General features: G+C 41.7%; 5 protein-coding genes across 10 annotated transcripts in view; 2 read left to right on the forward strand and 3 right to left on the reverse strand.

The window, feature by feature from the left end:
• Positions 1–3,534: 3,534 nt before the first annotated feature.
• On the reverse strand, positions 3,535–58,617 carry RAB3B (RAB3B, member RAS oncogene family). 5 transcript variants are annotated; one of them, XM_026034142.1, is made up of 6 exons: positions 58,570–58,617; positions 52,663–52,741; positions 46,805–47,032; positions 12,807–12,925; positions 5,997–6,121; positions 3,535–4,378 (listed from the first exon to the last, which is right to left on the reverse strand). In XM_026034142.1, exons 2-6 carry the CDS (start codon positions 52,681–52,683, stop codon positions 4,191–4,193), a joined length of 681 nt encoding a protein of 226 aa, XP_025889927.1. In that variant the 5' UTR covers positions 52,684–52,741; positions 58,570–58,617; the 3' UTR covers positions 3,535–4,190. The 5 variants fall into 5 exon arrangements, with proteins under 5 accessions (XP_025889927.1, XP_025889910.1, XP_025889902.1 ...); XM_026034125.1 differs by lacking the exon at positions 58,570–58,617 and adding an exon at positions 48,254–48,433 and having other exon boundaries at positions 52,663–52,713; XM_026034117.1 differs by lacking the exon at positions 58,570–58,617 and adding an exon at positions 48,254–48,437 and having other exon boundaries at positions 52,663–52,693.
• A 6,780-nt stretch (positions 58,618–65,397) lies between these two features.
• On the reverse strand, positions 65,398–73,943 carry TXNDC12 (thioredoxin domain containing 12). Its single transcript, XM_026034194.1, has 7 exons — positions 73,836–73,943; positions 72,300–72,360; positions 67,819–67,871; positions 67,331–67,404; positions 66,811–66,880; positions 66,635–66,718; positions 65,398–66,218 (listed from the first exon to the last, which is right to left on the reverse strand). Exons 1-7 carry the CDS (start codon positions 73,906–73,908, stop codon positions 66,139–66,141), a joined length of 495 nt encoding a protein of 164 aa, XP_025889979.1. The 5' UTR covers positions 73,909–73,943; the 3' UTR covers positions 65,398–66,138.
• On the reverse strand, positions 68,976–71,401 carry KTI12 (KTI12 chromatin associated homolog). Its single transcript, XM_026034182.1, has one exon. It carries the CDS (start codon positions 71,399–71,401, stop codon positions 70,682–70,684), a length of 720 nt encoding a protein of 239 aa, XP_025889967.1. The 3' UTR covers positions 68,976–70,681.
• Positions 73,944–74,646: 703 nt separating the features above from the next.
• BTF3L4 (basic transcription factor 3 like 4) lies at positions 74,647–83,786 on the forward strand. The gene is made up of 6 exons (XM_026034205.1): positions 74,647–74,738; positions 75,754–75,817; positions 76,756–76,869; positions 79,347–79,548; positions 81,068–81,127; positions 81,951–83,786. Exons 2-6 carry the CDS (start codon positions 75,764–75,766, stop codon positions 81,995–81,997), a joined length of 477 nt encoding a protein of 158 aa, XP_025889990.1. The 5' UTR covers positions 74,647–74,738; positions 75,754–75,763; the 3' UTR covers positions 81,998–83,786.
• Positions 83,787–101,855: 18,069 nt separating this feature from the next.
• ZFYVE9 (zinc finger FYVE-type containing 9) overlaps positions 101,856–102,369 on the forward strand; it is a 57,559-nt gene continuing 57,045 nt past the window's right edge. The window contains exon 1 of one of the 2 annotated variants that reach the window (XM_026034253.1): positions 101,856–101,869. The gene's annotated coding sequence lies outside the window, so the exon portion shown is untranslated. Of the gene's footprint in view, positions 101,870–102,069; positions 102,130–102,369 lie in introns of those variants that run through there. The other variant, XM_026034236.1, reaches the window with a different exon arrangement.

Below are 102,369 nucleotides of genomic sequence, written 5' to 3' on the forward strand. Positions count from 1 at the left end.
CGCCCCCGCGCACGTTACTCGGCCCCTGCGCGCGAAGGCGGCCGCGAGTCTGCGCATGCGCCGCCGCCGCACCGGGCCGGGCAGCCGCCGCCCCCCCCGCCCCTCGCACCAACGCCGCCCGCGCAGCTTCCGCCGTACGCGGAGGGAGCGGTGACGGGCGGCCCGGCCTCGCTGCACGCACCAATCAGCGCCCGGAGCGGCGCCACGTGAGGACGCAGCAGCCAATCCTCGACCCAGGGTCGGACCGGCGCGTTCGATTGGTAGGAAGGATGCTGGTGGCGTGGGCGGATGGAGGGCGGAACCATTAGTGGGGAGAGACGAGAGGGAGAAGAGCAGCCGCTTTCAGAAGCCAGGCCGAGGACAGGAAGAGATGGGAATAGAAGCAGAACGCGGGGACTCCACGCTGTGCTGCCCCGACCCGGCATTGAGGCCTGCCTGCTGTAGCAGAGCTCTCCCCGCGCTTGCATTGGATTAGTCCAAGAGCCGGCATGGGAAGCAGAGGGCGGGCTGCCCCAGTGTCCTCAGTTATTGGTCAGGGCAGCTGTCGCTCAGCGCTGATTGTCCAATGAGTGAACACTAACGCCCAAGGAGGCGGTGCGGCGCGGGACGCCATGTTGTGGCGTGTGTGGCGGCCGCGGCCCGGGGGTCCCGGCGCGGGTGGGGGGCGGCGCTGGGGCCGCGTGCGGGGGCGCTCCGGGGGCTCCGCTCCGGGGGCTCCGCTCCGGGGGCTCCGCGGTTGCGGCTCCGCTCTGGAGGCTCCGCTCCGGGGGCTCCGCTCCGGGGGCTCCGCGCCGCCCGGCGCTCTCTGCTCAGCCCTCAGGTGCCCCGGGGGCCTCCCTCATCCTCGTAACGGTGACAGTGGCTCAGAGCCGGGCCTGTCCCCACGGCTGCCGCGCCGAGACCCCGGGCTGCGCTTTCCCTGCACCAGTGTTCCCAGCTCCGAGCCTTTCCCACGTGGTGGACGTGCCCTTTCTGCGGGCGCGGCCTGAGGAGCCCGTTCGGCTGCCCCAGGGCTGCTGCCTTGCGGTCGTGGTCGGGGCGGCTCTGTCCCGGTGCCCGCAGGGGAGCGGCGCTGACTGCGGCAGGGGCGGTAGGAAGGACAGGGCTCCTCCGGGAGCCGCCGCTTCGCTGCCTTCCTCCTCCACGAGGGGGAAGCCAAGAGCCACGCGTGAGCCCAGGCTGCGTTTACCTCTCGTGGCTGATGCACGGGCTGCATTGAAGCGACGTGTGCGGAGCAAAGGCTTCCCCTCTGTTAATTTCTGCTTTTAATACAGACATAAGATGAGGAGGTGCAAACACCTCCCCCTTAAAGGCTCTTGGGTAGTGTAAGTAGTGATTCCATGCTGTGATCTTTTTTTTCTTCAAAATAAATGCTACCTCCAATAGTAGGTTTCTCCCTACAGGGTATTCAGATTTCCTAGTATCTTTCTCACTTCTTAGGGAAAAAAAAAGCATTTGACTGGAACACTTTCAGTGGATCACAGTTACATTGGGTAGAAAAGGGGAAAAAGAAGGAACAAGTAAAGCAAAAGAATCAAGATTTCATTTATTGTAAAGCCATTTTTTTTTCTTTTATTATCCAGTTGCTAAGCTGAAAAATCATTATTTGCACTGATGAGGGCTTCTGTACTCCCATTATTCTATCACATCTTAAATTATCATTCCCTACTGTAGAAATCATTTCTCCTTGCAAGGTACACAAGTTTTCTTACTTCTGCAGAATCTTTCTGATTCTGCCACTGAACCCCAAAAGCTGCCTGTTTATTGGTCAAATTAACCCTCTTCTTAAGTGTGTTTAAAATCTTAATAGTGATTCTTGATTGCTGGATTCAAGGATTATTCTCCTGCCAAAAAAGGTCCAAGGTCCTAAGAGCACTAGAGACACCCCCATCAAAACACTGGCTGGTGTTGGTAATATTCCAGTTCATGGTAGCTCATACAAGCTCTCTGGTCACATTTGGTGCCTATATTTCTCTTTATTTTCCAGTTTGGGGAATATAGATACAATGCACACATTTCTAGCACTGCACAAATTTCATTTTCCGTACTAGATCATAAACACCCCAAAACAGGTCACAGAAACGACTTGTGAAAGCAACATACAGACTGTTGCAAAGAGATCAATCCTTTCACACAGTGACTTCAAGCTACATCAATGCCGTTGTACTCTCCTCCAGAATATTGTTATTTTTGAACTATTACACCTTGAGACATGACAGAACAAAATTACAAAAGCATTAGCCAATGCCATGATCCAGTAAACCATAGTGCCGTGGCAGGCACGTGATGCCACTTTCTGACCTCAGGAAGTTCACAGGCCCACAGTGAAGGCATGGGACTTTTCTCAAATTTGCACTTAGGGACAGCAAACTTCTCTGAGTATCTCCATGTACAGAGGCCCTTTTGCAGTCACTACTTGGAGGCGGTTTGTGCAATGCAAGCAGCTGTGTGATCACCAGCAAAGGCGCTTTCAGTCTGTGCCCTGTCACTGACCCACAAAAGCAACCTCCAAGCTCTGCACGGGGCTCACACACACGGAGTTCTATACACACAATAGGATACAGCAGCTTTCACTTGTATCCCACATTTGTATACAGCAGTCTTAATTTTACACATTTTGAAAGTTACAGTCTAAAAGTAGCAAAAAATGTCCCTCCTTGCTGTAGTCTCATGTCCCCAAAACATCCTGCTGGATATCCTCTATCTTGGATGAAATACTAAAATTATTGAAAAAGTTTCAGGCTGCAACTTCCCCATGGTACATGTGCATTGCCCCAGGGGGCTTTAAAATCTGCTCCTCACTTTCCAGGATGCTTGTGGCAGTGAGGCCAAAAGGCTTTGAACTTCCTTTGGTTTCCCCTCCTTGGGCTGAGGTCCCCTGTCTGTCTCCTCTCTCCCTTCCGTGCCACTAAGACACAGCAACACTGTTGTCAAGAGTGTCCTAACTGACAAACTGATACATTCCAATAGCCGGGCTCCCTGACATGAAAAAATACCAATTTTGCTGAATTCCAAGTTGCAGTGACAGAGAGATGTCTTTCAACACATGCTTGCTCAAGCAGCTCTCCTGAAGGGATGATGTACAAGACAGCATATACAAATACATATGTATATCTCTATATCCTTACACTTTCCCACTGCACATCTTTCATGGCTCCTTCTGTTGTAACGTGCTAGTTCCTCTGGGTACTGTAGTGTGCTGTCTGACAATCAAATCAGTCATTTTAGCCCCTTGCAATAACCAAAAGCCCTTCAAAAATCCTGCTTTATGGTAGGCTGACTGAAACCCAAAAGAGTTGGTTTGATTTTTTTTTTTTTTTTTTTTTTTTTTTTTTTTTTTTTTTTTTTTTTTTTTTTTTTTTTTTTTTTTTTTTTTTTGTAGATAGGTTTTTATTATTTAGCTAATTAGTTCTCTACGGAAGAACCATCTTGCTATAAAACCTCGGCACATGAAGACTAACCTCCAAGAAGAAGCCCCTGAAGTGCTAGTCTATGATAAAATGCTAAATAAAAAAAAAAAGGTGTTAGAATTGACAGTTCATCAGTGCTTTTGGTTGAGAGCAGTAGTTTTTACTACCACTTACATTTTGGCTCCAAATATTTTGATCTGTCTGAGATAAGGGCTGTTTCAAGTTTTACATGCAGATTATGCCTCCAGCCAAGCCTGTGACAGACACCTCATTTCCTTCATCCTGCAAAACATTCTCCATCAAACAGTTGATCAGAGAGTGGCAGAGGGCAGGTCCAAACCTACAGAGATAAAAAACTGCAAGATACTGTGAAAAAGCTGCAGGATCCTCAGGTCTTGTGACTCTAGAAACAAAGAACAAGGCATGGCAAGGTACTGAACAGAGCAGTACTCTTGTATTCCCTGCTGTTGTTGAAGTAAAATTCTGTCTGCAATAAAATAATTTATAACAATAAAAAAAATTCTGTGGAAATAATGTTTACAACACTATACAGTTCAACATAATTTACACACTAACACTAGGTGCACTTACAATATTTATTCAGAATTTTGTTAAATTATTGGATGAGGAAATATATTAAGCACTCTGGGACATTAAGCAAACATACCAGTTTCCTATAACAGGGACTCCTGCTTTTGCGCTACATGATAAAGCAACACCATAAATGAAGAGGAAATTTCACCAGGAAAGGGGGATGACATTTCTCAAAGAGAAAGGGCACTAACAGGAGCAGTTCTGCTGCAAAGGGGGTGGGTTGTCTGTGAGTCGCATGCTCCTTCCAGAAGTGCCCCTGGAAGGGTCAGATTCTAAGCTCTCTGACATCTTTTCACAGATTATATCCACAAGTCGCTCAAACACCTGTCTTACGTTGATGTTTTCTTTGGCGCTGGCTTCAAAATAATCAAAACCTGTGAGAAAAAGAGCAAAAAAGTCAATAAAACCTGGTCATATGAAGATAATTTTTAAAATATCATTCTAAAATTGTTTCTGCTGACCTGCAGGCAAAATGCTTTGCTTCTTTGGGTCTATTTATTTGTTTATCCATCCTTTCTTTGCTTAGAGGGGGAAGCTCTGCAAAGACAACTACTTCTGAATCACAAACATTTGCCTCCTACAGAGCGATTTCAGCACCCAGTGTCCTGGATCCTGTTTAAAGAGTCTGGACACCCAAGCACTGGCCCTTTTGAGCAGAAAGCAGCTAGGCTGGAGTCACGTCGAGGTATGGATGACATACATCCCGCTGCCTCCCGCTGACACCTAGCCTCCCGCTCAGCCAGGAGCCCTGCAGCCAGCAGCAGCTGGACAGGGAAGCGTTACCTGTGCTACTTTGGCTCACGCTGTCCTTTATTTTTCTGTCCCCAAGGGCTTCGAAGATCAACCATCATTTACAATCACTGTTACTTCTGTTCTGTCAGCTACTTTATTGCCAACAGCAAGAACTCAAGTGCCATACGGAGAGTTTATTCTGAAATAAGCTACGTTCTGCTGTGATTTATGTTGGGGAGCGCGCTCTGCACCACATCAGTTTTATTTGATTTCGACATAAACCGGAAAAAAGAGAAGTATTCTTAACTGACTAGTCTATCATTGTTGTTAGATATAATCATAGCCATGTGTGAGATCATAAATAGGCATCTATCCTATTCTATCACTTTTAAAAATCATCAGATAACAGATAAAATGGTAACACAAATGTTTGCCTCATTGCTAGATAAACACTGCTGTCATGTAACAGAGAAGGGGACTATGATAATTTCTCTAAAACTGTTAAGAGCCTCTGCCCTTACTAAATAAATATTTACAGCATGCCCACTGCAAGGGCCACCACTTAACTGAGGTCAGTTTTCACAGGACTTACTTCTAGCTGTGAATCCTTATCAGAGCTGGAGACAATATGGCTAAAATTTAATACAGATGCCCTGGTTTCATATTAAAATCTATCAGATGCTTTAATACATAGCAGAAGAGTGATGAACAACTGAAAAATTGGTATGAGTATCCTACATGTTGTTGTTCACTCTAAAACCTTCACTGCAAACCCAATTTCCTCTCAATTAAAATGTTTGCTCCTTCTTCCAGCCTAGTATATTCTAGTCTAGTATATTTTTAATATATATTTTACTGGGTTCTGCAGATCCATTTAGAAGCTTTCTTTTCCACAACCGAGTTGCATTTTTTCCTTCTTCTATGAAAGCAACTTTTGCATTCTATAAATGACACTTAAAGACTTGGAGACAGGACTGTTCACAAAAACTTCTACTCTTTTCCTTCAGTTGAGCTAATAAAAGCTGTTCTCTCCAAACAAACTGTGTCTTTCTTACATCCTTAGACATTAGCATTCCAGCTACAGCAATGCTACAAGATGGTGATATTCAGCAATAAGCAATGTACAAAATCTAGCTGGAAAACATTAACCTTCTAATTAATACACAGTAGTGATGCCGTTATTATGCTACTAATGCTGGAGGGAGTGCCTTATAAAGGAGAGAAAAGTAAAGAGAAAAAGAAAAAAGCTTTTACATGTACCTAGCTGATCAGCTAGGTGTTTCCCTTTCTCCAGAGGAACAATTCTTTCATCCTCCATGTCACATTTGTTCCCAACCAGGATCACTTGTGCATTATCCCAAGAGTAAGTCTTGATTTGTGTGGCCCTGTAGCAGGACAGGAGAGATAGTTATTTTCCATCAACAGTGTCAAAGGGCAGTTATGTATCAAGTATGAAAACAAACACCAATAAACACAACATCTGCATCTAAAGACTACGTGTAGATTAAAAGACAAATGGCAAACCTTAATGCAAGAATGCATTGGTGTTATTTATAAGTACATTTTTTCATTACTCTTTAACTCTGTGCAATAATAAAGTTTCTTTTTATCAGCTCTCAAATGTTTTAAAGATCTTAGGAACTAGATAAAAAGCTGAACTAAATTCTTATTAAGGTCTAGGGAGGAAAAAAAACGCCATTCTTCTAAAGCTCTTTCTCCTATAACTGTAATCTCCTGGAGGTCATACAATCAATTATAGCTCTTCAGGGTACAATCTTTACAGAGAAAGCCATACAATACAAAAGAAAGCCTTTGTACTAGTTTTGCAATTTTGTGTAAAGCACATAAAATCACTGATTCAGAGTGAGCAAAAAGATGGTCATTTGCCACAACAAATAGCTGTATTTTGGGAGTCAAACATAGATGGAAACATCAAATCATCTTTGCATATGCATGAAATATGCCATAGAGTGTGAAAATTGCCTAGACAGAAAACATTGCTAGAAAGAAACAGATTTTACCAACTTGGGAAGTAACAGGCTCAAGGCTAGGTTTTGTGAGCTAGTAGACACAGCTAGATGAAGTGATAACTAAGGCAGAATGTGTAAGATGCAGGAAGAGATAGCAAGTACCTGACAAATGCCAACACTGCTGTCAGAGGCATCACGTACAGCGGGACTGAGCAGGCCCTCTGCTGCCATCCGTGCCTCACGCTGGCACTGGGGCAGAGCTGGCTGTGGAGTCCAGCACATGTCACCTTATATTTGGCACTTGGCCTTTCTGTAGATCTTCTATGATAGAACTGAGTTTTGCTTTGTTTCTATTTGTATTTAGCTTTATGCAGCAGAACAGCATTAATTCTCCGGCAGTCATTTCCATGCCTTTTTTTTTCAGGCTGCCACAACCTACTTTATCTTCACTTCTCTCCCTCCTTCCCAAAGTCACTCAGGCTGTTCTGCCAGAAGCAACTACCAGGCCCTTCTGCATCCCTCCTCCTCACACTGCTCTTTGTCCCTACATCTCCACTTCCATGCAGGATATCCTAGTTTCATGGAAACCTAAGATTTCCCTGAAGAGCCTGGTTTCCCCTCAGATTTTTACATCTGTTCAGTTTGCTTGAACTCCCCTAACAACAAGGCACTTAACTCCTTCACTTTTAAATTAGCAGCAGACCACAGCTCAGATTCACTAATGACATTTTTTAATTAGTTGTGAGTTGCTTACTCACCTTTGCCATACAAAGCTGCTGGTCACATTACTCCACGGTATCTGTGAAACAGGGGGTCATTTCAGTCTGCAAACTGCCCTGAGAAGCACGTGTAGTTTGCAATGGAGAACACAACTCTGAACCAAACCTACTGCACAAGCTCTGCCTTAGACTGCAAAATGCAAACATAAAAAAAGGATTCTGTGCAGTGAGACTTAAACTTCCTAGACCAATCTCACCTTCCCACTCCTCCTCTCTAGGCAATGGAAGGAAAGTTGGTCTCCCTAGGTTCAGTTCAAAGCACCTCCAGTCAAGGTTCCTGTTTTGCTCCTTCCTCTCTTTAGGTAACAGCTTTTCAGCACTGATGGGGTAACATGAGGATTTACTGCCAAATCTTAGCTACCTACACAGAATGACTTGGAGAAAGCACCAAGCATCTCCCTGAAAATCCTGACCTTCTCTTCAGTGATTTCATACAAGCTGGTGAAAACCTTCCCTCTCAGAATGTGCCATTTACCCTTGCAATTTGAAAATAAAGTCCTAAATACCTAAATATCTAAATACCTAAAATCTAATCCTCATCCAAAAAGAATGACAATAAATCTCCTGGAGCTCCAGGGAAGACAAATGGAAGAAAAAAAAAGAAACAATAGCCGCGGCTTCTCTAACTGAGATGTTTCAGTAGCTGTGAGAGCAGTATAATATGCACTCCGGAAAAAAAAAAAAATCTGTGTTTCCATGACATGACAACAATGCTATCCTCTACTTGTGAACTCCACAAATTTATGATGAAGCACTTTATTTCTCCTTCATGATTGGGAAAGGCTGTACCTCACGGTCATAGATTATCTGAGGAGCTTGTCTAAACTCTTGATTCACAGGTACAGGAAAAAGTGCCTTCAATTGGTTTAGTTTAAATGTTTTCCGAGTGATGCAGAGCAAACTGGAATGCCTCTTCCAGGATGTCTGACAGAAAGCTCCCCCAAGGAAGGACCCATATGGAAGATAAATGTATGTTTAGATAAAATATGATAAAATCATATTCATCCATTAACTTGCCCCCAGGTTAGCTTAAAAATACTCTTAGTTAAATCAGCTTAAGATTGTGCATAAAGAAAATCTAAGGGAAGTTAGAAAGGACCTATTAAAATATCTGCTCCCTCTACCTGAGAGCTTAGCATTCCAATTTCCATATAAATACAGTTTCAACATATTAATTCCGAACTTTTTTACATGTCTATCTCATACCCAGACCATTAAACACGGACGGAAGTGGGCACTGCAATTAAAAATATCATTTTTTATATGTTTGTCCTGAAAATATTAGAATGTAAATATCCTTAAAAAGCAAATTCTTTTTCCTTCAAAAGCTTAAATGTTTTATCTTCATTATTTCCAAATCTATTCATCGGTTTCCACAGAAAGAAATTAACTTGAATCAGGTGAAATAGTGTCACTTAATTTAAAATATTTAACATTTGTTCATTTTTGTTTACATACATATGTTTTTATTTTTAAGCACATTCTGCTGGCTTCCCTGCGTAGGTCACTATACTGATTCCATTAGCCAACCTGTTGCACTGTGCTGCATTTATGATAAACATTTAGCTTAACAGTATTCTTCACTTAACCATGTCAGGACACTGAAAAACACCTCACTAGCCAGCTGGACTAACACAACACTCAAGGGAAGGGCTGCATCTGAACTGCTGCTGCTCCGTCCTGTCTCAAGCAGCGAACAGAAGCTCTACAGAAGTGTGAGGCCTCCCTGCTTATCATAAAAACACACCAGCGTCCTCTCACACTTGAAGAGAGGACCAGGCTAACAGACATGAAGGCTCTGAGCTGAAGGAGCTTTTGCTCGACTCACGTAGCAGACACTTATTTTCCAAGGTGGATACAAAAGTCATATGAACTTGCTATTCTTGCAAATGCCAGGGCTCACACAGCTGCATCCACAAGAGACAAAAGCTTTTGTTCACTTTTCTTGTCCCTTCAGAAATCTGGAGTAGGGAAAAAGCATCTCTTGGGTCATCGCCACTAGAGGACTCTGCTGACACGGCTATGTTGGGCCACACTCACCATCTCCCCTCCTGTAGACAAGCTTCAGAAAGGTAGGAAATGGGCTATCACAGGCCCATTACATCCACCCACTGCATTACTTAGGCTCAGAAACTTAAATTTGACAGCTGAGAAGATTCCTGACATATTGAGTAAAAAGCAGCAGTGATGGGTCACCTCTGTCCTTTTGCTGCCAAGTTCCTCTAAGCAGAGATGTTCATGTAGCCCCGTGGCAAAGGAAGACATGAAGCTAAGCACACAAAGCTGACCTTTCCTTACTCCTACACCCTTGTACCGTTGCCTTTGGCAGAACAGAAGTTAGACCATTTCTGATGCAAAGTTCCAGGTTAAATGTCACTTGCACGAACTTGAAAAATGAGTAGCTCATAGACTGAAATTCAGTATATTTAACTGAAATGTTGCATCTGTGTAAAAAGACTGACATTTATCTGAGCTATGCTTCTCTAAAAGATCTGGAAAAACATCCCATTAATCTTTTATGCCTGTATACACCTCAAAATAATCAATGTACCACATATTATCTTCATGCTATTAGATTTCAGAAAATGTGGCAAAGCATTTAGAGTAAAAACAGTTTGAAAGTTAGACGCACAGAACATAAACCTACGTTAAATTTGGATTTGATAAAATTCCAAGCCAAAATTCCTGTACAAGGTGACTGATTATTAGAGATCATGGGCACCAAAGCCAACAGACCAGAGTTGTCTCTGGCCTCTTGTGCATTCATTTACGAAGATGGGTAAAGTCAGATGCTTTTAAGAGCAGTACTCACAAAAGACACAGTATTTAGGAGGAAAAAAAATTCAAAAGGAGCTTTACTCTGATACAGACAGCACATTAATGATCTGCATTTGTTAAACTCACCTGCAAAACTTTTATAATTAAACTAGAATCCTCCTCCTCCCCAAAATTTCCACGAGCCACCTCCCTCCAAAGCCCTTCATGGTTCCTTGTTTTGGTAACGCTCCAACCCATGTGCTTGCTGTGTGACTGGCCAACAGACACACAGTGACTGGCCAGCTGGACACTATCTACCATAAGAGGTAATAGCTGAATTTTCTTTACTGTTAGGAGGGAGCAGACTTTTAGGACACTTCCTCTCCCCAGTCACAAGTTCTCACAAAGTATGGCTGAAGCTATCTTTGAGACTTTCAGCCTTTTACTGAAGTTTGTTAGGTTGGCAAACCAAAGTCATCAGAGAAACCAACAAACAGTGTGAACTTTGATATCTGGCATCCTCATAAAATCAGACTAAAAATATTCAAAGTTTAATGAAAGATATTCTCCTGGCTCCACTCCTAGGGGAAAAATCCCTTCATAGGCACATACAATTCAAAGAACAGTGACTGCATTTGAACTTGGAGGAGATGGTGTCAACTGAAGTGCCATGTTGTTGTGTTTTTTGAATTATAACCTACAGCAGGATACATGGAAAAGGTATTCAATATAAAAATCAGACTGAGCTTGATTCTGTGAGCCAGTGCCACGACTAGCTTGCTTTCCAGGAGAGGCTCCTTCTGATCTCAGTTACATAAAAGAATTTTAAAAGTCACCTACATGCTGCTGTCACACGCTCCAGGCAGGTCACTGAGCTCACTGCAAATCAATCTATGAGATTTAGGAGGCTCCATTAACTGCTGCATTGCCTTTCCTGCGCGCCGATCAAACCTATCTGCAGTATAAAGCAACAGGGTAACGTTTGAGGAGCAGTCATGGAGATGCTTCTTTGGAAAATAAACACCTTTCCCCTGCCTCCCCACGCACTATTCCCTACATGAAGTCTCCTAAGTCTCCCCTAGCAAGGGGATAGCCATTACAAGGCCCACCATTCCAATGCCAAAGGGTGTTCCAGACCTCGACAGAAAAGTCAGAGACAAATGGTTCAGTATCTTTGGCAGTTCTTTGGCTCTTGTTATAAAGGAAGTGGCACTTTCTGGCCCAGAGAGAGATTCTATTCAGAGCTGGAATGATAAGAAGTTAGGAGTCCAAGAGTCACTTTGAGAGGATGCCACAGCAGGATCACGTCCAGCCTTCTCCCTACCAGCACTGCTACCTTGTGCCCCAGACACCACAACAAGTCCCTGCTGATAGAACACCTCACGACCACTGCCCACACAGTGCAAGGCTACAGGGATGCTGCATGCTTTGGTCCTCCAGAAAGACCTCTAATCTTTCTGCTCTGTACATACACATTTCCAGAAGGCATGAAGAGTAGGGAAATGATCTTGTCCCAGTTCTGCTTTCAAAATCAGATCAGAGTATGGGGTAAGATGGGATGTTTCTTCTGGAGTGGGCATGGGCTTCAAGGGCAGCCTCCAGGAAAGGAAGAGAAAGAACACACCAAAACACAGGGGAAAAAATGCCTTGTTACAACTTTTATACAGCTATTGAGTTGTTAAAATGACCAGTCTCACTGTTTTCCCACTCTACATCAAAATATTTCCTGGCTTTTTGTTGTCAGGAAGTCCAGAGGTCATTTTCTGGTTTCTGGGTACTGAACTTAGTGGAGTCAAAAGAGCTTAGAAGAGCTGAGAATCTCTCTGTTCACACACAATAGCTCTCTTCTTATCCCCGTCCTGTCATTTAACATTTAGCATTTAATTGCTTAGGCTCTCTCTATAGCCAGTGATAACAGAGAGTCCCCCACTCCAAGGGGCATGCTTGCTTTCTGTCCTAGAACCTTCTCTTCCTTCACTTATTATAACTAAAACTATTTTAAACAACACAACTTGTAAGTGGCAAAGTTTAGGTTTTATAATTGGCAGAAGGTAGGTGAGATGAATACTGTTCCATGTGTCTATACTTTTAAGTGCCAAAAATCAATTTTGAATACAGGACAAGGCACTTAGGAAAGATTTATCCCTATTAGATTTTAAATGAGGCTTGACTTGAAAAAAAAAAATTGTTAACCTGGATTGCTTTAGCAGCATAGGCAGAAGCCTCAGTAAGCCCAAATCAAGCATTAGATGTATAACAAGTGTGGCCCTTTAAAAGTAACAACTACTATGTTATGCTTTTACACTAGAATTATATTTTTTTCCTTAAAAAAACAAAAACAACAACAAAAAAAAATTGGCAGTAAAATTGCATCTTTTTCTAAGAAAGACTTAAAGAAGGCAAAATATTTATTCCAGAGTTAAGGTGAAGAAGAATATGGTGATGCACAGTAGTGTAAAGGTGGTGTAAAGGTAGAATGTGAAACATTCTCAACAAGCAACTGCGAAGAAAAAACTGACCAAAAAACCAAGCAAATCTAAGAAGAGCAGCAAGTTATTTCCTACCAGTCCTGCACTGCGTTGAACGAGTCTTCGCTGGTGATGTCGTACATGAGGATGAAGCCCATGGCTCCGCGGTAATATGCTGTAGTGATGGTCCTGTACCGCTCCTGTCCAGCTGTGTCCTGGAAGAAACAGGAATATTTAGGCTCTGAGACCTCAGTTCTCAGAAGGAGGAGCTGTAGTTAGGTCCTACATCTGAAATTAGGCAAACACCTTTTTATCATTATATATTTTAAATTATTCATTCACTCCTGCCAAAATGAGCCCTACTTGTATCTTAGCATTAATTGGGCTTTTGCACCAACTATGATATGTTAAATGTGCTTTGACATATGCACAATTAAAAACTTAATCAAAGATGTCAACCCTTTATTCATTCTTTTCTGCTTCAGCCTCAATGCAATAATCCAGTGTTAGTAAAGTTCACTGAAAGCCAACCCTTCCAAGCAGAGGCAATGGAAAGCAGTCCAGGACCATGCCAGACCAAAGACATTAGTGCGTTGTAGTTGAGTGCCAGGGACAGGGAACTGATCCTTGACAGGGATGCTGTGGGTGACTCGAATCTTACCCAAAGCTAGAGACAAGAGTTTGCAACTTGATCTGATGAAAATCATCACAGAATATGAATTTAAACGTGGATCAACAGCCTTTACCTAATCTGTTCCTTCTAGAACTACCCTGTGAACCAGAGACAGAAGTCATATGCTTAAAATATCTCTCATTTGGAAGATTTCTATTATTTCAACAAATAGCACAAGGTATTCATCGCTACAGATGAACACTTCTGAGATGAGCACTGGTTAGACCTTCAAAATCCACATTTTAAAAGTATTTACTGCTGCTGATCTAAAATTGGTTTAACAAAGTTTTTTTACTCTACAAAGAAACTAAGTCCTCTAAAAGTACTCGTCACTCACATAGCTTCAGTAAAAGAATATTTAGGGCACCTTTCAGAGCTGTAGGGTCAGGTTCTGATTTGACACAGATTTCCACAGTGCAATCTTTACAATTCTTTCTTTAGCTCCCACAGCTACAGCCTTGGTTTTGCTACATGCAAAAGCCTTCCTTGTGCCCATGCAGGGCACACGTAAAATGGCCCAAGGAAGGGGAAACATTAATGATCTCCGGTTGTTCTGAACCAACATATCACAGAGTGGCTCCGAGGGAGGGAAGTGTTTGTAAAGAAGCTCCCTGCAGCTTCCTTATAGCACTCCGCCTATTTCAGTGCTTTGAAAATATCCATAGCTGTAATACTGGGCAAATATCCCACTGGAGACATTACGCAAGGGGAATTTTTCTGTTTCTCTTAGATGAAATCTGGAAAGAGAAGGGATTTGCCCACAAAATTTAGGTATTTGTTGCAAGACAGGCTGAGAAATACTGCTGAGTGACAAACCCACCCAAGGCCTGTCCCTTATGCAGACACACAGCCCCACTTAGCCCCTAAACAACTAAACCAACTGTGTCACCAAAGTCTGACTGCACAACTTAAAGCAGGGCAGGTGTCAACAACAACATTATCCTTTGTTTGTTCAAAGAGACATGACAGTTGCTTTATTAAAGCCTGATATCCTGAGGAAACAAGGCTTGTCATTTGTCCCCACACATGCACATGGACTTGTGTCCACTACAGTTTTTGAATCTATTAAAAACTTTCTGCCAAGTTCTAAGGGGAAACATTCTCAAAGACACCAAGGAACCCAGAGGCTTTCTTCATGCCTCATTAGCAGAAAAACCTAAATCAATATTTACGTCTGCCACCAAAAAGGCACAAATGCAAAGAGAGTCAGAGTTTTTAAATTCTCATCTCACACCTGCATTCCCATGCTCTTGCTACACACAAAGTAATCTGAAAAGAAAACTGCATTCAGCAAAAGCTCAGGGCAAGGCTTTAGCTTTGAGCATGCGTATCTGCCTGTCCCGGAAAGCCTGAACAGATCTGCAGCCCTGAGTGGCTCTCAGGACAGCTGCCAAAGGCCGTGTTGGTGCCGTGTCAGCATCCAGGCTCAGTCTGGATTCAGTCTGCAGTGCTCCTCTGGGTCAAAGGAAACTTTGGTAATTCATATTTCCTGAAGATCATGAAATTCATTAATTCCAGTTTGTAATTTCTTATGCTTGCTTGTGAACCTCACACAAATTGGGGGTACAAGGTGAGGAGGGAAGCAAAAGAAAGGCACTCCCTATTTCATGCTATGTGATGTTTCTTCATAACCTTGCACTTGTAAGAGCGCAGCCCAGTGCAGATTCATCTCCCTGCAAGACAGTGACAGATTCCTAGCATTGTTTTACTGCCCAGGTACACAGCATGTCCTCTCTTCTCAAAGGTTTTTAATCACATTTCTCCAAATCTATTTGAATCTTTGTAATAATCACTTTGAAATGATTTTTCCCCTCAGGTTATATCAGCTTCTTAGACAGTTATAACATGGCTCAATTTTCCTCTGACTCATACCAAGTTTTATGCTAGCTTCTACAGAAATCCACCTCCCACACCCTCCACAAAGCTTTCCCCCCCGCCCCCCCCAACACAAACGAGAGAAAATAAACTGCCAGATCTTCAGCATTTACAATAACTGTCCTTACATCAATTTAAAATACCAGGAACCTTCAGGTAACCAGGCATTTCAGTTTGATGGGAAGGACAGGTAGCTAATGAAGGAGATAATTAATGCAGATTTGTGTCCCCTTCCCCTCAAGTTGTTTGCAAGATTTCCAGGTAGAACACAAAACTCATTAAAAGACAAGAGAAGCAATAGATGAGGTACAGGAGAAGCAATAGATGAGGTACAGGCAAGGATCAGCACAACCCACTATAGCTCTAATTAACAGTCTAGCCAAATGTCTAGGAGGAACAGGCTGAGCCTGCGGCATCCAGATGTCTGCCTGGCCATCCCTGATGAGGAATTAGCCGGCTTGGTTAAGGGGCCATGGGAAGCATCTTTACACTACTATGCTAACAAGCCTGTCTTTATACATGTGCCTGTCCTCAACAGATACACACACACACAAAAAATAAAAAGATGGTTGGTTGAAACAAAATTTGGACAATTTAGCATTCAGCAGTTGTTACAAGGAAGGAGTAAAGACCTACATGCTTTAGCAAAATGTGCAGGTGTCCTCTGCTCACAGCATCTATCACCTAAGCACTGAGCACTAAGCACTGAGCTTTGTCTTAGTGCTTGTTTGCTGGTCTCAACAAAACAAGGAAAGCACTTGCATAGGAAACCTACCAGAGTTTTTAAATCAGCTGGATACCTTTTGCTGTAGGTCTGAAAATCTGAATTTCTACCCATGTTTTTCTAGAAAACATTTCCAATTTTTTTGTTTAAAATAAAGTATCACCAAAACTTCCCATCTGTAACAGGCTTAATTCCCTCCCTTCTCCAGTGTATATGGCAAGCCTGAGAAATAAACTTTTTATTTATTTTTAAATATTCTTTTTAAAAAAAGGAAGTATAAGACATAAAGGAGTCATCTTCTGCCCCACTGGTGGACAATAATTACAAAATATATATGCATCAATCCACTTCTGCTGTGTACTTAGTCTGTGCAAGGAAGATGGTAAGAGCCTCAGAAGAGAAGCTACGTCAGCCCCAATGCCCAGTCACAAGCAGTTTCAGGGCTTCACCAGCTGCTCTGAAGAGACCTTTTCCCCTTTCTTGCTGTTCAGCATCACTTTGTGACATCTGAGCTAGAACTTTTTGCACCTTGTTCCAAATTTGGTCACCCTTGCCAACAGGAGAATTGACTTCATGGCCCACCACTTATAAGGACATCAAGTTGTCAGATATCAAAGTGTCAGGAAACATCCAATTCTGCAACCAGAGCTCAGTTCTCAGCAAGATGGGCCACCTTGTCCTTTTTCTCTGCAAAGGTAGATAACTTGAATGTACAAGAAATAAAGGTACACCCTTTATTAAGTAGAAGGCTGTCTTGCTTTAGGCCTCTTTGCAGTGCTGGAGAAGTAACTAACATTTTCTTACCCTTCTGGACTGCTGTAATCTAAAGTGTTAAATTTCTCATGCCCTCTTGCAATTCTATGTTTTCTTAACATTTTTTGAAAGTCAATATTATTGATGTCTGCTGCCACACGGTCAATGTCTTCCAGCCCAACTACCAGCACTTCAGCAGCTGCACTTCAGACTGTGGCTGGGGTCTTTCTTAGCTTTATAAACATAAAGCTAGGCCAAGTGCACAGCACAGAGAGGCCCTGCAATTTGATCAGAGCTCCTGGATATGGCATGACCACACATGCATGTTTCCTTTGCAAAAGTAGACTTGTGAGTGGAAGCCCCCAGGAATCAGCTAAACAAAAGCCACTTTCACAGAGAAGGAAGGAAAAAAAGCATCGCGAACCACACAGGTCAGTGAAGAGAGTGACCTCAGGCAGACTGGGGTGTGACATTAATAAGAAAACACTAACTTTGAGCTTACTGTTCCTGCTGGCAGCTAGAAATAGAAACAAAGAGACCAGCAAGATGAGACACTGCTTAAGACATAGAAAAGATGGGTTGTCATGAAAAGCCTGCGAAGTTCCAGTTGCGGTCAGAAGCAGAATAACACCCGGTTCCTTCAGAGCTCAGCTCTGACTAAAAAGCTCCAGTTCATTTTATTCCTCTCTCCTGTTGCTGAGTACTCCCATTGCCCAAGAGTCACTAGGATGTACTCAGACGCATTTAAACACCTCGAGTGTCAGGTTCATTTGAACAACACTAGCAATATGCAGCAAAACACTTCTATTAGGAAAAAAAAAAAAAGGCTCTATCCTTCCTAAGTGTTTTTAACCATACCCACTTTTGCTGTCTTCGCTTCAGCTCATCTAGCAGTAACAAACCAGAATCCATTGTATAAATTCAGTACCATTAGTTGCAAATCCTTCACTTTTCCCATCCTATTTTGGTTACTCTGTACAGAAGCAGCTATGACCCTGCTGTTTCTACTGTTCCCACACTAACGGCTACCAACAGAGATGGAAACTTCATGATAAAAGACTTTTAATATATGAATATCCTGTCAGAGCTCACCAATATCTGTCCAGTCATCAAAAGCCTCTGTTTTTTTTCCTTTATAATCAAGGACTGAGTGTCCTTTCATGTGAGGTGCTGCACTTACTGTTTTTCTTTTGAAAGTACTTTTGCATACCTATGCTGATGGACAAGGAGAAAAATACAGTACAGGTTAACCTTAGCTATCATTACAGCATTTTAGAGGGGTGAAAACCACCAGCTGTTTAATTTTCCTCAGCAACTCCACAGCATTTGGGACAAAAAGTGAATCACTGAAAATGCAACAGAGTATGTTTTCTCAGCAGAACTAATTTCCAAGCTGGAACCAGGCCAAGATACTGTGATAAACACTCCTGCTTGTGACCCATTAAGACTGTAAAAATAAATTTTCTTTTTTCTAGGTGCCTCAAGATTGTAGTAAAGATTAGCAGCAGCTGCCGTTTTTGAGCTGTCAAGCAATAAAGAGGACTGAAATAGGGCTGCTTGCTTATGAACATTATCTGTTGTTCTTATCCTTTTGTAGGTTGAGTTTCTCTTTTAGAAGATTTAATAGAGGCTGTAAAGAAGAAAAAACAAACTGCACAAAGTCATACTCTTAAAAAAATCGCTTCACTGTGCACATTTTTTGACACTGAAAGGTCTGTAAAGTCTTCATTTATTGAAGAGAAGATTGATATGATAAGTTTGACATTTTTCCTTCTTCTTGATCTAGTTATGTTGAAAGAAAAATAAAGAAATACTAGAAATAAAGACACTTATCAATTTGGCACCACATATCTGCTCGATTCTCCAGTTGCAAATGAACAGTGGAAGGTAGCAGCAAAAAAAGCTCATGAGAGCTGATACGTTTAAAGATTCACCTACTGAAGGCAATTGTCAAAACCATTATTGATATAATAAAAAGATATAAAACAAATTAAGAGCCTGGGATCCCAGAATAAGAAGCATTTTATCCACTCAATGCATTTTTATACAAAAATATTTTGCCAGACCCTTTATGTTGCTTCTCATATATCCTTTAACTCTGTTAATCCACTACTATAAGCACAGTTGGATGACACCTGAGCCACATTAGCCACCGGAAGCAGTATTTATTAATTAGGCTTGTCAAGAAGCTGATAAATTAATCACAGCTAGGGTACCTCTAGTGCAGCAATATACTCTTGTGAAGAACCAAAACCCGGACATCCTAGATGGTACCACAGTGGCCTGGATGGACATGATGCTACTGTGTGGGTTATAGCTGCAGCCTGTCATCCCGGAGGGATGTAGAACAGAAGGAAAGTCTCCATTTATCATAAATCAACTGCTAGAAAAACAAATGCTAAATTTGGGAGAAGGGAAAGTTAATGATCTGCTATAAACACCCAGCTGAATTTAGGAGTCTGGCTTTCTGATCCAGAAGGCAGCAAGCACAGGTGAAGGGAACTAGCATTTTCGTGCTATCAGTCTCCCCTCCTCACAAACATATATAGGCAAAAGCTGAGCAAATTTCAGCTGTGAGAGCAGCCGAACAAGAACCAGACTTCCTGGAGCCTATTTCTAGGTGATCAAATGTCATGGTAACCAGCAAGAGCAGGAGGCAGCGAAAGGGGCTGCTCCGCACTCGCTCTGCACACACACGGGCAGCAGCTCTGCCCTCGGCGCCATCACTCAGAGGTACCTGGCCCGAGAGCCCCACGGCGGCTTCTGGGCCTCGCAGTGTCATTCCAGGCTAGTCCTTCGGGAAACTCGTTCACAAAGCAAAGACTTCAGTCCAAGGGTGTTTACAAAACTTAGATACTTTGCTCTTGGAAGATCTCTTTATATCCCTAATTGTTAAAAATACCAAGAGCCTCCAGTATTCTGCAGGAAGCTTCTCTATAACAGCCTGTTCTTATCAAGGGCAGATTGCAGTGCATTTAGCAGCGAATTAAAGTCAAATTTGGGCCTAATATTTCTAGAAAAAAAATCTTATAGACACTATGTCAATTGGGTCACGTCTACGACAAAGGGTTCAGAAATTCCAGAAAGTTACCTTAGTTTGGCATTTTAACCTTGGAAATATAATCAGGTGGCCACGAGAAGGCAAGAGCTATGTGTTTTACCTTGAAGGGCAGCAGCAAAAGAAAAGCCACATCACCAGTCATAGTTTATATATAATTAAGAGAACTACAGAAATTATTTAAGAATAATACTTACATGTAACAACATGTAATATTCTTTATGTGTCATTTTTCAAGCAGATTGGATTCCCAAAGTCCCCAGGTGATTTTTATAGCCACCATCTCTGTTATTTCCCTAGGGAGAGGCCACTGTGTAAGGTGCCACAAGGCAGCGCATTGCCCAACTCAAGCACTTGGGGGAACCCATTCCCACCTTCTCCAACACTCTTCTCAATCTGTATTAAGAATTGGGCAGCACTGCCAATGGTTAAGAGTTTGTCTTTATTTTTATGTCCTTTCTGGGGCCTCAACTGCTGAATTCAGGAGAACATTAAACAGATATACAAAGGCACTTAATATTTCAACACTCAAGAAACCTTAAAGACGACAAAGCTCAAGCACGACCCAAAGCTCATAAACAGAAGGTAAATAAAGAACAAAAAAAAAAGTATAAATCTCATTTTAGTAGAACTTGGAGTATGATTTCTGAATGTTCAAATTAGCAATACTGTAGGTAGATATACTTCTATTTGTATTTTATAGAAATGTATTTGTAGAAATGTATTTTGTAGAAATGTATTTGATAGAAAGTACATATCCTTTAAAAAGCAATATAATAAACTGATACAGTTCTTCACTGGTGAAATGAAGGGTTTTTGTTTAACCTAAGAATTTCAAAAAAATAATCAAAAGAAATTTCAAACTTTCCAAGTAAGTCCACATCTGTATTGAGAACGAAGAGTTTCAACTGAAGAACAGCTATTTGAAGGTAGTCACAAGCATCTTAAAATATAGGTTTAGAATTCAAGTGTCTTGTCAAACATGACAGCATGCAAGTGGTGAAGCTCAGCAATAACAGAAGATAAACAAAGATAATCTGCTGCCATTACCATAGTATTTTCTATTATGATAACACAATCCAGCTGTTAAACGAGAAATTCCATTGCCAAGCAGTTACAGATGGTTCTGCTGCACTCCTGAGGGAGCTCAGAAGCAGCTGGGAGGCTCCTCTTGGGACTGCCACGTGGCTGTAGTGCCTATGGTTTTCTCAATGCAATGTCCTTTTGCATGCTATTTTAAGCCCATCCATCTCTGTGCTGATGCTATCCATCTTTTTCTTTCCATTTGAAAAGGCGGTCATGAGCTAATGCCCCTAGATTCATATACGAGATTTTGTTGCTGATTGATATTTTCACTGTGTACTATTTTCCCATGCATTTATTTCTATAGAAAATAAGTATGCTTTTGAGCCAAAACGTACAGGTACAAGCCACGTCTTTGGCAGAACCAGTGCAGAGAATCAGATTTTTGAACCAGGAGTGACATTTGCTGTTCCACTGAATTCATCATCTCACAAACAAAAGACATTTTTCAGCCTGCTGTCCATCCCACTACCTACAACTTCAATAGTGTTTGACATAGTAGCACTAGTATGGTTCTAATAAAATAAATAAATAAACATAGGCTTTGCTTTCCTCAAGTGTGTTCCTGTACAATTAATCCTGCTACCTGAAAAGCAGAATTGGAACTTCAGGAATGAGACAGTCACTCTTAGAGGTGCTGCAGCAACTTTGGCAGAGTCAACTATTGCTCAATGCTAATGATTTTATCACTTTTAAAAAGCTTCACTGGGGGATCAATTACACCACTTTCTGACCATCTAGGCGTTGCAATGCTTCCTTTGGCCAAAGAATGTGAATGGACTAAGTCTTACCGATGAAAAAGGCATCTTTCAAGAAAGATGGAAGAACTGAACTTGGTTCTTCTCAACTGAAGAACATGTATTGTTAGCCTTACAAAAAAAAAAAGGAAGGACACAGACTAATTTATCTAAGATTCAAGCAAACCTCTAACTCAGTTCCAGCCTTCATCCACCCAATTTCTAACTCACAGAGAATGTGCATCCCTGCTCTAAGAGTCTATGGGGCAACAATCAGATGTTCCCTACCACTTTTATCTACTTAAGATGTTTCAATTACTCCTCTTCACCAACCATTTAGAAAAGTGTTTTGGCAGCACTTTTGGCAGGCATCATTTGCAGTTCTTCCAAATTTAAGATAGTATGCCCAAGGCCATTTCAGGAGCTAGCACAGCCAAAATCTATTCCGTTAGTCCTCTTATCAAGGGGAAAGGTTTTGCTTAGCAGTCTAGCAAAAAGAGGAAATTAAATTAGGGAAATGAAGGAAAAAAAAAAGTCTTTTCTTTTTGAAGGCTCATTAAAATAAGAAAAATAAACAAACAAATAACTGTAGAAACCAGAACATATCTCAAGGAGATTTACCAGAGGCAACACCTGGGTCAACCACATGTTCTGCAAGTGGCCCATAACTCTGATACTAGCATGAGGTCATATTCAGAACTTCTGATGATCAAGATTTCAATTAAAAGTCCTGCCCCAAAATGAGCTTAGACAGATGCTGCTAAAGGATGGAACTGGAGCCTCCTTACATTGCACCTTTGAGTATAATCACCCTGAAAACAGACACTAATAGTTTGCTCCAATATGAATTTCATGCAGTTGAAGCTGACTAGTAAAGAATGAACATTAACAAGAAAAAAATGCAATTCCAGTGTTGGACTTCATTGCATTTCTAATGATTTATTTGGCAATGTGAGGAATAAAAGCATCAGCCCAGTTCAAACCCAACCTGCTGCTAGGTTAATGTGTGTGCCTGTACACAAGTGGTAAAGGTGAAAGGATCATCATCTTAGCCAGAAAAATGATACAGGGAAGAATTTTTCTTTGCTACAGCAAGACTGTTCACACCTTGTAAAGGATCTGAGCCAGCTTCTGCTGAATGCAACAGAAATCCTTTTATCACAGGTAAATCTATTGGGCAAAGAAGAGTGCTACAGGGGCTGCAGGTGCACACACGTTATGCTTACCTGCTTCTGACAGAACATACCCATCTCTTTATCTACCCTCATCCATTAATCACAGTAGACATCAGTCAGGCTTGGAGAGGCCCTGTTATACCAGACTGAGCTCTGGTATAAAATAATCCCCGAAGAATTTTAAGGTCCTTCCTGTATCCAGTGATCTCAGTGAAGAATCCTGTGTTGGCAGAGGTCCTGACTCTGCTTTCCCATATGACTCCATATATAGGTGAGAAGGAGAACAAGATTCAACATTTCATTCAGCATTTTCTATGCTATTTGTTTCTCAAAATGCATAGCAAGCCCTAGCTGCAGGCACATTCAGCTGTAAAAAACTCTGTAAAAAGCTGTTAATGACAACTCCAAATTATCTTAAAGTGAGTAAAAATCCTATGCATAACAAAGACTGCAAGATAAATTACTTGTACAGAACACTAAATGTGTGTGAAGCTTTACAGATAAGTAACAGCACACCATTCTTCACTATATTCTACCAATTTTATCCTAACATAACTTCATAAAAGATAAACTTGCATCACCCCAAGCAAGAGAAGGTCTATCAGCCCGTAACTATCAGCTGTAATTGAAGTGATAGTGGTGTCAGGCACAACACCAGGACAAGCACACAGATAACATACAGATGCTGCTGCTTCCTAAATCACCCAGACTGATCACTGGCAGAAAATTGACACCCCGCTCTCTGGACCTGTGGCTCGGTTCAGCATGGACAATTCTCCATTCCATTTCCTTTGTGCTTTTAGAAACGCTTTCCAGCTTCAGAATTTGTCCTGTTATGCTTGGAAAAATATGTACTGAAGTATTTATCAATTGAAAGCCAACTTCCTTAGGAAGAACTAACCTCTGAGTAGTCAGAACTCCTCTGCTTTTATGTGTAGGCATTGGTTTGTCTGGACAATTTGTCATAAGCTGATTTTTACAGGAGTACAATTTTTTTTTTTTAATTTTTTTTTTTTTTTATTAGGAAAGAGTAGACTACTGGGGCTTGTTCTTGGCCCCAGTCCAGTCTACAAAAATCACTCTCCTTGACCAAAAGAGTGCAGTGCAGAAACTGGCAAAGCATAAGATGCGAGTGAGCAGAATCAGATCTGGCAATGAGGTAAGACATTTTAACACAGTGAAGATATGACATAAGCAACAACCAAACTACTTCAAAACATCATGAGCCTAAATTGAACTGCAATTATTGTTGCATCTATTTTACCTAACCTTGAGGCCAAAGAATTATACCTGATTTTGGAGCCTATACAGCAGCAGTGAAACCCTTGGTGCTCACTATCCTAATCCTCACTCATGCTTTATACCAGTGCTCGGGTAGTGACAGTATCTGGCCTTTTCACAGAGCGGAATGATGTCTGGTTGTTCAGGAAACAGATTATCTATTTCCATTTCACTGGTATATTTATATACCACCATTCTCAGAAGAAAGGATGAAAATCATACAAAAAGAATCTCCATTTCAAGCATTAATAAAATTAATACAAAGAATATTACATTATGTAAAATATTATTAGATTAGGTAAAGAATATATGCAAATATGTTTTATGATTATATAAAAAATATATACCTCAGTTCTAATCTAAAAATATCCTTCTACCTAGTTAATAATATTGCATTAAATCAGCCTTGCTTGATTAGGTCAGCCGTATCAGCAGATAGCAATTGTTGTATAAAATGTCTTAGATAAGAACAGGCAACATCCTGGGCACATATTCACTGCACATATTTACTGCATTTTAATTAACGAACAGACTACCTGCAATAAAATCTTTTTTTCTTTTTTTTTTTATCTCACTGAATGAGACATAGACAATCTCCATATCTGCCCTACTTTTCAAGAAATCTTAATGGCAGCAGCTGTAACAACGACCTTATCCATCCTTGCTTCAGTCATACGTTCATTGCACTGACATTTGCAACAAGCAGCGAAGGAAGTAAACCAGCAAGAACTAAAAGTGCATCTGACGAACACAGGAGTTCTCTATCGCTGTGCCCACAAAAAAAATATGTGAGGGATCATACAGGAAATACGCTGGGACTTTTGAAGAATGGGTTCTGCTACAGAGACTGCATCGCTAGAGGAAAGGGACAAGCTGACATTAGCCCCAAGAACAGCAAAAGCTAATGCAAGAGCTAGTGTATTCAAGTATACAAGGGTGAGATGTGTTTGGATGAGCTAAGTGCCAACAGGCAATTCCAAGATAATACAGGTCTGGTTTCAGGCAGAGGCAATATATGCTGTTTCCCTCGGCAAGGGCTGGATTCTTCAGCTGCGCCAAGATCAGCAGGGTCCGGGGCTTCAGGCAGTCTCTGCCTCTCAATAACTTCCCACTTCAGCAGCTCCCAAGGAGTATTAGTAACTAACGACAGTTAAGTAATTTTATCCTTATCATATGGAATAGGACAGAAGTACTGTTGATTTTGCTGGGGTCAGGACTTGCACACATTTAATTACTTAAATTATCTATTAAAGAAAAAAATACACCTGCAATTATTTTATTTGTTAAACATAGCCCTTTGCTTCTGCTGATATCTTACCTTTACATCTCTGTCTAGAGTTTCTTCTGTCCATTCTGGGTTTGGCTTAACCCAGCTACAAAAGCACCAACAGAAACTACAAAAAGAATAAATTTGGTAAAATCCAGGGCATTCAAAGTTGAAGAAAAACCCGTTTGCAGATGGGAATTTGATGCCATATTTGTGCAATTTGTGCAAGTCATAGCTTGCAATATGCAGCATCAGTCTCAGAGCTTTTCTGTTTCACCAGTTTATGACAAAACCTGAAATTTGAGCAATTCTGTAGTATGGTAATGTAGGTTAGTTGCACAGACTGCAGTGAGAATTGTTACCCTGCTTCAGGCTTGTCACCACTTCTACATCTAAGTGACTACTGAATAGCTATTTTTCTGACATCATTCTCAGTTTTGAGCAACAAATGATGAAAATAGAATTCATGAATGTATCTAATGAAAACAAACTCAACTACAGGTTTCACATTGTGCCTCAATTAGATTGCATTTAGATTAGAATTACTGGTGTTAATAGGACACAAAGACAAAGAACAAGCGAAGAAAAAAAACACATCTAAGCACAGTAATAAAAAATGCTTATAATTAGCATCTTTGTTTTACTGAAGGTATCAGAAAGCTTCAATGGCAGTAAGGCTGAACACCAGAGAGTTTTCAAACACATCATTACACTAAAAGGGAAAATAAGCAATTCAAAAAGAATGGGCTATATTATAACTTCATATTGCCATGGTAAACAGTTTTACAATCTTGTAAGAAAGACTTAAAAGAACACAAGTTTCCATGGCATCATTGTTCCTTCCAGCTTCGTGTTGTCAACCCAAAGTGAGCACGTTAAAGGCAATGTGGATCCGTGCTTTCTGCACGGCAAACTCTTTCATTCTTTTCTGTGGGAAGCTGCAATAACCAGCAGAGGATTTTAAAAGTATTTCTTTGTTCACAGAAGCCACCAGCTTGTTTTTCAAAAGTCATTACAGTTTCCACAATTTGAAAATGAAATCATTTCTACGGTGTATGGACGTAGCCTTCCAACGTAACTTCAGACAAAGCATGTGAACTAGATTTCTCTCTCAATTATGCTGCTGTAAAACCTGGAGCTTTCTGGATTTGTATGATCCCAGTTGAGATTAGCAGCCAATTCTTTTGCTGAAAAGTGACAAAAAATTGCCAATTACAAAGCACATTTCTGCCATTGCAGACTGACAGCACCTGAGAGGGAGTTCAGAAGATGAAAAGAGAAAGCAAGTCATAGGGTACTAAAGTAAGGGAGACAGGGATGCAGCACAGAGCCTTTTAGGACTCCCACCAGGTCTTCGTGAGGACCCTTTTCTCCTTCCTGATCTTCTGTTAGCAAGTGTTTCTGTCCCATCTATTCAATTGCCTTCCTGTCTCCATTAATTACTTCTATTTTTCTGGCTGCTTCTGCTGCCTGAGCACTACTCGTACCCCTAACTGTTGTTGTGCAAGCTTGTTGAAGGAAACAACAACATTTTCCAGAGCGGCAACAACCACTGGATCATCAAGTTCAACCATAAACCCATCACCAGCACATTGACTCATGGACATATGAAAACTATTATCTGCTACATTCGGAAGGTGATGCCATCCTGTTGCTTGATTAGGCCAAACTGAGCATCAGCAAGTCTTTCATCCTAACATCTAACCTGAATCTCTCACGTTGCAATTTGTCAGTGACCAAACTAAGAAGAAACTTAGATTTAAGAGATCATCAGTTAAAATAAAAATGTAATGCTGCAGCACTGTTTTGTTATTTATTTCCTTTGGAAAGCCATTGTACACATTGACTTCCATGTTAACTGGCAGGAAAGAATTTTCTCATTTATTTTCAAAATCTCAATTTGCAGCACTAAAATATAAAGAAAAGTCATAGAATCTCACCTTTTTGTTCACTAATACAAGTGAGCCAGTATAACCTCTTTATCTTTTACCTATCCAATATAACTTACAATTGCTTGCTTTTTTTCTGGGTATGTATTTGATCCCAATAGGCTTGCCCTTAGGCAGGCAGGCAGCGGGCATAAAAGAGGGAGACAAAAGCGATCCCTGCATAGTTGTGTACATTGAATACACTTCCGTAGAAAAGCCCATAACATAATCGGATCTCCTTTGCCCAGGGGTCCACAAATGTTATTGTTATTTCCACCGCTCACTGCGATAGCACAGGCAGTACAATTGCTCAGGTGTGCTATCAAAACCATAGGGCTAGCTGTAAAACATGTGCTATCAAAACCATAGAGATAGCTGTAAAACATGCCACCCTTCTCCTGCAGCAGCTATGTCTATAGTGGTTGTTTACATGAGCTGCCCAGAGCAGTTGCTATTCATGACTATATGGTAGTTTATTGTAATGCTGTTATACGAATTAGATTTTTATTTTCTTTTATTTTGGCACTTAGCCATACAATACAAACTCCCCATCTATAGCCACAGGTTTTGCAGAAAAAGAGCGCTGGGTGATCCTCTCCCAACAGGAGCAGGGGCAGCTGACGGCTGTTATTATCCAGCAGCCAGGGGTTCTCTCACACCTCAGCAGGAGGGTGGGAAGCAGAGATTCCCCCAGACTGCAGACACTGCACAATGGGTCACACAAGTTCTGACAACAAATTTTAACTCAAGCAGCTGTTTACACTTCTGGTAGTGCTATGAAAGGTCAGTGAAAACTCATTTAATCTGGTTTGTGATTCATCTGGAATCCTGTACTGTGGTCTTCTCCTGTTTAGCAACCACTGCTGTGATCTATGAAGAAGTCATTTGTCAACACAGACTTATTAACAAGCCACCTGATATCAACAGGAACGCAATCTATACCAATAAATCCTTTCCTACATGCAAAAACCTATAAAAATTCTTCTACAAAGTCCTCATACCAAAACCTGGAGTATGTCAAAGGAGCCAGACAAGCTATTTCACCAGCTATTTTATTTCAGGAAGAACAAATTCAAGTTGCAGATAAACAACCTGAAGGAGCGGACTTGGGGGTGGAATTAAACAGGGGTCCTGTCCCAACACTGCAGCTTACAGACAGGAAGCAGGAAAGTTGAAACAGAAGCTCGACAACAAGAACAAAATGACCAAGAACAAAGTTAGGTCTTTCAGGATCTAACCTCCCCAAATCCTAGTCTTCTGATTTGGCAATCACAGGAATAAACAGCACATTCCTATCAAGAGAGTGAGTTTCTTACAATAGAATTTTTTTGATATTTCTGTATGGAATGAAACTGTCTAGTTAAAAAAATTATGGAGGAAAATAAAAGGTGTCAATTTCTTTGACATACACATTCTGTATGCATTCTTCTGTTCCCTTATGGAGGAAAAAGAATAACTTTAAAATGAAAAAAAATCAATAGAAGAATTAAAAATAACACTCTGGATCGTGCAGATACCATTCCTACAGACAGTGATAAGATCGAATGTACAAACTCATTCCCTTCCCACATGGAATGGAAACCTGATTTCAAGTGAAAATTCTCCCTCACATCAAACCTTTCCGCCTTCTGATACCTGTGCCATATAGAAATCAAAATAAATAAATAAAAGCACCATCATAACAACTACCGGAATTATCAATTTCCTAAGGCGAAGTACTTTCCTAGCTAGATGTATTTAATGTTTTTATTTGTACTGACATGATAAGTGTACTGATGCAGAAGAGTGCATTGTCTGGCTGCGAGCAGCAATGTTTCCTGCTGCTGTTCATTGAGGAGTAACCACTGAGAAAGATTTCAAAACAGTCCAACATGTTTTCTACTATAGCTTTCATGCACGTCATACTAAAATTGTGCATCAGCTGTGCTAGGAATTGAAACTGTCTTTTAGGCATGATGGATTGTTTCTCATTAGCATACCCTTAGGTTAATAATCAACATCAATCGACTTAAATCAAGTTAATTCCCCATTGGTGGGGTTCATACATATACCATATGCTAGCTGAAATGTAAACCAAAGCAAGATTGTCTTGCTTGAGAAGTTTCGATGTGCAAGATAAAACAGCTTTCTTACAACAAGACTGGGAAAGAAAAAAAGAGATTTTAAATCTCTTTTTATAGAGATTGAAATAACTGGTTGAAATAACTATTTTCAACCAGTTCTGTGTTACTCCAAAGTATCAGCTGACTTGCTAAAATAGGTCATTAGTGACCCACCAGAATGTGTGTCTTTTCTAGGCAAAATCTACAGTTACAGACAGACATTTACCTTCTGATCAAAAAAAACTTCCAAGAAATTGCAATTCATAAGGCATAACTGAAGGCTCGGCTTTAGTAGCGCTTGTGAGATTTATATCACAGTATTTAGATTCATCGGGGACTCTACCTAGTTAAACATCTGGCTCCTGTCAAATTTTCAAGATATGCCCAGTCGAGACGTGCCTGCTTACAATACCAACTATTCCTTAATGTTGTTTGTATTACAAGAACACTTTGGACCCTACAGCACTGCAAAAGGCAGCAGAGGCTGCTGAGCAGCATCCCCTCCGCCACCCACGCAGCACAGCAGCCACCTGCCTCCCCACTACACTCAGAGACCGTGACAAAGGGCCACACTGCTCCCCTGCCAGACGCCGGGGGTCTCTCTGTTTCACAGATCTGTTTGGTTTTAAATCCCACAGTTTGGCTGTATACAGTCAGTTCCAATGCAAGCTTATGCACCAAGGTGCTCGCTCCTCCCGAGGGACAGGGTGAGAGCAGAGAGCTCAGCCTGCTCTACCCACACTGCCAGCAAAACCAGCTACATCGGATTGTCTCAGTGTTGACTGGGAGGTGGACATGGAGCCCCTTTTTATACTAAATCCATTGGAGGTATTTTAACAGCCTTGCTCTAACTTGATTTCAAAACAGTGGGAAACCTTTCCTTGTCTCTCTGCTCTCTTTAACAGAATCTTTAATTTGTACCTGATTAGAAACCTTGTTTTTCTCCTTAACTGGCCACCGTCATATCCCTGACTAAACATGCCAAGGAAACAGCATCATAGGAGATTCAAAAACGTTAAACCTTTAAGAAGCTTAGGAATGAGAATCATAATCGAGTGTCACCGCCTGAGGCGCAAGAGTTGTTTAGGAATTCTGATAGGCCACATTTCAGCATTCATTCATTTTCATACTGCTTAACCAGAAGCGAGCAGCTTCCGGAAGCCAAAAGCTTCTTCTCTGCCTCTATGCTCCCCACCATGGGGCAGACGCATCACCAGGCCACCTCGGGTCAGCAGCTGAAGGAGATCAGTGTCTGGTCCTGAACTACAGAGACTTCTCATGAAAACTGCGGTCACAAATAGATGTTTCTGGAATAGATACAGAATGGCAGTGAAGTACAATTACAAAATGCCTCACCAACAAGAAAAAGTCTTCCCAGTTTAACAGCCAATCTTCAATAAATCAGCTTGTAGTAGACCTCCCTGCAAGTACTCTGTTTTTATGTATAACTGAGATGTTGAAATCTCCATCAACTATGCAGCCAGACACACAGAATCAGACATTCTCCATTCAAATGTGCTTTAGACTCCTTATGGCAGCATGTTGTCAGTTTAAAACTTTTTCTTAAATACATGGTTTTAGGAACTTGCCCCTCACAGGTCCTACCTCACTAGTAAAACTCTATGCTGTGACTTGAGGACATTCATGGACCACTCCTGGTCAGAAACTTGGAAATCTGTTGCCATTATATACATCAAGCAAGTTATCTCATATCATACTTGCTAGTATTTTCATTTGAACTATCCGTCATCATGGCCTGCCTGTCCTTTTCAATAGTAACCAAGGAGCTGTAGCAAAAAGAGGACTGCAAAAATGACAGAGGACTGGTTCTCTCTTATCAGAAATGGCTTGCATCCCAACACCTGGGGGCTCTCGCTTGTGGAGAATGGACTCACCTCAAGTCTCCTGCACACCATTCCTAGCAGCACTTCCAGCTCTCTGGGTCGCTCTCCTTTTCTGTTTCTATTCACAAGATACAGAGTCTTTAAGACCAAGAACCTCTTGCACTCAGAAAGAGTATTTTGTTCTCAGCTTCAAAGCAAAAGTACATTTTGCCCTAGTACCCAACTAGACTGCCCCTTCTTCGTTACCTTCACGCTGAGCTTTTACCTGCATGTAAGTCAAGATTATATTTAATCTCTAAACTTTAAGCACTATATTTTGTATTTTCTTAATGACCTTGATTGCAATACTTCATGCACAGGTACATATTATCAGGTACAATCTCAAAAACTAGCTTCCCAGAAAAGTCTGTGGAGAGATCTTATTGCGGCATCAGGACACATCGGTACTGATGACCTGAGAGAGGCATTCACTTTGCTCTCCCAGTTCAAGTAGGCAGCAATCATATAACTTTGCCCGTTTCTGTGGGTTCACCTCAGGATTTGTTTGGCATCTCTGAACTCAACATTATTGTATCTGCTGCACTGAGATGCTCTCCAACACAGAGCTGGATTTTGCAAGGGGCAGAACATCAGCTCCTCTTTTCTCACTGGCAGCAGACACACATCCAGACTAAGAGTGATCACTGCAGCGCTACTGACTGACCATTTGACATAGGCTCCCAATGGGCTGTCTCAACGGACTCGAGATAAAGAATTCAACAAGTTGGCCAAACATTGGACTGTCTTGAACTTCCATATTAATCAATGCCAAAGTGTAACTACACACAGAAGATGCGTAAATTAACAAATAAATTCAAGGTCTCTTGTTCCCTTAGTCGCTATAAGATAAGGCTACATTTAGAATTCTTCTGACTAAATTTATAGAAAGATAAATTCAATAGCATCAAGTCAAAGATAGGCCATTTGCATATATTTAATTTACAAAATTACATTACTGCTTTCTAAAAGTTAAATGTTTCATATTACCAAAACAACTCTTAAGACATATTGACCTTCCTGACTCCTTGTTGCTTTTATTATCGGTCCTTTCTTGTACACAATCAAGAAAAATCTGTAAGCCCAGAGTCTGCTGTTGATAAAAAGCATGCTTTGCAACACTACTTCAAAATACAACATTTGAGGAATCCTGCAGAAGCAGAGCTAGAAACTGAATTGTATCACAAGCTGAAAAAGTAGAAAGCATGCTGACATTAATTTTAGTCACTTGCAAGCAATTTTGTTTGAATTTGCTGAAGGCAAATTTCAGTGTAAAATATGAAAGCTCAAGATCATCTAGTTATTAAGATGAATGTCCATTAGAGCTTCAGTTGGAAATATTGCCTTCATTTATAAAAACACAATTTCTGCTCCAACAACAGAATTAGCATAAGTGCCCTTAAAATGTTGCCCACAAGATCTTTCAGCTACATCTTCTGTATTTCAATCCAAGATTGACGTCAGCAGCATTCACAACCTTTTGAGAACTCATTCTCCAGTTTCTACTTAATTTGATGTCTCAGAATATTTATATGACTCACAAAACTCAGTGTTTAAAGCCTCGGGGCACATAGAAGGAGCAAAATCCAAAGGGGGAAAAAAAAGATTACATTTAATATAGTAAAATAACAGTAAAGAGAAAGAGACAGAGAAAATATAGTCAGGTACTATTTTCAGCAAGGGCTGTGCTGTAAAATAAAGAAGCACAATTTTCTCTTTCATTCATTACTCAATGAAATAAAGAAACTCATTTTTCTGTTCCATTCATTACTCATGGTGAATGAAGAGGTCATCCAGAAAAGCAATGTTAAATGCACAGGATTTTGCAGCAACTTTCAAAAGATAGTCTGGGAACATCAAAGCAAAGAATGAGAGCACCAAGCATCTCAAAAGCGTATGCTTTCTACATAAAACTCAAACATCTGACTCGAGGAGAAAGTGCTTCTAGAGTCAGAATTCACTGCTGGAAATAGCTCCAAATTGCAAGCATGAATTCAAAGTGCAATCTGTGTAGTGCACAGATGTGAAACTTGAGAAAAGCTTGTTTCTAAAGAGTGAAAAGTAGGACAATCACTGATGTCAATACAGATTTTATTCATGCAAACCCTGCCCTTCCTCTGAAGATAGGCAGCCACTCTACATTCTCTGGATGAAGGGCAGACCATACCAATGGGGAGATGCCTTTGTTTTTGTTTTCTCATGGACAGGCAGCCTACTGCAATATTCCTACTCTTTCCCATAGCGGTCCCCAGATACAAATCTGGATCTGTGCAAGTCCACCTCTACTGATAACCTCTTTCTCTGAAAAGACAGCACCAGTTACACAAATCCCTCAAGTCTCAATATGCTGTCAAATCAACACTCTTTTAGTTATTAATCAAGAATTTAATAGATGAGATCTTAAAATTAACATGTCTTGGGAATTCTTTCATAAAAAAGAATGAGATCCAGTGAGTCATGACTGTGAATAAATTGTTCAGCATCTCCCTTTGAGGGACTATTTTGAACAAATACTTTATTAAGCAGACAGACTTCAGGAATACAAATGACTCACCTGTGATATAAGGGCAATTAAATCTTTATCAAATTTCTTCTATCCATAAAATAAGTAGACAAATTAGAAATGAAAATCCCCTGCTTCTCATATTTTTCAGAAAGTCCCAGAACAGTTAGCCTGGATTTAATCTTTGTTTCCTTCTTTTTTATTTTAAAGAAAGAAAGAAAAGAAAAATTGTAAATCTTCTCAGATATGCAGACTATAGGTAAAGAATAATCAAAAAGGGGCACATTTCACATAAAAAAGGCAATATTTGTATTTAGTTCTGCCTTCAAAGTAGGTTACAGAGTGCTGTCCTTCTAAAAAATGTTTTTTTAAATCACTGACCACCATCTCTCTTCTCAGCTAACATAATATTGTATTTGGACGGTACACTCAGCTGAGACAAACAGCTGCTGTTCCAGGAGCTTTAAAACTTTGAAGGTCTTAGTTGGATTAAACAGGCTGCATAGATTTGATCCTTTCAGCACGGAGTGAATAAACATCTCGCATGCAGTTAGTGGAAAATGAAGTTATTTGCTTCCTTCTCTTTAAGCGCTTGGGTCTCATAAATGGTAGGACAGGTAACAATCTTGCCATCACTTAGCAACATCAGGTCTTGACAGGCGACTAGAACAGCTGCCCGTCCTGGTCTCAACCATTTAAAGAGCATTTCCACAGCAAATTCTACAGCCAGGAGAACTGCCAAATGACTTTCAGCCCATGATGTAGTGATACAAATATGTTGTTCTGTCCAAGTTACAGCCAGATGCTGTAAGTATTACTGATTCAGATGTAATTTGCTATTAACAGAGTAAACATCAGAAACAGACTGTTTTCACATTTAAGTGAAAAATTATTCAGTTTTAACATAACAATGATACTTTTTTTTTTTTTTCCTGCATTTATCCCCTTTAAAACTCTTGCAGTCTCTTAGTAGAACAGCAAGGTCATTCCTACGCATAGTTAGTAGAAAATAATTCAAAGTCATTTCAAACATATACAAGGCTTGAGAAGGAGGGTTACAGCTTTTTCATAGCAGGGTGAAAATATACATATACAATTCAGAACATTTTAAGAAAAATGTCACAAAGGCAGAATTTCCTGCAGTTTTTTTCTTTTTGAGGAGTTTGCTTTTTTCCCCCTATATAAATGGTTAATGAAGACAAGTGAAAGGAAATGATTAATTTTACACTTCCGAATCCTGAAGCCTCAGGGGAAGCTAAGCGCTTCCCGTAAATTTACCTCATCTAATCTCTTTGCAGTAATGACCTTTTCTGCATGCTTTCTTTTTTTTCCCCTCTCAAGAAGAAAGGCATTCTAATAAAAAGGAGATCATTTTAGCTAGGATAGGGAGCTCTAAACAGGTATAGACTTTCAGCACTCACGTAATTATAGCACAACAGCTGGAATGAGCATCAGGATAGAAATCCTGCTTAAATGGAGCACTAAGTTTCTACTACTAACTATTCCATGCAATGTCCTTCCGTGCTTTAGGCTATGTTTCACAACCAGGAAAACATCCTTGCTCAGGAAGAGTGTATACAAAGAGGCTCAAGAGCTTTGCTAAATCTGATATTCCTCATCTCAGAAAGATCTTTGTTGAGTCACCAACAACCTGCCAGGAAAGCTGCAACCTCCACATCATTTTTACACAAACCGATACTTCTGAGGTATCAATTTCATCTCTGCAGAATTCAGCCCTTCTGATTTCACCACCCCTGGCCATTTCCTTTCATACTTGCAAGTCAACACTTACAGGCACTGCTTCTTTGGTGCTGCTTTCCATTTTAATTAGTGTAACCATTAAAATGGTAGTGTTTATTATTATTTACCCACTTGTAACCTCTTTCTGGATCTCTTCATCGGGAATTCTGATACCAATAAATAAAGATCTTTCTTTGGTTCTTCTCTAGTTTTACGCTGTTTTCACTGCACTAGTCTGCTGGCTTTAGGGGGCAGGTCAGCATTGCAGAGTACCATATAGAGGCCTAACCTGAGATATTGCTTCCTCTGTAAGAGATGCCACAGCAGCGCGAGCACCAAGCTGCTAAACCAGCCTTGCTGCGAGGCTCCTGCCACGCTGCGCTAAGCGCAGCCGTCCTGCTCGTGCACCAAGCATCCCCCCTCCAGGTTATGCTGCACTGCCCAGCAGCCAAGCACACAAGACCAGGTTAGTGCAGCATTAAACACTGCATGTGGGGTTAGCCTGTCCTGCAAACTCTGCACATTTACATGAATGGAAGAGATTGGAAGCACGTCTAAAGGCTCTCCTTATTTTTCTGTTAGCACCATTAATTTAGACTCAGAGATGGGAACAAAATAAATAAGTAAATAAATTGTAAATCTAAATGTTCAGGAGCACCTCAACTTCTGAGCTTATCACTTAAGGCTCTCCCTACACTTCCTACACACCGGCAGTACACACTTTCTGCTGATCATAACCAAGTTTCCTTCATTCTTGCAAGCAGTGATGTCTGAAATAGCACAACATTCCCAACCATGACAAGCCTCCAGCCTTGGGCACCTCAGAAGAAAGAAGAGAATAAACTAGACACATAGAAAGAGAAAAGAAACTAGTGCTCTGTATTAGTCCAATTACTAATTGGGACAAAACCCACCATGCGGCATTCCAGTGTGGATGCAGCTCACAGCAGCGGGGGGAACTGCAGGGAAGTTTAGCCATCCGTCCACAGCTGCTAACCAACTCTGAGCAGCTCTGGTCTTGCTTCCCCACTCTCGGTTGCCTTCGTCAGCTCTGCGTGCAAAAGGAGCAGTGTGTGGGTGGAAATGGCTTCCAGCTGAAGAAGCTTCTATTTTACAACTGTGCCATACAAACAAAAGTGTTTACCAGGAAGATAATGGAGATGTAACCTACTGAGGGTTGATTCTTATAGTTACATCTGTAAATTACCCTGAAGTTGCATGATATATGCCCCAAATTGCAGTTAGCCTCGGTTAGCCTTTGTTGGGGCTGGCTCACCATGACCATAATTGAACTGAAGCTGATAATTACAATAGAAGTGACTAAGAGTCTTTATTTAGAAAAAACAAACAAATCTACATATGCACAGGAAGGTCTGACTTTCTTCACACTTTGGCCAGTTTCACAATGTAGCTAAATCAGACTTGCTGCTTAACAGAAGCATAAGGGCTAAGGTCTCCCATTCTACTTTTATGCAGGAGAGACTTAGAAAAGGTAATAGTTAATTAGCCTTGTTCCAGCTGAAAATTTCCCATGTTACTATTGTATGCAATTGGCTGATGCACCAGCACGCTTTTTTACAATCAGAATATTTCTTCCTCCCGAAAAGGAAACAAATGTATGGACCTGAGTGGAAAGTGCACAAAGCGTGGCACAGTCTCACAGAAATACACATGGTATGTGGCTCATATGTGCAGTAGGGAACCAATTCAATATTTGACAGTAATGCCAACAGGAGAGAATTTTTGTAGCCTTCCAATAACACAGGACAATTTTAGACTTGGGGGGGGGGGGGAAGGAGAGAAATAGGAGCAGAAGATGCAAAACACATCTGACATGACACATTTATCTTTCTTCTCTCTTAGAAGAACAAAATCTACAGACTCTTTTATAAAGGACTTTTCATGGACTTATCAAAGCTGACTCGCACCATTCGACCACAATTTGGCACTGAAAGCACTCGCTGCCTTTCCGGGCCGGGGAGGGCTCTGCGCACTGCTGGCAGCGAGCAGAGCCCATACAGTTACCATGGCACTTGAACAGCCAGCGACTTCGCAGCAGCCGCAGCTTTATCACGGATCTGGAGACCAAAGGAGGGGAAGCAGCAGCCAGAATTTTGAATAGACCCATACAAAAAGAGCATGAGGGTGAATATGCTGCCCAGTAAACATCCTATACACAGATCCCCTGTGCATCCTCCTTTATTTTATCATTCTGACTAGAGCGATTGCCTGTAGATGGTACTATTGATAGAGACTGGTAACATAGGTGCACATACCATTCTCCCTCTGTGTCTAGCACTGGGACAAGTGTCCCTAATGCTTGTCAGCATTAGCCAGGCAGAAGCTAGCTGAGAAAATATACCCTTATTAACCCTTCTTTAAACAATACATGAAGTTCAATTGCTTCAGTATTACTCACTGTAAAGTTACTGAAGCATGGCAGCTCAAAACACAGCACATTCATCTGCTCCCCCAAAGTTTCAAACTCTCTTGCCTCCTTTGCTTTAAGTCACACATCAACAACTAACAGAAAAGCAATGAATACCTGCTATATGATTAGCAAAGAAACAGAAATTATATCAGCAAAGAAACTGAGGACTTTTCAAATGAGATACAGGTCATGACAGATGCACAGGGTGGCATGTGCAATCTAGGTAAAACTCACGGGACCATTTAGAAGGAGGAACATCTTGGCAATAGAGCAAAGTCCAGAATGTGACAGAGGCAGAGAAGTCTTAGATATATTTGAGTTGCATCCACCTTCCACTATAAAATGCAAGGTGCTACATTGCTAATGAATGACACATCTAGCCCAAAACCTGATTTCTGTTGCTGTCTCCCAATGCAACTACACACAGTGACCAGGCCGCTCTCTTAGCACTACGGTTACACTACAGCCTCAGCAGCCTTTAACTGTAATAACCAGCTAGGAGGTCAATTTGGAGATCTGTTTATTTAAGAAACAAAACAAAACAGAATTTGCAGTTGTTGAAAAAATGCAAAAGAAAATTGTGCAATTCTGAAAACATATTGAGGCACATCAGCCTAATTTCTTATGAAAAATGGGAAAGAAAGAAAAAGAGAGTCTATTCTACTGGGAATTACCAAAATATGTGTTCTGGTTTCTGCTGTAAAAGGCAAGACCTGCAAAAGGTCAGGAGGCCAGTAACACTCCTATCGTTCCAAAGCCTCACTGACTTCATCAAGAGGGCCTCATGAACACATCAAGAAGAATTCCACTTGAAATTTTCCCACTTAAAGCTTTTTCCTTACTGAACAACTAGCTGACATTAGCCCATTTTGTTTGAATAGGTCCAGATCTTTGAGTTATCAGAGGCTCTACAGCAATTAAAAGAAATATACTCTGATTTGGATACAACATCATACCTCCTCCTTTTATCATTTTGCAAAGATGAGGCACAAAGATTACACCTTGCAGTGAAATTAAATTTAATCCTGCAAAAAGGAATAACTCCAACAAAATCAGAGCTGAGAATGGAGTTGAATTTGGCCCTCACTCTAATGCACAGTTATAAGGGGATAACAATAGGATTGAGGTGATTAACTATAAACAGAAATAAACCTCCCATGTCAACTGTTAACTGGATTGCTAGGATTGCTCAGCAAGCTTGGGCTGCTAAATAAATTCAATAGCCTCTCAAAACATAAGAACATTCAAATAACAGGATAACTAACCATCCAGGTTTTGCTACCACAAAGGTGATAATGGTTCCCTGTCTGGCGCACGTGCTGACTTTTCTGCTAGCTATACTTCTTTTTTTTTTTTTTTTCCAAGGGACACAAGTCAGCAGAGGAAAAAAATCCACTTACATATACAAGGAAGAGATATAACTGTAATATTTCTTTTTGTCAATTTTTTTTAAATGACACCTCAGTAGGAAGTGTTTATCTTTTAAACAGAGAAATATATATAATTTTGGCAATACTGAGTATGTACATATAACACAAGGACAAATCAGTGGTTGAGGTCAAGTTAGAGTGCTGTTTTTCAGTTCTAGTTTGGACATAAATCTGAGATTACATGAAAGAGGTTTTACTGGATCTGCTTTCTCTTTTAGCCTTTTCTTCCATACTGACTAATTCAACACTTTCAATATTTCCAAAGCACTGAAAAATTATCTGAGGAAAAAGGGAAAAAGCCATAATAATTGCTGACTCCCATATGCCATTAAAAAAAAATAATAATCTGTCTCCAACTCCTATACACCTTAACCAAGGTTACTGCCCCTTGTCTTTGTTTCTTTGCTTCACATACATTTATGAGTACAGTTTGCCTTCCTTTTGAAGCAACAACAACAAAAAGGCAAAACAAACAAATACATTTCACTGTATCCTTGTGCCTGACCATCTTCTATACTGGTCAGTCACGTGTGGGGGGCCTTAATGGAGTGCAGCTTTCTGGCCTTGCTGCAAACGAACAACACACTTTCCAGTGTTCAAGACCTTCACTGCCATCAATCACGTCCTTAGTTATCAATACTAAGGTAGAATATTAAAGGTATTCTTTCAACCTTACTCTTTTATTTCTTCTGGTGGTTTTACACACCTTTATATCCAGTCATGCCTTTTTTTTTTTTTTTAATACACTACTAACTTTTTCTGTCACAAATCTCTATGTACTAGCTTAAATTGCTTTACCTCTGGGTTGTTATTGAAAGGAAGAACCTGCACGACCCTGACTTCACACTTCTCTCCCTTACTTTGAGTCACTGCTAGGGAAGATGTGGAGGCGTGTGAGTCATACCAACCTGAAGAACTAACCCTGCAGCAAAAGGATCAAGTTTGGTCAGATGAGTTAGCAAGCATGGCCTACCTTGCAACCAAATAATCCTGGCTGTTGGCAAAGGTGAAAGAAGGGAAGAGAAACGTGTGCCTAAGGGAGAGTGGCAATCCACTGCTTCCAATAGCAAGCAGTACTAAATTTAGTTTAAGCCAATGTCATATAATGCTGCATAAATAAGGATAAAACAATAATTCTGTTTCTGCCATTAACAGCCTCTCAGGCCATACTTATTTCACACAGAATGGCTGAATGAGCTGTAAAATATTCACTACGCACTGGCTCACCTCCATGTCAGATTCTAAGTCTATCTATTTAGGCAAGTAGGTAGACAAAATTTACGTCTAAGTTTGTCCACAAGTAGCATTGTGGTTGGTATTTTTTCTTATTTTGAAAGTATTTCCCATTGTCCATCTTCTTTCCTTTTAAAACATACTTTTTTATTTTGCTCCCATTTATTGCTCTTGCAAATCTAATCCTACAGAGCAGTCAGAGTTGCATGACTACAATGTTCCTCCTAAAATAGAAGAATTATTACTTGAGCTACAACCAAGACTTTGGCATTGAGTTACAGACACTGCTACTGCATCTTCCTTTCCAGTTTGAAAATAGTGTAGAATATCTAATCAGAGTAGGGCTTTATGGCCTCTCACTCCTGAATGACTGTAATTTTTGGGACCCAATAAACCTTTAGTGCAGGAAGAAGGAAGTAATCCTGGTCTCCCTCACATGGATACATCTGCTCTTTTCACTGTCATGATTTTGCCCACTTCAGTTTTCAGTCTAGATATCCAATCAGAAATCTCACAATAGAGTACAAATTTATTGAGCAGAATGAGACCTATCTTTAGATCTATCTAAAGAGATCTATCACCATTACATCCATTTATTAAGTTACAGAACTCATATCTTTTTTTTTTTTTTTTTAGAATCAGATTTAAAGCAACTGTTTATAAAGAACTTATCAAAAACATAACGGGAATGGGATGCCAGGGGAATAAATGACTCTCTCATCTGAAATGCATAATTAGCTTTTGGTTAAGTGTGCAATTAACATTAAAATTTACAATTAAGCATGATGTTCTAATCTTACCTTCTTTAAATCAATACATGAATTTACTTTCCAGCATTACTTATTTGAATCTCCTCCCTTATCAGGTGAGTTTCGCGGTAGCATCCTGTCATTGAGGTGACAACTGACACAAAAAGCTCTTTAAAACATTGCATTTTTGCCTTCTGGACAACTACAGCTTGGGGTCTGCTTTCATTCAGGCTTTTGAGTTTGTCAATGGCAGCTGTCACTCAGCATAAGTGCCATGACGCTTCCCACAAAAACAGAATGATGTTGCTTTGCACCTTCTTCCCAGCTGTGCTTACAGAATAAGATGTAGAATAAAAAGAAAACTACAAAAATATTTAAAGTTATTTCATTTAACCAGACAAAGCCTCGTTGAAGACGTCATCTTACACCTGGGATGGGTTAAAAGCTCAAATGCAGTCACTTTAGAGGACCCAGCTGACCCATTAAACCTTCAATGAATTTGACAGCATGCCCCAAAGTACAGACACTAAGAGCTTTAACTTTCTACCTGCAAAACTGAAACAAAAAGACATCCTCTCATGGAGGAAAATGGAAATAAAACACATCTAAAGAAGTATTACAGTTTTAATTCTGAGATGCCCAGAACCCAGGACAATCTGGGCACATAAAACACATGACAAAGACTGCAGATCCCAACACCCTGCACCTTTCCAGCATGCACCACACTGGCAAAGGGTGGGCTGTGTTTCTCTCGAGGAACTGTCTAGAGAGGAATAAAACCTCCTCTTGCTTCTACCTGATGTTTTAGCTTGAACAAAAGAAACCTGCATCAGGCCTCTGAAGGTTACTCACATGAACCATGTAGCGAGTGATGTGTGAAGTGTTCTGGCACACAAGGCTGTGGAGCTGACCACTGATTTTGTATCAGTCGGGCTGTGCTGTTATCCAAAGAGGTCACAGAATTACCTGGGATGGGGCCTGCAAGAAGGCCCAGAACTCACCCCTCAGTATTTGATCTTACCAAAACATCGCTCTGGAGATCAGCTGTATGTATCCATTACTACTCGTCACCAAGAGACATGCAAATACTCACAGGAAGAGAAAACAAAACATAACAAACAACAAACACTGTACTTGCATCCTTCTCATCTCAAATCAAAATCCCTTTTTCTGATTTGTTCTTCTTCTATTTGGATGTGGACCAGGTAGCCTTAAGTAGCTGCTAGGCAACCCAAACACTGTATTGAATTGTACCTGTATGCATTGGCTAAGACTAAAACATTACCTTTGAGATTTATTCATAATAAGGAAACACATCTAGCTGAAAATATAATAGCTTTCCTTTCTGATCAGTAATTAGCAACTATGGGAATACAAAACTGTTGATCAGGAAATAATCCACACGCATACCACACATGCAGAGAGAGAGATTATAAATTAGCTCTTCATAACTTTACCACAAGGAAGTACTTTTAAAAATAATTTTTTATAGACAGCAGTACTACAAAATTCTAAGTTATATATATGCAGACATTATAATGTCTGTATAGTATTAATATGTATACACAAAATATGTTAAAGGATAAAGGATATATGCCAAATGTCATCCAATTACAAAATGAACTTTCTCACTAGAAGTCATTTATTCAGTTTACACGCAGCCATCAATCTTAAACAAGACAAAAAAGCCTTAGAAGATTCAACATTAAGGAGAATCCAGAATCTATTCACTGCATGTTAACAGAGGATAATATAAAGAGCATTTAAAAAAGCAAAAATATTATTTCACTTAATCCCTCTCAGAACCACTTTACTGTTTTGTTTTCTAGCCAGAACTACATTTTCCTTAAAAACATTGTGAATATCTTTGATATGTCCTATTTCTCTATGCCCCTGAACCCTAGAGAAAAGACATTCTTTTCAAGTCTTTTCAAGTGAGTGATCATTTCCCAGACTGCTATGTGCCTAGCACAGCTGTTAGGAATCTTATTATAAATACCAATTTGGGTGCTTGAGGCTTTAATGTCAACAGAGCAAACAGGTTTTGATTACATCAAAACTGAACAGAGCAGCACTCTGTTCTTGATCATTACATCTGACAGCTTATCATATCCTGATTCAGAAAAAGGCCTCCTTCAAGCCCAATAGGAAAAAAATAAATAATTCTCTATCCTAAAAGTACTGATCAGCTTCTACTAGAGATACTAACTGCAGGACAGGTCAGACAGGTTACTACACTCACTGATATATCAGCACACTAGTAGGAGTCTACATGCCAGGTGACTAGAACTTGAAGGGGTATGAATTTTATTTTGCTTAAAAAAGAAACTTAAATCAACTTAAATAATCTTAAATAAATAACTTCAATCAAAGGAAGATATTCTGGTCCTCTTATCAACACAGGACAAAGCAAGTGGACATAGAAAGTCATTGCAATTCAGAAAGTTCAGTGGTAACCATTTGGGAGATTTTTTTTTTCCTCCTTTGAAACTTGTATGAAGGTTATTTGTACAAAACCTCCAGCGTGCCAATTCTCATCAGCCACAGCTGCAAACACTTAACTGAGCTGTGTAAGCATGGATGTGCTCAAAGAGATGCAAGTCTGCGGTGCAGGGAACATTACAGGACAGTAACAGTGTTACTTTCTGGATTTTATATAGAATTTTCAAGTGGTTAATTTAAACACTTGCACCTTCTCCTTCCTCCCTTAGGATGAAAAAAATCATATTAAACTCAATCCAGTTAGGACTTCATATGAATCTTAGATGCTCATAATTAAAAAAAAAAAATGTCTGGAAAGTTGCAAGTAAAGGCAAACTGTTAAATGTTAAGTGACAGGGTTTGACAAATGGAAGCAGGGAGCCCCATGCCCACAGCAACCGCGGCCTGCGTGAGAACTGGCAGGTTAACACGTTATCAGCAGCAGACAACAGGAGCAATCACATCCTGGCAGGCACCCCTTGCCCTCTGCCTTCTATCCTGATGCCTCTCAGCTGCATCCTACCCTAAAACCAGGTCCTTTCAGACTTGATTTTCTCCTGGTTTTACCTCCATGTGAGGTAACCCATTTTGTCTGTCACTGAAGGAGTTCCGCAGAGCAGCCACCACCTGTGCCACTGCACTGCAGCTAGTTCCAATGCTGGTTTTGCTAGCAATAGATATTGAAATGTAACAAGTTCCTTCCTATAGTTCTTTCAATCCAACAACTGCTTCCCATTTACAAGCACCTATTGCTAGGACAAACTAATAATTAGTGAGTCCATTTCTCTGTGTCTATGTGGGGCTTTGCTTTTTACGGAAGCAGAAAGGGTTACTGGAGGCACACTTGCAACACGCTGCAAAATAAGTTTCCAGTACTCCAAAATATGCTTGTGGTACCTGGTACAGAACAGCTTACAAAAATATTCTTCCAGCTACTCTCAAAGGTGACTGTTTACTTCTTGGGTTTGCAAAAATAATTACAACAGTCTATTTTGCTTTTGTTAAATGTCAGTCACAACATACACTATTTTTCATTAAATGTTGTAAATTTAAATCCCATCTTATTATTTTTAAATATCTTTCTCCGAATATGGTTCAGCTGAAATTGAAGCATTCCATTGGTAGCCAGAATCGAGACTGTAAATCATTTTTAAAAGTTAGAAAAGAAGTTGATAGAAAAACAATTTCTTTCCTACACATAGCTTTGGTACGTTAATAGCTCCACTGCTGCATGTAACCTGAAGCTACGTTGACATTACAGGTTTAGGCTTCTGACAGGTAGGACATAAACAAGTCCAAATACTGTGTTTTTCTTTTTCTTTATGTTTGCCTTTTGTTGTTTTTTGTTTTTTAAGATGTCCACACTTAAAGCTTTTGTTAAGGTTCTTAAATCATGATGCACATCAGGGATACTGGCAAGGAGCACAGAAATAAAGAGCACAAGTCACCCCCGGAACTGTCAAGCACTGACATGAACTTTGTATTGAAAATACAAGTTCATATCAATCTTGTTGATACTGGAGTATTACAGACACTTCAGCTAGTACTCTCTGCAGAATTACCCTGACAAACTAGCCCTTTTCATGGGAAGTTTTTTTTAATTTTTTAACAACAACAACAAAAATCCCTTCAGAACAGATTTATGTAAAACTCTCTCAATTAATTTTAATTCCAGTACCTTTATAAAAAGCATGCATCTTTCATGTTCTTTCTGCCTTATTTTTAAACAATTTACTAGAGAATTTCATGTTCTGAAGTTAACAAAATCAAATGTAGGATGAAAGACATTAAATTTCTTAGTGGGCCTAAAGTCTGAATATTTCCATAACTCAAACTCTTACTGGAAGTAAATAGTTCCATGCCATGTTCTAGTTTCAAAACCAGGATTTAGCAACAAAGAGGATCTTTTATTATTTCATTTGTTGTATCTGGCACCCAGCCACATAAGAAGAAAAAAGAAATGATATAAAATGAGGAAAAATCCTCATTTTAGATTATTACTCTAAATTCATGACAGTCACAATGAGAATTAATGTTGTAATTACTATACTATTGCACTGAGATCTGATAATTAAAGATTAATTCTAAATCTGCTGCATATGGATCAGTTAGAAGACTGTGCTCTTGGCTGGGGCAAGTGTTGGGTGAAATGCTGTGCAGTTCCAACTTACCTCCAATACCCAACCTGACCTGTGGGAGAAACCATTAATAGACAGACATTCTGTGCTATAGAATTACCTCCTAGAAGTTGTTTAAGAGAATGACAGTCTGATCTCTGTTATCACAGAATAGTTAAGGTTGGAAGGGAGCTCTAGAGATCATCTAGTCCAACCCCCTTACTCAAGCAGGGACACCCAGAGCACGTGGCACAGAGTGGCATCCAGGCCGGTTTTGAAGACCTCCAGAGAAGGAGACTCCACAACCTCCCTGGGCAGCCTGTTCCAGGGCTCTGTCACCATTATCTGAGATCTTTCTGCAAAACAGAAGAAAACTTTGCTCAGGAATTCAGCTGAGGCTTTTTGGTACTTCAAAATAAGGCAATCTTAGCCTAGCTTTTTAAAATGTTTAATAATTCACTGGGACACAGAGGGTCATGCACTACCAAGATCAGCTCCATAGGACAAAGGCAATTTAAGTAATTTGTCAACATTTGTCATGAAAGAAATCATTTGTTATTCACAAAAATAAGCAAACATCACAAGCTATTCACCAAATTGCTTGTCTTTGGTCTTCCACTCTGCACTTCAGGAGACGTTGATTCATGTTTGCGTGTTTGTTTTGCTGGCCTTGGATGCTGTAACTTCAAGTTTGAGAAAGTCCCAAGGTGGGTTTTTGAGCAAAGGGACCCTTCAGCTTACCTGTACAAGTTCAGCCACAGGAGCCACATAAATCTATACTAACCCACAATCTATTTCCAAAGAGGTCGTATTTACCATCAAACCTCTGTTAGGTTTAAAATAAGGCATTTTTGGGGAAAATGTTGGTACTCACCCAAATCTGCAGTTTCACTCGCTTGTCATTCCTATAAACGGTTTTCACTTTGAAGTCAATTCCTACTGTGCTAACAAAGGCTGGTGTAAACGTGTCATCTGCGTATCTGAAGAGGAAGGACGTTTTACCCACACTGCTGTTGCCAATGATCAGGAGTTTGAACATGTAATCAAAATTTTGATCTGAAGTATCTTTCTGCCTGTATCTGGCATCTGTTACTGAAGCCATCTAAGAAAATGAAAAACATTAAAACAAAGCAAAGTTAAGAGCAGTTAGTCTTGTTTTCCTTAACTGCACATCCTAAGTTTAGCTTCTCTCTCCACTTTCTAACAACATAACCATTACATCTACACAAGAAAGAGGAATGCACCTTGAAATCCTCTTTGTAAGGTCTGACTTTTAATTTCTGTTATTCCTTTGCACTGGTAAGATTTTTCAAACCCAACAAATGCACCTGTTACATTGCTTTGTTTTTAAAGGAATAACAGATGGCTACTGCTAATGGTTCATATATTAGTGGGAAAACATTCTTTACTCCAACGGCAGGATGCCAGCGCTGTTGCTGTGATAAATTTCAGTACTGCAACCAAAACTCAAAATCTTTGACCTTGCACGATATTACACAGTGTAGTAAGTGATCACTGAGGCAGGTCAAACTAAGTAATCCCTTTTAATAGTTATAAAAGGAAATCTGCATTACTATCTCATGCACCAGTATGATTCTATTCTTACAAAAGCTCTTCCTTTAAAAAAAAAAAAAAAGAAAAAAAAACAGAAAAAACTTAGCCATAGAATGAGACAAAAACATCAGTGGGCAAAGGGAACTTCAGTTAACAACTTGGAATCCATCCAACATTTATCTACTGTCAGGACCATGGCTAAAATAAACTGCATATCCATATAACATGATGGCTCTGTAGGGCTGCAAGGAGCATTTGGAAGGGATGGATTAACTCTTCTGGTTGCTGGCAAAGGTGAGAGTTGAGGACAATGGGTAAAAACAAAAGCAAACAAAACAAAAATGATGCAGCCTCAAAGATCCCTCCTTCTCTGGTGACCCACAAGCGACTTTGGAAACCAAAAAGCAATCAGGGAATCTGAAATACTGAGTCAGTCGGAGCTCATCAAGCAACCCATCTGCTTTAACATACACAGCTCAGACACTTGATGGGAAAAGGCCAGTGTCTTTTCATCTGTATTTGTGTAGTTGCCTTCTGCTGTGGTACAGACTGGATTTATCACAAAGAGGAGCAAAGGGAAGCTTGGAAGAATTTACCTTGTAACAGATATGCCAGCTTTTCATCTTTAAAGTTCCTTTCAAAGCCTGGCCCAAGGCAAATGACTTGCCCTGGGCTCCCAAAGTCAACTAGGGCAACAACTCTCAACTAGGGCAACAGCTCCTAACAGCAGTAGCACCTCTCCCACCAAACTAGGATATGTGTTATTCACCTGCTATGTCAGAGGCTGGAAGGATGCTGAAGTCTTTTTCTCCCCCAGCATCCAAAGTTAATATTTCCTTCAACTTGGACTCACAGGTATCTTTGGGAACAAAATTCCCATCTACTCTGAGCATTTGCCTGAATACTTTCCTTTTTTAATCAAGTCTCATCCAAACGTGGACTTCACTCACTTGCTGGACAGGGGAAAAAAAGAACAAAATGCAAAAAGTCAAAAACCAAAAGTTTTGAAAACATATGTAGTTAAATGTCTATAAAATAATATTCTGTTCAAAACTGACTTGAAATGGGATATCATTTTAACCTAAGTTCCCAAGAGATGGGAAACAAACTAAAACCATCTCTGTTTAGACTTCAGTAAAACATGTACGACTGTTTAGCTCTGGTTAAATACAAGCAGTTTTCTCACACAGACAAGGCCTAGTGCAACAAAAAGTTCGTTCATATACTGCACATTAATATCAATAGCTCAGGACTCAACAGCTCCACTGAATGCAGTAATATCTTCCTACAAATGAGGTTCTACAGGATACAGTAAAGACCAGTATCTATCAGAATTTAACTTCAATTGCTATTAAATAAGACTAAGGTCCTTGGTAAGCACTACAAAAAGCTCAAGTACAATTTTTCTTCTGACCAGTGTATCAGACAAAATATCTTTATTCATATCTTGTGGTTCTTAATAGAAATTTTTAAAATAAAGAATTCAACACCAAGTGACTTAAACACACATGCTCAGGGAAATGCATACACTGCCAGTTTCAAATAGAACACTCAGCTGCAAAAATAATAAATCCAAATGATTAGCTGATTTGTAGCATCACCAAACTGGAAGAGAGAGACTTATTCTATATTTGAGTAATTTATCTTCCTCACACCCACACGTGATTTCCACAAGTGCCAACCCACACGTGCAGTTGCTAATATGGAAAAAAATTCTTTACTTCTCAGAGGCTTGAAGAGTGACATGCCCTTATCACTTGAAACCTGGTCATTTGAAGATGTACAGGTAGACCTTTAAAGAAGAAGTATCCCACTAATCATTATCTTTTTTTTTTTCAGCTACCCTCATGGAACGCACTCAAATACTCCAAGAGAACCTTTTAACTGAAACACTGCTGCCTCCATTAACCCCCTCATCGCTATCATCCAAAATGTACCTGGCTACAAATGCTACTTTCACATCTCAATTAAAAAAGCAATTACAGAATGTGACCAGCTAGAGCAGCTTTGTTAGAAGCATAATGTAGAAAATAAGATCAAATGACAGTTGGACAGAAAGTGGTGCTGTTGTCATAGAAGCACAACAGTCGCTGCTGCGGGCTCGCGACCGTGCTACACAGAAGATGCTGCAGTTCAGTTCACTGAATTATTAGAGGCAGGCTCAGAGAACAAAATTTTCAAAGGCAAATTGCATCTCCTTGCTTAAATTTGTCTTTTCCCTCTCCCTCCTCCAGTTAGTAGAGTAGAACTGGAGGGATAGTCGTACTAATGACTGCAGATAACTGGTGAAGTTGTGCTCCATGAGCATTTAGCCTGGAAGGGTTCACAAGGCTGCCTGAGCATACGTGCTTGCAGCTTCAAGCAAAGAATGAGCAGACCCATCTCCTCTTCTCATCCTTACCTTTGCTCACCCACTTGTTGTCCCATCCCTGTTCCCTGCTTATGCCAATGCTAGTAACTGCACAGTGATCTGATTCCTGCTAAAAATAATTCCTCCTAATAATTTTTCCTAGTTTTCAGGGTTATTTTTTTCCTTAAGTTGGTTCTGTTCTCCGCTCAAGGAAGCAAAGATGAGCGGACCAAAGGGTGGGAAGGGATGGCAGTCACTGAGCTTCTGAGAAAAATGTCCATGTAACCACCCCTCCTGCGGGCATCCTGCACTGAGCAGGAAAGAGAAGTGGAGAAAACATCAGACTGCAACCTTGTCCAAAGAATGCAAGCAAGAAGCCTGCAATGGTTTCTGTTTTGACTGTTTTGAAATAGTCCTCGAGCAAATTCCTCTACAATATTTAACTTCATCACAAAAAAAAAATAGCGCACACAAGAAGTTGCCAGTAAGAAAATCATCAAGAAATCTGTAGTATGAACCCTTGCATCTTTTGGTTGTTTGCCTGAGTAGCCTATTTCTCTGTAGGTAAAAGCTGATATGGACAACTTAATTTCCCTATATGCTTTAGAAATGGAATCAGAGTCTCAAACATATCCATTTGCTTCAAGTTTTGTGAGAAGAGGCTGTTGCATAGCTAAAAAATACATTTTGAGGGGAAAAAAAAAGTCTGCAGTGGAAGCTCGTCTTTTATTAGAGAATCCACACAAAAGAACCACCCTATAAATGCTCCAATATCAATACAAATCTTCACTTAGAGCTTTTTAGACCCCCAAGAATGCATTCTTCAATCAAGATGCCTCTCCAGCCTTAATTTTCTACTTCAGTCTAATGCAGTTTAGGCAGCAGCCAGTTGCCCTAAGACACCTTCAGAGAAAACCAGCCTCCACTGCAAACAAATGCTCAGATTGCTCAATTAAATACATCCACTCAGCCTCATTCTTTACATTTGTGCCTATCACTGGTGAAGAACCAAATAGTTTTGTAGGGTAACATGAATCATTCAAATATTACTGCTCTTACAAATCAGTAATGTTGGTTAACTTTTACCCCAGCTCTTCAATATTTAGTGCCTACAGCCAACTCCTATGAAAAACAATACATGAACTGTCTAAACCGATTCTGTTGGAAGAAGCGGGTAGAAATCAACTGGTGTATCTTGCCATGCACTCACCTCCAGAAAAACAACTATTGATTTGCAGTCATTGGCAATCGACAACAATTAGCAATAGACAACAAAAAATAAAAACTGCAGTATTAGCTGGGAAGTTGAGCCTCCTCTAACAGCCACACACATCCTTGTTGACAGACATGGGTGTTTTCATGACCCACTATCTCTCACAATATAGCAAGGAAGGAGTCCAAATTACCTTTGGCAAAGGGTCCTCCTGACCACTCTTAGTCACTTCAGTCAACAGGGAAAGGCAGTCAATGCTGATGGAACTTAAAACTATACATAAAGAAATATTTGCACTGAATCCATGTGTTCTCTATGTTACGAATTCTATGTATTTTAAAAGTAAGTTTCAATATTTTTATTGCTTTATTTTTAAAACACGAACTGAACTTTACCGTGTTTTATACCAGCTGCAATTAAAACCTGATTGGTTGATTTTAATTGTTTCACCATTATCTGCTAGTACATGTGATTTTCTTTTGTTAGACGGAACAGAAACTAGAGATGAAACTACCATTACCTATTTCTAAGGCTCAAAGCTCTTATGACAGCATGCTAGTTCAGATTAGCTCCAGTCTAGCTTTACATATCTTGAGCAATTGAACCTCCACTGTTTGTCTAACATGCTATTTTGCTGTCTGACTATGCTGTCATGGCTAGGAACCAGTCCTGTGTTGCACAGTCAAAGTTTCCTTTTCATACTTCCATTTTACTATTTTGATATGTTGATGTTCCAGGTATTAAAGTCAGATAACAGAAAAATAAATAAAAACATAAACACAGAATATGAATATATTACCATCAGTTTAAAGGAAAATAGTGATAATACAGGCAACAAGAGAAGGGTGCAGCCACACCTTTTAGACTCCTGGATATCCATAAGTTACTAATGAATGTGGAAGGAAGACAGGAGATTAGATACAATCACTTCATAAAAACAGAAATAATGTGGCTCAGTAAAGGCAGAAGTAAGAAAAAACAGTCCTAAAGTCAAAGATCATTGACCTGCCCAAGCTCTTCTGGAAACGTAGCAGGAGCATCATAGATGCTTCTGGAGAAGAGAAAAGACTACGGGAACTACCCTGTAAATTAGGCAGTATGAAAGAAGGTAGGAAAAGGGGAGCTAAACCAAAAGACTCCTTTCATCTCTAATATTTATCACTTAGCAGTAATCCACGAGAGATATTATTCACTCAAGCATAACTTATTTTCAAAAGAGTTAATGCTGTCTTTATTCTCCTCATACAAAATATTAAGAAGTGCACCTATATCAAAAAAGTAGTCTAGTTCACAAACAACACATTCAGGGTACTTCCTTGTTATAAAATCGTCTCCTTTATGTGCTCCGTCATCTGAAAAAAATATTTCTTTTTTTTTCTTCCCCTTCCCCAGGAATTAAATTAAATCTTGAATCAGATTGCTATCAAGTAATAGATTTTTTTTTTTTTAACAGCCATTGTATGGTGCCCTAAGAATAAAGCTCATAAAGGAAATGCATCCATGACCTTAAGGAGACTTAAACAAGTGCTAGAACTACAAGAAAGATTTAGCAGAAGCAGAAAATACATTACAAACAACTAACTTAACTGCTATTAAGTATTACAAAGATAGTTACCAATTTAGATCTATAATCCATGAGACAGATGGAGGCTTTGCTGTGAGTATATGAATCAAGAGTGGCCACACTGTTGAACCTGTGATGTAGAAGCAAAAGGATTACAATGTTTATGATAATGAAGGATAATGAGAATATTACATAGGGGACTAATGAGCAGACAGGTTAGATTGTGGAAACATGCAAGGGCCTGAACATGCTTCACTAGAGAAAGCCCCATAGTATGAAACAAGAATAGAAATGCTGCTTGAGTTACTGACAGATACTAAGTTAACATTGGTACCTGGAGCCATCAGAGATTATGCAGATTAATCTAATGTTTAAGTTGCAGATAAATTCTAGAAGTGAACACAACGTCAGGAAGGAATCATTACACATTTCCTGAAGAGAGCCAGCAAAGCAAATGGTACCAAGGAGCAGCTGAAGTGTATCTGTACGTATTTTTGTTTTGCACAAAGCCTGGGTCAAAGTCTACTCAGTTACTGTGCTGCAAAAGCCAGTTACAACAGGACATGTAAATGGCTGCAGTTCCCCTTGCAGAACATCCATACAAAAATGACTGCCTTGAAGTAATAGTTATTCTAGATTTAGAGCAGAAAAATATAACAGCATTTAGTCTTCTTCGCAGCTAATATAATATAAAGGCTACTTTGCCCCAGTGCTTTTTCCTCTCCAGTAAAAAAAAAGGGGCAAACAGTTGTTTTGTTATCCCAACTTGCACTACATGGCCTTATGAAGCCTGCTGAAACACCTGGGAAAATTTAGACCTTATATTAATAATAAGCTGTAGCTACCTGCCCTCGGCCAGAATTTGGACCAAACCCTCTCACAATCTACACAACAGATCATCACCTTACTATGCTCTTGCACAAACTACTCCACGTTTTTCACAGAATGGTTACAGTTGGAAGGAACCTCTAGACATCACCTAGTCCAACCCCCCCCTGCTCCAGCAGGGACACCCAGAGCACGGGGCACCCAGTCGCATCCAGGAGAGTTTTGAAAATTTGCAGAGAAGGAGACTCCACAACTTGCCTGAGGAGCCTGTGCCAGGGCTCTAGCACTCTCACAGGAAAGAAGCTCTTCCTCACATCCAGATGGAACTTCCTGTATTTCAGCTTGTACCCCTTACCCATAGTCCTGTCACTGGCCACCTCTGAGAGGAGTTTGGCCCCATACTCCCTACGTGCCCCACATATTGATCAGATCCCCTCTCAATCTTCTCTCAGCTAAACAGGCCCAGCTTGCTTAGTCTTTCCTAATAAGACAGATGCTCCAATCCCTTAATCATCTTTGTTGCTCTGCGCTGGACCTTCTCTAGAAGCTCCACATCCCTCTTATACTGGGGAGACCAGAACTGCCCCCAATACTCCAGGTGTGGCCTCACCAGAGCTGAGTAGAGGGGCAGAATCACCTCCCTTGACCTGCTGGCAACATCCTCCTGATGCAGCCAGGATCCCATTGGCCTTCTTGGCCACGAGGGCACTGCTGGCCCACGGTTAACCTGGTGTCAGCCAGGACTCCCAGGTCCCTCTCTGCAGAGCTGCTCTCCAGCAGGTCAACCCCTAATCTGTCCTGGTGCCTGGGGTTACTCCTCCCCAGGTGCAGGACCCTGCACTTGTCCTTACTGACCCTCATGTGGTTCCTCTCTGCCTAACTTTTTAGCTTGTCCAGGTCCCTCTGAATGGCAGCACAGTCCTCTGGAGCGTTGGCCACTCCACCCAGCTTGGTCTCATCTGCAAACTTGCTCAAGGTGCCCTCTGCGCCCTCGTCCAAGTCATGGATGATCAGGTTGAACAGCACTGGGCCCAGTACAGATCCATGTGGGACACCACCGGCCACAGGCCTCCAGTTGGACTCCCCCATTTATTACCACCCTCTGAGCTCTGCCATCCAGCCAGTTCTCAATCCACCAGAATTTTCCATTCTGATTACATTTCTCGGTGTCTTCACAACCCTGTTCTCTGAAACGGTTCGTTGATTTTTGTGACAATCTCTGACTCCCACCTCAGCAGTGCCCACCATTTCAGCAAGCTTGTTTTTGAAGCTTCATCCCAAAAGATTAACTGTTCGATAGAGAGCAAAAATAAGTCGACAGCAAAGAGCAAAAACAAAAGGGAATCTGTGTGTGTGTGTGTGTGTTTGTGTGTGTGTGTGTAATTTAAAAATCAGAGAAAAAAAATCTCATACTGACATGGAAAATTGAAGTTGATTTTTTCTATCCAGAATTAAAATTTATTAAAGAGTCCAGAAGTCTTAGTATTTAGACTCTGGAGTGAATTTGCTCCAGAATTCACATGTTACATGTGACCCCAATATATAGAGGACAGTTTCGGGATAAAAACCTCTAAAAATGAGTGGTGTTATTTATATTATCCTTCCAGATTTGGGAGTAGAGACTTTAAAGAGCATCCTTACAATTTGCCGGACACAGAAGAAAAGAAGTCAAGAATCTGTGGATATCACCACCTTCCATCAGCTCTCTGACCTCACATTTTGGCAAGCAGCAAACTAGGATTGTTGTTAGAAAGATTTCCTTGAATCAAATCGATCTTCCCATGTCTGGAACCTTGCCTCCCATTTCCTGCCTAAATAGACAACATCCTTACACTGCATTTTAGGACCATGACAAAACTTACAGGAAGAAAGGCATAGTTCCATTATTTTTGCAATGGCAAAAATGGAAGGAAATAAAAGTTTCTACATCTTCAATCTTGTTTCTGAGCAATTTCATTGTGGCCATTTTATTACCACTTAATTTAATGCTTGTTGACAAATATAGGAGATAAAAAGACTTAGCTGTATAAAATCCTCCCTTTCTAACGGAGGACTTCTAACACAATCCAGCTCCACATCCTCCCAGTGTATGCAGGGAATGATAGAGATTCACATTCTCTTTTTGCCTTGGAGAGCAAACACAGAGTTCCTCAACCGCCTTAACATCCCAGTGAGCCAGGAAATCATGAGAAAACAGCCATTTTCGGAAGTCACAGACTCCTGCTTGCCAAGGCCGACCCTGAACCTAGCCTTGTCTCCAGAAAACAGCAGGAGCTGAAAAGATTGATCCTGTTACAAAACATATGGTCATTAAAGCACTTGCTTCCTGTTACAAACAGTGCAGCAATGGTTAGAGATAACGGATTTCAATCAACTCTCCGGCTATACATTTCTGCCTCAGTTTCCCCAAACATAAAAATGGAAGTGATTTAATACTTTCGAGTATTTCACTACTGAACACACTCAAGTAGCGTGTTCACTACTTCACTTAAAGTGCACTTCAAGTAGTGCAACGGAAAAAAAAAATAAGGAGTAATACAAGATGAACCCCTATCAGTTCTGCTGCAATACATTTAACCCTCTGCTGGCCTTTCCCCAGCCAGGGGCAAGCAATAGGTAAGTTCTGTGCAGGGAGAGCGTTTTGACACAGAGGGAGCAGTGACCGTGCTTTGTCAACACAGTAGATGATAGAGCAAGTTCAGATACAGGCGGAAATTCATACGATTCAGAGATACTGACTTAGACCATATGCAGATTCAGGTAGACTCTGGCTCATCAAGATGCCCAAGATATCTTTACAAATTTCTCTGTACGACCAAGAGCTCCAAATCCTTTCATTTATAAGAAAAGCAAGTCAGTATTCTGACCTAACCAGGCACCTGGAGATTGGTAGTGCCTTGTAATAACCATTTGTAAATCTGAACAGCTGGCAGACATGGCCAGCTCAGGATGCCTCTGCAGGGCAGATGAAGTTGTATCTTGTTGCCCTTTTTCCTCATCTCCAAAGGAGAAAATTGATAGTGAACAACTTATTTAGTATCTCCATGCTAGCTCGCACTCTGTGCTGTGAGGTAAACCAGCAGCTAAGCAGGACTACAACAAACGTGAGAATTGTTGTAAATTCCCAAACATGAACCTTACTGCTTATTCCAAAGACCATGTACTCTCACGCTGCCATAAGCAAAACACAAAAGCTCTCTAAGCACTGCACAACTTTAGTCCATTCTGTAAAAAATGTATCTTCTGCATAAGGTTGAAATTACCATGTCAGGACATTTCTCAATGTTAGCCTGATAAAGAAATACTTCCTCAGCCTTTAACTAGCAACAGTCACAGACCTGGGGGGAGGCTAGGAGGACAGGAGTCTCCTTCCCTCGTGTTACCGTCAGCAGATGTGATGCAAGACCTCATGCTGTTCAGATCATAGTGAAAAAGAGAAAGAGTAAGTTGGTGTGTGTTGCAAAGAGCTTTTCTATCACAAAACTTAAGGGACAATGACAACTCATGTGCTGATAAATACATCGCATGTGTTGCCTTGCTACACCTAAAATGTGTTAAGGACAAATACCACTGGCAAATAAATACCACTGAAGACTTCTCAATTTATTACCTGAAAATGTGGCAGACCTGCAACAGGGCAGTATAGTTTTGTCGAAGTTACAAAAACTATCTCATTTAAAGATTGCCTTATTTACCTCTCACCTGATTTCTATCTCAAATTGTCCTGACAAAACCAACTCTTCAAGGCAGCAACCACATCAAGGCTTCACCATATCTATCAAGATACATATATAAGATATATAACATCTTCTAAGATAGCAAGCACAAACAGTAAAAAAGCTTTTAAATTACACACATAAAGCAGAACATGGCTTTATCTTGCACCCACCTAACGCAACCTAATGCTAGTAGCCTCATAATCAGACATCAAAGTTGCAGTTCCAGTAATGTTTCCTCCTTGTACAGAAAAAGGAGTAGTGAGCAGAAGATGAGGGGAAAAAAAAAGAAAAAAAAAAAAAAGTGGGCAATCCAAACACAGGAGTATTATTTTAATCTGGAGTGAATCAAAAAGCATGTACAGAATCATGAACTGTCGTCTCAGACCGAGAGAAAAATTCAGGTTAGAATTAATCTCTTTTTTGGTCAGGTTAGTGGTTCTAATCTAGGTCAGATCTACCCAACTCACTGCACAGAGACAAGAAGGGAGGCAAAGGAAGGTGGAAGCGCAGATCTCCTTGGGGCAGCCTGCGGTCCCTCAGCAAGGCACATTACCACAGGGCACCCTCGTGCCGCAGGCACAGAGGAGAACCCATCACCTCAAAACATATGGCAGAAACGGTGCTCGTGGTGCGAGCTGGAGGAACGGGCTGTTTCAGGCTTTTTGCAAACGAGACGAGGATGGGTGCTCGTGGTGTGAGCTGGAGAAACGGGCTGTTTCAGGCTTTTTGCAAATGAGACGAGGATGATGAACGCGCTCATTCTCACCAGAGGTCCGCGTGGCAGCAAGGAGCAGGTGAAGTCTCCTCGTCCAGCCGTGGCAGCTCTCCCCTTCCGACAGCCGCAAAGCTGAAATCTCCCATGTCCCAGGGACTCGTCTCACCACTGGTCAGTTGTGCTGGGCTTTTTACTTTCTTTCTTTTTTCCTCATTGTTCAGTGAACAGCAAACAATTCCACAGAACGACAGAAACCAACCAATATCACCTGCCAGCTGCAGGGCAGGCTGGCAGACCTGCCTGCGGACTGCCCCCGGGCCCTCCGGCTATTCTAAGCACAAAACACCGCTATTTCACCCTTCACGCTCCATAAACACTCGGTTCTTTTTGCAGGGGAGGTGCGTACAAACGCTCCCTAACGCGTTTCTCCCCAGCTGCTCCCGAGGCAGAGCCTCTTCCAGGGCACCTCCCGGCGCCGGCTTCCCAGGGCGCTCGGCCCGCGGGAGACACGGCGCCCTGAGGCGCGGCGGCCGTTGCGCGCGGCGGCGGCCGTTGCGCGCGGCGGCGGCCGTTGCGCGCGCCCGACCGTTGCTCGCACCTGTCGCTTCCCGCCGCGGCGCCGTGAGGCGAGGCGCGCGCCGGCCGTTACCCGCCGCCCCGCTCCCGCCTTTGCCGTTAGTGCCCGCGGCTCCTCACCTGGGACGGGGCCGCCGGAGGAGCCGAACGAAAGCGCGGAGTCCAGGCGAGCCGAGTCGAACCGAACCGGTCCCGCGGCCGCCGCTCGCGTGGCGGTTGCCGCCCCCCCACCGCCACCTGGGGCGGCCCGAGGGCGGGGCGGGGGCGGCGCGCGGGCCCGGCCGAGATCGTGGAGGGCCCTCCCGTCCGCTGGGGTTGCGGGAAAGGTTGTTCAAGACGTGGCCGTTTTCGTCTCTGTTTCCACACAGCCGGGTGCAGTTTGCTTCCTCACAATAACTTTGTTAACTCTGAAGCCTACTGATGACAGGGCTAGCTCTTAGTAGCATTATGAGCTATTACTCTAAATTGTCGGTGTGGGGGTCAGCTGAAGTGGCGCCTGGCTTCAAAATCCCACAAACAGATCCCAAGCTGAAGATGAGGGACCTCAAGATGAGGGTCCCCTTCAATCTGGCTTGTCAAAAGAGCTGAGAGCTCAACACTGTTTTCAGAGATGATCCCCTCAAGAAAGGGAACAAGACTAAAAGTGTGTGTTGAAAAGTCTCTCCAGGGTGATGGATCAGGATCAGCAGCCACAGTTGGGCATTTAGGGCTGCATCAAACGCACCGTGGCAGCTGATAGTTTTGTCACCATAACTCAGGCGCACACAGTCACTTTTGCTGCTTGTAATGCTGTTTGCCCAGCTAGTAATCTTAAGCAACCTTTTTAGGTGTGGATTCACCCAGTTTCACGACGAGCTTTCCCTTTTTAACCTTTTGAGGCATTAAAGAAGTCAGTAAAGTACTTTTATTGCTACATTTTCCCAGGGCAGTGGGCTACCTGTAGCAGTGCGAGTGTGTGGAAAGCAGGCAAGCCCAGCACTTTGGTTTAGCTGGCATATATCTAATGCCTGGAGCTGCAGGAGAGTCGCAGTGGAGCTTCGGGGATCTCCAGGAAACACCATGGATCAGAGGTAGGACATGGCTGCTCATCTTGGTTTAAGTCAGAGTCATCCACTGGCAGCTCTGGGGACACTTCTGTCCAATTCCCAAATTATTTTTCACCTTCACCTAGAATGGAAACATTTATTTGCCCTTGAGACCCCAGCTGAAATTATCGTTGTCTGGTCAAGAATTTAAACAGTCCTGATTTATGTCTCAAGCAAGAGATGAACTTTGTGTAGGCAATTTGGTGTAATCAATACTGGAAACAAGCCCCATCTTCACTACAATAATTATTTCACAGCCAGCTCAACAGGCTGACACCCACAAAAAGCTTTTCAGCTCTTTGCAATCCTTTATTTGCTCTGAGAAGTATGTTTGCTGCGTCAGGCTACGTTGTGGCAGCAGTGGGGATAGTGCTCGATGTTTGTCATGTGGCTGTGGACAGAAACCTGCATCTTTGATGCCAGGAACGCAGTATGACTTACATTTACTTCTTATTTGTTTGTTTAACTTAGGTTTTATCTTCTTAGCAATCATCCAATTTAAGATCCCTAGATCACAGTCAGAAGCACTGAGCCACTTCAAAAGGCATTTCCAGAATTCGCCCCATTCCCACAATGCCAGTGTTTATGTCCAGCCACACATGAAAACATTATAAAAGCCCTTTCTTGGTCTAAACTGAGAGAAGAGATGTATGTAGGTAATAAGGAGACAGGGGAATTTGTAGTGATTCTTTTCTGAGGCTGTTTCAGGAGCTGTCTGTCACTTGTTTTCACCGTGTTTCTCTAATTTAGAGAGTGAATATTGTTTGCACTTCCACTGCACTTTGCATCCTGGGTTTGACATTGTACAGCTGTCTGCTCCTGGCACAGCTCCCTGTGAGGGAGACCTGAGTTATTTTAGATTTATAGCTGGGCAAATGGAGACGTGGCACAGGAGAGAGCTCCCACGAGCGTGCTGAGTGGGAAGGGAAGAGCAGATGTTACACTTTATCTTGTTACCTGACATGTACATCTGTCTGACTCTCACACAGCACTCATGTAAGCACATTTATCAAGCATATGATACACAGAGTCTGCTGCTCTCATGCCGTTTCTAACTTGTTAGATCATCCTCACCCTAAGCAATTGACTCAACAAAATTATTTTTTTTCTAAAAACAGTATTTTATTTGTTGCTTTGTTTATTACTACAGCAAAAACAGCACCAAGGCACCTAAATGAACGATGAGGGCTTGCTACATGTGATGCTGTAAATAATAATAACAATAATGACCCTGAGTTTAAAAGCCCCCTTGTCTGAGCTTCTGATTAGCAGTGGTCACATGCAGATAAAACAATATCCCAAATAAACACAGTCTGCACACAGAGCAGTAGTTTCTGCTCATTGTCAGCTGTTGTCTAGGGAAGATAGAATAAAATGTTCCAATTGCAAGGAAAAAAAATTCTCCTTATTCAGATAGGTAGCACACATCCATGCACTTTTCCTTTTCAGCATGGTATAGGCAGCCTAAATGCACCACGCTGTCTCCCCAAAATGTGTGCAAATTTAATTCTCTTTAACACAGCTAATGCACTGAAGCCCTTAAAAATGTAGTTTGCAAACTGGTCCTACTGCTAGAGGTTATGAGTACTAGAAGCAAGGTGGCATCCAGGCTTGACGTGCTGCCTGTCAGGCTTCCCTTAGGCACAGCGTGTTACCTCACCTCCTGAAACACACTCGGAAAGCAGAAAGAACATCTGCTGTTCTTAGCCATTAACGTTTTCGTGGCACTTCCACATTGCCTATGTTGTGCATGTGCAAAATGCGCCTCCATACACCTGTAAGTGACCTCCTGGTTACTTGCAGCCTGGCCCATGGTCCAGGTGGGCTGTGCAGGCCCCTGCTCCGTGCCTGCAGCCCTACCTGGATCCCTGCATTGCTCCAGGAGCTCTCATTTTCCTGGCTTAGAGAGGCAGCAGTGGGTTTATCACTGTAGGGATAGAAGAAGGGAAGGAGACACCTGTGGACTCCGTGTTGGCTGGAGAGAAGTTGAAGGCAGGAACAGCTCAGAAGTCCCTACTGCTTGGCCAGCACCCATTGAGGACTTGGTGAGCCGTGCCAGGACGTGCCCTGCCTGCGCCCGCGTGTGCTCCAAGGGCTGCTCTACGTGCCCCGGGACGTGCGCCAGCGAGGGTGGTGCGTGACAGCGTCTCGTGTTGCTTGGAGGCAGCACTGGGCATACTTGGAGCACGGGTCTACCAGGCCCTGCTTCCAGGCTAGTTATTAAGAGAAAACTTGCCATCTCCCTCTCTCTTTTTCTCCTTAATCTAAGAGACCTGCAACTGATTTAGCCATCACAAATTGGAGTCTTGACGTTTGTCATGGCCTACAGAGGATCCCACAAGCCTCAGCCGCTTTTCCCCCTACTTTGCTGTGGGTGGTGCGTTAACACTGTGGTGATTCCTTCTCCTGGCGCTATGCTGACGTGGTGATATCCAGCTGGCGCCTGCGAGTCAATCCCACCTCTTTCAGGAGCAGTGCTCTCGGGACAATGGTGAGCCTGGGGATTGCGTGTAGCCACTCCTAGCACTACACAAACTCTGAAAGGAAAAGCAAATGGAGTTTATTTGACTAACCTGCTTAACCAATCGGCACCTGTTTCTTGGAGGAAGAATGGAGGAATGAGTTAATTCTGTGCCAAATAGTTTTGGCACAAAATGGCTTTTGCTATTTTGACAGCCATTTGTGATTGTTTCCAGGTTCCCTTCAGGCAGCAAACTCCCCAGGCACCTCAGCCACTTGCACAGCTCCCTGGAAGCAGGATGCAACCTTGCAGATAAGCCTTTTGTTCCCTGCTGCTTCGCAAGGCACAGAGAAGGTTTCCAGAGTCTCTTGCTGACACTTCCTTGCAGCCTGCTTGGCCCCAGGTGCACAGCGCAACCTCTGTTCCCAGGCAGCCAGATGGCTAGCTGCAATCAAGTCACTCTTTAATTAACTTTAGAGGTTTTTCTCCTCTGTGGTTTGTTTCTGGGAGGAAGGGAGCTGACAGTAAGTTTGTTCGTATGAGATTGATTTGCCCGAGGTCTACGCTACTGATTTTGAAGTGTTTTTGGGTTTTGTTCTCCTCATGAAAGGGGGAGAAGCTGAGGATCCAAGGGGATTTGTAGAATGGATAGAAGGAAGTTATGTAAGTATACCAGTTTATTGGAAGTCATAAAGATACTGATAGAAAAACATTTATATCATTTATATTTAAATAACAGATCAAGAGAGATATGAACCAGCTTTAACACTTGTTAACTATCTGTCCATAGCCATCAAGGCATGCCAGGACAAACATCATATTCTGTCACCCCAGCCAGGAAGCCCCCAGATCCACCTTGCTACTGAAAAGGATAAAAACTTGGTCAGGAGCAGAGCAAGAACAAGGGATGATGGGGAGGCTGAGGCTGTACCAGCCCACCCTGTCCATAAGGGTAAGACACAGCCATTACTTGAATGATGTCACAGGAAAAAAGAAAAAAAAAAGATTTTTTTTTTCCCATTAGAAGTAGCAAAGTCTGGAAGGCAGAAAGTGCTGAGGGAGAAGAGACACATCACAGAAGAGGTGAAGGAAAGTATTTTTGAATTGAAATGCTCGTAAGCCTAAAAGCTGAAACACACCTCCCAGATCTATCATGGAAGAGATGGATGGAGAGTGGATGGAGAACTTTTTAGATATTACTCTGAGGCCACATTTTCTTCTGAAATCAGAGCGTTTTGCCCAGCGAGGCTTTGGGACGAATAATTATGCACGTCACAGAGTGTAATTTCATTGCAGAGCTAAAATGAGGGCAAGGTTGCTGTGCAAGCGTGCCTGGTAAATCACAGAGTTGCACCCTGCTATTTTACATCAGTAATTGCTTTTTCAATTACATCTTTTTGACTCAGATTCCAGATGAACAAGCAGAGTCCTCCCCCTGGTGGCAAGTAGGAAAAACACTGGCAAATATTTTTTTACAAGGATAAGCATGAAGAAGAATCAGAGAGGACCTGTTTTTTATTAGGTCAACCGATTGAGCTAAAAATGGCAATTTCAACAGAACACAAATCCTTTTTTGGGGAATAGAATTATTTATTTTGAAGGCTGATACAACTTGAGAATAGTTGCTGAGCTTAATTGGATTGTTAATTTATTAGCAAATTAGCAAGAAAAGCAGAGGATACAACCTGTAGAAAAACTTTAGTAGCTGAGCAGAGTAACTGTAATGTGCAATAAATCCAATTTGCCTCCCCCGCATTGAGTCATTGTCTCTTAGTGTCCAGCTGAATTACAATGCCCAAAATGCCTTAAAGGAAGACTAGTCTGGAAACTAGAATTCATAACACAACTGAGCCATAAAAAAAGGACTCACTGGACATGTGGCTCAGCTAGCTCCTCAAAATCATCCATAGAAGTTTTATCTCTTTGTGCTTGTTATGAATATCTTTTTGACTTTTTTTTTTTTACTCTCCAAGTGCCTAAAGACATTCTTCGTTGAGTCATACAACTGATTAATTTTATCACATTAAATGCAGAGCAAATGTTCTTGACTTTTGTTTAGCTTTAAAATGACTACTTCGATTTCAGAACTGAAAGAGGGTGTCTGTGCTTGAGCTGCTGCCCTTCCCCTTCTTAATTGCACTAGCTAGTTCAATAAAGATGGCAAAATTGAGTTCGCTGAAGCTTCCTTTTTTTATTTATGAGTAAAATGCTTCTTTTCAAAACGTATTAAACATCTGATTCAGCTAATCTAAAGAGTTGCTAAACCCCTTCATTTTTTCCAGGGAAAATCTTCCATAAAGGAACATGTAGAGACTGGAGAAGTCCCAAAGACAAGTTCCTGGATGACATGGGGAAAAGAAAAACATGGCAGTGACTCTTTAACACTTCTTGGGAACTGCAAAGAAGGATGAATAACACACAGATATGTGCATGTTTCTGTGTGCAAGTATGCATGTATATATATACATACACATTTTTATACATACATACAGATGCTTTTTGTTTCCTTTGGTTTCTATCACATTAATAACTCAACAACCACAGAAATGTTCTACCTAAAACTACTAGGCTAAATCTAGCAGGTGAGAGTTAAAAAGCCAAATTAGGATAGCAGAATGTATGAGGAAAGTGAAATGCAAGTGAGCTCAGCAATTCAAATGTTGCAATCAGCAGCACAAAGTCCAGCTGGAGGCCAGTCACCAGACCTGTCTCACCTGGGTCAAATTAAGGACAAGATTGTTTAACCTCTTCCTGAGTGACCTAGAAGATGGGACAAAATGCACCCTCAGCACCTTTGCAGATGATTCAGACCTGGCAGAGGTGACTGACAGACCAGATACTTGTACGGTCACTCAGAGTGACCTTGACAGCCTAAGAAATGGGCAGAGAAGCCTTCCATCAACAGGGAGAAGTGCAAAGTCTGGGCAGGAATAACCCTATAGACCATCACAGGGAGAAAAGTCTGGAAAGCAGCTTTGCAGGTAAGGACCAGAGGGTCCTGATAGCCCCAAGCTGAGCATGGGCCAGCAATGTGCTCTTGTGGCTGTACTGGGATGAGCATCATCAGCAAGTCTGGGGAGGCAACTCTTTCCCTCTATCCATCACTGGTGAGGCCACACCTGGAGTACTGGGGAGTCCAGTGTTGGACCCAGTAAGAAAATGACAAGGATGCACTGGAGTGAGAGGCAAAGGGCCACAAAGATGATTAAGGGACTGAAACACCTCTCATGCGAAAAGAAGCTGAGGGAGCTGAGACTGGTTAGCACCTGGAGAAGGTTTACCCTTTACCACCAAACACTCTTGACATATTTGTGTTTAAAAATGTTTAATTTTTCACCTTGGTACAAAAATACAGTACAATGTGATGGCAAGGCATTCTCCAAAAAACATTCAAAGAATAAAGGAAAATCCCCATAATGCTTCTATATAACCCACCTTCATTTCATAAAACAATCAAAAGGTGAGTGCACAAGGAATAAGTTCAATTTCTGCCCACAGGCAAATAAAGATAAATCACTACACAAAGTTCTACATAAAAATATGTTTGCAGAGCTAATAATTTCACATGCTTCTTGGACATTCATGAAATTTATTCTACTTCGTTTAGTCGCAGAATTAATGATTAGGAAATGTCTGAAAAAATGTCTGGCCCAGGAGCATGCCCCATTAATCTGAATATTGACATTAAAAACAATGAGATCACACAATACCAGTGAGCAGAGAGGGATCAAACCCTGAATAAACACCAAAGTGTTGGCTGTGTCTAATTACTCTAGTCACACTGTTTGTTCTCAGATGAAAGTTTTGCCCCACATACCTCCCTTTTAACATGGAATATTAGTAGTTGCTGCCCTACAGGCAGTTACAGGATCCCCACTCTGGGATCAGTGTGTTTGTACATTACCTAGTTGCTAGTAATTGTTACACAACCAATCTGCTGTGCAGAGGAGGAGATAACACTGTAATTGATGTATGTGTGTGCATTTCAAACAGGGTTTAACCTAACATTGTTTATAGGAGATTGATGTCCCTCCCCTCCAGCGTATGTACATTCTTGGCCTCTTTAATGGTTTAATAATTAAAAACCAAATCATTTTATTTTAGAGTTTTGAAGTGATGAAAAAGCATCATTCAGTGTATTTATTATAGTTCATCTCCCAGGTGCTTTTGTTTGAAAGCATCACCTGTCAGCTTCTCCTGGGCCTCCTTCATCCCTTGGACAACTGTAAGATTAGACAGAGAGACACCAACTTACTAATCTCAAGACAAAAACACCAAGGTCTCTTGGTCATAAAAGTGTTTTAAATCAACACAGATTTACAGAATGTACATCAACAAAGTACCCATGGGAAAAAAAGCAGAGCACTCTTCCCTCTCACAACATTTTGCAGCTGGATTGTGTGAATTGTGTGGTTTTTCACGCCACAAATGCAGAGACAGCTTAGGTCACATAAGTGTTACTGTCTAAGGTGTATCCTAATCCTGAACATGGCTCCTCAAAATAATCACTCATTCACCTTCCATGTAACAGCTTCCATTCATGCTGTGAAGTATCTTTTTTTTCCCATTCAGGACCAATCTTACTTTTTTTCTTCACACTCCTCCACTAAAGATGCACTTAAAACTCCTTTGCACATACCTTGATCAGCATTGGTATAGAAATACTTGTAGCTGGGATTTCCTTTCTCGTTGATGATCTCTGGGTGGACTTTTCCACTGGGATCTATGAAAAATAGAAAACAAACAGGATATTTAAGCGGTAAGAGAGCAAGAAGTGTAAGAACCCCGTGGATTCAACACCTGTGGACACCTTACCCATGAAAAGGATTCTGGGAATGTAACCTCCATCTGGACTAAAAGCTTCATCCTTTGGTTCTTCATCATCCTACCAAAGTGAGACAGAAGAGGGGGGACATGTTACCTTCCACTTTCAAAGGAAATAAAGATATTTTCACCCAAACAAGTATCATTTGTGAAAATTATCTTTTTTTTTTTCCTTTTTCCTGTGTTGTAGCTTTGCATTAAGCAGATTTCACTTTGGTGTTAAAATGTTTGACATGTATTGAGAGAATGAACATAAAGTCCTTTATTGCTGCAGTGCAGTAACTCAAGGCACAATTGTTAAAAAGATTACAAAAGTCGCATTCATAACCATAATTAAAATAATTGTTTTAGAAAGAAATCATATTCAATACCATCAGCTGTATCAATCTATCCTGAATATCTATTCAGGAATGCAGGATTAGGATGCAGCCAAGATCGGATGAAATGAGTAAGGATTCCAAATGCTTAATTATGTAGTAAAAACCCCGATACGAACCAGAGGACAGCCTACCTCAAGGTTGACCATAACAAAATTATGGGCAAGTTCAGAGATCTCCTTGGATTCAGCAAACTTTGGTTTTAAAGCTAATTAAGAAAAAGAAGAAAAAAGGGTAAGGGAGAAATTGAAAAAAAAAAATGTATAAAGCAAGTATAGAAAATTTCAGGGCAGACAGCACCAAAATCTCTACTCCATTCCTCCTGCTGCACAGCAGGTATTTTTCAATGAGCTTGAAAAAAAAAAAATCAATATTTATAGCTGTTGATTTGCTATTACAGCCATGGCTGGCTGGGGCAGCCATGCCCATGGCATGGGTTAGCAGCACTGACAGGTAAAACACTGCCACATTATACCATTCAAAGTGAAAAAAATAAAAAGCTAGCTGCACTTTGAATGCAAAGTTCATTTTTCTTGTGGTTACATAACTTTTATATGATATAAAAACAATTTGTATGGAAAAGTCAGAAGATTCAGCAAGGTGTAGTACTGAATGTACCTACCTTTACAAGCTCCACACCAGGACTTGTGGATGATAACCATAAGGGGCAACCCACTTCAAAAGGAAAAAAAAAAAGTCAAAAAAAAGCTTATAGCTGAACCTCTAAACCAAATTCCATATACATGCATGTTGTGACAATCAAGACACCTACCTACAAAAGCTGTAAGTACTAGAAAATAACAGAAATGTAAATATTTTCTACTGCGGCTTTGTTATCTTGTAAAAGGTTTTCCTAATCTTAAATGTGTAAAAGTAATTTATTATGAATGCCAGCCAAAAGCTAGGAGGCTTTTCTCTTTGCAAGGTTTGCTCTTAGTTCAGATTTTGTTAGGTGCAACCCAGGCTAGTTTCCCACCTTTGGTGCACTGCAACAAACCTGTCATGGTTGTGACAAGTGGCAGCACAAGCAAGGAAGGGCATCATGTAAAACTGAAGCACAAATGAAAAGTAATGTAAAGGACAAAAGTTAAGAGCCTAAGTTCCCTGTACAATTAACAAGTAGTTACTTGTAAAGGCTAACTTAGAATATTGAGTTTAGTGTATTAAGTGACAATATGAATATTATTCTCTCTCTCTCCCCAAACAATCCACCTGACCTTCACTACCGATCCATTCCTACAGTCTGTTTCTATTGCTCATGTTTTATTTAAAAATGTTCTTAAAAATACTCTTAGCATTTCACCTTCTGACAAAATCAGGCTTACCAAGATCAAATTCTCTAAGCAACTACTTTGTAATGTATTCAGGCTGCATTACGTGATTATATGGAGACCTTTAGCTCACTAGGAACTTTGAGTATTTCCTGCTGTTAGCAGCAGCGATTAATCCATTACTTCACTGCTCTTAGTAAGATGCCCTGACTATGCAGCATCAAGTTTACCTTTTTAGCAGAAGTAGTGACACACTTAAGAGGTGACTTGCAGCCTTGCTACACTATATTGACCTGAACACAGAGGCAATATCTGCCTCCAAATGTCCTGCATGCGGAAGTGTTTACTAAGCTTTCATTGCTCTACCATCAAGCAGATGAACTACTGAAATGTGACAGGTGCAACAAACTAAAACAGACTAAGAGCAAGATATTGGGAATCTCGTGTTGTCTTACTGATAAAATCTTTAGGCTATGGAAGAGTATCTAAGGGGAGCTGGCACTATAGAGATAGGTGGAAGAAGGAACACAGGAAGATATGCAGAGAATGTGGCATGTGGACACTAATTTTCAGGAACACAAGGCAAAGCCAAGTTAAGCTTTTTGCTATTGTAAGCTCTGAACATTATTCTTTTTAGGGGTTAAGAATAAGGTAAGGCTTTCAAGAGCTGTCACCCACAGAATTTAAACAGCTTTGCACATGGTGACAAATACATTTGTTACCAGCAGAACCAAAGGGCAAGTTCTTATTTAGCTGCAAATCAGTTTGAAGTGAAATCTCTTTTCAGCAGCATCCATTTAAGGTCCTCAGAGCAAGAAAAGGGTGGAAAGGAAGGAAGTAACATTTAGAGTAGTTCAAACAGAAGTCTACCATTTCTACATAGCCAATACATCAACATCCTCTTTTACAAAATGACAACATTTTGCTCCTTTCTCCAGGAGTTGCGGATTTAAGCCTGGAAAATATGTGCTGCTCCTATTATCAAGAATCACTGTTGTATGTCAGAAGAGTTCAACCACCTCTAACTGGTACAGAAACACGCTTTCTTCGTTCAGGCCAAGAAAAATTCCCAACGTAAAATTTAAAAGGTGTTTGCAACTTGCAATATAATCTGAACCAGTGAGAACTCACAGAAGTTCTACAGATACTGAATGCATTTTCTCCACTTTATTCTCTTTACCCTGACTAGGAAACAAGATTATATACATTATTTCTGTAGTCTTCTCTTAGTACCACAACAGAAAGGCTCATTTAGCAGCTGATATAAAATATAAACAGCCAATGCCAAGTACCTCACTTAGATGACCCTTCCTGTTCCCTTCACCATCTCCTCTTAGGTAACGGTACCTGCACGGTTTAAACCAAATCCACTAAAAAAAAGGCAGGAGAATCATCCGTTGATAAATAAAAGCAGAGAACTAAATTTCAGCAATATGCCTCATGTGGCAAAGACTGAAATAAGTTGAAAGTAAGGCCAGGTGAAAGCTATTCAGTCACAGCTGGTAAAGACTCATGGGAGAGATTCAACATCAGATCCAGAGAAGACAACAGCATTTCAGGTCATCTGCATTGAGAGCGATCATTCTTAAACAATTAATGTATTTAAGCATATTTAATAATGATCTTGCAGAAAAAAGCCATAGTAAGTTTTGTCCATAAAACAGCCCTGCACATAAATTAAGATTTCACACTCCATTTAAGGCACGCTGTTTCAGGTTTAATAATAACAGAAGTTTGAACTCGCTAAGCCAGCATCTTTCTGTTATGCAGCATTTGCAAATCTATCTCTTGGATTCGGCAGGATTTATTCAAACAGTTGCATCCTAAAAACGCCACCTACTCCAGTCCTGGAACAGAAGTCTCTTCTGCAGCCTGACATATTTGGAAATAGCCTTCAGAAACCAATCCTCTGAGTCCCGACACAAGTCAATGGCCCCGCCACCACCTTTGGGCTTTCAGTTTCACATGCTCGGATTTGGGTCTCCACGGGAAGCGGTAGAGGAGCCTCCATTGCTTGAGGAGCTCTCCTTGCCAGCAGATGAGAACGGTTGTGTGGCGGGGGTGCCAGCCCTGCTCCTCCTCTTCCCAGCACAGCCTGCTCAGCTGCTGCAGGAACACGAGACCCATCTTCCCACCAAATCGCACACAGGACGGGCAGGACACGAGCTCCCTAGAGAGCAGCGGCCGGGGCGCAACCTCGTTGGCCCCGGGGCCTCACTGGATGCTGCGGCTCAGGTACTGCAGGAACATGCTGGCCAGCTGGGGCAGGTTCTCGTCGCAGGGCTGCGTCTTGGCGTAGCTGATGAACTGCCTCCGCAGGCGGCTCAGCTCGGCCATGCCCAGCGGGCGGCTCAGCCGCAGCGCCTCGGCGGCGCCGGGCACGCGGACGAGCTGGCCGGGCTGGGCGCCCGCGCGCTGCGCGGCCAGCACGGCGGCCACCACGTCCTGCGTGGCGCAGTCGAGGCGGTGCAGGAAGGAGGCCGACTGGAGCGGCTGGGAGCGCGTGGCGCGGTGCGGCGGCGGCGGGCGGCTCTCCCACAGCGCCGCGCGGATGGCGCCCAGCGGCAGCGCCTCCTCCGCGCCCACCGTGAAGAGCGGCCGGTCCCAGCGGTTGCTGGGGTCGGGGGCCTCGAAGGGCGGCTCGCCGTGCCCGCCGCCGCCGGCGCAGTGCAGCACGCAGCGCGCCGTGCCCGCCTGCCGCGCCGCGCAGTACAGCTCGTAGCGCACGCTGCGCAGCTCGTTGCCCGCGTCCACGATGAGCACGTCCCGCCGGCCGAGCCGCCGCGACACCTCGGCCAGCAGCGCCGCCCGCCCGCCCTCCGCCTCGGCCACCACGTGCGCCGCGTGCTCGGGCCCGTCCAGCGCCGCGCGCAGCTCCGCCGCCCGCCGGCTCTTGCCGCTGCCCCGCGCGCCGCACAGCACCACCAGCGGCATGGCGCCCGCCCCGCCGGAAGCGCCGCCGCGCGCTTCCGCTCGCGTCACGCCTCACCCTGGCAACGGGCGGCGCGCGTCCGGCCGCGGCGGGCGGGCACGCCGCCTCCCTCCACCCCTCCCTTCCCCGGCACGGCCGCGCGCCACCGGAACGACGGCGGTATAAATACGCGCTGAACACCGCCCCCCTCAGCGCTCGTCTGGCTTCTGGCCATCTGCCACTCCTCACCCTCTGCGGGGAGGGGACGGCACCTGACAGATCAATCAGAGTGTGAAATTCAATTAACCACCCAACCTACAATGCAGGATCAATCTGCACTGTGCAGGTCGGTCAGTACTGCGCACTGGCACGTACCGAGACAGTAACTTACAAATAAAAACATACATTCTGACATTTTAACAGAGACAAGAATATGCTATTTAAATAACTCACCACTTCCCTGTATTTTTAAACTTTCAGGCTGCTTTTCCTGATGGCAACAAAATAACTCTCGTTATTACACACCCAGGCACCAAACCTATACGTACACATTCAATTTTAGGGACGCTATTAGTAGGTGTGAATTCAGGGGACTGGGTACTAGTGAGGATGTGTAAATGTTTGTGGGTTTACAGTCCTCGTCTTTCTTTGCTCTGATAAACAGTCAAAAACTATTTTCTTCTCATTTCAAAGATTCAACAATCTCAACCGGGAGCTTAGACTGATGTGGTTACATGGAGATGATGTCTCTGCAAATCTGCATTTTCCCTCTGATGGACAATAGGGAGCTGAATCAGTAAGTTTCCTACATCACCTTTATATCATCTAATAATTACTACTTTCTGTAGTTAGATTTCAGATTGATATAGAGTCTTTTTGATTTTCTTAAGAAACATCTGTATTTAGAGCTATATAACATACCTGGCAGCTGCCTCTTTCTTCCCATCCTCTAGTGTTCTCCAGTGAATATGATCTCCAAAACCTGCCAGAGAAAACGGTTTATAAACGTTGCATAATAAAACATGTCAATAGCAAATGAAAACAGTCTAACCTAAGGATATTTTCAACTCATTTTATATTCTCTCTTTTTTTTTCTTTTTTTTTTAACCAACTATAATCTCAGTCCTGGGAAAAAAACATGGAAATGACTGACTGGAAAGTCATAGAGAAAAATACAACCTACAGAGTCTTATGAGGAATCCCACTGAAATTAATTAAGAAAGGCAAACCATACACATATGAATATTTACACATATGCAAATGACAACAAAATCTCTGAAAGAGAGATTAAAGTGCCTTGTGATTATTCCCCACTCCTTCTCGATCTGTGAACATTTATTAACTGATTAGGGACAAATTAAAAATGTTCCTGTTTGGCTTCCTAAATCCTACTGAATGTGACCTAATGTGAAAGTTAAAACATTGGGGTTGATAAATGCTTATTAATTGTCCTAGAAATACTACGCTGAATATGACAGCTGTTGATAATTATGGTGAACGGGTTATAAAGAACCCAACTATGTCTTTCTAAACATTACAGAGCCTGAAAAACATAGACATTTTATTCAGTAACTGGATAGCCTGTAACTGGATAGTCGGACAGTCTTGCTATGGCAGCTGAGGTAGGATTGAATGAACATTTGCCACCTGCAAAGCAGAGACCGTTTCCTTCACCCTACACCCTGATACCAGTGTGTGGCCGAGAGCCAGGTGGAGAACTGGGACTCCACAGACTGCACATGGGCCGGGAGCTGCCAGGGGGAAGGCAGAGGGCTCACGTCCTCATAAGCACTACTATGAACACAGGTGATGCAACACATTAAATATTTAGTTTTCCCAACAGGAGGGTGGGTAGGTCCTGTTCCTGTCCCGTCCAGAGTTAGCTCTGCAAACGAACCTCCCTTCAAAGCGTCTGAATAAAACGGCAAGCTGAATAAAGGTCGGGTTGTGAGTAGGATGCCTGTTTACCCAGAGTACTGACACATCGACTGCCTCAACAGCCTCACCAGCAAAGGCTTTTTAGAAGTTATTATTTCAATGACAAAAACACTCTGTGGTGAGCTCCAGGTTGCTTTTAAATGCAATAGATAATATATTAGTGATTAGGGAATGCCCATGAAGTCACAACGTGCCCACTAGAGCATTGGGGGCTCCCCACGCTGCAGGACGCTGCCCCGAGCCGGGCTCCTACCGGGACCCGGCTCCGCCGGGGACCCCCTCGCGCAGCCCCTGCCGCGGCCGCGGCGCAGCCCGGCCCCCGCTCGTCACCCCGCTCCCCGAGCGGCCAGGGAAGCGGGGGCTGAAGGCGGCGACGCCAACGACGGGTGAGAGCGGGAAGCCCCAGGGAGCGGCGCCGCCACCGGAACGAACCGGAACGAACCGGCGCCCGCAGCCCCGCCGTCCGGCCCGGCCCGCCGCCCTTCCCGGCCCCGCGGCAGCCCCTCGCCCCAGCCTGACCCTTTCCGAGCCCGTCGGCCGCCGCGGCGATCGCCAGCGCCAGGCACAGGCAGGACACGGCGAGCGCCGCCATGGCGCCGCGCGGGGCCGCCGCGCTCACACAGGGGCTGCCTCCGCCTCGGGAACCGCGCCGGTCGCGCGGATTTCTTTTTTTTTTTTTTTTTCCCCCTCCTTTTAATTATTTAATTTATTTATATATATAATTTGAAGGGCAGGAAGTGATGTGCGGCGGATGTGGGCGGTGCTGTGTGGCGGTGCAGACGCGGAGGGCAGCAGGAGGGGGGACTCTCGCTGCAGCAGCGCCCTCCCGCCGGGGCCATCCCGAAGCGCTTGTGTCCCCTCTCCCCCCGACCGTGGTTAAAAACACGCTGGGTTTTGACTCCTTTATTATTATTATTTTCCCCCGTTAAATGGACACTACTTCCGCGACTCTCGAGAGTTGCCCCAGGTGCTTGGGAAGGTTGAGGTCGCTACCAGCTTCGCTGGAGACTTGGGTTAATTTGCAAAACTGACTTGTGCGGGCAGCAACTCTGTGGGTACTAGCGCTTTGCAAAGCCTGGGATTTCCTTCCCCCTTCTTAATAAAAAAGACATTTTTATTAGAAAACATTTTCTTGATTAAGAGAGGAGAGGTAGCGAGCCGCTGTGGTGCCGCACTGCGCTGACAGCCAGGGGCGCTACCGCTACGCACGGCCCGTTCCATGCGTGGTCGGCATGTCCGCCCGCCTGAGGACTACAACTCCCGGCAGGCACCGCGCGCCCGCGGCTGCGCGCCCCGGCGGCGCGGTCATGGGCGGGGCCGGGGCGTCACGTGGCGCGGGGCTTCCTTTCTCTGTGCGCTTCTCTTTCCTTCCTCGGCCGCCATCTTGTTCTCACCGCGTGTCGGGCTGCGGAGGGGCCGCAGGTGAGAGCGTCCCCGCGCCCCCTGTCCCGCTCCGCCCGGCCCCTCCGCGTCCCCCCAGGCGTGCGGCGCCCCCGGCCGCACCGCGAGGCAGCGGCCGGCGCCGCAGCTCCGCCTGGCCCCTTCCATCCCCCTCACTCGACTGCCGAGGGACCGGGGCCTCCTCCGCGCGCCCTGCGGGGTGGCCGCGAGCGGCGCCGCGGGCCTTTGTTCCAGCGCTGGAGGGAGCCGGGTCCCCCCCACCGGGTTCTCTTCGAGGCGGCAGTCCCGTCGCTCGGGGTGGCCGGTGGCCTCCTCGGCGGGCAGGAGGCGGGAGGTGCTGTGCGCCCGGGCAGACCCGCGGAGCCCCTTGGCCGACATCGCGCCGGCTGACCCGGGTGTGGAGCCCGCGGCTGCTGTGCAGGAGGCCCGTGAAGGAAACCTGCTCACACGTGGGCTTCGGCTAGTCTGCAGCCGGCTAACTAGCTTAAAATAGTGATGGTTGTTGTTTGGAAATAGTATTAAAGGTAGATTAATACATGTATTTTTTTCCTGAGTTCTGTTAAAGGTAAAATGAAGATGTGTTTCTTTCATGACTTAATTAGTTTTCCCTTGTCGTGGGAACGTTTGGGCTCTACGTGCTGCTTTGGATCAGTTCTGAGCAGTTCAGGCTCCTCAGTTCCAACAGTGAAATGACACACTTGTCCACTAACTGATAATATGCCCTTGCCAAGATTGCTGCAAAACTGTATTTCCTGATAATCTGTGTCATAATAATGCAGGTGCTTCAACTAAACACACCCATCTTTTTTGTTGTTGTCTGGGTGTTATGGTTTTAAAGCCCTTTTGTTTGCCGTGTATTGGTACTGGTTTGGAGAACTTCCTATAGAGTTTTTGGAGGATATGGTTTTGTGTGTGTGGTTTTTTTTTTTTTTCCCCTATTTTGACTGCATTTTTAATTATATTTCCAGAATGGTTTGTGCAAACTATCCTTCTTAATGTTTTGATAATTAGCTTGTATTTATATCTTGATCTTTAGGAATAGCACCATGAATCAAGAAAAACTCGCCAAGCTTCAAGCTCAGGTCCGAATAGGAGGAAAGGTAAGAAAAACACAAAATATCCTCAGAGCTGAGCTATTTCCTGTAATTTATGGTTTGAAGGTGAAAGTTCTCTGAAACTTATTTTCTGAAATGTAGACTTAAGTACATAGAACATCTAACTTAAGTATACTTTAGAGGCCTAAAATATGATTCTCTTATAGGGATCATAGTACTGCTAGCTAAAATGCATTTTGCTCTCAGTTCACAGTTATTGAATATGCAGTTTTTACTGTGTGCTTTCCTTTTAATTTGGAGTTTGGCTGTGCTCTCTGCTAGCTCAGGATGAGCTTACCTGCTGTTCTTCCTTTCTATTGGGAAACCTTTGGGGAAGTTAAAATCCTTCCTTTCTTGGCAGCTCCAGAGCTTGTCTGACTGTACACTGAGCTGGTTTTTCCACTGGTCTCGTGCATAGCTAATAATACGACACCAAAAATGTGTATGTGGCTCAATGTTGGTGTTTATCCTCTAAGCACAAAGGTGTGGGTTTTTTTTAATTTGTTTTTTCTCTTTTTTTTTTCCATATGAGGTTGGCAAAGCAGAAATTTTGAAAGTGCTGTCACTTTACTTGTCTGTTTATGAATGAAATCAATGAAATTTTGAACTCTTTAAATTATTGCTTTTGTGTTTCATTTTGGGGAGGAGAAAAAGAGTCGTGAGAAGTTCTAAGGAAGTGCTCTTATACATTGCTTACTAGTATTAGTCTTACAATTTACTTTGTAGAAAGTACTGAAGGGGATCAGTGTCATTTGTCTTGCAGTTAGAAAAGAAAGCTTGAACTTGAGACTGGCTGCTCAACTGTAGGTGATGAAAAAGAATAATTTTTGATTGCAGAGCTTTTTTATGCTTAAAGAGGCCTTGCATGAAGTGTGGTGTGACTTAAAATGGAGGTGTAACTAGACTGAACATTACTGATTTTTTGTCCCCTGATTCTTTTCAAGGGAACAGCTCGCAGAAAGAAGAAGGTGGTGCACAGAACGGCAACAGCTGATGATAAAAAACTTCAGAGTTCCCTCAAAAAACTGGCAGTAAATAACATTGCTGGCATTGAAGAGGTATAGTGATTAAATAAATGTTTTCTCTGTGAATTCACTACTGTGGTGTTCTTTTTGTTGGTGGTTATGTGTTTATTTTAACAACACATTTTCCTCTGAAAGTCATAGGTGTGGTTGCTGAAAAGGTGTGGTTGCTGTAAAAAGTAAGAAATGTCTGAGTCTTATGCTGAAGTGGTTGTGTTGACCATAGTGAAGTGATTGCTCTATCTCAATTACCTCAGTGCGTAAATGCCTAGATGAAGAAGGGAGAAGTTTCTGCTAGCCACATCTTGATGATAAACTTAGTAAGCTGTTTGATATATCTATCTTGTGTTAACTACAGAACAGAACTTCTCATGATTCTAGAAGAGCTGTAAACACTTGTTTACTGTGCATTTGCTTTTAAAGCAAGAATCATGTACTAAATGTAAACCAAGGCATCAAAATACCTGAAGAAAGTGCTAGCTAATCTGTATTATCAAACAATGCTTTTTACTGCTTGTAAATAAACCAGAATTGTTTGCAATAGTCACAAGAGACACTGACATTTTTGCAGCACTGGAAAAGATTCTTTAAAGAAATGAATCGTCTGTTGCATAAAGAGAAATGGAAAGTTTTCAGATATGCCTTGAATATCTCTTCATTTTTTATGTATATACATATTTTAGCATAAAAGATGAATTGGAACACTGACATTTTTCATACCAGAGAAAATGTGAAACTAAGGTGTGGGAGGAGGAAGTGTTCCTTCATCATGAACTAAATGTTACTGTAGAGCTCATTTAAACCAGTACAATATTTAATCTGTGATTAATTGATTTAAGCAGGGTTGGAAGTTGCCTCCAGAGGTCACTTAGTGTATACCTCTCTCCCAAAGGCAAATACAAATTCAAAGTAGAAGCCTGGTTTGCCTGTAAGTTTTCATATCTCTGCTACAGAAGCATTAAATTAATAATTTGTGTGTTTACTTGAATGTAATTATGTATATGCTTTGCTACACGAATGTAAAGAACACAGTTCTTGGGTTTTTTTTCCCTTTTAATCCCCCTTCCCCCTTTCCAGTGAGCATAAGATCTTTATGTGCAGTTATTAAGATATGAAGTGTCTTAGTGTGGAGGAGGATTATTCAAACTGCCTTTACCTTGATCATTAGGTACATTAATTCCTGTAATTCGCACAGACTCATGTTGACCTTGGTAAATTTTGTTTCAGTAGAACTTGATTAGTAATGTTGAGTCAAACACAAGTAGCTCATATGTAGGTTGCCCCCCCCCCCCGCTTTTTTTTGTAGCAGCTCTTTTGTAAAGAGGTGTCTAAATAGAGGGATGATTGTGCCTTTGTGCCTGAAGCCTTTACTGTTTCCTGTTGTGCAAGGGGAAGGGGATCCTTCAGTTTTAGAGGAAGGCAAGACACCTGTTTTTCCAGTTTGAAACCTTTTCTGAATTATACTGTCATGTGACGATAGATATCTTGCACATTTGCATGTTTTAGACTTAAGTTTTGTTCTCAAATTTGTTCTGTCTCTGTAATTTATACAAAAAAAAAAAAAACTTGTGAGAAAACCCTCTTTTTTAAGTATAGCTGCTGCTTGCTTGAAGGACTCCTCTTGTCATCTTATTAAAAGGATTTTTCTTCAGTTATCTTCAACTTTCTTTCTTCCTTTAACTTAACAAATGCAAACATCAGAAAATGCAAGCATACAGAAATATGCCAATAGAAGCTTAACCGTAGGAGCAAAACAGGCTGCTGTCCTGGCACTAACAGTCAATTCTTGACAATTGAAAAGACCTCAGAGAGAGGAAGAGAGCAGGATCTTTGCATGATCATTGTAATTAAGAGACATTGTGGAATGATTAGGATGAAATGGGACCCTCTTCTAGTGTTTGCTGATATATAAGTGTCCAGTTCTGTGATGTGTGACTGGAAAAAATTGGTGCACTGGGCAATTTCCAGCAAGTGTGCCAGATTGTGAGTCTTGCACTTTTGCCAATTTTGCTGCGGAAGCAATAACATTTTGCTGCAAAGTGACCTAGATAGCTTGGGATGGCAATGTCTTAAATTTGTGTGTCAAGGCTTTTCTGTTAGAGCTTTTAATTTGTAAGCAGTTAATAGTTGTCTCATTTACTTTATTTACTTTTTTTCCTAGACGTCCCTGAGATTATTTAGTTTGTACTGTAGAGCCTAGAAATCTGTGCATGCGTTTTTGACAAAAATATTCATTAACTGTATGGTAACATAAAAGCTATTTTTTCATACCCATAAATATTTCATAAAGAATTTTTAGCTCTTGGATTTTACTTTTTTTGTGTCAGAGTCTTTCTATATTAAGTCTTTGCTTCTGATATGGGTGGTGTTAATTCTAAGTATTTTTCTCATGGTTCTGTTTTCTAGGAGAACTAGTTCTATGACTTATTTATATTTTAATATTTGAATTATTTATGATGTTCAACAAGATGCAGCATTGTTTTGGTAAATGTTATTAATGTGTATTTAAACAGGTGAACATGATAAAAGATGATGGAACAGTTATTCACTTCAACAACCCAAAGGTTCAAGCTTCCCTCTCTGCTAACACTTTCGCAATTACTGGGCATGCAGAGGCTAAACCGATCACAGAAATGCTTCCAGGCATCTTAAGCCAGCTTGGTGCTGACAGCTTAACAAGTCTCAGAAAGTTAGCTGAACAATTCCCAAGACAAGGTAGGTTAATTTGTAATCTTATTTATTTAAAGTTATTGTGTTTGGGTTAGAACTTTAATACAGTGTTTGTGATTTAGAAATAGTAAGCAGTCAAAGAATATTTACTTTTATTTATTTACTACCATTGCAGAATTACTATGGAAAACCTATTTTCCCCTATTATTTTCAAATTTCTATGTACGTAGGCTGTGATATTGTATCAGATATAAAAACGACTACTAGTAAGTTAGGCATGTTGGAAGTCTATATCTCTTGTATTCACCCTGCGTTCTTGAATGTGCAGTTTATTTTTTATTCAAAATGAATGCCTGAAGAAAAAAATGATCTTAATAAAGTTGACATGAATTCTATATAAAATATTCAGGAATTGGTTCAGAGGTACAAAAATGAAGTTCTGATGCACAGAAGGAGATTGCAGGAAATGAATAAAGAAATACTGGCCTCCAGGAAAAATAATTTCAGTATTGATCATCATAATGGTATTTAAGTGAGTGTTAATTAAAAGGAAGGTTAATACAACAAAATATCGAGGAATGTAAGAGTACAAGTTTTGCCAAGAGAGACTTTTTTCTTGGAGAGTTGTTTTTTTGTTCATACAGAATGTGCTTCTGCTATGGATATAGAGGAAGGAACACAGTCTTTGTCTTCTACTCTATATTCCCTTTGGAACAAAATCACAATTTTCTTCAGAAACAATTTCAAAATCAAGTATGCTTTAGTATTCTTTGCTCTCCTGGTAAAGCCACTGGAGCAGGGATGTATTGGTAAAACTTTTATTATAATTTTTGTCACAGTGTAATAAAGAATTGCAGTTAAGTAATGGAGCCCGGGGAAGAATCACTGCCTGAGTGTCCTCTCCTTGCTGAACCACTGTAGAGTGGTTTGAGGAGGTGTGAACTAGTTTACACTAAGCTACTTTGTAATTGAGGAATAGGTGGGGATTTATTCTTAGTGGTGTGTTATGAAATGAGAACATAAGAGGGATTTTTAAGTATGCAAGTAATCTGTCAGCTTTGATCCTTGTTAGTAAAAGCCTAGTGAGATGCAGAACCAGTGTGTTTTTCTTTAGAAGTAGTGGTATCAGGGCTCATCTTTTGTGTTATGTACTGCTTAAAACTAGTTCTTTATATACAGTTATGCAGTCCTTTTTTTTAAGGCTTAGTAAAATATTTCTACTTGGACTAGATCTCTAGAAGTCCCTTCCAACCTCAGCCATTCTGTGATGATGTGAATATTGGGGTTATTCCGCATCACTTGACCTTTTGTTGCATAAGCATTTGATATCCCCATGTTTTGTGAGAAGGGGCTGTGTTAACACATCTGCTTTGGTCTAAGGATGCTCACAAATGTACCTTCTGCTCGTGCTGATTACTGAGGATTGTTTGACACCCATCATTTGTGTGTCTGCTGCCATCAGAAAAGCAAATGCTTTCTATTCTGATGCATATAGTATGGCTTTTATTGTGTGCTTGTCTCTAACGCTGTATAAGGAGGACTCAGCTTCAGTTTTCTTTTATAGTTTTGGATAGTAAAGCACCAAAATCTGAAGACATTGATGAAGAAGACGATGATGTCCCAGGTAGGCCCATAGGCGTATATGGCTGGAAATTGTATAAATGAATACTTTAGTTCATGCAGTTTGGGCTCTTGATATAGTTCTTACGTGCTTAAAGAAGCTTTGCATGCTGAATAGTGTTAAAACGGCAACAATTTTGGACTCAGGCTTTTGAAATAGTTTGACTTGGGCAAATTGTTTAACTTCTCAGGTAAAAGCACTTCCAGAGAGGTTGAATAGATGATCTAGATAATGTCTGTATAGAGATGTATATTATGAAACAAAATACTTGTAAAATGACCCAATAGTTATCAGTCATGTTTTTTAAATCAAGTTTGGAGCAAGGATGCTTTTCTGTAATATAAGGAGGAAAAAAAGGCCATTTTTTGAGGCAAAAATTTGCTGTTACTAACCACTTTCTTCTGTATGCATTGGTATAGTGTATTAGCCAAATCAGCAAACTGTTAACCCAGGAATTCAGTTTGGCTTGCTTTGAGATTGGTTTATTTCTTTATCTTGCCTAAAAATGTGCAAGTCTCTTCAAAATCTTGAAGTATAACAGTTAGCGGGTGTATAACTGTTGGCTCAAGTCTCAAGCAAGTAGAACACATCTGAAAATTGAATTTTAGTTGTAAGTTTAACATGAAACACTCTTATGAGCGTTGTTGCATTTCTAGTCCCTTCTGTATGTTCAAATGTGCTTTTCTAAAGCCCCTTAAAATTCCCCAAAAGAAACGCCGCATGAGTAAAGAATGTCTTCAGCTTTTCCATAATATGTGCATTTTCATTAAGTATATGAAGACAGTGTTTTGGGGCATTACTGTATTTATGTCTTCATCTTTTTCAGATCTCGTAGAAAACTTTGATGAAGCATCAAAGAATGAAGCTAACTAAATCATTAATAGTTCTGGAAGCTGGCATGGACTAGATTTAAGAAATCAGCTATGTGGTTCCAAAGTTTTAAAGAAATGGAGAACATCATCTGTTAATAGTTCAGTAATATAAATATTTTGTATTTTTATGATGCTGTTTGTTCAGCATTTTCTGTCAGTTAATTTTGCATTTTGCACTTACTCCCAGGATCTACTCTTTTGGTCAAAAAGAAATGTCAGTGCAGTTGGAGGGGTGTGTGCATGTGCGTGCGTGTATGTGTGTGGGTGTACATATAGTGGAGAACAAATTGGAGAACAGTTTTATTTAACCTTTTCCCTTTTTCCTTTGGAAGTAGAAATAAAATGAATCTTGCGCATTGTTACTTTTGATTTTCACCAAATAGTGCACAGGGAAGTAATGAAGACAGAAGTCTTGTCTGCATTTCCTAGGCTTACACCATTAAAACTTGGGTTTAATTTGTGGTTAACTATTGTACTTAAAAATGTTTCTCATGCTTGTTGAAATGTACACATGTTGTTTGTTATCAACCTTATGTTGATTCCAGATGATAACAAAGACAAGCTGTATTAACAGCTTGTTTGGTGCAGTAACGTTTTTCTAAAAAAAAAAAAAACCCTGACACTTTGATGCTAGATAAGTGTGCTTTTTTCCTCATTTCTAAACTTCCTTTTCTCATCTAACCTTCTGAGTCAAGCTAATGTATTTGACTCCTAGCACATAGACTTAGCAGTTTGTTCTCCTGTTGATTATGCAGAATATTTCCCATGTCAAAAGGAAAAAAAATAAACCCTTCAGTTCTCTACCATCAAGTCGCTTCCCGAACATGAAGGGGTAGCAGTTCAGTGCACTAGTTTTGCACCATAACAGATTTTTGCTTGAATAACTTCAAGCTGTTCTCTTGGCATGACTGCATTTACTAGCAGCTGATGATCCACTGTCGTTCTTTATGGCACTAGAAATTAAATGCACCATGTGAGCAATGTAAATTTAAGAGCGAAGGAAAAAGTTATTGACATTTTGCCTTGCATTCTGCTGGGCAGTTTGTGCAATGACTAGCTCTAAAGGGATGTTTTTTTGCCTGTATTTTACCTTTGCCTGTAACCTACCTCTAGGTTTGGTGTCATCTATGTAGTAGCTTATTAAAATTGCAAAAGCTCCTCAGGCATAAAGAGAATATTGGGAGGTACCATTGGTACAGTGCAGTGTTTATGACCTTCCTTTAAAATGCTTAATGTGAATCCTTTTTTTCAGAGGCTCTTTGGAGGTCCTTGATGTAATGAGCGTTATTACAGTATAGCAAGACATCATTGTAACCTGTGTTGGGGCAGCTGTGGCTTAGAAAAGCCATTTTTTCCTCTACATCTGTCATGTAACTCTGGCTTAATTGAAACATATCAGCTTTTTGTATAGCTTCATTCACTAGAGAACTGTAAAGTACAAGGTAAGCAGTACATGGGTTCTGGTAACATCAGCCAACCAGGAAGGCAGAGCTGTAGTGGTTTGTCAGCTGGACAAGTTATTTTGTAGGTTTTGTTCAGTTTTTCCTGTTATATTTTATATACTACATGGAACTTACTACAAAATAAAGTAACAGTACAAAAGAGGAATTGCTCCCTCTTGTGTGTTGTTCCCCCTTCCCTTCAGAGGCAGCTGAGGAACAACAGTTGGCTGCAGCTGCTGTTTTAAACAGTAACACGGCCTCACACGGTTACCCTGTGAGAGACGTGGGCTTAGGGAGGATCCTCGGAGCCTCAGGACTTGCACTGCCCTGTACCCACTCTCCTCTTCCCTGCAGCTCCTAGGGAAGCCTTGGGCTGTGGTGTGGCTGACCTGGAATCAGCTGCAGCTTCGCTTGTCCCTGCTGCAAGGAAGAGATGGTTCCTTCATGTGCTTGCAGGCTGGTGGAGTCGCCTGCGGCTGCCTCTGCCGGCTCTGTGAGCCACTGAAGGGTTTAGGCAGTGGGGAATTCTTCTTTCACTTGTTTAGGGGGTGTAAGTGGAGAGCTTTTCAAAGTAGCACCTGTGCTGACTTCATGGATGGGACACCCCCTCTCCCCACCTGCTACCAATCAAATACCGAAAAATCATTGGTTTCTGATGTAGGAAGAATGTTGAAAGTACTTTTGTAAGAGGTTAAGCATTGGAAATAAAATTCAGTGAGTTTATATAGTTGAAGTTACTGATTATTGAAAGACATTCTTTGCATTTTTGCCCTTGGTCATGACAATTTACATGTTGAACCTTCACTCTTTCCTATGTTTGAAAACCAGTAAGCTATATAAATATGCTAGTTATGTAGTTATATTCATTTTTTCATTGTATCTGAAAAATCAACCACTTGAGTTGCTGCTGAAATATTAGAGCTTATCAATCATTAAACTGATTTTAATTAAAAATAATGCATCAAGGTTCTTGTGGGAGGAGCAGTTTTTTTCTCATTGTATTTATTCATGGTGTAAGTGGATATGTATTTGCACATGCTGATAGAAGTGCAAAGTTAATAGGGAGAGTTACTGTGGAGTGTTTTTACAGTAAAAACTCCCCTTGTTGAGATGGACAGGTAAAATATTCTTATCATGGTTTAGAGTATGATATTTATTTCTGAAGTTCTTAAGCTTATTTGTTCACTACTGAACACTGATGTATTAAAGATACCAGGCATGTTCTTTGCAGTGTTTATAAAAAAAAAAAAAAAAAAAAAGGGCAAATAGAGCAGAATATAGGTTGAAACATTTGAAACATCCCCTTGGGCTGTATGTGAAAGAATTAGCTGAACCAAGGATGATTGAAAGAACAGACCAAAAAAAAAAAAAAAACCATGAAACATGAACTGCCTGTGAAGTCATACTGAAATTTGCTGATAATTTGTTGACAACTTGCTACTATTTGTCAACTTTCCATGGGAACTAGTAGTTGCTATGAAATCCCTTCTGCCAGGATTTCTGCAAATAATCGGTCTTGGATTCAGTTTGTACAGAAGGAAGGCTGGAGGTGTTATGGTTGATTGACTTCCTAGGATATTGATCTGTGCCTTGATGGGAAGGAGCTGGGCAAGTTACTGTTATGACATAGTTAGGTAAACCTGTGTGTTGCTTTACATTAAAGATGAGTTCAGGACTTTTTGGTGTTTTCCTGAGGACACGTGGCACCACCCCGGGTATTTATGAGAGCTGGAGAGGCTGACCCAACTAGGCCCCTCTAGGTGAAGTTATATGATTTGTTCCACTAGTCTCTAAGGTATGCCCCTTTCTAACATTAAGAAATTGTTTGCAAGGGGAACAAACTGTTTTCTCTGAAGGTGAAAATTCATCTATGCTCAGTACTCACCCTGCTGAGGTCATGCAGAAGAGAAGCATGTCACCATAGCACTAGTAGCTGTATAGAGGTGACAGTAGACATAAAGGGGATAGTTATTCAACTGTTTGCCTTCCCATCAAATAATTTTTTTTTTCTTATTTTTCTTCCCTCCATGCTTTTCAAAGACAAGTTTACAGACATGGAAGAACTTCATGGATTTATTCAGAAACATGGGGGCAGCAATGCTAATCAAGAAGTCAGATAGCCAAGCACAGCAAGTGAAGAGAGTGGTTCTAAACGTGGTCTTGCTGGTACGTTTGAGTGGAAGCATGGTTCTATGCCTAGAGCAGCATAGAGGAATTTGGGAATTGGACTGCTGTATCACACTTTTATTGCACATTTGATAAGAAAATATATCTTCCAATTTCTTGATTTGTATTGCAGGGGTACTGCTCTGTGTCATGTAAGCTAATGAACATGAAACCTGTGTGGTTCCTGAGAGAAGAGCGCTACATCTCCGCAAATGTTACAAAAAACAGCTTTACTTGCACGTGATAATAAATGTGGACTATCAGTCCTGTTAGATGTTTTCTCGCTGAACAACAGGCCTGTGACTCATAGATGTGAATTTTCTCTTGGCAACCTTTTGATTGTCAGATTCTGGCATATTAGGCAGCAAAGGAGGCTATCTGCTCACTTGAGTTTCTGAAGTTTTTGTTAAAGGGATCAAAGCTAAGGTAATTTTTCTAAACAAACACATAGATATCGTGTGTGTGTGTGTGTATACATGCACAGCAAGGCATTCTGGCCTTTCAGTAGACTTCAGTAGAACAGTAATTAAAAGATCTCTTCCCCGTTATTCAACAACCCCGTGGCTGCTATAACAATTGCTTGTGTCAAAAAGTTGCACTAGAAAATATTTAATGTGTTTCTAGCTTCTGTTTAATGCAACCTACAAGCCAAAGGAAAGAAGAGCAAGCGTCACATGACCAGCTTTCTGCAGACACTGGAAAATGTTGTACAAACTGCATTTTAAGAGCATCAGATCTGATTTTTGAAAGCATCTGTGAAGCTGAAAACTTTCTGAGCAAATTATTGACAGATACAGGTAAGTGAAGACTTGAAATGTCAACAAATTGTCAGGGGAATCCAAGCCTTTGAATACTAAAGGTGAAGCTTTGAAAAGCCTAATGCAACCTGAGGCTTTCTTGCCCCGAGGAGAGAGGCCCTTCCTTAGCTCTCCTAAGTGCCAGCACTAGTAGTTGTGCAAAGCAGATTGAATTGCCTCGCTTATCTGGGTATAAATTAATTTGGGAAGGGGGAATAAGTTTATTTTCAAAACTGCTTCAAACTTACCACGCTATTAAGGCTGGTCTCACAGCTGTGCATGGCAGTGCTGGCACTTGCTGACAGCTTGGCCCTTCCTCTCCCTGGCAGCTCTGTGTGTTGGATTAACCAACATGTGTGTTGGATTAACCGGCATGGGAAACTCTCCTGAGTCTTGGTAGTGCTGTTTGAGCCTCTAGGTTCGGCAGTTAGTTCTGTGTGAGCAGATGCCTCCAGAGGCAGCTGTAGGTTTGGGGACTTGTTGGCTGTCATTGCCCTTCCATTTGACAACTGGTTGGCTCTCCCTGTGAAATGAGTTGTAATTTGTCTTGGCAAGGGAAACGTTCACACTGCCACCAACATTGTGGTGAGGATCATGGTTGGCAAAGACAACGCTGAGCAAACAGGCCTTGCAGCCTGACCTAGCGTTTTAACCTTGCTTTTACTGCATGCTCTGCATCTAAGGCTCGTCTTGGCAAGATGATACGTGGGTACAGCGCCGCTGCCAGGGTCACCTTGAGTTGGGGACAAAGTGAAGGATTTGCCATATTGATGCCTTGGGCAACCAATCTGGTCAGATATGATAACTTAACAGTTTGTTTTTAAACAATGAAATGTGAAATTAGGATTCAGTGCAGGCAAACTTGCAAGGCAAAGGCACTGCCTGCAACGTGGGCTGAAAAACTGAATGCAACGTGTAATCCCAGCGCGGTGCTGCCTGCGACCCAGCCAGACGCCGCTTTGCGGTTGCACGGTGCCCGTGTGCAGTCCTGCACCTCAGTGACCATTTTGTGACTTCTCTTCAAACAGGCAGTGAAGGGTGATGTTTTGTTCCAGTTACTAAAGTTTTGATTCACCCTGCAGGTTCTTGTTTCCTGAAAACATCCTGCAAATCCCCTGAAAATAACCTGCAAAGAGAATTTTCAGAAAGATTTTTCCATTGTTGTGCAGGGGGAAAAAAGTTTAAAATGGTCTCCAACACATAGTATTTAATTGGAAATAGCTTTAATTTGCTTACAACCCTTTTACACTCTTCAGGGAGTAGTGATGCAGTTGAAGCTTCTTTTCTGGTCTTTCTGAAGTATTTGCTGTATTGTGGGAAAGACTGCTGTGCTCTGCGTGAACACGGTTGTAATTAGTTGTAAAAGTGTGAAAAATGTGAAGGTTGTGATAGTTGTAATTAGTGGTGGCTTGGCGTTTTCCATGCTTTTGAAACGAAGCAAATAAAACTTAGAAGAGATATTTTTACTTTGAATAAGGTTTTCTCTCCCTGTCCATCTTAAAGTTTCTCACAACCTGCTTCCTCAGCTTGACTGGAAGACTCAGGAATCTGTTGCTGGATACTTGAGTATTTTGCCAAGACTTACATATTGACACAAAAACAAAGCCTGTCTGCTGAAAAATATTGCATTGAGCTCTTGCAGGTATTTGCTACAGTAAACTTATTATACTTTTGCAGTCTTTCCTGCAGTGCCTTTCTCTCATCCATATGTTGTCCTGTGTTTTTGTAAATGATTAACTTTGAACATAGGTATCCCATAACCTCTATCCATTCCTTTCCCCTTGGAGTTCCAGGGAAGCACCTTTCATTGGCAACGTGCACCGCAAAATCCCCTTGTCTGCTTTTATCCCTGAATCTGTAACAGTTTATCCCATTACGTGGTTATTTTTCCAGCTCTCTTCTCAAAACTTTGAAATAGGTTTTCAATAAAAATAGCCCATCCTCTGCTTTTCTCTTAAAGGCTATAGTCAAGTTCTGAAGGAGTAATCTAGCTATTGTTTCTGATTGTGTATGTCCTTTCTCCCTGTGTGGTTTTATTTATTATTACAGAGGTTTTTTTATATTGCAGCCTGAGAGCTTGGTGAATTCTCTGAACTGAATTGCTTTTGCTTTGACGCAGAGGTTCCTCGGAGAAATTCCTCGGCAGAGATATATCTTTACCACCCTAAATGGTGACAGCTTTTCCGTGTGAAATGCATGCCCTTTTCATATTTTTACTCTGCCCTAACACTCTGGGTTTGTGATTAAGCTGTAATAAAAGATTAAATGTCTTCTACTGGCTCTTCCTCAATGGTTTCCAGTGTCATCATCAGGAATATATATCAAGTGTGTCTGCCTTGGTGCTAGCTTGCCATCTGACTGCCTCGACTGCTCGTTTTGTTGTCTTCATTTCTCTATAGCTGTTGCGAGTGTAGTCTGAGAAACAGAGGTATTGATATTTGGGGCTGATTGACATCAGAGGTTTTACTAATACTTTCAAACTATTAGGCCCTGTGGTTCATTATGGTTCTAGACGGCCAGTATTTATCAGGCAGGAGCGAATGAACGAGTATCCATTCAGAACAGGACTTATCTTGCCCTGAGTAAACATGGTGAGAAATTCTCTGATGTTAGTTTCACTGCTGAGCCATTAATCTGTATTCAAAGTTGTCTGAGATGTGCTTGGGTTCAATTTTTGCCCTTGTGTGTTAGCTCTTAGATAAGGCAAGATAAGAGAGAGCTGATTAAATACTTGTTGTTGATTAGGTAGTCCCATGAAAAATTGCTGGAGGAGATATCACGTATGTTGCCTAACAGCACAATGAAAATAAGCTGTAGTACTTGTTGTTGCTATAAGTAAGTAATCCTATTCAAGCAAAATATTCACTTTTTTTATACTCAGAACCTCTTTTTCATCTGGTAGAAGCAAGACAAAGGGCAGATGCCAAAGAAGTTTTTTTCTTCTCCACTCAAGAAAGCAATTGCCTGCTGTATTTGCTATACTGTATTTTCTAGCATTGTACTTATCAGCCATGTATCCTTGGGCATAGAGTTTTGTCAAACTTTCCTACCTGGTTTACAGCCACTTTTAGTCAACAGAGAATTATACAGCAAGGTTAGTTTTTGTAATGATCCTTATACAATAGGTGCCACAAAGTCTTTCTTATCACAGAATCTTAGAATGGTTAAGGTTGGAAGGGTCCTCTAGAGATCATCTGGTCCAACCCCCCTGCTCGAGCAAGGACACCCAGAGCACAGGGCACAGGATGGCATCCAGGTGGGTTTTAAAGACCTCCAGAGAAGGAGACTCCACAACCTCCCTGCGCAGCCTGTTCCAGGGCTCTGTCACCCTCACAGGGAAGAAGTTCTTCCTCATGTTGTTCCTTATGTCAGTATAAGCTTTTGTCCAAAGTCCAAATGCTTCTGTAGCGACACGTAGGTACTGCTAAGCTTACAGCTTAAACAAGCTGCAACATCAGTCCTGGCAAATAGAGTCAGAATTGTTTTGCAAGGGATCTGGCAGCTTGGAGTATAGTACCAGCTTTTTAACCAAGCTCAAAACGTTGGACTAGTTGTTAAGTTTTGAATTGCAAAGCTGAGCAACTTGCAGTTGGCTCGGGCTGTCTCCTCGCTGAGGTGCTGAGGAAATAGCTGGGCAGGGCTTCCGAAGCCCTCTGACTCACAACACTCCCCAAAGTCTCCATCATGTGATTTAGCAAGACATAAAGAAGCCTGTTTTGTATAGGCTTAATTATACCGAGTCATCCTATAGTTGCGGCGCTGCTGTAGAGAGCTGGGAGAACAGGAAAGTTCAAGCAGAGCCTCCAAGTTCGGAGGCTGTAATTATGAGCCTCTCTACACATGTGAACACTTGCATGTGATCCAATCGTGGGGTTTTCTGTCACTGATGAGACTGAATGATTCCCTGTTTGCTCTCACTGCTGGCTTAATAAATGATATCATCAATACCACTATATGTCTGGCTTCTGTGTTCAAATTTGCTGGTGGAATAGAAGTGAACTCCTGGGGAAGAGGTGATGAGCGCCTCTGTATTCAGCAAGGAGACCTTTATGGTGACACTACTGACATTATTACTTTTTCAGCTCGGGTTTTCTAATTCCTGTTATCTGGAGGCCAGTGCATGTGGGATTCCTAACTTGACAAGCCAGAAGAGTTGAGCATCAATGGAAACTGGTTATTTTTCCGTCAGTAAGGAGGTATTTGTGTGACTTTTTTCCTCACTAGTAAGAAATTGGCGTAGACGATGCCTTTCCAGTCACTGCTGCCTTAATGCTGATGTCTCAAGGATTGCACCAGCGTCTGTTAAGTGCTGAAAGTGGAGGTCATGGGAGGATGCAATGTGCCAGTAACGTTGCATCATCATGTTGCATAAGGGCTGGTGCTGGATACCAAGTCCTTGTTACACTGCAGTAAAAACAGAATAAAAGGTAGTGTTTTCACTGAAAAGCTTATAATTTAAAGTATAATCAAATTAATGACAGCTGGTTTTCTGTTATTGTAAATGAGAGAAAAGAGTATTTCTGGTCATGGCTTTCTTTGCAGAAATATGGGGATGAAATGGGCAGAATTAGTGTGAGAAAGTATATGGATAACAGGATCTGCCCAGCACATGTTCAGTGTGATATGGACATAACATTGCAGAACAATGGCCTTTTTGTGAAAACTACTTCACAGGGTTTCTTGTCCTGGGAAAATGAACCCTTCTTGCTTTCTGTTCAGCTTTTGTTTTCATGACTGTAACAGAAAATGGCATTTTACCAAACTCTTAACATTTTCATGCTCAAAGTCTTTATAAAAGAGCAGTTATAAAAAGGGCTTTGAACTTGGGTTAGGAAGCACTCCCATTTCATTCTAGTATTTGGAGTCCTTCACTTGGTGCTTAAATGCAGACCTCACCCGCTCCCTTTAGTTCCACCCTTAACTTATCTTAAAATTCCATCTTGTATCTTCTCCAGCACCTAATTAATGACTCCGACTCGGTCATGAAAGCGTGAGCGTGCCACAATTTCTGCTGAGTTTTCAGACTGCTTTCAGCTTTACCCCTTGTGATTCAAACACTCTCCCTGATGTATAAATTTCCCTGTTGTTATAAGGCAGAAAGCTCTGGATCTATTTTAACTTGCCTCCTTCATTCGGCCGAAAGAGGGTTTTCATTATTATGAAGGTGCTTGGCTCTTTGCAAACTCCAGGGGGAGATATTCACTCACCAGATTTTGTTTTGTTTTGTTTTCTTTTTTTTCTCTCTAGGTGCTCATGATTCTTGGTGTGAGGTTGCCATCCAGGGGCTGGGGTTGCAGGGGCTGCTGGAGGAAAGTCTGCAAGCTCCTGTGAAACCAGCATGTCCATGTGCATTTCTGTGTGTTTTGGGAAGAGCTAGGGGTGCAAAGCAACAGAAATAGCCTCTGAGGGAAGAGGGCACCTGCAAAAATAATGTGAAATGGCACCAGCTTAAGATACCTGAGGACACAGCACCTGAGGTGGTGCTGCTGCCTTCCTCATCCCTGCTTTTATGTTGTGTTGGGCAACAAGGGAAACTCCTTGGACTTGGGATGCCTGAAATCTTGGTGTAGCTGGGCCCTGCTCTGAGCCCGTGCATGGACTGTGTTTGTGGCATGGGTGATGGCTGGGGCACCGAGGCCTTTTCCACAAAGGGTCCCAGGAGACCACAGGCTCTATATTAATCTCTATATATTACAGAGATTATATTAATCTCTAACAGTTAATGTGTAAAACTATCGTTTTCTATGGTTATTCACTCCTCATTCCCTCTGAAGAGTTTTCTCCAGATGCGTGTATGCTTTTGAGGACCAGCAAAGGTGGTGTTTCTGAAGTAAAACAAAACAGCTTTTCCCCTTTCCCCTTGTCCATATTGTAGCAATTTGGGGAGAAAGGCTGGAATGGGGCCACGTGGGCAGCTGTACAGGCTGCAGTCACTCCAGTCTCCCTAAGTTACTCTCTTAAATTCCGACCTATTTCAGAAAAAAAAAATTCTGACCACACAAAAAATATGTGATTATGATCTTCAGAGAGCAAATTAAAGGGTTTGTAACAATCTTTGCTAGTGAATTTCTAGTGTGGGGAACTACATGTCAGTTCAGCAGACTGCCTCGTATTTCAAAGCATTTCACCATAGATTTTTCATTTTCAGTTAAGCTGTTGCCATTTAAAAAGATGACTTCCGTGTCATTTGCAAAGCACGCATAAGCTGCAGGCAATTCAGCATTTTGACACTGTTAATTAACTGATGGCCTGTCATGAAAGTCGCTTGTAATTAAATGATATGATAATTTTGGCCATGCTGCTTCTCAAACTATTTTTGTGTCTTGGCATAATAGTTCATGTGGTGACATCATGTCACTATAGGCACTTCTCCTCCCTCAACGCCAAGCCAAGAATTGTTGCTCGTGTTTCAAAGTAGATGCAAGCAAATCACATTCCAGACAATTCTTAGTGAAAGAGGAAATAGATTTTTTTTTAATTCCCTGTTGCTGACTGCAGCCTGTCATCCTCTCCGGGTCTGTGAAGGTGACCCGAACTATGGGGCAAGGGCAGACTGCATTTCCTGCAAGAAATACTCACAGAGTCGGAGGCTTGCAGGGTCCCTTGCCCAAAAGCACTGGAGAAAATGAATGTCGATGGCTACAGAGCCTGCCTCACGTTGCCTCTGGTACTAATGATTTGAGTGGAATTGTGTCTGGATTTGCTGTGTTACGCTGTCTTCACCAGGAGACAGGCTGTGAAATGGGAGTGCACGAGCATGTGTTTGCAGAGCCCTTCCAGGGCAGACATGTCCATATGTAGCCTGGCAGTGCTGCTCCCCATGCAGCCCATTCATCTCTTCAGTCCTTTTGGGACCTCCACTGTGCTGGGAACACGGCAGTGCTCAATGCTGCTACTGAGACATCACTGCGGATAGGCTGGAGAGCCTTGCTTGGTGTGCAATGAAATGATCTTTGGGGAATAAGTGAAACAAAAGCGCATGAGGATATCCTCTAATTCAATTAAGAATGTGGGTGGAGAAGCAATCTAAATGAACAAGATGCTTTGGATTTTTGTTAATGCCTTGAATACTTACGGGAGTACTTAATTTTTTGCGTGCATGAATAGTTCAGTCAGTCTTTCAAAGGTGGTTGAAAATGAGCAGCAAGTTCCTGGTTTGTTCAAGAGGAGAGAAGGATTTACTTGCAGCCCAACTATGTGAGCCTTCCTTCCCTAAAAGACTTGTTTTTTTGTTTGTTTTTTAAAGGTACACATAAAAGGTGGTGGGTTTGATGCCTGCTGCCACCTCTGTCGTTGTTCATAGAACTGAAGAGGTAAGTGGACCTACAGCCCATGATCCCAAATAGTGCCATGGAAGTGGAGCCTGTCAGATTCTTTCAAGAAAAAAATCCACTTTTCTGGAACTTCCCTTTATTGTTTATTTAATTACAAGAAATCTTGAAGCAGAGTTTGAGAGCTGTGCATGTCCATGCATAGCTGCTAGTCATTTAACTACCTGTGCTCATTGATTCCAGTCCTGTCAAACGGTGCCACAAGAAGAAGCTGGCCCTGTGTTAATTCCCTGACATCAGGTATTAATACACCTTGGTAAGAGCCCTCTGAGCCTTCTCTTTCATTCTTAAAATTCAGATTCTCTCCTCTTTTGTATTAACTATGAGATTAATTTCTGGAATTGCAGAGGTATGTAGCCTAAATGGTTAAACATTTTTGACAAAAGCAAAGTAATGCTGACTGGAACTATCCACTGGTAGGATGGGATAACATTTACATTTGACCATCTGAGAAAAGAAAGACAGGGTTTTCAACCCATTTAGTGTACATATGGATAGCTCACAGCAAAACTTTGGTGGTTGTACCACCATATAAAGATGCAGGAAAAATAATGATTTAAAAGATTTTTTTTTTTCAGAAATAAAGATTAATCAGAAGGAATGTATAGGAAAAAAGCAGAATAGCAGCCCTCAATTTTACTTTCTTAATATATTTTACTATATGAGAACAAAAGATATTAAATTGTGCAGTAAATCATTTAAACTTAAGAAAAGAAAACACTTTTAAAATGCCACAGTTAGAGAATGGAACTCCCTGGTTACAAGACATCACAAAGACTAAAACAGGATTTTAAAAGGATTAGATTTTTTTTCAGTGTAAAATGTGTTATTAAATCAATTCAGCAATGAACCAGGTTACTTGTATGCTCTACAGTTTCTCAAAAAATTTGACAACTTTTTGGTCAGAGATCCGGATCTTGTTGGAAGAAAGGAAAATTATTTTATGTCAAAACATGTCATTCCAATATGTAAATTATTTAGTAATACCTAGGGGTTTTTTTTAGATTAAATGCTTTTATTTTATATTGAGTCAATTTGAACTACAGCTTCTGATTTCTTTAAAATTGTTTTGTCCTTAGAATTTTCCTGACATATGAAGTGTTGATGTTTGAGGAAGCAGATTTCTGTTCACAGAAACAGTCATACAAAAATCTTCCACAAAACATCCTCTGTGCTCCTGTTTGCTGCTGAATTCCTTGCTCACCTCTTGAGTGAATGCATCAAGCACGGAGCATTTTCACTGAAACCCACAGAACTTTGAGTCAACCTGCTGCAGGAGGGTGTAACTTCTTTTTGGCTGTAAATTTGAGGCATGGTCAATTTAAAAATCTTTATCACTCTAAGGCTTCCTGAAAACCGTGAAGTGTTGATGTGTTTGTAGCCTGTATGGAAAAGTACCTACAAGTTTTCAGAAAGAGCTATCAACTACTTGAACTTCCTTCCAGAGGCTGAGATGTGCTGATCCCTCCCTCTTCATCAGTATATCACACTTAGGGCAGAATTTTTAGACCAAACTGCTGTGAGCTATGATTTTTCATCACCAAAATATCCAAACAATTTGAGTGTCTCAATTTTTCTGTCTTCTACCATCTTCTGGCACAGCTCCAACATTATTCCTGAAGTAGTCATCTTTGAAAGATGAAAGGTCTTACTGGTTTTATTTGACTGAGGAAATTGAATAAAAATATAATTGAGATAAATGAGATAGGACTGCAATAACAGAATCCCTGATTTTACATCCTAACTCTAAATGCGCTTTTGGAGTGATGTAGAGCAGGTTGCTTATGTCTCTGTGGAGCATTATCAAGTTTCAGCTATTTGTATTTGTAAAGTGCTTTAAACTCTTCAAATGGAAAATATGTTTTTCAATATTCTAGAAAAAATGAAGTTCTGCAGATGGAGTTAATCTTTCAAAGTCTATTCATTTTGGAATCTCAAAGGTTTATTGTTTCAATGATCCAGGCACCACATATCTGAGTGATGGTTTCATTTATTCCATATCATATTCTTTCATGTAATCATCATGATACTTTTCATAGGGACTCAAAGGGGTTTTTACAAACTTGACAAAGTTTCATATAGTGCTCAGACTGGTTATATAAATATAACTGGTTCTACCGTGCCTACAAGGAAGGGGAGATCAAGCAAGTTCACTGTCACTGAGCAAGTTAGCCAAGGATTTAAATAAGAATCTGTTTCTCCTGATTCCACCTCCTGATCCTTTCTGATTCTTTTTATTTATTTATTTTTCTTCCTTTTTTTTCCTTTCTGATTTTGTTTGTTTGTTTGTTTTTTCTTCTCTCCCTGAGCCCAGCCACATTCATCTGGAGTGTTGTCAGAAGTACCTGAGCCCTTGGGTGTTCACTAAAGGCTTTTCCATCTCCTGGCCAGACCAGGAATGTAAGTGGAATCGTAAGCAAGCATTTCCAGGACTTTTAAATACAGATGGATGGCAAAATATACAATTAGAAAGAAATTATCCAAATAGTTATTTCATGTTGAAAGGGACAAGTGAATCCTGTAATTGGAATTCTTGCTTAGCAGAGCCTTGAGTATTACCCCAATATTATTATCCCAGTCTCAAATACTGAGTCTAAATAAAAATCCTCAGTTGTTCTGAGGATCTGAAACCAGCTCTCACTGCCGCATGGATTTGTGTCCTCACCGTCTGCCTTCTCCCTTGTGCTGGCCACAGCTGCCCTGTTCCCTGTGGCTCTGCAGCGTCCCGGCCTGCGGCAGGGCAGGGTGGGAGGCACGTGGAGCTGGTGCAAGGACGAGCAAACAGCCACTGCTGCCACCATGTAACCACGGGCTGCCACTTGCCTCAACTCGCTTGTTCTCTCTGACCCCACATTGCCACCACACCCCTAAGTGAATTTCCCTTGAGATCTACCACTTTTTTTCAAATGCAAGTGAGATTAGCCAAAAATTTCTAAAGATAGGAGGAGAGAGGGGATGAGAAAGGCAAACAATTTAATTGAATAAGTGTTGTTTCCTTAGGGGACTAGGACTTATCAACTAAAATGGGCGCCAGAGGGAAAAAGGAGGAAAAATCAAAGATATAATTGAACTCCAAAACCCCTTGCTCAAGCACACGTGGAAGCTGAACAGAGATGCAAAGATCTTTTACAGCCCTTGGGCCAGTGTCTGGAATATAATGAAAAAAGTGATGGATATATAAAGGTGGAGCCAGCACAGATAGTAAACCAGTTATGTAAAAATGTAACCCTTGTTAGAGTACTGTGGGAAAGGATTAAAATGACATCTCTTTTTTTTACTCCTAAGAATAAGTGGCATGTATAAAATTAAACTGGACAAGATAATAATAGCTATTTGTCATGGAATGACACTATTTGTCACAAATTGACCAGTGTGTTGAGACAGTGACCAGCAGGTCTTTCTATTTAGTACAAATTCAGTCACATCTACTGTAGAATACTTCAGAGATTAATTAAGTGTCCATTTATTAGTGCCTTTACTTTCTGCCTCACTAAATGCTGAGGTAACCTTTGCACAGTGTTTTGAGGATATTTAGGAAAACATTTTTATTGATGCTAATTACTGTGATGCAAGTGGTACTTGAGTGTAGTACTGAATGGACGAAGTCCACATGAAATTCAGAAAAAAAAAAAAATTCAAGGTGTATCTTGTAATAAATATCTGCTAAGAGAGGTGCCCAAGGAGTCGTTCAGCCACTAGAGGGCAAAATCATTACATGGCAATCAGCACTGGAGGACATCGGTATCTTTGGCAGGGTGTAATGAAAGGGTTGTTTTTTACTGCATAAGCTGATTAAAGGGTCATTAACTGCTCCTCTAGCAGTTACATGTAATGAATATTTACAGTATTGTTTCTCCTGGAGGGTGGTATCTAAGCAGTTACTAGAAACTGTGTTGCAACAAAAGTCAACATTTTATTTTGCGGATTTGTGAACAAAAGCTGTAGTCACCCAAGAGCTTTGGATCAGGGGTCCAAGCTTTGAACCACAGCACAGGCCTTTCCCACTCGAGCTGAGGGCTGAGTACATGGATCGGGCGCTAACCTGGAATGACAAGGACATTTTGCTGGGAGGTTTCGTGGTTGGTTGACGATACCCGGTAAGTGCAAAGACTCCCCGATGTTTTGATCAGTTCCGGATTCGGGGAAGGTTTAGAATCTGTGTGAACTTCTGTTTGTGTCTCCAACTTTCTGACATCGTTTTGACTCTTTCTCCTTCTGTACATGTCCTGTCCCATGCTTAGGTCAGTGTRTTGTGTGGTATCTATTTTCTGCTCCCGCCCAAACTCCTGCTTCACTGGTGGGGCAGGGATGGGTCAGGTTTGGTCAGGCGTGGAGAGGCTGCTTGGCATGGGAAGGATGAGCATCCTGTCTGTGACAGCAGCCACCAGGAGATGCCAGAGAAACAGTTTAATAACAGGATAATCATATAGTGGCACTTGCCAGGAATCATTCCCCAGCTTCTGGAAAACACGTCTCAAGGACTTACATTATCCTGGTATTATCTTGGTGTTTAACACACCTCAAAGAAATTGCCTTCTACAAACAAGTCCACCCCTCCTTTCGACCCATGTGAACTTTAGCATCCACACGGCTGTTCCCATGGGCTCAGGGACGTGGGATCTGCATCAGGTGATGCCAAAGGGGATGCCACGTTGTCACCCAAGGAAATCTAATTAGATTAGATTTGTAAGCACAATTGTGACCACRTTCTTAGATCTCAGGGGTAACTGATTGACAAGATTTAACACCTGCTTGTGTTAAAATCTAATTAAAAAAAAAAATCTAGTTTGAATTTTGACATTCCCAGTGCTGGGAAAACTAAACTGTTCCTCCCAAAGGTGTCTCAGTGATTACTAATTACCTTCAATGAAAAAAAAAAAACTCACTAAGAAGCCAAACTTATCTGGCATTAGTTTAGTCACTAAATTTTGCAAGAACTTATAATCTGTGCTCGAGTCACCACTTCACCTTCTTTTTGACAAATGAACATTTGTGATTTTAAAGTTGAAGTAATTCTCACTGGTTTTCTCTGAACCATCTTCTTTTTTTCAGTGTCTATTATGGAATTAAGGAGTTGGGATACCATATTTCAGGAGCAATTGGACTAATGCCAGGTAAAAAAAAAAAAAAAAAGACATCTTTCTAGGCTCTATTTATAAATCCCAGAATTGCATTAGTTTACTGGCCACAACACCACACCACCTGCTCGTTTTSCTCTGATTGTGTGTGATGACTCTCAAGAATTTTTAGCATTAATTTGTTACAGGAAGAGTTTTCCCATCCTATAATCATGGTCTTTATTCCAAGGTGCATATTTTTCCATTTTGCTGTACAGAAATGGACATTGCTTGTTATGAAGCTGCCTAAGAGACTTTACATCATGGCTTGTCTTGTTATTTCCCAATCTCTAATGTTTACATCACTTACAAACTTTGCAAGTGATGATCTTGTATTTTCTTTAAAGCCTCTAATATCAATACAATACAGTGTAGAACTGATCAATATAGGACCAAGAATCACAATTCTTGGTGATGGCTCCATATTTCCCTGTTTTGTAACTGTTTATAATGGCTTAATATGTCCTTTGATGCTTTTGTGTAATTTTGTTTTAATTAAAATGTTACAAGCTACTAAAACAAATATCTTACAATTCTGCTTACTTTGGTCAACTAAACCTGTAATGTCATAAATAATCAAGTTATTTTGACAAGATCTATTTTCCCATATTCATTTGCATTTATTTTTTTCCCAACCCTTAATTCATTTTTAATCAAGTAATGTAGCTAACACTTCATTATACTAGCCAGAATTCCTGTCAGACTGGCAAGTCATCATTACCCTGGTCACCTTGTTTAAGGTCACCCTTTAAAAAATGTTGGTACAATATTTCGTGCAGGCTTCTGGAAGTATTGCAGTGTTCCAAGATTTATTGAAAATCAACATTAATGGTGTGGAGATCCTTTGTGCCAGGGCTTTTAAAATTTTTGGATGCAAGTTATCTAGACCTGCTGATGTCCAGCTTTATTGGCCTGTGTTTAAGGGTGCCTGTGGTAATGGAATGCATTTCATCATCCTCCTATGGTATTTGTATACCATCTGGCTCATCCTCAAATGCTTAGAAAATACCTATTGAGTGCTCCTGCCTTTCCTTCCTTATTGTTAACAATTCTGCTATTTTCATCTAGTTAGGGMCCCAAGCCTTAGGAATTCCTAAGATTCTTCTTATTTCCCCCAAAGTTTCCCTGAGTTCCTGTACGTAGTTAAGAAATCCTCATCTGTCTTTAACTCTGCTCTTTGTGGAAATACTCCTGCATCATTTTTAATCCTGTGTCAACCCATAACCTGTAGCACTGAGTTTCCATGAATTGTTATTAGTCCTTAGAGCTTTATCCAGTTGTTTCATGAAGTCATGCATCAAGACGTGCATATTTATTTTACTATTGAGCTTGGAACTCTTTCCTTCCCCCTTCACCASTGGCATCTCATGGCTTCTCCTCACTTTTCTAACTGCCCACCCATGGGCTTGAAGTCCAGATGTTTGGAATCAGAGTTGCCCACAGCACTAATTTGAGAGGTCTCCCTGGGCTCCTGCTTCTGCAGGTACGTCATGGTCATTGGGAATGAGTAATGAGGCACCCAAGAGATGTGCAGACACCCAGAGGGGAGAGACCATGAGGCTGTGTTCCAGCAACCCAACTYGCAGGGATGTTCTCCATGGCTCCTAACTGCGTTTTCCATACTTTCAATGAGATGATCTTCTTCTTGCAAAACAATCAGTTATGATATCCTTCAGGTAAAAGCTCTCAGTGTTTAGAGGGAAAACATCCAGTGAACATCTGTGTGTGGATGGAGTGAAGTAGGGCAAAGTCATGGTACTGACATGACTGTGAGTCATAAGCARAGGTGCCTTCTTTTGGCTAGAGGCTACAAAGTACAGCATTGCTTAGACTTTATCTTTTTGTTTGTCAAGTGTGTGGTGTGTTTAGCGGTCTGAGCTGTTCTGTGAGGACTGTGTTGAGGATATTAGTTGTGTTTTGGGCTGAATCCCAGCTCCTCATCTGTGCTTTGTAAATATGGCACCTCTAATTACTGAAGAGACAAGCTGGGGTTAGCTGAAAGCGCTTTATGGGAGAAAACAAATGCCATTTCCCTCAACCCACTATTAGCAGATATGATTAATTGGCATTTKTTACCCATCTCAGCTCTTTACCTGTGGATTGATTACATGGTTGGGGACTAACTTATATTTTCTGCTTGGAAAGCACATAGTTCTCCCAGAATTGATGAATAAACATTAAGTCTCATTTAAGTGGCTTGGGCTGGTACCCTTGGAGCACGGAGGCCTAAAGTTTATCCCCATGACTCATTACACCTTATTAAYGGCCTTATGCAAGAAGTTAATGGTGAAGCTGAAGCATCTAAAACACAATAGCCTGGAGGGAGGCACAAAGACCAGAGAGGTGATGAGATCCACACATCACCGGCAGCAAAATGGCACCTTGCCACAGCTGGCGGGAGGACAAGCACTTCCTAAAGGTGAGGGGACCCTCTGCTCTTATCCCGCTCTCCTTGAGGTGTGGGCCAAGCCGTTACTGCGGTTATAGTAACGGCCGAGCCGTTACTGCGGCTACAGCCGTTAAAGGCGCGTTCCTGAGGCGAGGGGGGCGGGGCGTCGGCGCCGCCGTACCGGCAGCAGGGGGCGGGGCGCTGCGAGCCGTTAGGGGCGGGGGGGGGGGAAGGAGGAGTCACGCGTGACGCGGCGTTGCGAGGCGGTTGGGCCGTTACCGAGCCGTTGGCGCGGGCAGCGAGCGCGGCGCCCGGCCAGGCCCGTGCACGAGGACCGCCCGTCGAACAACTGCGGCCCTCCGCCCGGCAGAGGGCGGCTGCGCGCGCCGGGGCGGGCTGCGGGAGCCAGTCCCTCCACGGGGAACTCCATCCCTCCCCGTGGGACACGAAGCATCGCGGCAGATCTCTTTCTCTCACACACACACGCGCGGCGGGGTAGGAGTAAGAGGAGGGGGGGAAAAATGACATTTTTCCACACACAAGTTGCTGGTCGCCCACGGCCGGGTGGAGAAAGGTAGCTCGTTCCCAGCGTGTGCRCTCCAGGGGCTTCCTCCTCCTAAATAAATAACCGGTGAGGCTCCAGTGCATAGTAATAGTGTTGCATATTCCTGCTCGATCCCTGTGGTACTTCTGAGTCTATTTCTGTGAGAAATGAGTATTTTTTTCTTTCTCTAATTGGAACCCTGCTTTGCTGAATAGTTGAGGAGTCTCTGCGCAGATGGCTCCGTGTGTGTGTATCCGCGTATCCCGCGGGGACGGCGGCGCGTTTCTCGGCGCACGCAGAGGTGGAGCGCGGTGCCTCCGGAGGGGCTCCCTGCCTGCGATGTGAAGGTATCAAACACGAAACGKGAAATGAAACCTCGGTGGCTCGCGGGCGCGCTCCTCGCTGCAGCTGGCCCCGAGGCGCGCGTGCGAAGCTCCGGGTAGCGATGGTTTCCTGCCTCGGCGCGGGCAGCGGGGGCGCCTGGCCGGGCCCCGCTCCGCCCGGGCGGCTGCGGCTCTCCCGCTGCCGCGGTCCCGCGCACGGCCGGGCTCCCTCCGCGGGGCGGCGCCGCTGGGTGGGTCGGTGCG

This window comes from Nothoprocta perdicaria, unplaced genomic scaffold (assembly GCF_003342845.1).
Source record: "Nothoprocta perdicaria isolate Ctin4 unplaced genomic scaffold, notPer1 scaffold_0, whole genome shotgun sequence".
In the NCBI taxonomy this organism is placed as follows: domain Eukaryota; kingdom Metazoa; phylum Chordata; class Aves; order Tinamiformes; family Tinamidae; genus Nothoprocta; species Nothoprocta perdicaria.

Excerpts from the sequence above, each read along its gene's own strand:
- RAB3B (XM_026034142.1), bottom strand. The coding sequence starts at position 52,683 with ATGGATTATAGATCTAAATTG. Across the intron at positions 12,926-46,804 it reads GAGTGAAACTGCAGATTTGG|GACACAGCTGGACAGGAGCG; the intron begins GTGAGTACCAAC and ends TGTTTCTTCCAG. Across the intron at positions 4,379-5,996 it reads ACACCTAGCTGATCAGCTAG|GTTTTGATTATTTTGAAGCC; the intron begins GTACATGTAAAA and ends TTTTTCTCACAG.
- KTI12 (XM_026034182.1), bottom strand. The coding sequence starts at position 71,401 with ATGCCGCTGGTGGTGCTGTGCGGCGCGCGGGGCAGCGGCAAGAGCCGG.
- TXNDC12 (XM_026034194.1), bottom strand. The coding sequence starts at position 73,908 with ATGGCGGCGCTCGCCGTGTCCTGCCTGTGCCTGGCGCTGGCGATCGCC. Across the intron at positions 67,872-72,299 it reads AAGAAAGAGGCAGCTGCCAG|TGGGTTGCCCCTTATGGTTA; the intron begins GTATGTTATATA and ends TTCCTTTTGAAG. Across the intron at positions 66,719-66,810 it reads TCCCAGAATCCTTTTCATGG|ATCCCAGTGGAAAAGTCCAC; the intron begins GTAAGGTGTCCA and ends TATTTTTCATAG.
- BTF3L4 (XM_026034205.1), top strand. The coding sequence starts at position 75,764 with ATGAATCAAGAAAAACTCGCCAAGCTTCAAGCTCAGGTCCGAATAGGA. Across the intron at positions 76,870-79,346 it reads ACATTGCTGGCATTGAAGAG|GTGAACATGATAAAAGATGA; the intron begins GTATAGTGATTA and ends GTATTTAAACAG. Across the intron at positions 81,128-81,950 it reads AGAAGACGATGATGTCCCAG|ATCTCGTAGAAAACTTTGAT; the intron begins GTAGGCCCATAG and ends CATCTTTTTCAG.